A 144179-nucleotide genomic window follows, 5' to 3' on the forward strand; every position below is an offset into this window, starting at 1 on the left:
CAGTATATGTCAGAGTACTGTATTCGTTAGGACCGACCAAACTGGGTGTCTAAATCGTCAATAGGTATACGCAGTTAGCACTCGGAAAAGTAGCAAAAAGGTTATATTTCTATCTCTTACCATTTGGAAAACATTTGGAAAGAGCTTTAATTTAGTAGCCCGCCGTTTAGTCCCAAGACAGACTTTGTTTGACAAAAACAGTGAATACCTCTTAGACCAAGTGGGTCTCCGCCTAATCTGGACATTGACAGTCAGGTACCTTGTTGAAAAGACGCCACGTACAGGTCGTATTTGAAGGCTGCTGACGTACAATAGTTGAGTTGACATGCCAACATGTATAGCTGTAAAACTCATTAATTTCGGAAAAAAAACAGCGCAAATAGATTCATTTTATTAACAACTCGTACGTAAATTAATGGTTTTGCCGTTCAACGATCACTACAACCCCAATAGGGTCATAACTTCGTTTTTGTTTAGATGGTTAAAAACGTTATGTTTCAAATAGTATATACATCGGTTATTTGTTTCATGCCACTTTCATTTTATTACTTTTGTATATTGTAGTAACACTGTTTAGCAGGGACACCGAAAATGTGTAGTGTCGTATTTTAGAATTAGATTGGATCGCGATCAATGCCTTTCTTACAGTACAATACATAGATTCCAAGTTGGGTAAATACTAATTAAACGTATACATATTGATTGGCATCTTATGTGCTTTCTCTATAGCGTAGCAATCCATTGTGTGCATTACTATCTAATTACTCTATTATCCCTCTTCTCCTAAATAACAATCGCAACTATGATTTAGAAAATTAAAATTGGATGGATAATACAATTATATTATTTGTTGTCTTATATTGAAAGTCATTGTTAATGAGTTGGACATACCTCAAAATATCTGTGTACACATACGCATTACGAATTTAATTATTATCAATTAGATACGGGGCATTTGATTAAGATTCGAGGTAGCGATTGATAAACTCTAGAAAGCCCAGCTTCCCTCTGATAGGCGCGTTAAGAGAACTGTATTAACCTCAAGAAGGGTCCTTACGTCAAGAGGCATAAACATAAAATTACATAAAAATAAGTTTGCTTAAAAATGTTATGGCCTAACCTGCTGCATCGATACAGGCCAAACTTTTCACTATAGTAACATTCTTGTAGTTGATAGAGCATTATATAATCGACACTAATAAAATACTCACTACAAAGCCCCAATGAACCCAACAACAAAAGATGGGCACAGTCAGCGTCGTAGTCTACAGACTTGGAAAAACAGCAGCTCAAGATAAAGGCAAAGTTGGTTTTAGCGTTGAAACGAATCGCTCATACACTGAAGGTTTCTTCTGAGATTCACACGAGCTACCTTATCAATAATGTTTAGTAAATTTAACCTCTACTCATTGGGCGTCGCTTAGGACTGCATTCATAACCTGTTGGTGTCCTAAACCCCGTAAGGCCTAATTCACTGGATTTATCATCAAAAAAACTCTGAACATTCAAGATTATTTGACAGACCGTTTCTCTTATTTTGGAACTACGCAATTCCGAATCGCTCACGCAGTCATCCGGGCTGCTAATTAGAACTGACACGTTCTGCTGGATGTATTCGTTATAGGCAAGGTATTAAATGTACCTTTTTAGTCCATAGCAGATGTCAGAGGCATCGTGATTTTGATGTCTCGACATAATGGTATACGGACATGTTATTGTCCCGCACCTTCATGTCACTGTTGATCAATGATAGTCCTTTTTCGGCCTGAGCCGTATCTTCTAGTGGTGACTCCAAAACAAGGACTAATGTTACGGTTTCATCAGGCATTTTGCCAATTCGCCGTAGTGTGCTTGACCGCAGAAAGCGCTCCGTAGCCTCAGCTATAAACCAAGTGAGTCTCATTCGAAAAACGCACAGGCAGAACAGTTTGGCAAGCTATCAGATTCTAGGGACAGATTCAGAGACGGAGATAGCTTCTTCAAAATGCTGCTGGCTCTAGTGATGACCCCAGCCTGACATGAGGGTACCACACAACAGTATACAATAAACAATATTGTGATATAAAGACATGTGTTGATTCAACATTGGCTTTGGTTGAGACGTTAAGACAATCTCACACCTAGAGACACAATAACAATAAGTAACCAACTCTTTACATCTAGTAGATATAGTACCTGCTAATTTTTTTTTTAAAGAAGATGAACTACAGTCTGATTCCTTAGCTTTCGCGCTATTTTGACTTGTTCAATGTGACTTGCGCTACTTATGGGCGACCTGAAGCGATATATTCGATTCAAGCGTACTATTGATAATAGTGACATCCCTGTGACAGCATGCCCCACTCATTGATTGGGCAAATCGATGAAATTAGCGTGCACTTCGGGGAAGGTTATGGAAGCAGAGATGTGTTACTCATGCACTTTTATCCAAAACAAAGCGATCTGTTCGAAGCGCTAACCGAAAACGGCCAGAGGAGACACACAAGCCGTAATAGACGGTGACGGGTGTCGAATAAGGTTTCACAAGCCAGTGGATATGTCTACCGAAGAAAAACAAATATTAGAATCCTCAACAGGTAACATTCAAATAACAACAACAAAAACAACAAAATGGAGGTGTGTGTGTATTGGCTACGCCCGTGCCTAAATGACACCAATTAATTTTTTTTTCATGCGATATCCTTGTTTGTATTTTTCAATTGTGTATAGCCATTTGAAGCTACTATAGTTTCCGCAAATAACGAATTGGTACCAGTCTCGATATTTTAGGATATCTCTTAAAATCGCTAAAAGCATTAATTACAGCCAGTCGAAGTTTCGAATATATATTAGTTGTTCGCCTGATGTTCTGTCGTAAGTAATAGCAACTCTTTACACAAGTTGTGCGTACGCAAATGCACTGCCTTTAAATATAATTATTTGTACGGCCTGAGTTACCATCTAGCAAAGGTTCCACTACCGTTTCGATCTGAGGAAGTGTTGCAATGTGATAAGTGTGCTTAGTGATTTCTCAGAGGTACAAAGCTTCCGTTACGTGTTCTTGCTCTGTGCTTGAACTACTACACTTAAGACAAACAAATTCTGTACTAAATACTCTCACAAAAAATGCCCACAAATAATTTTTGCAGACGAATACAGGTAGGCAATGTAGCGATCTCTGGAACTGAAGTTTCGTTAATAGTATCCGATATTACTTCAGCAAAATATATTTCACTTCGAAACATAGTTAGAGGTATTCAAATATGTTTGGGTCAAATGTTCATACGAAATTAACAGATTAAGGAGTGAAAAACAAAAAATTAGTTAAAAGAGCCTAAATGTCAATTCGCTTTTGCAGTTTATGTCATTTACGTAGCGAAAGAAGGCCAAAAAGCAAGAAAAAGTACAACTGGAGGTGACATTATGGCTTTGGAACATTAATTTGTTGCGAGCTCCTCTAAAGGGTGCCGTTAAAACGGTTTCTAGCCTATGAATTTTAACACGATCAGATCCGGTCCGGTTTTGTAATAAGTATTACAGAAGGAACTATCGCGTCACAGCTTTAAACTGCGCTCAATGACCAACTAGCCTCGCTCAGATCTTTAAACATGTGGTTTTACGTACACGCTAGAATCGAAGATAGACTAATGTGAAATTAATTTATCTAGCCGGTACGTATTAGGTCATAACTACTTTTGACCAGCGTATGATCTTAACAGTTCAATCTAAAAAAACAAAAACATGCTTATATACTGCGCGAAGGATATTAAATTAAGTCTTTTTAAAAATATATATACCAACTCTATTTTCTCAGTCTCCTTGAAAGAGTGCCGCGTGGAAGAGGCAAACGCCAACTCTTTGCAATACAACGAATAATCCCGCTGATACGGTGATCTATTTCTATTTAGGCATTTTAGCAGGCTGCAAACAGCACAGAACACTGAAACAATATTGGTTTTAGCTTCTCTCTGTGGATTCGAGTCGGTCGAAGTCTATTAGACGTGCTTGTACCTCAAATACACCGAACCCAAAAAACGAACGTCATCGTTTGTTTGACGAACGGATAACAATACCGGTAATAAACAGTCATAGATTTTACAAACACTGCACTGTTATCGTAAAGCCAAACATTTGATATACTCATTAGAATTAGGATCATAATGGGCACTGTAATGAAGAGCACGTTAATTATGCTATTAACCTTTGGGTAAGGCCGACCTAAAATACCCTATCGTAGCTGTAACAGCTTCTTATAGCTCGCTTGTGAAAATGAGTTTGGGGAAGATAGAGTTTGTGCATCTATATGTAGACCTTAAGTATTTTGCACTGAACTCTTTAATAATTGCGCACACATAGTGCCATCGGTCGCACCGAAAGCACTATATGCGTGCATGTTTATAAATTAGTTAAAAAAAAAAAGCATATTTTTTTAAGCGTAACTGACCCTATGTGGGTATCAAAATAACTCGATAAAAGAGATTTTTAAATTATGCATGGCAGCATGTCATTTTGTCACACTCGCGTTTGCGTAGCGTAGTGCTTCTGATAACATTGTTTATGTGTCATGGATACCATACAAGCGACACATTACTGTTCTAGTAATTTTTTGCTGTAAAACAGATTTTTCTTTTCCTAAGATGACAATTGAAAAAATAGACCAAAACACAACAACTGTTTGTCTGTAACGTAATCCTCGTGAGAGCCGACCCGTTGCCACCTAGCAGACGGTCACATCTGGTTACTGGAAGCCTACTTTATCTAGTCATCATAGTTAAAAAATAAACAATTGAACCGACCGATCAGACAGAGGGAAACGCAATGTTGGTGGCATCTCGTTTGTACTGAATTATTTCCTATATGTATATGCTAATACTGCTTATATATATATATATAGGGTCCTCAAAGAATGAAAAGGAAGTCGTACCTTAGTGTGTTTTCTAGATCAATCTAGGACAGTAACTGAAGTTATAATTCCTTTGTTTTATTTTACTCAACTTGTCGGTCTCGATATGTCAATTTCCGTCTGGCTTAATCTTTTCCTGGATGAGGCTGCGGCACATTACGATTTTTGACATCGGTTGCAGAGGTGCTTCGGCTGTACCTGCCTAGTGATGCGCGAAATTGAGAACTGTGTAGTTCAAGAAGCCTACCGTTTACGTCAATGGAAGCTCTTATATGGTAATAGTGGGTTCTGTTACCAAGACATGACAACATGAAGCGGTTGTCTTTGTTCTTCTAGTCGCCGGCAGCCGCGTAACAGGCATTAATACCTGTGGCATGGTGGAATCTAGTTTTGAATATGAACAACGCATAGAAAATACAGTCACAATGATAAAACTTGCCATAACGCGGTTGCATGGTGAGCTGAGTATACATATATATGTTTCTATATATACACCAATTTCCGATATATTTTTGAATTACTCGTTACAGGTCAATAGTTCGTCTATTAATTTTTCGTATTCGTAAATAAAAAAAGACGATTTTACTTTCGATCAAGATCTTGATATCAAGATTTGTTTAAGTTATGTTTCTTTTGTTGGAAATCGCGGTTTGATCATTGCTTCTGGCTAGAAAAATTAAATCATATTGTTTAAGAAGTACGACCGTCTTAAATTTACCTGTATTAGCTTTCAAGCACTCGCTGCGTATCCCCAATCAAATATTATGAGGTGAGTCTATGTCAGATGTACTCTGTACACTGTTCTTGAATACAAATCAAAATGGCTGTACTGAAAATATTGTCAGTCAAGGTCGAAGCACACGACGTAGTCCTATAAAGGTTCTTTTTGCCTCATCTCAAGAAACAAAGATTATTTAAAAATGAAAACCCCCCTTGAAACAATTTGGGTCTAATACGAAACCATCCACGTAACATTTGGATGAGCTTTGATAACGAACGCTCGAACAGAGCGCTTGGAGTAAGCACCGAGAGCATCACGACAGACGGAAACCTACATTTGTTTACTAAAGCCTCACAAAATCCTTCTAAAATTAATTACGTAACTAAAAAGGCTCAGAGAAATAGAAACGCAATTTCTGGGGCAAATTGGACCAGATTTTACGAGAGTACAAACAAAAGTAGACTCTGTTCAAAGTAAAAGAAAAAGTATGTAGGTCGTACGCAGATACGTGGTATATGGGGGAACATTTGCTGTCGATACGTATAGTTTATACAAACTCTGCTTTTCTCACTGAAACGTCTGAAACCTATTACGCACATGCGGAGTTAAGGCAACAAAACTTACCAACTGAAAGCTGAAGCCATTATAATTAATACTGGTCGGAAGTTACAGAAAGCTATTAATTTACGAATGCTTTAAATCGCATTTCTACTTCCTTCGGCTATAACATGAAACCAGGTATATATCCCCAATGTCTGTCACACAGCATGACAATCTGTTTTTAGCTCACGACAAAGCGATATGTAGCGGCTCTCTCTATACGTTCTTCGTAGAACAGGGGCCAGGACAGCCTCGGCGATCGGCCACGGCAGTGCACAACGATTTGCGCCATGAAATCGGGGAAGTCCTTCTCCTACATAAACAGTGCCTATGTATTCTGAGTGTGCCTAGGAGATTTCCTAATAAAGCGTTCGATGTTAAGTTTTCTTCCGGTGCATTGTCTTTTTCTTCTCCTTCTATCGATTGCAATTTACGCTTTATCAAGATTAAAGAAAAATGATTCGGTAATCCACACGCTATACTTTTGCGCCCATTAAGTTCTACGTTGGGACGCCCTGTATATATATATATATATATATGTATGTTCGTTTTTTGGGACGCCCTATATATATATATAATTTAATGATTATAATTTAATTTTTTTTTATTTATATACACTAAATATTTGAATGAACAAAAGATTGTATAATTTTCTCCTACTGCAGATGTTCAAAATAATTACCTTTGAAGTCAAAGCGTTACTCGTTACGTTGAGCTGTTGATTTACAAACTTCAACAAACGTTTAGTTCTGAGATAGGCGCATTCCTGCTCAGTTGCTTTAAAATACTCTACTGACATCGGTTTTCTAATGTACACTTTGATTTCAAGATATCTCCAAAAAAAGTCCATGGAATTCTGTAAGATCCGTTCTATACATTTCCCACATCCTGTACATACAGAACCTCTTCTTGACTTGATAGAGACAATATAATCTGATTTAAATGTGACTGCGTTTTAGCTGTGCAGACTTATACCTTATGCCTTAGCAGAACTGGCATACATTAAACCTATTTTCTTTACTTTCTGCGAACAATGGGTGGTTACTTTTGTCTGTCTTGCAAAGAAGCGTACATAACTGAAAGCTTGAGTTCGTCTAATAATCGAACATAACTAGAGCATTTTGAGTGTATTTTATTTCCATCTTTAACATTAGACTTTAAAGATGCCCGAATAGGAAATTAGCCGTCCGGTCCGCTGAAGTAGACGGTCGGTGCTTAGAACTACCTAAAAAATGATGTGCCGAGCAGTATCTTAAGCCGAAACCCTAAAATAACCTGTACCGTTTTTATGAGCAACAAACTTGAAGACTGCGCGGCCGTCTTCGCTAGACACCATCATCAGAGTGCTGTTTCTCTATGTCTGCTAATGATGTTATAACAAATGCGGACTCAGAGTACTCTGATTAATACGTACGAGCAATGATCCGAAAGATAAGCCGATAGCAATCTAGAAAGGTGTGCGTGACGAGACAAGCACTACAATACTGTACGCTGGGGTTGCAGATTGAAGACACAGCCCGCCTCGCTTGCTCTCGGGATGCTTGATAAGATTGCGAAGAATAGATTTATGTGTCGTGTAGACCTTTTAAATAATCGGGGAGACGGATTAAGGAAAGGTACGCGCAGTGATCGTAATTGTATTGCGAGTGAGAGTACAATACTGGCAGGAACGACCATATAACTCCATGGGCATGCTTAAAGGATGGCAAATGCAGTCGGCGAGCAAAAAGACACAATAAATTTTAAATTATGATATTGCGGATCCCTCCTATTCTGAACTTTTTGGCACCTGGCTCAGCAATACATTATTCAATTGGGTTCTTTGGAACCGTCTTTAATTAATTTTATCGAGACAGACTTGAAGAGTGCAGTCATGTCAATAACGACAATACACCTTTCTTAAAAGCCCTCCGCTTTTTAAGATTTTCACAGTTTACAAATAGAAACGCTATTACACCTTCGTATGTACAATTATAACTCAGCGGTTATAGTGGTATTTAAAAGAAAAAAGCGCTGGCGGCCAAATGTGCTCAAAGCTAGTAGCAATTGTTCCTGCTCATTGGCGATAAAACCTAGTGATGGAGTGCCAGAGCAGAGATGAGCGAGCTTTGTAAGTGTGCAAACGTGTAGGTGCATGGAATCGCAAGCGTTGTCGGTCTTTAAGAATTCAAGTTCATAACTTCCAACTCATGCAAATGAAATACTCGCTAGCCAACTCTGCTATAACGCGGTCCACCGCTTATACCTTCAGCCACTAGAAACAGCACGCTGGAGAACCGAAGATCAACAGGACATCGACTTGCTGCCGGTATATACATATGTGTACGTTCTGCGAAAGTTAATCTGCTCGCTACTTAATCCACACGGACGCCCATATTGTTATAATAAATCTTATAAAGTGCATATACAGAAAGTATAACCCCGTGAGAGGTTAACTAAAATCTGAAGGTTCCAAAAGTAAGTTTTGGCCAAATCAACCTCGCAGTCTTTGTTCGATCTGCATATGCTCAAACAATAGCGTTTATATATCAATTTGTTTCTTTACCTTTTGAATTTTACATCTCTACTTAAATATGCAATTACAGGACAACTAATCAAAATAATGCCGAGCCGCCATTCATTTCTCACGGGCTCAGTTTTTGGCTGGGATAGATATTTCTCTTGAGGAGCTTCCAACCTTTCACAGCACTGAAGTGTCTCTAATATTCTTAGTACATTCATGTTTGCGCTACATAAATGGAAGCATAAATTTCAACTTACTTGTTGAAGTAAGTCTAGACCAGTGATCTCTCTTTAATAGAGCCACCTCTGGTGGCTTCGGTTTCGCCGGCGAACATTCGCAACGTAATACACTTTTGTCGGTTATGGGTAACAAGGACGAGGATATCCGTAACAATCAGGCAGAGTATCGCGCAGTATCGAAGGCAGTTAAACCGTTGAGCGATAATTGCAGCAGCACATAAGCGAAAAGAACTTTTCTAGTATCCTTCGATAGAACACCTACTGCACCGTATGCGTCAAATAAATCCCACGTGGCCATATAATGACATAAAAGAGGGTAGCCCTTTTATTATTGAGTATCCAGTAACGCGCAAGGAACAATATTGATATTAATCTTGTGTTTTCCATATAAAATAGATAAAAGTGGAACTTCGAGCGGTTTCTCACGTATACAATAAATAGATAAACCTACGCTGCCGCGTGGCAAGCAACCCATGGCTTGCGGGAAAGAGCCCTCATGTTAATAAAAATACACCTATTGCGTTTGGATGTAATGGCAGATACTTATAGTATTTTATTTATCACTAGTAGCTGGATTCACAGCTGAAGATTTTGCCGCTTGAGGTAATGTAAAAGCTTTGCTTGCTATTTTTAATACTGTAAGATGGTAGATTTAAAATATGGCTTAGGTGTTATCTTTTTTAGGTAGTTGATATATCTACCAGTAAACAATAGAATAACAAATGTCGACCTATGACAAAGACGTGTTCACAGGAAACCTATGGTTGAATTGAAATATTAATACTAGTGCCCCTTATTATTAACAAAATTATATGGAGAAAGCGGTATAAGCTCAGTTATACTTCGAGCTTTCGTCGAAAGCAGCAATCCGTACGCCACCGCCTAAGTGGCCCATGCGATCTGTTTCTTGGGTATCATCAAAGTTGTAGAGTCTTGATTATTTGGATTATGTGAAAGTTAAGTGAACATTAAGGTTATGGGGGGTATCGAAGAATGCTGCGGATTCAGTATTAAAGAGACACACAAAAAAAAAACATGTTCCACTATATTAGCACTGGCTTAATGTTTAGGAAACATACGTGACGTTAACGCTACGTAGAATACTGCTGTCCTGGTTGCTTCTTGTCGAACTACCTAGAACTGAGGCGTATGAAAACTTACGTCGTTGATTATCTGTTGTGATAAATTAAAGAACCAAATGCCGGACATCCGTAACTAACCGTGTGACGTATGTCACACCGAAAGGAGTTTTAAGAAATAGTAACATTGTACTACATTTAGCTTCTGACCAACGAAATCGCTGGGCATGTTGAAACGCACGGGTTTAGGATTAGGTAAGCTTTGACTACAAGGGCAATTTGCATAGTACTATTTATTATAGGTTGATCAATTGTATGTCGCTGATTGCTCAATGTCATCAAGAACTTGGTTTCTTGGAAACTGTTAAGTCTTTTACTGAATTTAGTGATGTATTCACCTAATTTGAACGAGAAATGAAAGTGCACGCATCCTAGTATGACAGCATTGATGGGATATGCTCAATGGATACGCTGACGTTCTGAATGTGTACAACGTACAGTCCCTTACAAAAAATGGGTCACCCATCACGTATATATATATATATATATTATAAAAAAAGTTGTATAAATATACCTAAAATTAGCCCGATACTTTACATTATTGTACGAAGTATTTTAGTTAAAAAGGAACTAATAGAAAGTATAACACACATAGCTATTACGATTATCATCTAAATTAAGATGTGTGCGTTCTTGTTCAACGGAACAAATAAGTAAAAGGGAATCATCTGTAATTTGTGAGTTTTCTTTATTATCATCGTCTCCATCATCACCTGGAATAACCACTGAGTCCATTTAGTCACTGATATCTACAAGCTGAAATCAACGCAAACAGTTTTGCATTCGGTATAGAACTCACGCGAGGGCTCCGTTCCTTCGCGGCCCAATCCCGACATTTTGGTCCCACCAAATGGCAAATGCAAATGACGAACGAGCCAACAGTTAGCCCAGATAGTGCCCACCTGTAAGAACATGTAGCAAACCGTAGTAAAAATATGTAACTAAATAGGTATTATAGACAAGTGTTTTATAACAATAATAATACCTTTATATATTACGATTGGATGCAAAACAAAAACGATCCAGGCCATATCGGCAAAGTTAGGATAGGGTTTCTTCCTAAAAGCCTGCACACTTTACACACACTGTCCCAAAAAAGCCATTTTTGTTCAACGATCGTGCATCACACTAACTCACACAAACTCTGCTGTACGTAATGGTAATAATAGGAAATTACGCAGAAAAATAAGCGTGCACGAATGAGGATCTATGGTTAGGTAACTGTCTCCAAGCTTTGATGGTAAACGGTGCAGACCATATTTACATGGCTCTGCTGCGACATTATATAACACAGATAAGGACAATCATAAAGGCCTAAAGGATAGAAGCAATGACTCGCTGTTACTTAAATTAATCGATTCTCAAATCCTGGTTACAGCGTTTGAACCTTCTGAGCAAAGCTTTTCATCTTGTCTTTCGTAAAAAGAATAAAAAGATTCTGTTTTGATAACAACTGCGACTACGCTCATCTCATGACAATTATTGTTGAATCCTAGATATGTCTAGCTATCTTTGTTCTTTTCAAACACACCAATACCACGGGATAATCAATAGAGAACCTTCAACATGAGCACCAATGTACTATTAACTATTTTTGGCTATAGCAAATGCGCAGTTATAGTGTACAACAATGGCCCGAGCAAGACTTTGATTCACACTGGCACGTATAAGTGGCTTTTTTTCATATCCATTTTCCTTCCGTCGGAGCTAAACGATAAAAATGAGCCCTTTTACTTTATTATTCCATGTGTAGACAGATCGGGCGTTTTAAAATAAAAGGCTATTAGAGTCTCTTGAAAGGACGGGCATCGTTTTTTTCGCGGTTTTAGCACAGTAGAACGATAGTGGGATTCGTAGGTGCAGAACACTGACTGTTGTCCTTCTGAAAATCCAGCAAATCAAGTAACTAATACCTTTGGGATGAGACGAACGTTGAGTCAGCTAGACTTTGACTCCAGCTAAGGTGGTTATCGTTTGAATTCTACTAATTTAACATTTGATTGAATAGAACTTGTCACTATGTAATAGGCAAACCAAAAAAATGTTTTTCTTTTTGTTTTGCATCTTGGTACTAACATATGACACCTCGGATATATCGCAGCAGGGTTATGCTGTATGTCTGTACCATGTACACAAATTAAAATCGCCGATTCTGCATGCATAGATTATGGTACGCTAGTGAGGTACCACAAAGTTTATGGGAGAAGTAGCTAGAAGGTTACGTACGTCAATGTAATTAACAATGCGGTGAAGTCTGCGCACATCTATTGTCCAAACGCTTGCGCAGAGTCCGTATTGCACTCCATTTACGAGGTCCAGCACCTAACACAAAATGGTGGATATTTAGATCTTTAATGGTAGATCAACTTTTTTCGGTACTTATGCAATAAAAGTCTAGACACAGCATCATACGTTATATATTATTAGGTTTAGCGTTGCATTTAGCTTTTCCCTTAGAGTTTACTCTAGTTTTCGTAAGCCTAACGGAAACGCCAATGACTTTTCCTCAATGAACAAATGTAATCAATGACAAAAACATTAAAAAGAAACTCTTTTTGAATTGATCAGCAGTGAAACCGTTTGTTTCAGTTCTGAATAGGGGCCCTACAGGTACTTTACACTTGTAGATAAACACTAAGGCCTCGAAATCTTCCTAAGACTCCTTTTCAACTATCTGCCTTATGATCTAGCTTCATTGATGTCTTGCAGTTACATTTTGCAGGCGTCTGAGTCGAATACTATTTAGGCTAGTGAGCAGCAACCCAAAGATACAACCATTGTGTATCTACTAAACCATTAATGCAAATAATTGATTGATAAATTGGACAGTCTGTAGCCAACTATTGACACCTCTCACTTTCTATAGTACAAATAGATTTTTTCCTTAGGAGGTCAATCACGTCCTGAGACAACGCTCACACCATGCTGGATCTATAAATTGTAATAATTTTAATAAATAAGTAAAACTGTTGAACGATGAAATTAATGAGATTTACTATTTCATTTCAGTTGGCCCAAATATTTTTACGAAATATAATTCTGTTGTGTTCCACTATGACTCAAAGCTTTGCCAGACATGAGGGGTAATGAATTACCTTTGCTAGTTGCTCATAGACGAAGTTAACTAAATGAGATAATGCAAATATGCTGGTTATGGGTTGAATACGAACCTAGAGTATTATGTAATACAAATACGAAAATATATAGACAAAAAGAGACAGTGATGCATTCTATACGGAAAACAACATCACACAGTCGCATGTAGTTCAAGCCGTAGAAGGCCATATATCTATATGGGCGTAGTCTCAACAGAAAGGTTCGTAGGTGCCGCAAAAGAAAAAATTTCGTCCCCTTCTACTCCTAAGGTTATTCTCCTATATACTAAGCGATTTTTTCAGATATAACTAACAATATTGTACTTATACAACAGCTACTCCATCACCTAACTACTATACAAACACAGCGAAACTTCGATTGACGGAGATTGCAAAGCAAACGTCCACAAGGCCTACTTGTACGATAGAAAATAATAAGCCCGGGGCTGACCCATTTTAGAAACAAATACAATTTACTAGTAGTTGTAATGCATATCGGATGTTGATTTATTTCTTAGGAAGATTTGACGCGATGAATCGAGCAGTTGTATCGAATGATTTCGTTGAAGTGTTTATATACTAAAGAGCGTTATCCTTTTAGAACTTTCGCCATTTTGAGCTCCTATAGGAAACATGATTAATAAGAAAAATCATAATCAATATTTTACGCGGGCGATTCATCTATATTAGCTTCAATGATTTATCATAAGGGCCCTGCAGTGGGACTGTGGGCAAAAAATACGAGAAAAAGGTAGAAATCATATGAATTCTCTAATGGTAAAAAAGGGTAATTAGGTATTCTGAATCTGTTTAGGTAGGATTACCCTAGATTATTAGTTTCCGTTACTCTACTATTATTTTCTATTGAAAGTAATTGGTAAACATTGTGGTACAATGTGTGGTACCTACTTCTTCCTCGTCACTAAATGAGCAGAAGCAGACTACCGGACCGAAGATCTCTTCTTGCATACAGCGCGACGAAGCAGAAAGACCTTCGATAACTGTCGGTAGCACATAGTAACCCTATATATACGCATAAAAGCAAAAATATGATTGTTCCAGTAATTTGTTACAAATGGAAACGTAATACAAATATAGTACACTTTTCAGATTCGTTTCAATTTAACAACACACTATCATCGTTTTTCAAGGCTTCGAATTCAATTATATAATCGGCAACATTTCGAATTACGAGTTCTTTAAATAGTATGGGATATAACCATATAATATATCCGTGACGCAACTAGTGATCTAAAAAGTGCTAAGGCCGTAGTATACATACCAGGCTATGTTGATCGTCCAATCCCGGAACCGGATGTAAGCCCCCGGTTAGAACTGTGCCACCTTCCTCATGCGCTAACTTAATGTAACCACGTACCTGAAACGAGTACAACTCATTATTCATTATAGGTAAGGAAATGCTACAGGCACAATAACTTATTTGTGAGGTTAATTTTGGCCTATTAAACGAGAACAAACAGAAATACATACTCTCAAGGTTTACCTTTTCGAAGTGTTCCTTTGAGATCAAAGCTCCCAAAAATGAATCCCGTTCAGTTGGAGGTCCGACCTTTAAAGCTCTGTAAAATAAAAATTAAGTATTACTTACTTGAGTTATAATTATGAACCAATCTGCTAAAGATTATCTACACAATTATACGTAATATTTTATGTGTGATCAGGTTTTCTTTGTACGAGTAAAGCCCGACTGATAATTTATCTGGAAACAATAAGGTGGTCTCTCGTACAAGACTTCTGATTTTTCATAACGTGTTCAGAAAGTAAGTAGAAGTGGTGGCACGTATATATGCCATTACCATATTAATATGATTACTACGTCAGTTCAAATCTATGACTCATAGAATGTAGTTATGACTCTATGTCTCCTGGTTTTAAAATGTGAATCATATGCCAGATCACAGCCCAGCAGCTACATCTTGACATCGTACTGTGTTGTCTGTTTCTGTCTTTTCTATGCGTTTTTTAAATAAATATGAGTATTAGACTGGTAGAGGTCTATAGAGTCAGGTTGTTAATTACGGTGCTACTTTTTCCTCATAGTAAAACAGGCTAGCAAATACAATCACCTTGCGAACGGCTTATACATAGTATATATTAGATAAGGCACATTTAGATAGATAGAGATATCGATTGGAACTTGCTTGGTCTCCTCAACGAAGTCAGCTAAGAACTCTTTGTAGATACTCTCGTGCACGAACACCCGGCTCGTACACAAACAAATCTCGCCCTGGTTTAAAAAGCACGCGCGCAGAAGGGTTCGCAAGCATTTGGCCCGGTCACAGTCAGGAAACACGATCGCTGCATTTTTACCACCCATCTTCATAAGGACGTGAAGTGTATGCACGCACGCACGCACATGTAAAACGACAAAGGCAATTCCATAACATAGCGGCATAATGTTGTCCTTGACTATTGTTCGTAAATGATTGATGGACCAATATTCAGAACAGGCCTCATGAAAGTATCTCACGCATGACATCTCAAGCAATTGCTATCACAACAGTTAAATCTAAGTGATGCATCGGTATATTCTGCCGGCCTATGGAACTAACGAAGCGTTCAAGGCCATGTACCATACTTCTTGCTAAGAAGAGTTGCAAACAGTCAGTCAGTGTTATATATTAGGATCCAATGTCCAAAGCTGTCTTCAATATTTTTTAGATAGTCCGCTAGCTATTGTACCAGCCTGCCTTCATTCGTGGTGTTTAATAGTTGCCCTCATTAATAGGTCTGAAATTTATTAACACTCCTTAAAACCCGGCTGAATTATACTACTCGTCTGCGTAACAGTTTAAAGTCGACCTGGGGAGAATATTCTGGTTTGCAGCATCTTTAGCGGGGCGTTCGAATCTTTAATAAGCCTATCAGGTAAACAAGTAGTTATTAAACATATTCTGCAGGCGTAGCATTGTAATACACAAAGTTATATAAACGCAAATCTGAAATTCTTGTCGTCGATAGTTTTGCGGCTTTCTAATCGAAGATAAGGAAAAAATATATCTCGATTAAATTTTTTTTCTAACAGGATGCATTCCTCTACGTATATTCGATAAGTACTCATTACATACATAAAAGTACGTGTAGAACCAAAACTCGGCTGCGAAACCACCTGGTACGTATACTATTCAAAGCTAAATATTAAACTTTTACAAGCGACCCTGGTGGACTGTAAAACTAAATAAATTTGAATTCGTTAAGGTAGAATGAAAATGTATGTGGTACAATTACCCCCCTGATTTTTACACGCTTGTTCTAGCGTTTGCTCAAAGGTTACGGTTGCTCAAAGTGAATTGGGAGTGAGGCATTTTTGTTCCCCAATCTCCCTTTTTAGATTATGGAAAACACCGTAATCGCACATAGTTTCGGAGAATAAGAGGTAGAACATTCCTATTTTCAATCCAGAAAATAGTTTTGCCATGGCAATGGGCTGTGGCATTGTCCTCAAGTAACCGGACTGTGTGCTTTCAATTACCGTATTAACAGCCCATGCATCTCCTAAGGAACTCAAAATAACGGGCGTTCTTTTCGGCGAACATCTCATAGTAGTAGATGCCTTTGATGTAGCTTAATGTGAAACGATCAATTTTACGTTTACACCTATTCTACACTGTCATCGAACTCGATTTCTCTCCAGGACTTGGTTCGATTCAATATTTTCAACTGGCCTAAACTCAATTCGCGGGAAACCCATTTATTACTCAGTTTCCGCATTTTCAGTACTTAAATTATAGAATCGTTACACGTTATATGTAAGACTTAGCCGACAGAGCCCTTAAACTTCAAGTTGTGCTTTTGCGAAAAGCTTCTTTGACTGCGGCAATATAGTCTTGTCGTCCTGGTCCCTATGTCTAATCACTTACGTCGTTGATCATAACACTTCAGTATTCGTTCTTGAAACGTTTACACCATCCACGTAATGTACTCCCGTTTGAGGCCATCTTGCTTAACGGTTCAATTATCCTTGATTAACTGCTGTGGCGCTATAGTCTTAAACACTGAACTTCGAAAAAAAAACAAAAAAAAAACACTTCGAAACTAAAAGACGTTCCTTCTTTTGAACTCATTATGGTATCATTATAAAATTTGTCATCCAAATTTTCACAATGCACAATGCAAATTTCTCTTATATATTCTATTGCGTATAATTATTGTATAGTTATAAATAAGCACTCTTTGTAATAAATCAAAACCTATCATATTGACAAATTTTCTAGTCTTCTTACGTAACGTTATACTGAGCCGCTACCTAGAATTTTTTCTCGAAAGAATCGGCACAATCAGTCGTATTCCTATTCTGGGGTCCTAAGCAAATCATATCCGCTTGCAGACTGAAGTTTGCCCAGAATTTCGAGTGTTGAACCACCTGAGGCAATCTCACTGTGTCTTTCTTCCGCTCGATAAAGCGGAGATCTTCTAAACAGGAGCACGCCAACTTACCTTAATACAAGTTCAACCTCAAAACGTCTAGTTCACCCATTAGTCAATCGTTTACAGTATGTGTCCTGCTTTTGCAATTGGACGGATCCGCATCAAGCAAAGGTCATGTTCGTAAAAGTATAAAGTTGTTAGATTTTTGAAGCAATAGCGTACATGACAATTCTTATTGAAGAGAAGAGGAACGCTGGGCGTGTCACTGTAATTTATAACGCTTCAGTCGAGTAATTAAGCATAGGAAATCCAAAAAATTCTATCCTAAAAATAGATGATGAGGACTTTCGTGAATTTTCTAATATGGTGGTAGCACCAAACGCTTACTTATACGTGGGACTTTCGATTACATCGATCCTGTTGAACGACTATTGTAAGGTGGTTGCACCCGATGACGAAAAGTCCTTGCATGTTAATATTCGTTTACAGGGATTAATTCATTTGAAATACGTTTCTGATATTGAACTTTTTTTTTTTTTAATTAAATTTTCGTAATATTAATAGAACACCCAAAAGAAGACTGCGCACGAGCGAAAGTAGCCTTAAAAAAGTAAAACACCATTTACCTCTAGCGAGCACTTCTTTGCCAAGGGAGCGGCTATTTCTGAGATGCGAGTACCTGTCCGAGTGCTCCCCGTGAAAGAAATGGCACGTATTTTTGGATGACTGCAGAGAGCTTCTCCAACAGGGTCGCCTAAGCCGAATACGAAATTGCAGACCCCATTTGGAAGACCTATAAGTACAGAACGAAGCAAATACAATATTGAAGTTACTGTCTTAGCGATCTGATATTTATCAGAGAAATTTGTACTATTATCTCATCGACGGTAAGAACAAACGGTACGTGTTTACCATACTATGTTTCTTTTATAAAATATTCACTTATCTTTTTTATCGCTGCCAATTTAGTGCTTTAAAAAAGATTGACGATAAAACAGACGATCGACGAAGGGCTTAGCAAACATAGGCAAATCAACATTTCTGGCAACAGGAAAAGCCGCACGCAGAATTATACTTCAATAAAGTTTGAAATACCGTGAACTACCTGTTCCAGTGTTCTAGAGCAACTAGCGGACAAAATATTTATTTTAAAACAGGACTGCAAAACGCTCGATAAAAGAACGGAACTACTGCTATGGAGGATATATTGATCTGCGAATATTATTGATTAACTTTAAAGTTAAAGTCGGCCAAAAACCTGACAGTTAAGTTACATGAATGCACACATTAATAATTAGAGGCACCCAATTAGTAGAGCTACAGCCACAAGTAGAATAAGGCCTTCCAAGGTACGGAATAGAATATCATAGTTTTCGATGCAACTCATAAAAACAAGATCTGAGAATCCGTAGCAACGTTACTGCTAAACAGTTCAATAGGATACTTACAGCCATGAACGTAGCAAAATTAAACCATTTACATTAGACCATCCAATATTAAGATAATAATAACGAGAAAAAACATTGCACATAGCCACAACAGGTACCGCCAAATATCCGGTGCTCTAGTGAGGCGAATATAGCACGAACCATAGTCACCAAAAAACAATATGGAACACAGATAGATAGAAACATATACACCGTTTAGATATGCAATGATGCATATGTATATAATTCATTTCACGTCAAATTAGTGTTTTTTTTTTATTAGAAAAAAAAACTACGTTCTACATATGTAACTATGTCCAACTACGACCATGATAATTTAATCTAAGATTAAGTTATCAGATGTATGAAAAACACGGTCTCAAAAAATTCCTCGGTGCCGTCAGCTTCCTTTAGTCAACATTTTGGCCTAAACGTTATCCTTGGTTCAATATGTTGGGCCTGGACAGTTCGGATTTCGTAATTGTAAGGAGAACCCCGGTATTGAAAGCATTATGTATGTATCTTTGTTTTATCGTAAACGAATCCATTTGTATAACGTCGAGGCTATCCCCGCATGAGTGAAGCCTGTAACCTTCCCGCGTCTGTGTCGAAAAAGCTTATTTTAGTTGGTGTGTTCTTTGTAGCTACCAAGGCCTCTGTATACACGCAGTGCGCATCTAAATGTGGAGCAAACTGGCTTCCGTTAAAATGAAAGATATTGGTTTGCTTACTTTGGCCAAATAATGAGCTAATGGAATGGGGCCTAGAAAGGTACAACCTCGTACGTTTTAGAGTCGAAATACCAAACTGAAATAGTTAATATTCAAAGTTAATATTGCACTCCTTTCGGCAATTTTCAATAGAAGATAATCGATACCTTTGATGTCATTTTTCGCATAAAGAATTATCTGCTTTTATATATGTTGCACTACTGTAAAAACTCCATGAATCTGGCCAAACGTCAACAAAGCACAGCCCGATTTTGTATGATATAGATTATGTCATTTTTCTAAACAGGTAGGCGCCTTTTTTTGCTCGGACGAAACCTTTTAGAGTGTTTAAAAATTCTATTTTATACGATTTAACGTGGATTTAACGTGGAGTAGCTTAACGAGCACAAGTGAGCTTTGCTCAGAATCGACAAAAATTCAGTGCTTATGTGTGGCTGGCGATGTTTATGTAGAGACCTCCAAAAAAAAACCGAGAAACTCCAAAAAAGCCGAGGTCTCGTTATGATAGATTGTCTGCTATTTTGGGGATTTTAAGATTCTCGGCAAAGATATGCTTGTTTCCTCGTCACGCTTTGGGGTGGAAAATAGCCGTCTGATGCAGCGCCTACTCAGCCTTCGGTTGCAAGACTTAAAATTTTATTTCTGAACAAGTATCGGCAACTAAGCTACCTAAAAAGTTATGATATTTATTATTTAAAAAGTTATAGTACTGTCGTTTTTTTTTTTGCTCGCGCATATTTCTACATCAGCCGAGATTTTAAACAATGCACATGTGTTTCTATTGAAGACTTGCATAAACCACTTAGTAAGTATTTCGTGGCAAACCTTGATGCGATTTTATTAGGACTCTGATAGACCATAGCTGCAGACAGTTTTCAGAAAAACCCTATGTGGATTGAAAAGACCCATATTTGTTCCACTACCTCTGAGGGGTCGATGCTCGTAACCGGCCACGACCATTAACATAGCTTTAATCTGGTAAACAAGATGTTTACTTTTGATGCTTACTATCATCTATTGTATTGTTTAATATGTACAAAATGTTACCCTTCCGGTCCTCCATTCGAGTCCATTAGGATGAACGGTAGGCGTAGGCTAATGTACAACATAGCATTACTACAAGATATCATGTCGAATTGACTCCATACCTCTACGGACTATACGTATGTATAGGATCTTCTAAGTTCGAATGATTCGAAATAGGCGTAGTGCTTTCATAACCGCTCTAATATAGGGTAATTACAATCTTGTTGCGCAATAAATCAACCAATACTGTTGATGTTTCCCATTTCGACCTATCTATACATCGATTTCGCATATCTTTAGGTCGCTACAGCCAGCCAAGCTGGTGAGACTCTATAAAGCAAATAACGTTCAACGGAGGAACATATGTCGCTTTAATTTATTAAAAACTATTGTATACGGCGACTTTTTGATTGCCCCGTAGGTATGGCTAGATTCTGTTTAGCACCAGCGGTCGTCTTTTCATCATTAATCGGGTATAACTCCAGGGTGAAAAACCTGGCTATAACAGGAATACAGGACAGAAGGCATGCGTCTAGAAAAAAAAAGTTGGCGCTGGACGAAAGTAGAAATGTACGTACGCTAAACGTTAACAGCTATTAACCTACAGGACAATACCCCGGGCTGAACCCTAATGCGCCCTCTAGCGAGCGAAGCCATACAACAATAATACCCGTATCTACTGTCTTATGTTAACATACAAGACGCTGTTTCATTAAGGCTAACAGCGACGTGTTCAATAGGTCCCGGCTCCTAGCGCTTACAAAGGCCGTTCAGCGCCTACGAAACAATACTGTTCTTGCTAACATAGTTACTAACAGTGCAGCCCTCTAATGACATATGTCGGCATCATTTATCACGTGAATCGACGAAAATATCGAGGACGAGTAGCAGCAGGCGGCAGAGGATCAACCTTGAAAGCCCTATGCACAACGGCCCTCGCATTTAGAAATAGGGTAACAGCACTCGGCACGACTATAAGCCCTTTTCGATTGCTTTACGGGGCAGCAGGCACTAGCTGAAACCAGTGAAAAAAAATATTAGTTCAGGCTAGTCCAGTTTAGCTGGGCTACGACACATAACTGATTGTTTTGGTTCATCTCCAAATAGAAAAGCAGGGTGGATCGAACGAGAATTCTACCGTTGCCCCTGACTGAAGCGACGGCAAGTCTGGACTCAAAACAGAGGAGTCGAAGACAACTAAAAGCGAACGAACGGAGCGAAAAACTAAAAAAATAGTAGTCGTTAAAGGCGAACTAGTTTGGTTGACAAAAAAGCAGAACTGCGAACCATGGTATTAGCTAGTCGTAAACATTAGGTGAAACATTTAATGGAGCTTAATGCTACATAATAATGGAATAAATGGTTTAAGCAAATTTTTAGAAATAACGCCGTATATTTTGTGCGATGTAGTCTGCTGTCAGTCCGTCATCCTGACCGCTGCGGCATCGCTCAGAGAACAGCGAACAATTGGTGCCTTGGTCACCATTATGTTCCGTTGCCTTCGGCAAAATCCATCAGCATCGTTTGTAAACGTGCATCTACGAGAAGAACATATACCTCAAAGGCCGGCCTGTCAATAATACAGGGCCGAAGTTACTTTGATGTATCAGATAAGCTCCCCGTGCCAGCAGCCTGTATTGGCCGTTGGCTCAAGAGAATGCATTCTGTTAAGTTTAGCTGATTCGGTAACTTAAGTAATTTGCCCTCGGGCTGCATCTATCCGTAAATATTGCAGGCGGCCGGCCAGACCTACTTTCTTTTGCCTTCTATTTTAGAGGATAGCACGATTGAATGTGGAGCCCAGTTACATGTTCTGAAATACGTAATTTAATATACTCATCTAATTGAGCTATTTTTTTTTCATTTTTAAAGGCTCAACACTTTAGGAACTAACTAAACTAGAAAAAGTAATTTAATACAAATACGGGACTTGGTTATAGTAAATCAGGTCGAAACGGAAATGTGTATTCACTTGGGCATCACGAGCCTTTGGGTCGCCCTTTCCTCATTATTTTCACGAAAATCTAAAACAGCGCCAAAGCTACTAGGCCAAAACATAGTAGGTTTCTGAAGAAGATGTCATCCTTTTACCAGAGGACCTAGCCTAATATGTGGTTTTATATATTTGTAGTCGTAATATTGGTTATGGCCAGTCTTAAAGGCAGGTCGATGAGAGGGAAAAACTCACGTTGGGGGGGGGGTCAATAACGTTGCTGGCCAGGTTTGCATAGGTTGCTCGATACCAACGGTTCAAAAAACTCGTAACATAATAATATTACATATCAATGATTGTTCCATTTATTCCGATTGCTAAATACATTCTCTGTATCCAAGATCAACGTATAGTGCAGTCTTCAGATGTCCACAGAATGTGTTTGGGTATGACATGCACTGCTTACTACCACCACTAATTAAATAATCTAATGAAAGTTCTTGGCCTCATTCACTGTAAGTTGCTGTCATGAACACAACGTTACCCTATGCTGCGCACCCTTCCAATCTCGCTCGAAAAAAAGAAAAAGAAAAATTAGAAATCATCCTACTTCATTCGTCTGACAATTTTACCTCGTAGCTGCCCAACAAGTCTATCCTTGTCGCGTTCGTTACATATGCAAATATCAAGATACAATGTATTTTGTGCGCATAGTATGTGTGATTGTGACGGGTACGGCAGCAGGCATGTCTGTGTCCTGACAACAGCTGACAATGGTGGACAGTCTATGGTATATAGGAGATCCAAACACCTAACGAGAAAGAATTGTTAATATCCGTTGCTAGGTTTTGATAGGCGCTTTTTACTGTCTATAAGGAATGAGCTAGATTAAGCGCACCTCCTACAGCCTAGTCGAGTTGCGTTTCTCGACAGTATCTACTAGGATTAGATAAATATACCAGGAGAACGCCATATGATAACATATAGTAGAATATCAAATCTCAACGATAGAATGTCGTCTTATAGAAAATTCGTATATTTACCATAACAGAATAGCTATTTGAAAGGCATTCTGCGGCTGTCCTTTTCTCGCTTACGTTGAATGTAATAGAACTAGAACTGGTATATTTCGTAAAGGATTGGGTACTGAACACAGTGACGCTTTCTTTTTTCTTTCCTATTCAAGCAATGAGTAAAATTGTATTTGTATGATAGTAACTAAAAGCTGCTAAGATATGGACAATTGAAGTTATGCTTGGTAACGGATACGTCCACAGTTCATGAGTGATTCTAAACGATACAGAATCACTGGACTATTCGGGGACTGTAACATTTGCTTAACGAAATCGTTTTATTTACTTAGTTACCGAACCGCTTTGGTCGGCCTTGGTAGCATTGTTAGTACGATTTCTGTGCCAGTTAGAAGTAACTGCCCTTTCGGTTTGTTAATATAAAATTTTAGCGTAAACGTTGGCTGTTCGAACAATTAAAAAGCCGTTTACACACAAACAAAATTAGAAACCGCACTAAATATGAAGAAAAGATTTCGAAGGAACCCATCATCCTAAGAACCAACGCTTTTTAATTGTGTGATCCATAATCTTTTTCCGAACCTGAACAACTGTCAGTTTCCTCCATAAGCTAGAAATTCATACCTAATGATCCAATGTACTGTAGTCATGTTGGACAAAGGCTTGTTTAACGTGGGCTCCGCTAATGACCTTTAATCGAGTGACAGGTCCTATTACTTAACCTGTTCATTAGATACTCACCTGCCTCGAGAAACAGTTTGGCGAGCATAAAAGTCGTGACAGAGGTTAGCTCCGAAGGTTTGGCAACCACAGCATTACCGTACACGAGAGCTGGCGCAAGCTTAAAGGATAATAGGTACAGAGGCAAATTCCATGGGGTGATGATGCCCACCACACCAACTGGGGAACGACATACGTAGTGAAGAAGTTGCGAACGAGGCTGGGGAACGGCCCTGTTTAAATAGCAAATTTACATTAAACAAGAATAGCAACTGAGACAGTTCAGCAGTGTTTATGAAGCAGATATATCCGTGACACAAGGATAGCTACTATGGGAAAAAAATGCACATTTCAAATGGGCTGAATTCGTGCACTAATTGTCATCCTTGAGATCGTTGAACCGCTGATTCACAGGATACGTGATGCTATTGAGCTAATTACGTGCTTAATGTTGTTTATACCAAGATAAAGCACACTATTTACTGCAGCGGGAAATGCTTATGTCCTTTACTCGAGGCTTATTCTACAAATCTGTGTTACTCCACTTTCCAATGTGTCGTTTGAAGAAGACTCGAAACGTACGTGAGGTGTTAGGAACCCGCTTACCGCACGTGTTTGCCAAATCGGAAAAAAAATCATTCAGCTTCATATGAGAACGGAGTTCGAGAATTTTGCGTACGTCGCAAACAGAAATCAAATCTTTACTAATCATTTCTGTAAACTTTAAAATGTCTTCCGAACGAGGGTAACCTATTCCATATGTAATTGTCATTTGCCAGATAAAGAAAGCGAAACTACTTAGTGACATCTGCAATCTGGCGTTAAGCTTGCCACCACAAAAGGCTGTCCCGTATCGTTTTTGATGCTAAAGGGTAAAGTATCTGATCCGCTAAAGCTTTCGAACTAAAACTAAATTAATACATTATAGACAAGTGTGTAATATTATCTATCGATTTTCGTCGGTTTCTAAGTTTATTACTCGAAACGTTACTCTAAGTGAATCAGTTGCCATCGGCATTGCACCGAGCCATATCAACGTGGCTATCCAGTGTTTCTGATGGGAAACTTACAGCTCCATAATGGATAATACACTACACTGCTATTTACAAAGGGATTCGTATAAACGACGCAAGTTTGAAAAAACATTTGTTCAATAAACAGTCATTGTACACTACAGTTCTATAGGTCTATTAGTTCAACACAAAATCTCAGTAAAATCTGAAAATCTTGTGTTTCAGGCATTTCTAAATTGTTCGTCCACCGACTAAGGTACAAGTCCATCAATTTTAACGTTCGTTTAGCATAACACAATGGCGTTTTCCGTTATAACAAATAAGCAGACAGATCGTCCAAGCATTGACTTGTGTTTTGTTGCTTCGTAGCGTACACAACCCAAATTTCAGAGGAAAATTGATGTAAGTTTCGAAAAGTTGGTGGATCACGGTATCAAAAATAAGCCAATGTGATTAACAAGCACGAACAGTTGATTTAAATCAACTATTTGAACGAAGAGTAGAAAAAAACCAAAGCAAATTTCGGGACATTGTGTCACTATTATATAGCTCTATCCTAAAAATTCGAAATGCGACGAACACGCACCTCGGTCACCTCTTTCGCTTTTCCAGACTATTTGAAAACTGACACAAACAAACCCGTTCTTTTGAGAACATTTCTGAGTGCCCTCGTGAAACGTTGGCGGCCGTTCGTTTTTAAAGGTTTTCCCTTCTCCGACGCTCACATCACAACAGACCTTTCCTCAAAGCTGGCTAGCTGTCATATGTAATGATTCAGAACTTATATACACAATATAGCGGAGCTCGCGTTGATTTGTTTGTCTTCGTCATGGGTTTTAGGCTGTGGCTATCGTAGTGTGTGGGATCATTGTATCATACTAATCGAAAGTTAAAATCGAGATGTTTGACACTTAGCGAATACTTTTTTGGCGCACCGTAGACACAATCCTTTTGAATTTGAAGATTGTTTCGTTTCTTTAAATGCACAATCATTGTCCATTTAAACAATATAATTAATTTATATTTTTCGATCTTATTACGCCGTTGATGTATCTGTAGGAAGAAAATAGTCAAACACTTTCGGAAGTCACTATATGCAGAACTGTGAACTTCTTTCTGTCTTTCCCCAACGTCTAAATCGTGTTCGAGTTATCCAACATGATCACGCCAATAATAACAATAACTCGGCAATCTACCTACAATTCACGATCATTAACAGCATTGTCGGCAAAATGTCTAAAGTTGTGAATAGCTCTAGGAATATCGACATCCTGAGCAAGCCACACGGGCTTTCCCTGATCCCGTGATTCTGCCACAGCAAACTCTGCAAGCAAAAGTGTAAAATAATCATCCTCATTAATAATAATAATAATAATAATAGGGATTACTTAACGTTTTTTGATTAAGTCGTCTTTTCCCATTTAACCTACACGTTTGGGATAAAATAATTTACCATCACTCGCGTCATAGACGTAAATGCAAATGACAACGCCATCTGCGACCATCTACCAACGAAAATAATAAGCCAGTGAAAAAACTGAATTAGATAGAGTATCAAAATATATATTCAATTATTATTATTATAGTATTCCGTAGTAAAGTAAATTTATATTTACTTCGCTTAACTTGTGATATCCTCAAGGGTCCCAGATAGCGGAATACGTCGTCCAATGGAAACAATTCACTAAGGAAAGCTATCTAAAATACCTGCCACTTACATTATTACGATCAAAATAATACGTCTATGTATAACGTGAGTTTTTCGCAGAAACACAGCTAACGAGCAAATGAAATATCCTCAAGAACTGATGGGTACGGATATGGGCATTGGACGTCCTAAAGTTACACATAACATTTTCTCATTTATACCTTCGAGACGTTCTTCGAGAAGATCGGCAACTCGCCTTAGCACAGCGGCTCGTTCTGATACCGTTTTACGTTGCCATAAAGGCTGTGCGCGCTGTGCCACCGCAACCGCCGTCCAAACGTCTTTACAGGTAGAGCTTGCAACCTTCGAATATACCTTAGAACACGAAGGATATTTGACGTCAGCGATCTAGTGAGATGCGCGCCATATATTCAAATAATTACACTGTATAGGAAGCGCTAGACAATGCATGCATAGCTAAGCGACTTGCAGACCCATGCAAACTGGATAAACTGACAACATAATTCGGCTTATTTCTTTTCATGAATCATAACCCTCTCTGTTTTAATGCTATTCCCTTCTTGCCTAACTGCAGTAGGTTTGCGCGTCGAATAAACCTTAAAAAAATTATGGTTTTCATAGGTTCGACAAGCAATAACCGGATTTAGTGGCGGCTAAATGAAAGAGAAATATAGTTCTTCTTTACCGACTATATAAACAAGCAGATCTTGCGCATATCAAAGTGTACGACACGTGGCACTGCCAATTTCTTCTTATATACAGGGTAAAAATGCCTCGTATACATCCGGCATTCGGGATTGCACCATAGTCTTTTTCATAGGGCAAACGTGGGAAGACAGCCTAGCCTGGAATGGTAATGGTGAAGCACAGCCGGTACTGCGTCACGATCATATTCTGCTCTGCAATGGTCTTATCCTGGGCTGTGAAAAAAACGGGACCCTGTAGCCAGCTGTCTATTCCAACTATGACAAGCTCTGGATGACGCCAGGCCTCTTTCGACTGTAGCAGCGATACGGTGTTCCTGGCTATTCTCTACCTGTCTAAATGCACGTTAGCAAGACCAAGAGCAATGTTGATCCTCCTAAGACTGCAGAAGTCGTGATAATGTAACAAACTGCGCGCGTACAGTGCACGGGTACTGTGTACCCAATATATGTTCAATTTGGCAGTTTATAAAGAAATCTAGAAAAGTATCGGTTACATCGTATGTATATGAATCATCGCAAACGCAAAAGCGGTCTGAAAAATAGCAACAAAACAACTAAATTGGATCCTTTAAGCTAAAAGCAGCGATACAGCAAAACAGATGAACACAGAATCTCCTCCGCATATTCAACGTAAGTAAATGCTACCTTAAGCCGTAAACTTTTTTTTACCTGACCATACTAACCTTAATTTCTCAATGGTAAGCTATCTCCAGACTTACTTGACCAGTAGCCGGATCAACGTTGTCCAAATACTCCTGAGTAGGCTCAAATTTTCCATCGATGAAATTATTGACCACAAACATAGTATCAACACGAGCGTTCTCAGTAATAAAGATGCAAAGCTCGTTTTTGGGTAACTCGCACCTGTCTATGATGCTTCCTTCGATTAGATAAATTATGTCTATGCTTGAAAACTAACTGACTATATTAATAAGGTGTTTATTTTATTTAATGTCAAGATACACGTCTCAAACACTTCGAGGTATTTCCTTAAAGACGTTTCGTTTAGTGGAGATAGTTAGGTATGAAATTGTTTTTTAACGTTTAGTTCATTCACTGGTTACCGTGTTATCCGCCTCAATGACCTGGCAATCTCGGCGGCCGCTTTACAATCCTAGCCAAGGCCTATTCTGGTGCGTCTTCGAATTCTGCACTGGGCGATAGTTATTCCAATTAGCACTCTAAGACTAAGGAATAACCATTACGCCATCCGCTAACACGTCTCGGTTTGTGGAGGAGAATCTGTCTACTTGTTCTGGTTTAGAACGATTATTTTTCGATAAACTATGCAGTCTATGTTCATTGTAACCTATTTATGACGGGTAGTGCCAGCTCTGCCAGCATCACTGATTGGCCTTTTAGTATATATGGGCATGTGCGAGTGCCAGTCGAAAGAGAAGCATCAGTTAAGACTAACTTGCAGTACTAGCGTAACTTTTCGATGCGCTAGTCCACAAAATAACGGAATCTTACGACGTAACAGTACATAATAAAATAGAATAGCTTTCTATAGGACAACAGAAGGCAGCAGTATCGTAAATAATTTCCACGAGAACCGTGTCGGTCCTTTACACCCACAAAGGCCCAATACCCGACCAACCTATACTAATGGTCTTGCTTAAGCGGTGAGATTGCCTTCTGCCTTATCTTTGTCATCACTTTTTTGCTAAACAAGAACTCCCGCTAATAGATGACCAAGCCAGAGGCCGTCAGCAGTGCACGCTCGGATAGAGAGAGGCTTTTTACAGCTTTCCAACACGTCTGTGTTAAGCCAAGGTAAACTACAGCTTAGAACAACACTGAGTAAGTGACGTAGGCCTGCTTATATATAGGTTCATTGCGTAGGGCCTTAAAACTAAAGACATCATCGCTTTTCCGGATATTCCCCAGGACGAACAGACGATACGTATATCAAAAATGAGCTGAAACTTGGACATGTCCACTGTTGAGATAGTGTGCAAATTCTTAACAGTAAGCTGACGAATTTTACTACATGAACAAGAGCTACCTGCCGAGGCGATAGTCACACACAGAATCTTTTTGTATACTTAATCATTCTCAGAAAATAGTAAAAATGTATTAAAATTTGTGCGAAAACATGATCTAGCGAACGCTTCAGTCATCTATATATAGTGAAACAAATTTTCGCCTCATGGTGAAGTCACTTGATCAATACATATCCTGAAAAATATAACTTCCGTTGAGTTAGAGGAATGGGCTACTTTGACAGGTACCGTAGCTTCTGAAAGCCTAACAGATATTTCCTCGACAGCAGACTCCAGCGTAACTTGATGGTTTATGCGTTTTTTTTTTTTATCCAATCCAATCATGTCTTCCATCGGAACTTCTAAAAGAATTTGCTTACACACTGAGAGTTGTTTTATATACAGAATCATTTAGATGTAGATGACGTAGCAAGAAAAGGCAATATTGATTTCCACAACCTATCCTGGTTGAACCACCATCAATAGCCTCGACATCTAGATTCAGCTAATCTACTTGGGTAGGGTCCATAGATAACACTACTGCCAGTTTGGCATATCGAGTTCGAACCTGCGGATATCCACAAACTTTTTGAAGGTGGGCTTAAATCACGGTCCGTTTATAACATGGGCAGGTCCAGCCAAAATGATGCTGAATGTCACGCTTTTTGTTGAGGCAGGGGGCACACTGACACCATCTCAGCAGGATAGGTTAAGAAGCCGCCCTATATTGTGATAATAGAGCTGAACTACAAATGATGCTTGGTAGGTGATTAATTTCATACGTGCTAAACGTTTTTAGACACGAATTTCTGAAAATTGAAAACGTACTATTAAACCAAATAGGTATACGTCTTTGAATAAACAAATATACAGCATTTATCGTGTAAAACGTAGAATGGCGCCTGCACAAAGTGAGAATAATTTATATTTGTGCGTGGGAAATGTGGCAAACGCATTGATACGAGCGGTAAAAATAAAGATAATTTATGTCGAAAGAACGCCATTCAGGATCAAGAGTGTGAATTAAAATGAAATCTCTAGTTAAAATCATTTTATATTTTCGATCGTTGTGCCCATTTGATTCTCCATAAGAATGGAGAACCTAACTATCGTTATATCAAAAGTTAACTACTCAAGAAATTAATCTTTCAAGGTTTATTTGTCCTTTTTTAAAAGCGCCCATTGCGTATATATATATATATATATATATATATATATATAATTTGGCGATTTGTTTAATGCGGCGAGTTAGCATGTCATTTGGCATATTTAGAAAGCATCAGTAACGTTTAGAAGAGGCATCTGACCGTGATGGACGCAATGAGGCAAACAGTTCTCCGACAAATGCAATCTGGATGCAAGCAGGATGATTGAAGTAGGTCTCGCAACTTCATCGTTAACCTCACTAGATTCTACTATGATAAAGCTAAAATGCTTAGCAGGGTCCCGCACCTGGAGAGTCTGTACAAAGTTTAAAATTTGGAGTAAAAAAAATTTTTTACGCATTTACGATAGGCAGCTGTAATTATCTCATCGGTGTCGGATGCTACACTAGTTTTAATGTTTGCTGCTACAAAGATTTTTTTTCGGTATATGACTGAATAAAAGCCTATAGTATATACATATATATATATATGTATATATATAGAGCGAGACAATGCCTGAGTGCTTGGCCATTAAAAAGACAAAAAAAATTGTTAGTAATAACATAGCATGTAAGAACAGCCGCTCTGCCCTGTCTGAGTGTGGAATGCGAACCCGTGACGTCCCACAAATGCTTTAGTCAGTGTTCTAAGATTTTCCTACTGACAAATTGATACATAGTAACGACTAAAAGAATCGACGAGGTGAAAGGCAGAGCTATCGGAAATAGCTATGTAGCAATAACATATTAGAGGCAAATGTCTTAACTGCTTTGCTTACTCCATAGAGAGATAACTCGTTGTAAGCATGTACCGTCAATTGCTCAATGATTAAGGGCTACTGAAATATCTGAGGTACAACAGATACATCTTTATGTTTCTAGTGCTTTCTAGCACTCTCATTTGGCAATCAATGTTAAAAACCGTCTTTCGAGTGACAAGCTGTCTGTATGACTATGTGTACTTCGTGTAGAAAGAAAAAACCAAAGCGAGTCTCGTTTTAAGGAAATGAATCACTTTACTCGTCTCTATCTCGGCAAAACTCTCACCGTATCATACTCATGTGATACGAACAGATGGACAGAAACGCCAGTGTTGCCATTGCGGTGACGCATGCGTAGACTTTGAATAAAACAGACGGGTGTGAATTCTAAAGACCTTTACTTGAAATCGAAGCAACATTGAACAGAGAATGACTTTTGTTTGGACTTATGGCCTTCGAGCTATGCGGTTATCAAATCATTTTCAAAGTCATTCTGTGCGAAGTGACGCGCTACAAAAGCTTCATTCCCTTCATTCCTTCATTTCCTGTTTCAAAAATTGTGCCGACGGTTTTCTCAGAATCTTCCAATTTTCTTTTGGTAAGTCAATTATTAAGATCTGCGACGCACGAAGGGACACGTTCTTGTCTGCAGAGTAGTGCCTGGAATATACGCCTCCGCTTCGATTAAGCCGTCTAGGCAAACATTCTATTATTAAACGTGTATACGTCGCCTTAACGTATCTACTACAGACCGCTAAAAAGACGTGTCTTCACTTCCGTATAAATACAAATGAATGCAGTCTTGACGCATTTCGTCGAGATCACTACATGACATATTGGTGGGCGATGTCGGCTTGTCATTTATTTAATTTCACTAGATATTTCGCTGTGTTGGATTCGAGCGGTAGGCGAATATAGAAACCTGCTTCTCGGTAGGACAAAACAAGCAATCCGCTCTTGTCGGAATAAATGTCTAACTTTAAAGGCTGAATTGTGACGCCAAAGCAAGTAATTTAAAAGGAATTCATGTGTAACGTGCGCCTTTCACGCTTGATATTCAACCCTCCTGTTAGCTGCTTAACCTTATCAATATGATCTTATAGTCATCCCAAAGAAACTGCTTGATAAAATTTTTGTGAAGCTATCGCTAGCCTTACACTTAGCAAATATATGCTGTAATTATAAATCGATAGCAAGTGCGTGCTTGGCTTTTATTCTGCAATCACACAACTCCGTCTGTACATATCGATGTACAGGTAGATAAATCTGCGTGAAAATTATATAAAAATATTATGAGAGTAATGAATCGTTGTTAGAGCGATATTTAGCTACGCAAGCCGCGAAGCTTTCAATAGTGGCCGTCGCGGGCTAAAGGAGTTATTCAAATAAAGCCATAACATCTTCGTGGTCTTCCTGCTTCTGAATCCACTGATTAAACACTTCTTCTACCTGAAACAAACGGGGTAAATCAAAATCGGTATATATGCATTTTTCAATAGCAAATAGTATATACTAACAGTCGTTGCTTCTGTATGAAAAAATTTAGTTCCAAACATCGTTGCCATTGAGTGCTGCTTGACTCAAGTTATTGCTTGTTCATCAACCTGCCGTATCAGGTAACGCAACGTTTTTTTTTCTTCATTGTTATTAGTTTTTAGGAAAAAATCACAACTGAAGGTATTTACCTCGGAAATGCGCTTAGTTCGCAACAACGCTTGGACAGATAAACTTATTTTGTTCGAGCCTCGTTTGCTAAATAATACTTCTTCTTTGCCATTTTTAATGTAATGTGGTACCTAATGTGGCCTGTTGCTAATAGCGCAACCTGTTTTTAATGATTGACGTCCTCAGTTGCTGCTGCTGCTGCTGCTGGTACAAAGAGCGGGTACGGCGGGAAAAACGTGGCAGTTCCGTCCCATTTTGCTGTCGCAAAAGATTTAACTTTACAAAGCCGAGATAAGCCTATAGTTTAAGGGACATAGCGGCGTAATTCAGTCTCTGTTTAGAACTTGTGTGTCGCCAAAAAGATCTGCTTGCTTTGCGCAGAGTCTCTAAAAATGCTTCCTACAGAGCTCATATGGCCCAGGCCCTGATTGAAAGAAACAAATAATTTCTATTTCCAGTGCAGCCAATAACAAGCTATACATATATATAAAGATGTACATACATGTATTCTATACAATTTCAATACAAGCCAGCGAATTGTGTATGTGGCAGTATTAAGGCATTGCATTGCTTTTATCTTTTTTCAACGATACAGCTGACATGATTACGTACTCATAATGGCTACGTGGTTTGGGATTGGATGGACAGTACTTGTTATAACGTTGGGCTGCGTTGCACAACCGCTGAGAGCTAAAAGGTATCGCAGACAGTGAGAGCACGACGTAAAACCAGAAAAGTACAAAGACCTTATTTGCCAGACAAACGTAGTCATCGCTTGCCCTTCAACCAAAAAGTTACTCCTTTTCCCTTGTTGTAAAAGTTTGCAGTCGACCTCTTCACTCTTCTATACACTGAAATCAGCGTAGGGATGGGCTCACTCCACAAATCGAAGAAAAAAAGATATGGCTTTGTTTGTACGCTTAATTATAACAACGTTGTTCTCATATCGAACAGAAAATAATCGCTAACCTCTCTGTCCACGTAAACTATATGTTTATAGGTAGACTAGGCGGCGACAGTCGTTGTGAATGTAGATGATATTGTAGGAGCTCGTTTGTAAACAAAATTACACCATTAGATTTTATCAGATCTATATGATTATAGTTTAAGATAATAGGCAACCTTAAAATGTATACAAAAAATAATGATATTCAATTGCTATAAAACGGTATTGTAAATAGTGCTAAATGTAGTATTGGGTTATATCAGATTTTTGAGTTTGTTTTCGAGCTATGAAGACGATTTGGGTAAATTTATTAAGAGGGGTTGCCTCCATCTTGTTGACAATGAGAAAAACACGTTTTTCAAGAACGTCGAACGATCGTATCATCTTGATCTATGACGCAGCGTCATGGGAACCCGAAAATCTAATCGAACTCATCCTACTTGGCTAGTAAGCGGTTATAATGAATATATTGATAGAATACCAAATAGAGAGATCTGCAGATTTCAAATAAAAAAATCTCTCATATAATCGGTAATATTGAACCTCAACTATATACTGACTTGCGGCGTAAAGTGGTTTTTCCAATCGCCTACGACACCTTTGCGTACGAAACTCACTTCACCCCCGAAGATCTTCCACACCGCGCGTCGTGGTCTTAAAAGCTCTTTCGTTAACGAGATGTCGAGCTTGTTGAAACGTAAGAGACTGCGTACGAAATTTGCATTTGCTTCCCGACGTGTAGCTTTAACGGAAGTACACTTTATTAAAGCGTCCAGCAGCTAGCACAAACAGAAATATATAATAAGCAATTGTGTAAGCTATGTCAAACTCACAGATACTCTACATTTCAGCTGTGCAACTTCTAACGTTTTCAGCTGCCTAAAATCATGAAGGGTTGAACACTGAAACTAAATACCGTGTACTAGATTACCTATTAGACCGTTTAGGTAGCTTTAAGAATCGCGAATACGATTACTATGATAGTTATGGCGTACGACTACCACCACATCTGGTATATATTTACTTTACTTATTGGCGTTAACGTCCGTACATGGCAATAGCTACACAAAATGTTAATTATATTATTAGCCTGCCGTGCTACTCACGTATGTGCCTTACGTCCACGTTCTGACCTAGTTCTTTCTCGAAGGCCTGCTTGAATGGGAGCAGATATCGTAATAGATGCCCTCGGCCCTTTAAATCTTGAGCTTCGGCAACTTTCGCATTGGCCCACCTTTTTCCCGATCTGTGGATATGCTGTTTTTTTTTGACTAATGTATATATTTTGGAACTAATATGAAACTAGTAATAATCCTGCGTGTGGGGGCTAATAAGGAAGCATAGAGTCCTGCGTGTAAGGCTGTCTCTTTAGTGTGACGGGTAAACCTTGTATGTGAATGTGTGACGAGTGTTTTCAGAGTGACGGGACATGACCAATCTGCAACCGCGGTTGAATGTTCTCGTTGAATCAGAACAGAAACATCTACTCCCTAAAATGTCCTGCAATTATATTAGCCGCTAATCGTACTGCTAATGTTATTGGACACATTAAACCTCTTAATACTATAAATTAGTACTATAAATGACGCTAAAAATAGGTATTCCTAATGGAACTGAATGCGCAAATATCTATCTGGAAAAACTGAACCAACCAAAAACTATAATTGGTAATCAAATAGATAATGCTACTCTTATTGTTACTTACATATCTTTCGTAGAAGCACACATAAATAAAATATATATATAAAAAATATTAAATACTGATTATTTACATTAGGAAAATTAATTATCATTTCTCCTAGTAAACCATCTATGACTATTGAAGAAAAAAATATCATTCAAGACCTTATCTTTCAAAATAAACAGAAAATAGATAAATCCATCTTATAGAAGTTCAATTTCTTCTTACATAGTAAGTTCTCGGATCAAACATAGAATAGAAGCGTCAACAGGAACATCTACTCCATCACAAAGCTCTACATCTGACACGGCTACTTTGTTCTGTCTCGCGAAGAAGCTAGACCTGAATGGCATTAGCGCCAGGATACTTAGCTTGTATATAATTCGGCATATCACAGCTAATAAAGAAGCTTGACGTACTATGCAATCTGACTGACATTGGCCACGGTCTGGTTTTAATAGTTCGTGTCCGGTGGTCGCTGCATACGATCGCGCAAGCCTCGGAAGGGCCATAGAATAAGTAGCGACACTATAGTTTGCTAGTACATGAAAGGTACGCCTTCACCTTAAACTGAAACCCGACGCGTTCTGGGCGAGTTCTGGGCAAATACATTCAGACCTCCATCTTCTCCTCTCACCCACGGATCATATTCTCCCACGTAAAATAATACTTTTCACGCAAACTGCTCGATTAGAAGAGCAGAAACTAGGGAAAATTTGTTCTTTACTCACATCGCTTTGCTGCTCACAGCGCACCCGAAAAAGAGATTACTGAATTGAACCTGGTTTCAGGTTTTCAGGATTACTAATAAACTTCTACAGGTCTACAAGTAATCCTGAACAGACGCTTGTACGACAAACAGTAGATATCTGCTGCTGTCGCCAAGACCCTGGTCTTTTACTCGGGCCCTTCAGAGTATGTCAAATGCTCAGTCTCAGTACATAGTCTTGCAGCTTGGCTCACTACTTCGTCCATTTTTGATATAACCGGTTCCTTGACTCGGACGATTTGCTCACCTCTTTTTTTTCTTCTTTTTGTTTTTACCTACTGTAGAAACGACGCACTCGTATCGGCGCAACTGCTACATATTTCCTCTACAGATTGTCCTTATACTTTAATAATGAATTGTTTTTTATTTATTTATTTAATTGAAAAATTTAACAAACAATTTAACAAAAAAGCCTATAACTTTCCAACCGGACATTCAAAGGATGATAAATACCTAAGAATCTTCCAAAAGGAGCTGAATCTATATAACGGTGTCAATTGAAACGCGAGGCACACTTGGCAGACCGGATATACCAGAATCCTGCCCCCCGGCAAAAAGTGCACGCGGGTAATACGGCGCGGGATCGGGGTGACCCAAAATGTGCTAGTAAGTCTTTAAGATAGTTCGTCGTCATGTTAAATTACCGCGATGTGTTAAAGATAATTGACGACGAGTTGACGATAGATTAACGTGTGTTCCTTTTCTCCTCCCTTCTAAAAAATATTCATGTAATTCAAATGTAATTGTAAATCTGATGCGATCCTGATAAAATTTGATATTTACAAATTGGAAACGGTTCTAAAGTGTCTGATCTTTATTTCTTGGCTGATTTTGTCCTTTGATGGAAAACTTACGCCTGGAAAATGTGATTTCCATTATTCAATATCCATGGAATAATTCTGACAACTTATGCGCGCTAGCATACGACACGATCAAATAATAACGCAGGCTAAAGTTCCGCACGAACATACGTTACGTTTCAAAGCCACACGTTAAAAGTTTGATTGTGGATTGCTATTGTTGGTAAATGCAAGCAGAAGAATCCATTATTTAAAGCAAATACTGTGTCTCTAACAGTTCCGAGTTTTAATTACTTATCGATATTGTCGATAAACATTTCGCCAGGGATAACATATGCCTATAATACCTGCCCCTGCTATTAGTATTACTTAACATAAAATTTAGCACATATAATATTATATATATAATGTGCGTACAAGTGTGCGCTTATTCCGAGTGTGCGTGGAGCGAACCTAATAAGCAATAGGTTAAGAATGTATTAAACCAAGCCAATATGCCCCTTATGTGTGGTACTATTCGTTAAATTGATAAAACGAAGAATAGCCTAGTAGATATATTGTTCTAAAAAAAAAAAAAAAAAAAAAACTCAGGTACAGTCAGGCCCTTCCCATTATAAAATTTGTATTCTACTTCATCTATCGGGTCGCTTTCCAAAAATATGATGTCATCTTCGAAATTAGCAACTATTTATGCAAGACCTTTTCATCTTTATGGGTTGACGAAAAAGTGACGTCTGTCTATGTGGTCGATTTCTGGTGCCTTATCCGTAGATTTGACACGTGACTATGACACGCTTACCTGTTCGTCTTTGACAAGCTCTGCAGCGTTTTCGCCGAGAAATTCCCCAATAGCAATAATTGTTCCTTTGGGATTTCGTTTCATCTTTTCGTAGACTAGCATGAGAACGTTAGGCTCGTCCTTAACCTGCCACCAACTCCGAAGATGTTCCCAATAGCCTCCGTAATATACGTTCCCAGAGCAGAAGTGCTCAGTATACGCTTCAAATGAATACCTAACCAGAAGAATAAAAATTATACTAATTTAGCTGTTGTCGACTTTAACCTCAACAATATGTAGAACTTAACTATTTGACTAACCTTAAATATTGGGTTGGCCTAAGATCCACTTTTGGAATAACTTCGAAAGCGACAAGCTGGACTATTCGCACTCGCGATTCCTCACTTCTGTAGCAATAGACTAGTTTGATCGTTTCAACTAAATCTATCTTAGTCCTGAAATAAGGCTAACTAACATTGTTATCAAAATGTGGGCAGATACCTCAAAGGGATTGTGCTACCTGTAAAACCGCGACTCTTGACATACAAATAAATAGGTTTTGAAGCAGTGGATATCTGGTCAAGTACGGTATGAAATGACACCCTGCACCGGTAGCAGTAAAGGTATTTTGTATCGGAAAATCATAAGAGCTATAAATACGAATTCTACCATTAACCTTTTGCGCCATGGCAGCTTATGTAGGTCGCTGTACAAACAGTAGCTTGAAACGCATACATCGCGAGGGTTTCGCAACACCCAAATATATTTCGAGTTGGGATTGAACCTCGACGGATGATAGGGTATGTGCGTTTTGTAGAAGACTGGCGTAAACGACTCGAGGATTCCCTGCGTACCCTGCAACTCGAGGCATGGACTTTTCAATGCTAACTCGTTCCACGAGCCACTGAAGTCATCTAAAATTACGGCAAATCGCCATATCGGTAAAATGATTTTCGTTGAATAAATTGATGGGCTAGTAAATATCTAAAACTGTTCAGTACGGATGACCCAATACTTCTGGCAAACGAAGCTCATAATTGGTTATGCATCTCTTTACAATAATTTGACAAATATATAATTTTTATATGTATTTTCCTAATTATTATTTCAGTTTTCTTGGATGACGATCGTACGGTTTGAGCCTCTAGTAACGCCTTAGAGCCTCTGAAGGAAGGACGTGAATTCAAGAAAATTAAAGTAGACCTATAGCTTGAAATCGTGTGTACAGTATTCAAAATTTGGCGCCATTTGCGGGGGTGAACGATAAACAGGCCTGTAAACAGTTAAATAAAGCATAGCAAGATTGGCCAGATTCATGTTCACATCTGAAAAAGAGCTGGACTTCGGTTATTATGCTGGCCGAATAGTATTTACTGTATAAAAAAAAACTTGTCGAACTTCGCGGAAGCATTTCATTCATTGTTTCTAAAAGCCTAAAACAGCGTACTTTAAAATAAATTTCTTATGACATGTTTGCTTTTCGCATTTCGGAAAAATCAACAAGGTCCCGTATGCTCGAGCTTAAAGTCGAATTAAGGAAAAGGACTTATTCGAATCTAGAAATTTTTTAATGATTTGTTTTTACCAAAGATAGGTTTCAGTAAATATTGCTTCCATGTCAAAACGATCTGCAATTTACGTAACGAAGCAAATGTTAATTACGGATCTATTTAACCGATGTTGCTCAATATGACAAGCTTGACCGCAAAAAAAAGAAGCGATATCTTTTTTTATCGGTTACGAACTAGCACAATATCTACACATTTCATACTGTACTGAGCATGTATGAATGCTTCGACGAAACGCTACATTGTCCAAGGAGTTACTTCACAGGTACTTTGGTCCGTCAGTAAAGCAGTTAACGCCATCGAGTCCTCCATACGTTTGTCTTTCTTTCGAACAATTGCCTGTGGCGCGCCAATTTAAAATCCAAATGAGCACACCGGCATGCGGCTGACCTGCCCGAAAGGCCTCTGCCATGCTAACCGAAAATGGAATCTTAAAAGTAGATAGCTTCGTTGTAGAAAGATGTCAGAGACGGACACACTAACGATTTAAGCCTACCTAACCTAGCTGCGCCACTCCGTAATTCTTTATATGATCCTTCTGCGGAAATAAAAGATCCCGGGAACGCCTTTCGTCTTTGTGCAACTTGTTCGAGTTCTCTCTCTCTCTCCAGTTTAATTCTTTGTACTGTTTTTCAAACGGGGATTAGGTGGCGGATGGCAACGCCTACCAAAATAAGAAGTCAGTGAAATCCATCCGCTAAGCTCAACAAGGCCGCTAATGGAACGAACATTCTAGATCGCGACTGCAGAGGCGATTTTTTTTAGGTTGATTACCCTCAATTTCCGTTAGTCATTTCAGGCCTCGGTCTAACTGATGAAGCTGAAAGGGATATTCAATTTTCTTCTTTACGTCTGCAGAACTGTTATGTACGTAGATCACGATACCATTTTGACCTTAATAGACAAATGCTATTTTTCTTGGCGTGATCGAGGCCCGGAAACGCCAACTACGACTTGAAACTGATACCTTGCTAGCACGAGTGTTTCTCAATTGGTTTTTGCAGTCTTCAACACTGCTGTAAATCGTAAACTCGAATAGATTTGCCTTAAAACATTCAATACGAAGTAACATATAAAAGAAATATTGCCGCTATAGTATACAAATGTGCGTACATAGAAATTCGCAACTGGTCACCCGGCAACCACTGGTAGTTCGAAATTTTTTAGCTTCTAATCTCTAATTTCAGCAAATATTTATTCCTAGATAAAAAATCTTCGATTTCCATCAATAATCGCAGGCATAACGGCGTCAAGCTCATGCCGTTGACAGCTATGTACCGCAATAAGTACAAATTTCAATAGATGTTATCCAACCTTATTATCAAACATTTACCAGCTGCATTGGGTGGCATAAATGGCTTGATTCCTATTCAGGATATGACAATGGAGGGTAAGACCGAAACAGGTCTCGTGGTTTCATTGAGACAGTTTGCTGGCGCCACTGAATCATGGCAACAAACGAAGTGTTATTACATGTATAAATGTCGCAGCATAAAAAATTGACGCTAACATTGATGTGAGTGGGTGATTAGTAATCCGTTATAGCTTGATAAAACTAGTTAGTTCAGGTTTTCAGCGAAAACAAACGAGCTTACGAGATGTCGAAGAACAAGCGTGCATACAGAGTCCTATCTGTGATAGGGTGATTCTGGTCAAGACAAATAAGCCGCTGCTATCCAACTAGCTGTTAAGGTATTATTTTCATTAAAAACGTAACTTAACTTCAAGGCAGTGCTGAGTAAAATGATATCGTGAATTATATCTGAATGTTATTTATAAATTTAGTCAAAGCTAGCTGCATAAATTCTGTGTAATCCTATCAAGGCTCGAAAAAAAAAAAAAGGTTATTGACTTCCTCAGCTCCAATATCCACCTGCCAAGAAGAGTCGTGTCCAACAAAAGACCTAAAAATACATATATCATACGATAAGACAGGTTCCGATTGTAAAGATTACTCTACAATTTTGGTAGTCGATTGTTCATTTCTTACCAAATGATCTGTTTCTTGCGTGATGTAAACGCTGCTTTCTCGCTTTAATACTGCTTCGTAACATTTAGAAAATTATGAGACAAACACGAAGGTTCAACATGAAGCCATTAAAAGGAGCTACCTCAGAGTATGAAGGTCATTCAGGCTGCATTAAAAGCTATTTTAAAATGTCCAAATAGGTGATTTGTGAGAACATTCACACCTAAAAACACTCAAAGAAAATGCTGAATTATGGCTATGAGCAACGATCACTTGAAAGTATGAGCAGAGTTTTAACTGTCCTGGTTTGAGCGTGAGAGTTGCTCCCGTGGCGGTGCAGTGGAGGATTACAATTATGTGTCGCGCTTAGTTCCTAGCTGAAACTCAGCGATCTGTTTCAGACTTTTTCAATTGAGCTCATCGTTTAGCCTGAATATCATCATTCATTTATTTTCGGACATGTTTGCCTTCTGCATAGATCGGTGTTGCAGCGTCTAAGACTAACATAATTACAGCCTATGCCTGAAAAAGAAAACGCTTTTGTTACACCTATTTGAATTAACAGTTTAATCATACTTTAATTATGTCAGTTTTTCGAGCGGATTCGAATGTGGAGATTTTTTTACGTTTACGTATACTGCGTATCCGTAAAGCGCATCAAGGCCCGTCTGAGGTTAGCTGTCGCCACTGAACCTTTCAGAAATCAACTAAATTCAATACCGATAATCATCAATAAGCGCTACTTTGAGCCTTTTGGGACAACTTCTCATTATTTTCGTAACATTCATCATTTATCAATAGAGCATAGAAGCTTTCATTTGAATAGACCCTGATGGCGTCTTGGAATTGACGATGCAAACTGGGGTCTCACATCGTCACTAGCCAAACCTCTACGGTCAGAGGTAATAAAGGGCGATGATAAATAATGCTGCCTCGTTGACCTTAGCGGCCGAAGAATTGAGGTTTATAAGTTATTCTCGATCATAGAAAAACAGGTTGCTGATTTTTACCCTGCGAAAAAAGTGATAGATATCTTTGTGGAATAACAAGAAAGGGCAGCAGAACTCGTCGCAATAAATACGAACATATTTTTGCCTGTTCACCGCAAAGCTGGCCGAGACCGTTATAAACAACACGATCCTTGTTTACCCGTTAACAGTCTGTAGCTGGAAAAATCTTTGCCATCAATAAGATAGTCATCAATGGGCGAGTAAGACAAGTCTTACTCACAACTACCTTTCGTCTGCCGTTGCAATAGATACAAATAAGTACAGCTCAGTATATGTTTCCGAACCGGATTAAAAAATCAAAATTATTTAGCGTCACAGAGATACCACTTAGCAGAAGACTATGTCGATCGAATAGATTTGATTTACGTACGCATGTAGCTATTGTATGATAACAGCTTTTAATGGCTATTCGGGTCGAACCTGGGGTCTATTGGTTTGGAATATACACAGCTTTTGCCGAAGAACGGTTATATGAACATCATATGGAAACGTAGAAGCATAGGCTATGATGAAGAACATCGAACCACAAAGACTAGTGGACATCTGCACGCACATTTTATCACCTGAATTACCGTAATCGCTTCCCGAGCTGGCGTCAACAATGCTAGTCGATCAAACGTGTACACTATTCCTTCGCATGCGATCAATCAACCAATCTCTAATTGTGTGTGCCATATTTGAGGGGTACGGAGTACATCGTCAATCCGCCTAATGGTAGGAAGTATCTATGTGTTATGCTGTACGTGTATATATATTTGCCTAAAAACATAAGCAAGGTGGCGTCGGGCTGTACCGGTGATACACGTCATGTATACAGCCAAGAGAAAATGTTTGTCCTTACGTGGAAAAAAGAAAATGTAATTGAGGACACCAACCAGTTTTGCCTGGACTACAGTCCGACACCTGTGTCATTTGTATAATAAGCACGAAAACGTTCTTTCTTATTATTCGTTTACCAGTCATAGAACGACTAGCGGATAGTTGCGTTAGATGAGAGCTACCTAAATTATTCAACCTTAGATTGTTGCTACTTTGCTCTCGAAGGTAAATCAGCTAGATGGTTGAGCAGAAAGATCCTATTGAGGAGCTTGCAGTCGCTAGGTAAGGCGGCTAGCGACTCACCTAAATTACTGTGAAAAGCCCTTGATCTAAAATTCGTGTATGGATTTGTAAAATAATCACAACCTGAGATAAACACGGGTTACACTTTCCTGGTTTAAAGGATAGGCGAAACAGGAACACGCAGCTATCCTGAGTGAATGTTAGCTGTTGGATCGTTACCAATAGATCGAGTTACACCTAGTGAGCAGCAGTTTACGCCGAACGTAAACTGTAAATGCACGTAAATCAGGTACGTGTAACGTTAGCAGCGGCTATAATGCGTTCGACTATTTGTGGAGTGTGCAGTTCCCCGTTCCATTTCTCTAATATGATAAACGTTTAATATAATAAGCGTTATTTTGAGCTATTGTTCGTCCATGTGGGTTTGTACGTGGAAGGAGCATACATTTCGTCGAGTATTATTGATGTCGGAAGCATGTAGTAATACCACTTTCTTAATAATAATACGTTATAGCATTCGATCAGCTTGTCACATGGTGATCTGTTGCGCTGATCGAGTCGAGACGCTCATTGTTTTCGTTATTGCTGGATATTATGCAGCCCCAGAAGATCGCTGGCGCAAAGCGTCAGCCAGTAGAATAGGATCTGGTCATGTGATAGAAATTTAAGTCTATTGCGACTTTTATTACAGATAAGATCAGGCGCAAAAGTTAAAGAATCTGAAGTTAACTGACTACTAACATGACCAGTAATTCCGTTAGTCCTTCACACATCCATAGCGCGCCCCAGCTGAATTCACCCATTATCTATGTCTAATTGCTGGTTTATTATGTTGCTTTCATATTTTTGCGTCGGACCTCATAGCACGAGTCAATTATTGCGAGAAAGAAACACGTGGATTCTTCTAACCGCTGCATCCAAAAACGGGTCCCGTATAGGGTTGAGTGTAATTCCAGACTCGAATTGGGCATATGGGTTGCCATAAACATTAACTGGAGAACATATCTCTCGTTGACGTCTGAACCCATCAGAGAGGCCGCTTGGACGACGACCTTGAGCATATACGGATGAATTTTTCAGCTCTGACAAAAAACAACGTCAATAATGGTAATTGATTTCGTTGCAGGTTTTACGTGTTATCGACAACTCTGAGGCTTTAACTGGATGCTTGGCTGAAAAGGACTATTAACGAGACTATATCCAAGAGATGACTATAGTACTCGGAACACATTCGACCGTTATCTGCTCACGATGAATAAAAGACTAAGCTTCAATAGCCGCGAACAATAACATCGAGCCGTTTTTTGTTATATAGCAGCAACAATGGCGTCTATTTGAAAGTTCCGATTTGAAAAGGACGGACAATAGGATACATCATGCCCCTAGAAGCCTTCTATATTTAGTAATCATCTAACATCTATATAATTACTCACCTATATCTGATGAACTCTATCGTCCCAAATATGTTCTTCGCATAGAAAAAATCTCGACACAGTCAACAGGTAACTTCAGTGAGGTGAAGGCTCTTGACTCATTGTATACTGAAACATGATTGTTGACCGCACCCCTTAAACATACATCGCTAATGTCAAAATTGTTCAAATGTTTACGATGTACAGGTTAAAGAATAGATAAAGGCTGGAACTTAATCGGTTTCCTTGGATGGATTATGTTCGACACAGGACATGCATGACATCGTTTACATGAAAACCGCGCTTCTATGACCATGCTGATGTTGCTTCTTTGAGCGGGTTGCATGGAGCTACTTAAGTTCAAAAACCTGTTCTGCCGTTTGGACAATTTGCCTGTCTAGAGAGCAGAGTAGATTTGTGCAAAAATAAAGTATGCATACGTCAGGGCAATGAAAACGTTCGGATATTATAACGATGGGTTGTTTTTTCAAAGTGTCCTTGGTGGGGGTGACTGATAAGCATTTTGCTCCGATGTAATCGCTTGCTTGCTTGAATGGCTCGTAATTATACGTGCTGGGTACTTGTCCAGTGGTGCGTGCTTGGCACAAATTCGGATCGCCGCGTTTAACTGTCGCCATTGGACGGCAATTCACCTAGTCGACAAGTCGAACTAGTTATCTATGTAATCTCGTTTCGTAATAGACTATCTAGTAAGCATACGTTTTGCTGTCGGTCATGGCCGCCTAGTCCCATAAATGCAGCATCAGGGAACGTCGTAGAATTTCCCGAACTAGGCTGAAATAGATAATCGGTTGTCTATTCTTGTAACGAACAAGTATTGACACTGCCTACCCATTTGTTCTTGAGGCTTATTCATAACTCTGCTTACGTAATACTGTCCGTAAAATGGTGTTGTTGTGTCGATGTACTAATTTAGGTAACCTTTGAGACATCTTTGTACAACGTTAGGGTAAACGTGTGCGTACCATTGAAGTAAACAGCTGACTTCGGCCGTCGACTCTGAAATGCTACGAGCTTGATATTTACGATGATACCTCTTCTTGTCGTTCCACCTTTCATCACGATTTTTGGCTTACTTTCTGTTCGATTTCTTTTCATGTATCTCATATACTCACCATGTCGGAGCAGCCGCAAGACAATCTGCTGGATCCATGTAGTGCCACTTCGAGGATATGTCACAACGCCGATGTCTCCATTGCGGGGCACAAACTGCAATGCTTCACGGATACACTCACTTCTTAGCTCAACTGGAAATATGTACCCGCCTTCTAGTTTACATGCGTACGGCTTTTTCATCACGTACGGTAATTTGCACTTCAACAGCAGTAGAGATCCCTGGCAGTCTCGTCACCGACAATCTGACTAACTGTTATTTATTGACTGATTGAATTATCGGTCAGTTACTGGCCCATAAGGAAGCATAAAGCATTGTGAATAGTTTGTCATATGTTAGAAATCACGCACCTGGGGACTTTCACAAACTAAGCCATTGGGCCGCAGAGACTTCATTTACTTTACTATATGATGCCTCTTTTAATGCCCGCCTTTACTTTTAAATCTATCAGCAAGCTATCAAAGAGCACGCCATCTATATCCTATATTAGAATAGGCAGAAGAGAAAGCCCTAGATAGGATCCATCACAACAGTCAGCTGTGTCATAGCGTACTCTTGTCAGTCACAGTGTGATGGCGCCCTTCTGCGACTCAACTACTGGACAGCAGCAGCGAATAAAAGGTGATATAATGCCAAACATCTATAACAACTTGCCATCTAAATAACAACATAGCACAATACCTTTCCTTCGTTTAGCTATACACCATTTAGCGTTACAAAGAAAATTACATTCCCTAATGCTTTACTACTCACCTCCTGCTGTTCTATTTAATTTCACATTTAAAGACCTACGCCTCCATGGCGTAAATTTACCCTTTCAATAGAGCACTCGGATCTCAATTGCACCCAGCATCTGTAGCTTTTACGTACAGACTATTTTCCAACGGGAAAATAATTCGAACAGTCACATTCTCTAAATATTCATATACAGAAATGCAGTAGCTGACTTATTCCAGGATAACGTCCCGTTCGTCAAAATGGCGCCAGTTCTCGCGCTTTTATCGGCCATCCGGCTTTCCAACGTTCACCTATGATGTCAATTTAAGGCGACTGCAGGATAGTGCAAAACATTTGCTTACCACATACGCCTTTGTCCAACCGTAACGATTATCACAACTCAATCTATCATTCTTCTCGACGATACTATCATATCCCGTACTAGCCCTTTCTGTAATTTTTAAATTCTCAAATTTTTCTCTTCGTAAAACACAAATTAGCGTCGATAATTTATTACAAGCGTATCCTGCTGATAATCGAATGCGCAACTTTCCGATAGTCACGCTATTCCACAACGGTTCCTAGTGACTTGCAGGTTGCCCGTTAGCTTAAATTAGTCAATCAGTAGTTTTGCAATGGACAGCTCCCGTCTGGTTGAGACACACTATCTTTCACGCAAACACAGTAGCTGAAGCGGCCGTTTCCATAGCAGCTTAACGACGTCATTATGGCTTGTGCATATATATCTTTGTATACAAAGCAGAGGCTGAGTATGGGACGCGCTCTGGAACGGCAAACTGCAGACATCCATCGACAAAGACGAATGAGGAACAAAGCAAACCAATCGTGCAAGTCGTGAGTGTTGTTGTCGCGAAGTCGCCGGAGGAGGGAAACAGCGGCCCAGCAATAAACGGAGAGTGTGCCCTTTGCATAGAATACGAGCGTGATATAAGCTAAGACAAAATAGAACCAAATCGGAATGGCTAGTTCAGACGGAGTAAGGTGAGAGCAAGAAGTCTAGGGCCCCCGCCGGCTCTGAAGTTTTATGGTCCATTGGTTGAGGTCCTAAACGCCTCGGCGATTACTATCGTTGATGCAGCCATGTCCCTTTGTGCTGATGTATATTAACGTATAGAAAAGCTTTCCCTATCTGGTGTGAGGCTCCGGGCCGGTTTGCGGAACCAGTCGAATAAATGTGGACCTGCATAGACAGTGACCACAGTGGAGGCACTTAGATAGGCTAGGGTCTGTGCACAAGCCCAAGCAGGCCTATACACACACGAGCAGAGGGTAGGCCTAAGTGGAGAAAGATGGAAAAGCATACAGCCGTAAACTAGTTAAGCAATCATGAGCGATCGGAGCCCATAGATTATCTAAAATTTGAAGGATCACGAATACCAAGCCCACAGCCAAATGGCAACGCCTTCAACGGAATAAAAGACTGCTTCTTTGTCATGGATCATTTAGTAACAACGGCCTTCTGGTGATGACAATGCCAGTAATAAGGGTGCTAATAACAATAGCAATATGAAAAGAAAAGTGTCATTGGCATCTGATTCGATAGTTGCTCAGGTCATAAATTAGTCGCTACCTGATGGAAAAAATTGATCTGCCGTCTAGTAAGGTCGGTTAGATTACTGAATTGATTTATGGGGTAAAAAATATGCAACTACGATCAAGGCTAGATCTTCAACGCAGATTAATATTTGTCTAGGTAGCAAGGGAGACCCTCAAAATGTCAGCTGACTTCTTCAAACTATCGCCTCACCCTGTACATGTGCGCTGTGCTAAATATGGTTATTGTTAATATGATTAGATTTCCACCTTCTTATACGATACTGACTTAGTGCAACTGTTTAACAAATGACTTTCACTCCTCAAATCTATTTTCATTTTTATCCACGCAGTTCCATTGATGCATGGCCTACCGTCAGTTGATACTCAAAAGCAATTACCTTGTGCCTGCGGATACAAATCAGAATAATAAATAGGAACACGGAATCAATATGCTTTCGTACTACATTAATTTGTGAAAGTGGTTGATGCAAGAAGTATCATTAAATATCACTTGATGTTCATCTGTGACGTCTGCCCGTCTACATATGATGCATGGTTACTATATTCCAGGCGACATGGAGCTCCTGGCTGGCTTGCGTCTGTTATGGTACCGCTTAGCCCCGCCTCGTACTTTCAAGTTGTGCGCGGACGTTTGATACTACAATAGCCCACAGGCAACACTGACGTCCCTTCGACGCTGGTCTGCGGCCAAAGTGAATTTTCACAGCATCAGCCTATGCTAGTGCCATCTGAGTCAACATGTCTAGGCAGCCAATGTGCAAAGTAGGAAGCAGTCGCGGTACCCTATTGCGTCGAGCCTACGATTGGCAGGTACCGTACAGAAACACGGTCATAGCGAGTATTACGTCTATATTTTGAAGGGTGCATCGCATGCGCCTCTTACGGCAATCGCCTCCCCCGTAGATACCGTGTAGCGTATACAATGTACGACAACGATGAAGCATTTCAAAAGCTGTTTGAGGGAGTGACTAACATCACCTGTTTGGCTATAAAACGGACACGATTTGAGAAAGTGATTAAGCAGAGGATAGCGTATTAAATAAAGAACAATATTGAATAGGAAAAGGAACTGATACATTTTTGTGTCCACGTAATAGATGTAAGGTTTAAAATACACTGCTTGTTCATTGCTCCTTTTCCCTAATCACATGATTCGGTGATGGGTATGTATTTTATTCCATTCGTTTGCTGTACGCCTCTTGCAGCCACTTCGTTTGAGCTACAAAATTTGATCTTGAGTTTAGGTTCTACAATAGAGCGTGCCCAGCAGCAAATCATGCAACGCTTTGACACTGCCTGTTCGTCTCCGTTCCCTGAAACCACTTAGCAAAGGTAGAGTATTACAGCAAGGCGAAGAAACTGAAATAACTTGCTTAGCTACACATAAAAATAAGATTCTTGATTCAAAGGACGCGCTCGCCTCAGCCACTTTTAAAGGCGCTATTCCGACACAAGCGCTTGCATTTAAACCACTATGCACCTCGTATAAATAAGTAAAGTAATTTATACTCCCGTAGAGTCCTCGCTGTTTAGGGAGTAAATATTCTAGGCTACTTTCAAAGCTTTTTTACGTTAGAAAAAAATATGAAATAAAACTAGTGGCGAAAATGTTTTTTGTGACTAAGCATACCCATTTTTGAGGGGCTAAACTGAGGATGACGTTTTATGACACTTAAAATATTTACATTAATAAACTTAGAAATTTACAGGTAATGAAATGGCCGACAGTGCTCGTTGAGGCGCCTGGTAACTGTGGACGCAGTAGCGCGGACAAGTAACCTTCCAGAACGTAACACGTAAATAAACTAGCCGACATGGGAGATGTTATTATGCGCCATTTACGACTAACTGGGTTCACTTTCCCGGAAAGTTCAAAGTAAAACGGTACGTAAATGCGCAGATAGTCAATCTGCTATTGTACACGCATTTCGATTACTTCATTACTGTTTTTACCCTGTACAATCTCAATTAAGTTATACAAAGTACCAACTGAGTTAACTTTCATCTGCTACATGGCACCTTGGACAGCATCATTGTCGAGTATTTATTTGTATGTTCAGCCTGGGTTTGTGTGTCAAACTAACTCATCAGGAATATTGACTTAAACAAAAATTTAAAGTACATATCACTGTCATTACGAGCTGATCTCACAGGATGTTGGACGGCGTTTACTACTTTAAGGATAATAACGCATTTGACAGAATAGCTGTGCCCTAGAAACGCTTTGGCGGACATCGTGAAACGGGCCATAGTAGTAAAGAATAGGCGAACAGTGCTTCAAATCAAGATATTTTATCGGTCCACCTATTTGTCTAAAGAGAATTATTTATGATGATGATTATTATCTTAGTTTTTTTTTGTGCCATCAATTTATGATGATTATGATATAAAGAACCTATGTAGACTGCGAAAAAAATTATATTTGCGAACGATCTTCGCCAAAACAGTAGAAAATTTCACGAACACCCTTTTCAGGCCTACACAAAAAACACATCGGGCGTTCTAATAGAAATTATTTCTCTTATAGTTTGTTGTAGGGTCTTCTTTCGCTGAATATGAGTCATTTCAAGGAAACGCCTGAAAACTCCTAAAAGCTTTATCAGGTCCGTTTTAAAGTATCGAACTAACAACAAAATAGCGACGAATCAACAGTAGTACGTTAAGAATTAATAATAACAGAATTACGGGCTAGTTGACACACAGATATAAGATCCCTGTTTCCGAATCGCAAGGTGTACTGAAACATATCAGTGCAACACCCGAATCAGTAACCCGTTTCGGATATTAGGATGTAGTATATAGATGATTTGTACTATTATATTGTATCATTCTTTCTGTAGCTTTCTAACTATGATCATTTTAAAGCTCTGCTGATTGTATTATCAATTTGAAAAGTACTAGGTAGGCTTAAGGACAAACATTCAGCAGTATCTTGGCAGAATTTTGCTAAGAGTCAATTTGTTATCAGTTATCTGGTGCTGTTGCACAAAAAGATTCGGCATAACGATAACGAACCTTATCCGAGGCTTCATAAGGATGAAAAGAAAGTAATCGATATTTTCCAAGGTACTGGGTTGTTAAGCAGACGATAGCTAACGGTGCAGCCCTTGCAAAATAGTAATTTCTCTTTATAAACAACATCAAAACAAACAAGGTCTGGTTATCAAACGACGGGCCCCGTGGGATTATCGTAAACAGCTAGGAAATTGACTACTTCTCGAGTTCTGCAAAAATAAGCGATTGCCCGACGTCTTGTTAGCAATACATTTGGCATGCGGGTGGACTGCTGCCCGCATGAAGGAGTCTTCTAATTTTTCGCAGTCACCTCTAAATCTCTAGCTGTTGTAAAACGTTCTTAAATAATTTAGAGATATCTATCGTAATAGAGTAGAATTGTTTATCAGTTGATTTGTTATTAATGGTTACTCTTAGCGAAAAGCTTAAAATTACTACGGGTGGAACGAGCAAATTTTCCTTTTTTTTTTAGTTGGTTTTTTGTTCACTTCAGTTCTGTCGAGAGCGTATAAGTCCCATGATAGTAACTGTAACCATAGCAATTGACGTTCCTCCTAGAACTGTCATAGGCATCTATAACGTTTAACCACACGTGATATCTGTGACCAGGTGCCCAGGATAGAACCCAGAATGACTTAGAAAATTTAATTACTTTTACCACCTATGTAGCATCGATAATACCGAAACTCGAAATGCTACCTTTAAAGATACGTGTTGTGAACAATTACAGCCAGGACGAGTCGTGTTAGACGGGTGAGTTGAGTTCTAAGATATTTCGGCTTGTAACATCCGTTTACGTTAGATTCAGGTCTCTTGGCTAACATATATTATAATTTTTTTTTTTTTTTGTTTTATAACATATAGTAATCAATTATGATCATCACTCATGAACTGGATCCCTGCTTAAAGCAACTAACTGCGTTAAAGTAGAATTTTAATTCAAGTCGAAAAATGATCCTACTGTTCACAGGGTGCAGTTAGCAGGGGCATAGCAGACCAGTTGACTAACGTTTTGAACGCGTCCTATGTACGAAAGCGAAGTACGACGATGATGGCAGTTATTGTAATTTTTTTTTTTGTTGTTATATTTTTGTTGGCATAATCACTTTCCAAAAAGATTCCGCCTCTCAACCTCGAAACGACGCCAGGAAAAAGAAATAACGAATTTGTATTATTTCTCTCTGAATGAAAGAACACTTGTTTTCAGAAGGTTGCGCATTGGCGGTCAAGAACTAGGTGACCAAAACCACTGTAGATACTATAAAGAACGATATTGATGTTCCAAAATGTTTTTATCGGAACTTTCACTATTAAGTTACTGCTGATGGAAATTGTCTGTATTATGCATGCGTTTTTCAGTTGATTAGATTTAATACAAATTGCTTCAAAATAGTTCCTTTGGTATGGGTATAGTAGCGATTTCGTATACGTAAAGATCATCCTTTCCTCATGCAATAAATCCTTTTTACTACTGCTGGAAACGGAAATGATGCTAACTGACCTAAGTAATAACTGTTTCTGTCCTTTCTTTATCTTTGGTTCGTAATCTACTTGGCTGAATCCGAAATATACGGAGCGAATTGAAGTGGGTCCTTTGAGAGCAACCCTTTGTCATTTACCCTCATACCCCTCATAGAAATTTTTCCGTCAATTATTAATTTTCAGTTCCATACTGCTACGGACTAGGAGAACGAGCTCTCGTGTATGGTCAGCGTTTGTGTATGTACACGTATTGTAAATGTAGGGAACTGATAACCTTCTCAAGGCGATCTATTTTCACTAGCGACAATTTTCCAAGGGCAAGCTTGATGAAAGCGGGAGGGGACATATCAGTTAGCGAAATATTGTTCCTTTCGTCGGTTCTTTTCACCATACGACTTTGATCAATATTTAATATAAGGCCATTCGGTATCAGGCACGCGCCGGCTTGTTTGTAGATCAAGAAAGCCAACAAAGCTAGGAGAATAACGGCAACATGGGCTCTTTCCTCCTCTATGGGTAACTCAAAAGCTGGTAAGTTATTACTATTTTCTGGGAACCTTATTATTATTTTCAACTACAGATACGGAAGGAAGGTTGCCTTTGGGTAGAACAAACAACGTGATATATACAGGAACGATGCTTAAAAGGAAGGAGTTGCAACAGCAAGAGCCTATATACTATTAACTCAACAAAAATTTCCTAATATCTGTACTATTTAGAAGTTACTTGCGACCTTGGCAGAAATACTTTGTCCAACGACAAACAGGTTGTTTCGGACGATTCTCTTTAGATAAGTGTTTGAGATTTCGCCGATGATAAATCACTGAAAGTTTTTCCACTGATATCGCTTGATAATACATCTGAAATGCATTTGCCATCCGCCATTGGTGCATTGCGGTAGCTCTTGAGATTGTTTATCTGTCTCCTTTCGGACGAGCGACGAGAATAACAGCCACCTTTATCGAAAGTGCTGCTGACGTTGCTATGGCGGGATGTTACGACGTAGAAGGACAATTGTAGTAGTAAAAATGGCCCTGTGGAACAACGTTCCGTATTCATATGTGTGTGTGGAATAGTGTTCCACATGCGATAGTCCTGCTGATGGTATCGGTAGAAAACACTGATCAGATCAATTTTCTTTCCTTCATCGGGGTACGCATCAACGCTATAGGTATGCGTGCTAGGACGGAATTATTCATAATAACTATTGTGCGTAGATCATATACGTTATCCATCTAATGGCATAAGAAGACGTTCGATCGAGCAATACTATTTAAGGATATTGACATGTAAAATAAAAGACACTTTCACAGGAAAACCTTTGTGGCATAGCGAGCGTACTAGACACAAAGTCTCAATGGTTACAAGGCTGAATACGTCTAGATGAATGTTTCCGCATGCATTCATCCTATCGACAATAGACCCTAAAATATTATGTGAATTTTTGTTTCAAATACGTCGCTTCACCAAATACAGGCGAAAGTGCTGTTTTCGAAGCACGGTAATGGCATCAGGCATTTCAATATTACAAGCTTAATTTTTGTTGAAAATTGTATCTACGAGTGATTTTTTGCTTGATCTTTGTGTGGTTGTCTGGCTTTGATAATAGGAAAAGGGTGCTACAGGTTTTGCACGGGTGAAGTGCAAATAAATTAAAATGGTTTCTAATAAAAGAAAAATCGCAGCGCTAGCTTAATTTTATTTACGACGACCTGCAGAAACAACAACAACAACAACAACAACATCTAGCCTCGAAGTTAGTTCAAATTATATTTCTAAAAAAAACATTGTTATAAGTGATCTTAGTTCTGTTAAAAAATATATGCTATATACATTTTTAAAACAAACATTAATGATCAGTAATTTCAAACATAATTAGAATAGTGTTTTGTTATTGATGTTTTTTTTCTGTTTTTTCAATTTCTGTTTGTGTCTCATCCGTAATGGAAAAACATAAATGAGTAGAGTAAAAATTTTTTTAAGGAAACATTTATAGAATTGATTTTGCACTCTATCGCGTATAGTATTGCCCATTCGAATAAAATTAGCACTTATAAATTTCTATTTTTAATAGCTGACTCTTTGATGATTTGCCGTATACGTATACGACTAGAGTCAATCTAGAAATTTACAGAACTCGATGTTCTTGCATCCAAAGCACGGCCGAAAACTCTACCTTCTTGAGTCTGCCTTGCTCAAGATGGCTATCTTCTCAGAATGACTTTCTATCTAATTCGATAAAATAACATCGTATGATTTTCGCTAGGTACGAAGAAGTTAGTTCAGTCAATTTTAGAAACCATCTTTATAGAATACGAAGGATCCTAAACAGCTCATTTATGTCAATGGTCGCCAATAACTATATAATTATTACTCTCGAATCAAATTTGCTATTTTTTGACTTTTCCTGCTGCAGCAGCAAAACCAAGCGTTGTCTCTCGCGCCAGTTCGCTCTGTGCCAGAAGCTGCGTCTGAAATTAAATCGATAACATTTGTACTCACTCGGCGTGGTATGACCTCCTATCTCGGTGAGGTCGCCATTTCTCTGTCAGCGATAACCTTCAAGCAGACGCCGACGAGCGCGGCAGTACTCTAATACATTATTTAATGTCGACCAGCACGATAAAAAGCTATGTTGTGGTGAGTTTATGGCCCACGTGGCTTATATATCAAATTAAATTTCTATATATCTAGGACTTATGAAAGACTTACGATTTAAACGAAATCGGTTTACTGATTTTTAGAAAAGAAAAAGGCCATTCGAGGCCCACGTAAGATCCTCGGCAATGTTGTAACTATGGTCACTTCTCGTACGGTTCATAGTTGCTATATCTGCTGGTTTGAATTTGCTTCACGAATCTCTGATATCTTTTAATTCTGAGTGAGATACCGACGCCGATACTATAGAACATCTCTGCATAAATCGCGTACGCGGACCGGCACGTCACCGTAACTTATTTCACGGAAATATTTGTTACACAAAAGTATCATTGCTGTGAAACATTTGTGTGCAAGTCATAAGCATGTTATACCACGGTCCTTCTGAAGTAGAAGCTATGGCAAAAGATACAAGAAGCAAGTGGGTTACCCAAGGTTGCTAAGGGTGCGGGTGTGAATGATACAGAGAGGGTGCTTTACTTTACTTTAGAGTTACTTTAAGCTATAAGCCACAGCAAGGAAAGAAAGGAAGAATGCTACCAACACGCTAGCATTGTTCGAGCCACATATCGAAAGGCTATGTGGTTGCCTAACTGCGAACGTCCAACGGCTTACCTAATAGTGCCCAAAAAAGCTCTAGAGTCAAAAGCTGTGAAGCATTACAAGCCGAGACCCGGGTAGAGGACTTTTAACTGCTTAGGGAAATTGCAGGAAGTAGTTGACCGGTTCGCTATTGCAGCCAACAGGGGTAACAATATGCCCAGTACTTGGCAAGCCGTTACTCTCCTACCTCTTTTTGCAAGACATCGGCTTCCGCACCCACGGCCCATCTTCTACACACGTGGAGAACTTTTCACTCGAGACCGACGAGAGCAAGGTTAGGGCCGAAATTAATTCTAGTGAATAATAGATGGACTACGACTGGATAAAACTGAAAAACATGAAAAAAAAAAAAAGATTATACTAGCTCATCTAGAAGTTATAGAATATACCAGAAGGGTTTCAGTAAATTTAGGTTTTTCTTTTATATTGGCCATGTTGGCTGGCACTCCCAATAGACCAGAATCGCAACGTTTGCTGCTTTTAGTGCCTTTCCCGGAGTAAAAAAGGCCAGTTTATGAGATTTATGCGCAAGTGGCTTTGCCCGATTATTACACTGAGTTATGCAAGTCGAGTTTCATTACCCAAAACGTTTGTCTTGCGGAGTATAAAAATGGCATTACGCTCTATTTCTCAATCTGATAAGTGCTATTTGAAATAACATGAGACTCGTCAGCTCTTGAGTCCATTTCACCAAATATTTCTTCAAGCTCACTAACACGGTTAACCTAATTCGGCCTAGATTGTGCATCAGAACGCACTTCTGCCTACCTCAGAAAGATACAAAGAATGATGAGCTTTTCTTGCCTTGACTTAAGAAATAAATTTTAATAAGCTCTCGCCATATTAAAAAGGGCAGGCGTCCTCAATACAGATAGAATTAGCAGTTACAGCCTAGAAAATAAAAAATATATAATACCAGTAAGTAATTCTATTTAAATTTCATTGGACATCCGTTGAGTTAAAAAAGTAAGCAGGTCGGTTAGTTTCTCTACCGCAATATCGCACGTTTTTAAGCTACGTTTACACATGACAGATACTGATACCTTGTGAGTTACGCTGGACAGCGTGAGATAGGGTTACAAGGTGGAGCGTATCTCAGCATTTGTGAAACAAAAAGCACGAAAGAGTGCAAATTTGATAGAAACGTAATTTTCAGTATTATGTCCTATCAATCTATATAAGTACTTAGGTAGGTAAGTAGCCTAATAAACTAATGTACCCTTTATTATTATTTTCTGCTTAATAAATTAAGGAAAAAGGTCCCGCGCTTTATTACTGTACAGAAAACATCATATTTTTTTTATTCCTGTGGCAATAGGTACACATGTAAGTTATGTATACCTCGACATTGTTCACGATTTTCTGTTACGTGTTAACCAATTCATTTATTCGTTCTCGCCAGAAATTTTCAGGTTTGGTGTTTAAAAGCTTGTCCAGCTAGGTCCTGAGGCCTTTTTTACTGTTAAATATGCAGTTCCTAACTTCGTTTGCTGGCTGACGACGAATATTGAGGATACAGCAAAACCCGCACTAGAAGCCCAAAAGGGCAGCTTCGACAATGTCTGCCGTGTGTAGCCTCGAGTTCTCGTGGAGCAGAATGAGTTTATCTTATCTGTCGGGTCTTTCGTTTCGAGTAACCTAGTTGATTCGATGCATTTGGACCAAATAGAAGTTGTCAGGCTTTCGCAGGGAGTCAGGCTTATGCATTTCCGCTAGGCACAAAGCATAATCTTTTTTGGATGAAATCTAATTGCACCCTGAACCTCAGCTGCTTTGCTGGAGCTACTCACTCCGAGTTTTAATACCTGTTGACGTACAAAGACTACTTCTTATCACCAGTTATAATCCTGTGCAAAAATCGGTCACTATGATTGCTACCGATTGAGATTTTCAGATATAAAATTAAGCGGTAATAAGCTTCAGAATGTTCGTAATGTATCCAAGCTCCAAGTTCCTGCGGAAGCCAAAAGGACTTGTGTCGTTAAACGATAGTCTTGAGGGTGCTGTCCATTTCTGCACCAATTCTGGAACTGTTTATCGGCTACCCTCCAAACGTGCCTTCAGATAATTACCATCAAAATCAGACGGTCAGTCCTAGCGGAGGGGTCCTCCAGGTCCCATCTTTAAACCATTCCTTTTAGAGCAGTCCTTTTAGCGGAAGTGCCGTTACCGTGCACAAGATAAATTATAGCGTTTTAGTCCTGGAGAAACGCACAGGACAAAACCTGGAGCATCCGCCATTAAGTCATTCCTTTGAACTGAAGTTATACTCGCAATATGATGGTACACTAGTAGAGCGTTTTCGATATATCAGAAGAAAACAACAACAACAACAACAGCTGAGAAGAAGTAGGAGAAGTAAGTTAGCCTTATAAAGAGTATGGGAATTTTCTTTCGGACCTAATAGTTCCGGTATCTACATCATTAATTTTCATTCAATCAGTTATTCATCGTATAAAGTCACCCATTTCCGTTAATGTTTTTTTTTTAGCACTGGCAGTCCGCCTACACCCAAATGTCTAGACAGCTTGTCAAACGAAGTTAGGATGCGGAATGATGCTGACATAGATATGGATATACGATAATCGTATCTACTCGCCAAAAAGTAAACTTAACATTTAAATTTGTGCCTTAAGTTAATCAAAATATCCACTATTTTAGTTGTCTGGTGACGTATATCTAGTCAGGTGTACAACAACTCGAAAAGTATCGTAAGCTTATTGCAGAGAGAAAGTTCAGAAGAAAATAAATCTAGTTCATGGCTTAGTAAAGTTAATTTCGACGTGTAAATAAATAATTCACACTTAGGCCAAGCAGAGTTTATACAAACTGGGCAAAGTATATTAGAAACTTGTAAGCAATCGATCTACTAACTGGCTTGCCAAGTGCTAATATTTGCTCATTTCATAGAACCTGAGAAAAATTAGCAGAAGGTTTTTTCGTACCTAACCTGTCGAGATATGATTCCATTTTCATACAGTAGAGTCATCTATTTTTCATCGAAATCATCAACATCACACCTCAACTATGAAATCAAGGATTATTTTATTCTTACTTACATTTTCCACAATGCTCTTTCAGGCAGTCAAGATAAACTAAAATGTGTTTCTGAACATTTTTAAAATAGTCGTTCATTCTGTGTTTTAAATGCGGTTTATGTAAAGAAATGCTGAGTCTGTTATTTGTATTATGCTTGTAACAAGAGATAATGAATTACGGTTTTTGATATGCGCCAGCTCTAGCTAACAAGTGTGATCAATGTGAATGTTTTTGTGTTTGAAGCACAAAAGACTAGCTACAAAACTGGTACTAAACTTTTCATTATAAAGAAGGGCTTTTCAGCTGATTTAATAGAGCATCTTTTCCTAAGACATTGATTATTAACTCCGATTTTGGCTACCTTTTCTAGAATATAGAAGTTTCCTTTTTTTTTTGCCAACAGTTATTTATAAACGAACACGCTTTTAAAAAATTCTAATTTTAAACTAAGTAACTTCCTTAAAAAGCGTATGGAACGATATGGAATTAAAAAAGTATGGAAAACTATATTGTTTCCGCGTAAGCGGAAACAATATAGTTCCATTACGCTAAAACGAACTAAATAAGTTTACCAGTGTACCAATAAACATAATTGTAAGTATCGTCCGAAGTTTGTACTTAATGTTCTCTAGATTTCTATTTAAAAGCGACTGTCAACTTTTTCTGACCGTACATATATGTATACATATATATGGAGATCCCTCGATAAAGCTATCTGCAGCATAACGTAGCGTTCAGAACTTTTCCCTGCCTACACGAACACTTCCAGGACTGCATGAACGACAACAACGGGGTTGTAAAAATACAGGGATACAAAACAACGCGACAGGATACAAAATGACAACAAAACAGCGAAAATAATGCGTGATCTTGTCGCCATATTTAGGGGCTACTTGTTTTCGAAACTCGGTAATTTACTACACTTTATTTTTAAGTACTGCAGTGCTATCGCTGCTGGTAAATTTGGCAAGCCACTCCCTATCTGAACAATAAGCGTGTGGACTCTTGGGTTGATCATGAAACTCGTGTACAAACATGTATATATACATATATATATGTGTGTGTTCGACTGTGTTATTTGAGCGGTGGAAGGGTTATGGTCAATTTCCTCATAGCAACTATAACTGCTATGAGGAAATTGACCATAATATGCTAAATATGCTAAATTTAATGTGAATAAATAGGACAACCGATGCTAAAAGGTAAGGACACGCTTTTATCTATGACTTAAACAGGTGACTAATGGAACGGCTTTCTAAAAAATCAGATACAGAACTAAGACGATCCTTGATCGAATACATACATACACAATCCAATTGGCGCTTGATTGGGCACCATATTGAAATATTTATGACACTGTTAAGAATACACTCGACGATAGTGGTAATCGCTTCGTATTCCTGCCCTTTTTCTAGTTTCAAATCAAGTGTGGGCATCTACTGCAGTATTTGAAAACGTGTAAATCTACGTCCGTTGATATACCAAAACTGAGTTTGTCTACAATCGGAAATTGTCGTCCAATTGTCTATACGTGTTACAATGAATATGGGCGGGGCAAGGCTAGCCCTCATGATCGATGTTGAATACGGCATAACGTTCGATTGGACAGCTTACGCTAACTGATGAATCCAGCGTTTACGACTAGCGAGCTAATATGTAGTGTGTTGCAATAAGGTCCTATTAAATATAATAGGGTTTCACTCTGATGCAGAGTAGACCGACTGGTTTGTATATGAATTGTTCGTTGACATTTTAATGGATAGTTCTATATCAGGAGCGCGGTTCGCACGACTGGCCTTATTGTCTGACTATTTGTCCGTTGGTCGTGTACTATATGTGCATAGGTGCCAATCAATGTCAACACATTTTTTTTCTATCGGATACATTTTAAACTTACACAACACAATCTAGCGCTTGTTATTTTTTTCCTGGATGTAATGAAATCACTTACTGGCGCAACATGCAGAGTCGATCGGTATACTAAGTATTTGTGGTTAATATAAAGATTGAATAAATCCTACCCTTTTATAACAGGGTAGAAAAGGAAATAAAGGACAGGAACACCAAAGCATTTGTGTTTCTTTTCTTATCGATTTGCATTCATCTTTGCTAGACTCACCGGTAAAATACGCGCAATATATATTTTGCACCCTCCCGTGGGATAGCACGCTGGGTAAGACAAACAGTGCTTATTCTCGTACAACGGCTAGCTTACGAACGGCCAGCTGCCATTAACCCCGTTTCATCTCATTGCAAACTGCACTCGAGAGAACTGCGTGCCTTATTTCTCGCTAGAGTAGAGAGCCAATTGCCTAGCTGGAAGCAGTACTAGTGGTAATAGTCAGACTTATATTATTGTGAAAGGCCGAACGGAGCAACGGTCTAAGTTCGCCTACTTCAGTACGAAGCTGCGTCGACATCTCTCTGCCCTGGCCAAACGGAAGTAGCACGACTCTGACGACTTCCGGAGGAAGTCAAGAGCGATCACGAACTGATCCCAAACAACTCCGCTCCGCGTGCTTTTGCCTTTACATCACTTTCGTTGCTTCTTGCTACCCCTGGCTTTCTCATAGGGGCCCCGGAGTGGCATCAAGCGATCTACAAGCGAGCCAGAATCTCGCGCATTGCCCACCTCCGACAAGCAGTCGTTGCATTTCGGCCTTAGATGCCTGCCGGCTTGTTCTTTCGAATGTTGGCGAGAATCCGCTCAACCGGTTCTAACGGCTCAGAAACCTTTAGGACCCCACAAATGCTGTGGGTTGTCTAGTCTCGTTCTATTAGGACCACATTGAAGGTCGCAATAAGCCGAGAAACGGAAATGCGTGACAAGGCACGGGGCTGAAAATCGTCCTATGCTTAATGAGCAGACAACCGGTCAACCATAGTTTGCAAGTGTTAGAAGCCATTGGCATCAGTGGCTTTATGGGCCGAAGGGACAATACCTCTAACAAGCAAGAGAAAACGCAAAGCTATGTAGATATATAATATCCGCTCTAGCCCATTTGCTACAGCATCTAATAGCCGAACATCACAGCTTCCTTTTCCGGATTCAGATAAAGGCACCGTGGGCCATACGAGCCATCTTTGTGAATCGTTGAATCTTATGGCCGGTAACCTCTTTTGCTCTTGTCCTGCTATACCGCTTTGAGCTGGCCAACGGGCTGTGCATTCCTCGTGTCGCCGACGTTGGGTTTGGCCATTTGTCGTTTACATTACATCGGGGCAATGTTACCCAGAAAAAAAAACGCTGATTCAGATGAAAATTGCTTTTACAATATTCTTTCAATCGTTTTTTAAATAATTAGATATAAGGCGTCGATACAGTATTTTCTCTATACAGATTTCTCTGCAAGGTAACGACGAGGCTAACAATGGTTAGTGGGGAAAAATGTTTCAGTTGACCGAGCCACATGCGACGCGCGAATGTCTGTATAAAAAAAAAATAAAAACTTTTTTAATTTTTCGTAGATGATGTCGTTGAATACAACAAACCAAAGCTATGGAACATATGATTTAAATGATATTGAAGTAAGTCTTTTTTAGATAGCTCTCTTGTTCAATACCGTTAGTCTATATTCTGTCATCAACCTACATATATAATAAAGGCTTACAGTAGAAAAAGACTGAATTATACAATAATGAAAATGTTCAGCTTATGCTTGTGAAAGAACAAAACAAGCCGACAGTAAGGTTTTTCCCCAACAAAGCCTATTTTTTTCTCATTTTTAGACCTATATTTTTTTGCACGTTGTGTCTCCACGGATACAATACATTTTTATTGACGTGTGTAAAACACCGCATATAAAAGATACAATTCCAAACAACAGTGTTATCGCGCACATACGAAGCATTTAACTCTAAGACAATCTTTGACATAATTAAATAACTAGCTAAGCTAGTGTTTGAGAATTTCCCATACGCAGAAAGAGAATTGAGTCAAACTAATACCAGTCAAAATGCAGCACAGACCATCTCTAAAACACGATAATCAATTTTTACATCAATAATATTGTCTCTTTTTTGTTTTTTAGTTGGTCTGCTTCATTATAACTTGATACTATTTATGTCTTACTTGTAAGAACGCCGAGTGTGTATTGCGAATTTCTTTTCCACTAGTTACCGGTTCGTTAAACATACCCACGAAGCATCGTCTCCGAGCTTCCACTGATTAGCTATCTAATATCGATGTAGCATAGACTCTGATGATGCTAGATACATGTTTTACATATTTTAATAATGACTTCGCTCAAATAGAAATACAAGAGAAACGTTTCTGTGCTTTCGAAATACTGCCCCGTCACATTGGCGCTGGAACACTTTAGGTCGCTTGTCTCCTGAGTAACTTTAAACTCTTATGCAAGCTTGAAGTGATCCCCGCGTCATAGTCAGCAGTGAAATGTGCTTTTTCGAACATATATATATATATTTACTTCGTTAAATAAAAATGTCTTATAATATAAGCCATCCGTGTGCTAGTTCTTCACAGTTTTTTAATACTCAAATCGATTCAGCCTCTTCTTCTCGAAATACTCAGGATGACGACAAAGTATTACTATACTATTATTAATAAATTGTTCAAGTTTTAGTGCATGCATTGTTTGATATAAAACCAGGCGCCATTCCTCAAAAGCCTTTAACCATTAATTAATTAATAACTTAGAACTTTTCTGGATACTAGGTGAGGTATGTCTATTCATCGTGTGCTGGTAAGTATAGTACCTAAAACTTAACTATTTTAGAACATGTAAAAAGCTTACTACAGGCAAGCGATATCCACAGTCCGTATCGATATTCAGCTTGTCTTCTGGCCTAAAAAACTCATCAAAAAACAATAGATACGCGGTAAAATACAAGTGAAAATAGTCATCACTTTATCACCAGCAGGGAACGGCCTGTGGACAGGTGTTCGAGCCTGAGCCAACTGATTAACGATTGATTATGTATTCTATTGAGTAATTTGAAATGTTGTATAAAGAATGGGCGCTGGTCGCCAACGGTTCTTAAAATTATTACACCAATCTACTTTAATACAATTAGCCAAATATTTCACATGCCGTATACTTTTTTTTTTATTAAATGTATGTATTTTATGTCAGACGCATAATTATACTTATTCAGACATATTTGGCAAATCATTGCTTGATAACAGTGACACCCGGGAGGGGAGGGGGGAGGGGGGTAGAGAGGGTAAAGCCGTAAATATTTCAGAATAACTAAGACCTTTGTTCACGAGGTTTTTACCTTACTTTATCCAATAGAATACCAAATGAAAGCAAATTTATTCTTTTATCGTACTAACAATGTCAGGTTTACAATTAAATTTCCATCCTGAACCTAAAGTATAGATACGCCTGTACCAAATTTACAGGACGGAAATTTACAGGACAGGTCTGACTGCTTGGTTTTGCTTTTCAGGTCGGTCTTTACTTTTCAGAAGATCTACTTTATTTTTTTGGTTCTATCTTCTTACTATTCGATAAGTGTCTGTATGAAATTTTTAGGCATATTAAAGGTGGTTTGATAGATTGACGTCTTCTACAGCCCTAAAAACTGTCTGCTACATGAGCTGACTAGCGTTTCATCACACGGCGTACTTACTAAATTTTGCTCTTTTAAATCAATACTTATTTAGCTCAATGGAAAATCTATTGGAAGATGAAAAACCAATAAATGTATAATTCTTCCCTGAGGCAAAACGAATCCGCATGGCCTTGTCAAATTTTATTTAAGGCATTCCAAAAAAACGTTGTCCAGTTACTTGGTTCAGAATCTTTAGATAGAGACGTGATTAGTGCGAACAGATAATTGGAACCTTAAACAGTGGCTGAAGTGCATGTACTTTGAATTTGGACGTTTCGAAGGTCACTTAAATGAAACAAGATTAAAAAAATTTATCTTGATTCGAATTACTGATCGAATTTACTAAACGAGTTAGAGCTAATGAGACGGTCAGTTGCAGAAGTGCCGCTATCACTGAACGACAAAAGTACCCTATAACGGGAAATGACAGCTACGTCTACCCACTACATTTCAAACTCGATTTGATTTATGTATGACAAGTTCTTGTGAATCTTCTGCTGGATCAATCTGTATGAAAACACACAGAGCTGACTCTAAACGCCAATCAGAAGGTGCGGCACGGCTGATATTTTTTTGACCGTTTGAAGAAGACGTTCGGAAACACCACCATATCTACAAAATCCCATAAGATCTTGCAAATGGGTCTGCTAACGTTCTCTACCCAACGCAGTGCAAGCACGGCGCCGAAAGAGTAAAGGTTTCTATAGCATTGAGCCTTCTCTTTATTTCATAGGTTCAAACGTTCTTTGTTCTCAGGTATGTAAGTGTATAAATTTTATGTGGCTAACATAGCACTTTATTTTGAAATAATAGCAAAAATAATAAATAATATCCTTTCAATGGTCAGCCTGACAATAGTCTCGAAAAGTGGTGCCTTATAAAAAAAAGTTTCAATTGATAAATCACGAGGCTGAGAAAGTTGACTTTCTTTCTAATTAGAATTTTGAATATATCTAGGATTTTTTTAAATTATTTTTGTTCAGGTTAGGTCCTAATTCATGACAACAAGCCTTGTTGTCTGAGCGAATGTTTCTTTCAGTGTTATCTTGACTTAGCGTATTCTTCTGTTCCGTAACCTTAGCAAAGAAGGTTATCGTAGAAAGACGATACCGCCAAACTATCAATGATAGGATCTGTATGCTGCTTATATACGTTCTGTCTCTGCTAATTAAAGCAGCTTTTGTTAAGGCGTACCGTTATGTATGTCCGCACCTTTCCCGTCAATCATGTTGAATTGAAAGAGAAAGCATGAGAACAAGCTCATACCAACAAGACATTTGACATTAGCGAGCTAGTTCCATCCGATTATGTCTGTCTGTACCCATAGTCTACGTAAATATCCGCAAAAACTCACACATATTGTGTAGAAACCCATCCAGAGCCGGTTACCCCAATACCTGTAATGCATTACTCACGTTCACAGCAGGGTGATTCTGCGGCATACAATAGCAGGCGACAGTCGAGTCCTTCGATCACGACTGATGAATGCTCTAGCAGTAACTAAATTGAACAGTGACAAGGTTATGTTATTCCTATTCTTCTACATGTATATAGTAGAAGACGGCCAGGCATGTAGCTAGCACAAATCGTTGTAGGAAACAGTGACATTGTAGCAACTATGTCAGAGTCTGCGTATATAGCAAGCCGGACACGCACTCACGTATTTACAGATAGCAGTTGGTGATGACAACTCTGAAATTAATTGCTCTATCTGGCTTAGAGAATAGACAAGTTAAGAAAATTAATATACAATACATAATGATCATTCTTTTGACAGATAGTAAATGGTGTTAGCTCTCGTTATTGCCGAAACGTTCGTTTCGGGTTCTCTGTTATAGGATCTATCGTGACATACAAAAGCTTCTTGATTTTAATTGAGATACCACCGAACGTCTGTGTTGCCAATGGGCGCAGCGCAACTCTGGAACAGCGTTTGGCCACGACTTTCTTTTTACGGAAATTGCGCAAATATAGTTAAAACAAATAAAAGACTGAGCCAGATTTATGCTTGCTTGTAACGTTCCTATGCAGATTGCTTATTTGTAGTGTTTTTTTTTTTAAACGGTCCTGGAGGAAGAGAATCTTTTAATTCCGAGACTAAAATCCTTCAGTCTAGCCAGGAGGTGATCTTTTACGCCGATGATCGTTTTAAGGGTTGCCTTGGTAGTTTTCGTCAGTGCCCGTAGACACGACATGCGTTCACGGTAGGACTAGATCCAAAATTTTGACATAATCAGATCACTATTTTTTTCACAGATACTATTTTAGAAACGTAAACGTCGGATTCTACTTTAACGTGCTATTATAGATTCGATATCCTTCCAATCAGAAGCTATAATTGAGCAATGATATCACGCTACTTGAAGACAAAAGACAAACAAAAACATTTCATGAGTCTGAACACGTAACGAGTACCAAATACACAAAATTTAAATGGAGAAGCAGTGTTTCTTCGATGTGTCTGAAAAGATCTTGGCTCGGTCGTCAAGTGTACGATTGTGTTTCTGTGTTGTCTATTGCGATACTTTCGTCTCAACGTGTTCTGGGAACAATGATAAATACCGTATCCTAGTGTGAAGAACATGGCTGTAGTGGTGTCCAGGATTTTTTGTTTCAATGGTTTCCATGTTTCTGGGCTTCGACAACAATTGATTAGATTAGGTAATTTTGCATACGTTACTTGTATTGTACTTTGTTCGAGAGCTGTAGTCGACTCGAAATTTAACGCAGAAATTAGCTCCCACATTCTGATGTTATAACGGTATCATTGCGACAACATGGCCGCGGGACCGGTACAGATGCGTACCTGATACATATACAAGAGTAAAATGACAGGACGACACCGCGAATCGCGAAAAGGCAGTCGGCCTCAAATTGACGTTGATTTGTTAACAGTGGCCTACAGGTGCGCAGGCTACTGCCAGTATTACGAGTATATTTAAACAGTGTCAGACGAGTCTTAATGGGTTTTCAAAGTGTCAAAGTGTTTTAAGTCAAAGTGTCCTAGCCACAATGACCGTAAATGATAGGTAACATACAATTAAATTGCGGTTAGCCGCGTCGGACAAATGACAACGAGTGCTCTTTTGATTTAATCAGTAATACAGCAGTCTGTGTCTCTCGTCGTTTGGTTATGCTCGTTCTACTGCCCCGTTAAAGTCGCCTGTTGCGCACGGACACTCAGACTGTTTCGGAAATTATTCTAACTAGAACGTGGTAGAAAAACTAGTATCTTTCCACAGGGTTATGCGAGAACACTCACGCGTGGTCAAGTTAAAATTTCGTGACCTTCGGAAACAGCGACACATAATTTGCTCTGTACATTTGCAATATAATTATCCTCAAAATGTTATCATTATATCGATCTGATCGAATCGACGAAAGATGGCAAAGAGGCCACTGTCAAAATAATTGACCTTCTGCCTCAATCGAAATCCACGAACACAATGCAACACCCGTATACTCAATTGTACCGTTCACCGATTAAAAAAGGTCAAAAGTCTTTTTGGAGACCTCTATCGAAGATTCATAGTTTCGATCTATTAAAAATCTTCCCCCTTCTACATGAGGCTGTGACGCGGCAGTCACTTCCAAATGCTGCGTTTACGCCATGCGATGATATATCTTTATGCTCAGCATTCAACGTACATTTTAATGGGTAACTAGGTGTACAATTTTTTTTTTTTTCATTTATTCTCACTTTGCGAAATTGTTCTTATCAAAAGAGATTGGTCAGAGGTTTTTCCCTGTGTTTGGAAAATATCTCGTATGACTGGATGGAGGCGCATTATGCTCGTTGGATAATTTTGAACTAAATGATTTTTCTGGAAATCAAATTCTCACTCTAGGCCTTAAGCTACTCAGCTTTAATATATTGCTCTGGCTTGTGTGCTTCTATATTTTTACTCAGGGATGAGAAAAGCATGTAAAGGAAAGCAGCATGTTACAGCTGGAGCCCGCAAAGGGGGCATTGACGAGTATCATATTAAGCGGTATCCTAATTAGTCGAAAAAAACACCGCGCTATAATGTTAAAGATTTATGAATCTTTTTTTCTTTTAATAATTAGTACACACAAAAAGTATTCTGAATCGGTGTGTGCCACCCGTGACTAAGATCTACATTTGCATATTTATAATACAATGTAACTCGTTTGCCTGATCGCTTCGCGCTTCTGTTACAGCCTTGGCAAAATGAACACAAACCATTACATGTATTACTAATATACGACAATGAACACGTTTGTTATTGTCTGTTTTCTCTAGGTGTTTTTCTGAAGAAATATACAAAAAATTCGCTGTATCATTTTAGCCCCAATTTGTGCTTACCCTTCCTTGTTTGGCATCAGCTATACTTGTAAAAATTTTGTCGTTTTAATCTGCCAAGCCGAAAAATAGCGCGCACTCGATGTGACCCGGACTAGTCCAGATGTTGAAAGAGGCATTTCAGCTTGATTATTCGGTGTAGCTTTTCATTCAATAATCGCCATTGCCGTCGATATAAGTGGACGCAATCAGTGCGTATTGATAGAAACGGCATTCTTTCTTAGCTTAGTTTCAGGGGTTTCACTGCTGGTGAAGTCGATTTTCGACGAAGGAATCGATAACATTAACATCTGAAGTTGGGAAGAGCACTCACGAACTGAAATATTTAAATACGATAGGGAAAAAGGGAATAACAAGGTTCTGGTGAGGCACATCCCTGCCCGTTCGAGACGATGAAATGGGTCTATAAGCCTTTCTTAACCAACCGAGGCGCTAACCCTCCCTGGGGCTTTCGTCAATCGTTTGGGATTGCGCCAGTAAAATATTTTTGTGTTAGTTACATATTTTCCGTATTGCAACGACCGACCAGGGAATCACATGAACTCTTAAATCATCTGACAGTGATTACTTGAGTGGCCATTTTACCACACATTTTAACGTATTACAAGCGAAGACGATAATAAGTAAAAAAAAAAAAACAAATACTCGATAGAAACCAAATATTCTGTACGATGACAACATCATGTTGAGTTTGGTAAAGACGTTTGTTTATATGTATATGCACCGCAACAGCACATGTTGAATGTAAGTATTCTCAATACCGTTGTACCCTAGCCGGCAGCCATTTTGAACTAGAGACATGTTATCTGTCAAGTTACCCGCGCGACATTCAACGAAATAATTAAAAACTTTTTAGCAGGCCATACACGCACGAAGCTGCACCTCGCCCAGACATAAGCGTTATGTTACAAATGGATGGTAGGTTTCTTCAGAAAGCAGAATCAACAGTAATAATAATCTAGCCATAACCTGGGCTCCGAAGAATGCTTCCGGTGTAGATACTCGCAACAGTTACTATTATTGCCCTTATTTTCATGGTCGTTGTAAGTAAGAGAATCATCTCATTGATGAATATCTACGCACCAGCAATAGCTGTAAGAACTTCTCAGAGTAAACTTTCATCCCAGTAAGGTGCGTCTGGTGAGAAACTGAGATAATAGTAGAAAGTTACTTAGTAAATTGACGTCTGTTGAACATTGTGATGCCCATATCACACATGTTTCGACTAAACACTTGACGTTATGCTACTTCCCCGACCAGCTTATAATCAGGGTACCCGCATAAGCAGAGGTACCTCGTTGTTCTTCATCTTTTATAATTATTAGTTTACGAAAAGCTGTTAGCACATAAATCACAGTAAGACCTAGCATTCCTGTTTATAACAAATCGTTATGTAAAAATCCTTCATGGAAAGCAACAACGATGGCTGAATACAAATGTGTATATATAATATGTCACAAATCACATTGATGACGGACTTACGCCACCCAGCGCCGAAGCAATACGCGTCTCTTGCTATCCTAAAATACGTTAAATGTGACTCAGCTTTTACATGCGCACGTCGGAGCATACGCGTACCCTCTAAATGCTCACACGGTCCATAGATAGCAATCATCGAACTGGGCTGAAGCAATGTCCAACGTTAATTTCTGACGATTGTACGTAATCGTCAGGATCCTGTCGATTTATAAATTTAATATAAGCAGCGAGAGTAGACTGCGGACACGTACTGTCATCTAGGTTAAAATTCAATTAATTTGTCTTCTAATCGGGCCTGAAGTAAGCTAGACTATCCTCAAAGGTTATCCAGCGAACGAATTGGATATACCTATGGGTCATTGAACGCTGTAAATAATGATACGCTGGGTGCATTAGATTGATGTATAGTTTTGATGATTGACGGACTGACGCACGAGTGCCGTAAAAGTAGTATCTTTGACGACGATGCTATTGAAATCCTTTTGCACGTGTATCATCGTGCAGACGATTATGTGGGGCCGTCGTCGACGAACGCGGCCATAGTAGTGACTTTTTCCACTCGAAATGGACGTTAAAGCGGCGCAACGACGACAAGGTCTGACTCGTTGTGTTCGGCAGTGTTGCCATAAGTAAGCTGAGGCCAGTGATTAGCGGCGGCACCGAGCGTAAAACTCGACCCATTAAGTGATTCGTAGTCTGTCCGCTATTCGCATCGCTGAACAAAAACAAGGTCGCGCCGGTCGATGCCAATTAATAGGGAGGAAATAAGGATCAGTATTCGACTGTTATAGGGACTAAACAACCCCAGCGCAAAATGGGGTGACCAAGTACAACACAATGTACCTATGTATATATATATGTGGATATTTGTACGAAAGAAAATAACTTATCGTTATACATTGTTTTTGGTCTTTATGACCTGGACCAGATTTACCTTGATCGCAGCAAGCAAAGCTAAATTTAGAAGAGTTCTTTTACCCTATACCCTATTCATAATAATAGTAATAGATTACTCTAAAATAAAAGTCTACTCTAACAACAACGATTAGCCAAAAAGCCGCGAACGTAGCCACCCAGCTTCATTGAATGCGTACGACCTGGACTCTCTAGCAAATGAAGGGTCACTCTGCCCATACAATACGCTGTGCCCCTTACTTTCAACCTATATAAAGGAAATTCAGAAGGTATGTAAGTCTCTTTGCATGTCTCCTGATTATTTTAGCTTGTTCTTTGCGTTTTAGTTATTTCATTAAATGTTACTCATTCCTTGACCACTGGCGTTCTCAGTTGTTAAGTTACATTTACATCCCAGTGGAATGAAGCCGATAGCGGTAGTGGCTCTCTGTCAGTATTCGATCGTACGACGCTCGTATTAAACATTGGCCATTTTATAGGGAGTGCCACTCAGAAGAGCTGTCCACAGTGACTGTCTACGCAGACGTTGTCGTTTATTATCATAGTCGTCTAAACACTTGATCTTCAGTGGCCTGGCAACGGGCCCGATGGGATTTTTTCACCGATGTCACCGGTGACGAATAAGCGAACGAGCAAAAGAAAGAGCCGGCCCGCGCTTTCGGCAGGCTGCTGGTATGCGTGGTTGAACCCATTACAGAGTTGGCGTACGTTTCGCCGTAAGTAACGCCGATCCTCTCGAGTCAAAACCGGAAATAGAAATGGTACGGAGCGAGTTTTCTGGACGTTTGACTGCCACTCACGCCTACTTCTAGACGGCTAAACATCTATGTAGTGCTTAACATTATCTTTTATATGCGTCTGCATGATGCCGTTAACCCTAATTTTTCTACAATGATAATTTCATTTCCATCTGAATGGTGGTCAATAAAGATGCGTCGTCAAGCAGAAATAGTTGTAGTGATTTTTTAGAACATTATGAAGAAAAAAAAAAAACAAAAAAAAAAAAAGAGAACTTGCTTGATTCTCAGAGGTAGGCCAACGTACGATGCGTAACTGTGGGATGAAACTCGCGCGTGTTCAACGTCGCAAGCTATAACACATTACTATATGCCACAAAGTTAAGAAAAATCAATACTTCATTTGTTTGGAACGATGCTCGAAAAATAACAAAATTGTGTTCAATGGTTTTTTTTAGAACGATCAGATAACGATATAGAAAAATATTTTGGCAAGCTAGTCGAAATCCCTTCGGATTGAGTGTCGGCAATGTAAAAATTTAGAATTGATAGGATGAGATAGGGGACCAGGAGCAGAACGAGTAAAGTCGTTTACAATCAGTCCAAATAATTTGCATTTTTTCCTCAGTCGTAGTGTCTTCTTGGGCAATTAAAACAATATAAAAAAAAAAATATGTCAAATTGGCATAAATTTGGTCTTACGTTTTCGGAGCGCGGCAGGGCCTTAGTTTAAAAGTTCTTCGCGTTTTAGGCCGCCATTAGACACTACTTTAGACGGTTACCTGCGAGTAGGTGTCCATGTCCGAAAAAGCTAAACTGTGTCATGCTACGATTTGAGCATAGCATGCTAAATGTTCAGAAAGGTGGTTTACGAATATCTGATCTCAAAATATAACAAGGTCCAAAGCTTGTCCATCTGGCTATAGGCTATGGATCTACTGACGACTAACTTAAAACATTTTCTAATACAGGTCAATTAGAATATCACAAGAACAACTTTAGATCTATGAATGAATTGTCAGCACCGTAAAGAACATCGTTAAGAAGGTTACGACAAAGTATCTACTGTAATGGAAATCATCCAAGAATAGGATGTCTTCCCTCATTTGCCAGCAGACGTCGAGAGTGAAGTTTATTGCGTAACGGAACTGTCAGACTCAACCATGTCATGGACTTGTAGTGGGACGAGATTGTTATTGTTGTCTCTGAAATTGAAGATTTTCTATTCCGAAGCAGATGAATACAAGCGCATTCGTTCACAATCTAAAATTACGTGGTCCATGGCGGGTCTGAAACAGTAACGCAGACGGTAACGGCTGAAGATTTTGATAAACGCGCCTAAACCAGCTCGGTGATATGAGGTTGTAAAACGATGCTACCAGTGGCGCAGCCGCTCCATAATTCCCATAAGAATGGAAAAATAGTCATCGTATAGTTTAAGGTGCTTGCAAAGTTACAATTAATTTTAGCGAGCAAAGTTTCTTGTTGCTATTTACTTTGGACCAAATGCGCATTGAAGATGAGAAAAAAAAATCGTAAATATGGGGGGAAAAAGGAGAAGTGACTCATAGAAGTTTGTAATTAGTATAGAAACGCAATCAGTTGATATTTACGTGTTCGTAACTTTTAGACCTAAAATGTCAATGCATAGAATGACACAAACCGGCAATCTGCCCGTGACTACGGTAACGTTATGTGACGTGTAACCGTAACGCCCAGCATTCGTGTACAGCTGATATTATTATTCGTAGTACCTGCTGTGACACTTATATGATACTAAAGTTGTATACGTACGCACATACGTACGACGTTAGAAGAAGATTTTCTGAAAACTCCCTCCTTCCGTCAACCCCCGCACAATAGCAAAGTGGAGAAGGTCGCCGTGGGGCTACGATTAGACTAATCTTACTGATTCATTCTGGCCCCGGTATCGATCATCTAGCAGAATGTTACCGCGATTTTTTTTTTTCGTTACGAGGATATACTTTCCTATATATATATGAACGTATATGATGGACGACATCGTCTGGTGGTGGTCTACGATCTTCATGGCCACGTCTTTCTTGTCTTACTTGACTGCTTCTGCGCTACGTTCGCTGTGTGCTTAGTTTAGCGCGACTCAATTCAATAGGGAGAATACATACGTGTAAGATCATGCAATAAATTTGTACACATACACACATATAAAATTCTATTCAATTTTTTTTAAGTTCGATTAGAACGCTCCAACAGAAGGAAAGCGTTCCGGATTCTCCGGGGTACCCGGAGAAAACAAACAGAGCGATGATCAAGACACAGAGATACACATATATATACATGTATAACTATAGAGAGATAACGAGATTTGGCTTGGGTAGGACACTTGAATTAGGTGACATTGCTGATTGGACCATACGTTATCCCTTTATAAAGAATATTGTCAATAAGAGAAACGCTCCGAAACAAACGCCTTTGGTAAAATAGAATGCAAGGACGCATTCAGTTCTGCTTGTTGGGGAAGCCTTTTAGCGACGATGCGTCAGTGGCGGCGGCGGTAATGTTCAAACCAGAATCATAGAAGGTGGCACTCGTGGTAAGAGTAGTAGAAATCAAAGTTGGTCGGTTCTGCATTAGAAGACAGTGCAAAGCCTTTCAGCGGGTTGGACTTTGCATGGAAGTTTAGGAAATCGCGAAGAGCAGAGGCCGTAAAAGGTCAAATTTAAGGAGACAGAGGTAAAAAGTTAAAATTTTCCACAGCATTTAGATACAGGTAAACATGTTAAATTGAGGCTTACGTTATTTATATAGCTTATTTTATAACGCTATATAATAACAATAACTAGCGTAACCGGGCTAAGGCGATGAAGATTCGTTCGAAGCGTTTAAGTATATTGAACATGTCAGATTCGTCTGTTAAGCTGATTTATATTTCGAGAAGACATGAATATAAAATGATAGCTTTCGTAGACGGGTGGAAACTGTATGGGACTGTCGCTGGCAAACGGAATTTGCCAGCGACAGTCCTACACAAGTTATAGAAAGGATTATTTATTTGTCTGTGGCCTTGTTGGTCTCGGCAAACGTCTTGATCAGATGCTGTGTAACGCATTCAGTTCGACTTTGATAGGTGTTATAATTTCCAGACGTACTCCTCGTTACAAATTGCCAATTTCGTATATTATTTTTATATTAGCTCTTAGCTTTACGTCTTCGTTTCCAGGCGTATGAATGACTATGGCTTATTAGGTCTACATTCATATTGTCCATTATATATACCTTCTGAGTCAGGACGACCAACGCTCGTTCCGTTGCAGCTTCGCCCTATTTCTCAGCCAGCCTTTGTCATGCCCAGCGTAGGCTTAAGCGTTTTAAATTCTATTATTCTATGCGTTACTAGTAACGGTAGTATGGCTTTTTTTTTTTTTATCGCTAGAAACACTGTCTCGTTTGTAGGACACTTGTCCTTGCGACCCTTTGCAAACAGTCGCCGGTCATTGATATCCTAACATAGTTATTACTGTTATTATGAATCTTAACGCTTTTGTTCTACGCGTATCCTTGACTCTTATTAGAATTATCTAGGGAGTACGCTGCATCGTGAAGCAACAGTACGTATGCAGAACGAGAATACGTATGAATAATGGCTTCCTGTCCACGATTGTTCGACGTTGTTATTTTTATTAGGCCGTCCAGGTGACATAGACAAATAACATACATTTCTTATTTGACTGCCCCTTGCTTTTTGTATTTGGACTCATTACTTGACAAACAATCTCGAAATTATAACAACATTTAAGGATATAGTTTCTACGAAAATACATTTGTATCTGCAACTTGTTTACGAGAAGTTCATTAGATAGGGAGAAATACGTCGACAGGTGCGCGCTACATTCGAAGTTCGTCCCCTTCACAGATGTTTAAAGAAATGTATCTTTCGTAGTGTTCGCGTACGGCATTTGTCCACTATTATTATCAATGAACAAAAAAAAAACAGTCTATCCACAAATTGACTTCGAAACGACCAACCATAATGGTACCCTGCGGCGCATAGTTATAATTAAGAAAAATTTAATTATCGATGTGATCAAATAGTGAGACTGCCACCGGCAAACCCTAAAGACAATCACCCAAACGGAGTTTAGCATCAGCTAAACTGCGTCACCTAAACATTGCCTGGCTCAACTGTAACGTCAATAAAGTACTCTCAAATAGCTTCTTACTTTGGAAACCCATATTAACGTAACCAAATATATTCATTACTTATGAACGCAAACCTCTTTTCTGCTAGACCTATTATTTGTACGTTCATATTTTAGATTTCTCCAACTGTGAAATAAAGAGGTTCCAACATTTGGTCCAGCCATTAACGTATCGGCTCAATAGTGAACTTAGCTTTGAATATTATAACGGGAAAAGTCATGATGTTTTCCATTGGGAATAAACAACAATAACCTTTTTAGCTAGCGCAGGACAATATATTAGACAAATGAAAAGTAAATTTGAGGTGTACATCCAGCCTGTCTGTATCTATTCTTAATCCCAGGAGCGAAGCGGTGAGGTTCCATCAAGCATCTTCTATTCTAAATCTAGATAACCTTTAACCAACCTGTCTAGCCTAGTAGAACAAGCACGCTACGTACTCTTCTTGAAGATAAAATGACATAGTTTGTGTGAATGTGGACGATAGACAGAGGCCGTCATCTTCCCGGACGTTGTTTCATTTCGACCATTGATACGACTGCTTTGGTGAGCTTTAACGCTGATAAGGGCCTAGCAAATGTCACGCCAGGATCGACCACATGGAACATATAAGCCAGAATTTCAGTCGTTTACTAGGCCCCCTTGAACGCACTGCACGGCACAGTACTGCATGTTGAAATATCACAATCCCCAAAAATTTGAATTTTCTGTTTGCTCAGCGGGGTATCTAACAGGGTGGAAGTTGGCATACGCGAAGGTGACCGGCAGAGTTTTAAGCACAGAGTCGAGATACGGCGCCTGAAGGGCATCAAGTGTTGTCTCAGCATCTAATAAACTAGTAGACACTAGCAAAAGCTATCGACACTTATATCAATATAACTAACATTGGCCACGGCTACGACGACAATGATGGAAAATTCAACATGGTGGTCAATTATGCACGCGTGCACGCACTCGTGACATACATGGCACTTCTATTAATTGATACTGTCAGATCAAAACGGTACACCGTTGCTGAAAATTCTAAATTAGTTACAAATTTGAAAAAATAGCTAGCAGTAAGGATGAACAGGATCGGCTTTAATAAATTTGATAGCTGTTATATTCATATCATGAAGCGTGGTAGGATCTTCTTAAGTGGAAGGATGTAATCCCCACTCTGGTGTATGATCGTCGAAGCGCTTACAGCTTTTCAACGACAGGCGTACATTTGTATAAAACTAAACGATAGATATTTTAGAGTTCTTTGTTGCGTGAAAAATGTATACAATCGAAATGTCAGTGCTGGCTAAATGTTAATTTTTCAATCAGAATAACGCACTATTACTTTTAGCATTTGCTGCGATATGTTTATGACTGGACAACCAAGCACTGCCGGGAGACCGCATCACTTGTGTACCCTTTAAGCTCAAATGCCGTAATAGAAAAAATGCTCTCCCAGTTAAAGACTGTTATAATATTTTAATAGCTAGTACGTTTCAGCATGGCTGAAGTTGCAATATATGCAGTGACATTAGAACTAGTGATGTGTTTACAACTTTGCTAACAACCCTGAACAACACGTCAGTACGAGTTGTTTAGAAAACTACTTGTTTCAATGTACCTCCCGAATTCAACAACAGAGATAACAAAGCACTAGGCACAATGGCCTTGTTACGTCAAGGTTCAGTCATTCACAATACGAGCCTAAAGTACAGACTTAATGCTATTAAGGATTTCGCCTCTATTCACTTTTTCGATTACACATATAAATATCTCCATCGCTTATCTTTTATCGTGCTGTACGAGCGTACGTGCAGCATAAATGCTTGAACGTGCCAGGTTCGATGCTGCATATGTTGTGGTTATCTAATTCTAGTAAATACGAAATGTAAAGAGCTGTACAAGGGATATATATATATGTGTATTTGTAATATTCAACTTTTCTTCTGTTCGAGTTGAATAAGTTAGTTCCGGAGAAATAGTGGTCCTTAAGCTACCAGAGGTCATGAACTGCACATTTTGATTTGGTGCAACTTTGGTGCGAAATGCTAGCAGTTAGTACTAATGTGGACTTTGGTACTTTTGTACGCAAAATCTTAACGTTGCCTACTTTCTGTTTTTATAGGCAGCTTAAAACGCGTTTACATATCTCAACACAATTGTCTGAGTCTCGAAAGCACCAAGAGGATTCAGAAAAGGTATATACATATATATATATATATGCATATATACAACGCTATGTAAGATGAACTTAAAACTTTTTAATAATTTTTGGGCTATTATTGTCTGTGTTTTACAACGATAATATCATAAGTCGATCGATCATAGCCCAACTTTGATGCAGTGCAGCGAATCAACGATACGGGTTTTCTTTTTTTTTTGCTGTTTCTTGTTTTTGATTTAAAAAAAACTGTCTACTACAAGAATCCTTATAATCAGGTCAGTTATTAACGATACTTAAGAATATCATTGTGGTAATCATCGTAATCATTATTAGGGTCAGTTTGGAGTCGACTTCTATTATTAATTTTCGTTAAAATCAAAGGAACTAAGTGGGGGTTACAAACAGAATAGGGTTGATTGAGACCTTCTACCTATAAGATTATATATATCGACTATACTGTTAAATATTTTTCTAGTGTGTAATTGAAATATATTCTCATCACCTTTTGTGGCGCATTAGTATTACATCCTCCGATCCCCACAACCTCTGAAGATTAAGTTTAACAGGCCAAATAATCCGCGAGACAACAACTACTTACTTGGCGTGTACAGACAGATACATCTTGGTATTTTTATATATTCCGTGCTTTAAAATCTCTGGCTTAAGTTAACTGGAGGACTCTCTTCTGATCTGAAATGCTTCTTAACATCTTGTTGCAGACTTATTCGCTTTATGGTTGCAGCACGGCTACGCTACGTGGCAAAGCGTGTGGTGGGCGTTGACAAGCATGAACAATGTTCGATACCAACCGCAGGAACAGAAATTTCGATACCGCCGACGGCCAATTCTTCCCTGCTTCCTCACGTCCCCACACCTCCTTCTGCCTATAGCCTTGGCGTTGCAGAGCCAGCTTGTCCGTTACGAGACGACGGCTAGGCTTACATTGTTACTGCCTTTCGAACATTTCTTAGCGCCTGACTTTTCATCTTTTGCCGCAGCCAGTTGGGGCGCAAAGCGTTCCCCGGCCAACGCAGTGACATCAGCGGTGGCATTAACAACAGCATCGAAGATGTGAAGGGACCAGCTACCGTCGCCGTTAAAGACGTCATAGCACAGTTCTTTTTGTGTAGCAGCCCGGTGATGGTTTGTCTTGACTACGGAGTGACTCTTGTCTGATCCATCCGCTCCAGGATCTCGCTAATCGCCGATCCGCGCGGGACGCAGGCCTTGTAGCGAGTGGCGAGCTCATGATTGCTTGTCAGGGTGTCATTGGGTCTCGACAACAGTCATGCCGATAGTGTTGCAGCGGCCCCAGCTCCATCGGATGTTGTGGATGTCCAAAACCGGACTGTACTATTGCGTTGCTATCTAGCAACGGTGCAGAGTAGCGGTGAATTGTGGTACGGTGGTGAGTGACAAAGTATGCATGGCAACGTTACATCGCGTTGCTTTCCCCGCTGCCAGAGGGCGCCACAGCTTGGCTTAGGGGCGGCGTCTGCTATAAAGACAAACGGCGGCCGATACAGGTTGGTCAGTTTCAGTTAGATTTTGCTACGGTGATAACAGTCACCAGTTGTATAAAATAGGTCAGCCGAGAGTGTGGAAGCACACTTCGTCGCTGACGGCAACGACGACGACGACGACGACGACGACGAACAACGACGACAAAGAAAGAGAAGGAAAACGGTGGAGGCGTGCGCGGAAAAACGTAAAGTACCCCCCAGTGTCGCTACGGGGCACGAGTGTATTCGTGTGTGCTTGAATCACGTTTGGGAGGGATTTCGCGTTGGAGAAGAGCGGTACTAATAGCCAGGTATTGAGAGACTTGAGCACTTAACTCTAGGATATCCTACGTGATGCGTACTGGGGAAAGGAAGCCAGTCCATAAAGGAGCAATAATCATGAAGGTAAGATGTGAAATGGAAACGCAAAGGTCTATACAAATTTAATGTCCACTTATGATAACTCGTGTCGTACTTAACGATTATTTTAGGTAAAGATAGCTTACTAAGTTAGGAACTGAAGGCTATAACCTAACTAACTTATGAGGTAGACCTGTTTTTGTCAACAGGTAGCAGCACGTTGCTAGCAAAGGCAGATCCTAACACTAGCACGTATTGGTTCCCGTTACATAAATAATGTAGAGAGGGCAAGAGGAATTTATTTATGTAATATACGCACAAAATTAATGATAAAAGCGAGTGTCTAAAATATTTTTGTGCAAAAAAAGTTTAAAAAACAATAGGTTTTATGCTACTTGAACCAAATCACAACCCCATCTAGACGGATCCGCTTTACGAAATTTCGTAGGGTTGGCTTGCAATTTTTTTTAATTAACAAATTAAATTAATTTGACCAAAACAATGACCTTGAGTTAGTAAATTATTGAAATGGTTTATGTCGGTGTCACGTTCGTCACCTCTGGTTCGTGAATCTGAGACATTTTCATATGTCTCATAATTTCGTAACTCATAGATGACTGTTAGATTTTGCCAAATATAAGAAGCCGGCTGCAGATGTAGTAAAACCATCTTATTCAATATTTTCGAATGAGAGGGTTTAGTTGAAATTTTCCACGTTTCTCAGACTAAGACCTTCGCTTAAACCTTTGGATGCAATTCGCCCCAAATACAACACGAAATAGGGCAGGCAATCAAGGGGTCAGAAAATTATACGATATTTATGGCTTAGTATTTCCAGATCGGTATAATGAAAAAAATTAAGTGAAACGAAGAATGAAGTGATAGACTACGTACTATTTGTGAACTATCACTCAAAGACAATGCTTAAAGACAAATTTGTATATTTTATGACCTAAAACAAACGAGCGTTACATTCTGTGTGGGTCTTTCTATAACAGGAATGGAATTATCATCTAATTATTCCTACCAGTGGATATCTTTCAAATTAGTCGATAATTCCAACAATCAAGTAAGCCATTAAAGTTACCTGTCCGGATGAATCAGCTTGATTTCGTCTTCAATTCGTTGCCATTATAGGAAAGATAATATGCTTCGTGGGGATCACTTATTTTTATGATTGTCTTCAACGTCAAAGTAATAATATTGACGACACGTGCTACTTTGCACGATGAGGCCCAAGTGTCTTCTTCGTATTAAAGTCATAATCTTCTTTCTATTTGAGTTGATTTGCTCAAGGAAAACGGGCTTAGTCCATTTATCGTTAACGGATTATCATAATTATTGTAGCAAAATAAAGGGGCGTTGAAACATGGAAGTCGTTAACCCCAAGGAAAGATGTACGCCCCTGTCACAATATATTAACCTTGCAATTGATTATAATGAAACTTGGAAAGACGAGGAGCAGTCGAGTTCTGCCTGGCCAGTCTACTGTTTTGGTAAGATTACGTGAGATATATATATATATATATATGCAATAGTCACAAGCACGTTTTATAGATTGCTCGGTAATACTCTTTATTCAATACTGACGCATTAATCACTGCGTTTATTTTTTTTTTTTCATTTACATTGAATATGCGTTGTTTAGAGTCGCGCTAATGACAACGACACTTCCATAGGACCCATAGTGCTTTTATTACTGTCAATAAAGACGTTTACTATATGGCCAAAATCAAGTACAGCATACACACTAATTAGCAGTAGAAGCACTAGAGACGTACGTCTTTAGGAATATCTAAAGAAAAAAAAAAGACGAATATAACACTCTTTCACTCGTTCGTGATTGTTTCTACCCTGTAAACAGCTGAGTGAATCACAGGCACTGAACACATAAATGATCGTCCCTATTCGACACCCGCTCTATACTGTGCTTCACTGAACTTGCACGTTAATGAATCAGTTTTGTTCAACTTCGTCTCGTTAAGTTTGTAAATACAGTAAAACAGAACTCCTGGAAGTTAAGTAAGGCCTTATAAATGTCGACATTTTCTACACACATGTTAGTCGGATTGTTTGTTTTTACAACTTTAATCGTAATGACCCTTGCAATTGCATCCATGCTGGACATCTTGTACGATGGTAACGAGTATGTCAAATTTCGTGTGCCGTGTGACGTTCGTGGTACAGAATCAACTCTACTTTTACTATATACCCGCTACAGCCGAATGAAAGCGGCGTTATAGTACGCTTTATCAGCGGAAGAACGATTTTTCCAGCTGTAGTTGAATCCCACGGACCGGGGATCGAGCGTACAGAATTACCCAAGCACCATATTGAACAAAGAGTGAATGTGTAGATTTATTGTGTGAATACGCATGAGGTGCGGCTTCGAAACGTATTCCTGCGTGTCTTCGTCGTTTCTGTTGACGTTAATTAGAAACGATTACCTATGAATCATATTAACTACCTCATGCCCGGTATAATATGATGTCTACGCCCAACGCATTGCACAATATATAGAGAATATAAATGATATATAACAAAATACCAAGAAACTGCTTGTTGTTCTGGCCACTCCCTTGTTCTTTGTAGATTTTTCTTGTTATTTACTAGTTTATACTAGTCGTCTATATTTTCCCTGCAATATTCTGTTAGGGCAACGTTGCAATTTGGCCAGGCGTTCCCGAAGCCGGTAGTTGTGATTAACCGAACGAAAATGATTGTGTCTCCTTTTTTCGACGACTAATAAATAGATTAAAGTAAACACTCATCGGAACATTGTGGCATTGGTCAATCAAAACAGCTTTGAAACTGTGAACTTGCATGATGTGTGTACGTGCTCGGCATCCAGTGCCCATTACAAGACTCTATCTAATTGGCAGAACATTTACGACTGTGTTAGCTGTTTCGTGCACGCTGCTCATAATCGTTCAACGGGACACGCAGGCTAAAGTGCCTGGGTGCGCCTTACCAACGCTGACATATTGGCGTCTGCGTTAAATGGACGCACTCGCTGAGCCGGCCCGATAGCAACTAAGAGCGAAAGTCTGCCTAGAAATGATCATTATCATTGTTAACGTCGATGGTATACGATCAAGCAGAATGCAGCAGTGATTGATTGAGTCGAATTGTCATTAACAGCCATACGGCCTATATACGCCTGTGGTGCAGGCCTTACCAAGTGATGTGTTTGTTTGTTTGTTTGTGTGTGATTAATAAAATGCATGAAGGAGCGTTAACTTCCTTAATTAAGTAGTAATTTTGCCGTTGCTATTGGTGCTCCTGTGGCTGTCAAAGTGAAATTATTGGCTGCAAGGATCCCGTACTTCACGCACCTCGTTTGTCTCTTCGCGCAACAGATTATTTACTAGCACCAAGTGGGCATAGTTACGTTAGTTATCGATGTTTATTGAAGCTATAGATCGTAGTGTTTGGGATAAACCTTTGTTCTATGTATACCGGGTATAGAGTAGTAGTTAAAGAGAGATTTTGTGGAATTTTGTTACTGTGCCTGACTGCTAAGCAATAATGAGGAAATTATTCCTTTAAACACTTGACCAGGTACAATTTCGACTAGACCACACCTGTCGTAAGTTAGATAAACTTACTCGAGGACTCTGCCTCTACTTAACCTGCTCGGTTGTCCCTCATTATTACCTGCTCCAAAGACCGATCCAATATAATTTGTGCCGACACTTAACTTTCAGTATCAAAAGACGGTGATACTAAAGCGCACATTCTTGCCAAATCTCCGCCAAAACGTTTGCCGAACAACACCGTCCCAACTGGGCGGAACTCTTCATTTCTTTCTACCAAATATAGATAAGAGCAAGCGATTTTGTAGATCGGACACGAGCTCTGAATTGCGTGTTGCTCTCGAATTGGCAATCTAGAACGCTGGCATTCGGCGAATCTGATAAGTGTCAACCTGTTGTTTCTCCAAGAAGCTGTCAGTTCGCTAGCTATCCGCTACAAATCCATTTTCATCTATTCTCGTTATGTCGACCTTGACGACAGAATTACATGGGCCGTACCGATCTTATCACGGTTGTCGTTGCCGCTGTGATAAAACGACAGAACGAGCGCCACTGACGTGGGAGTACCTTTGTGCTCAGCTCTGGAGACGCTTCTCGTGGCTCGACTGACGCATGGCGGACCCCGCTGCAATTGCTCTAACAACAAGATTTCTTTTAATGAAAACAAAACAGGATTCGCACGATAGACAGCGTAAACTGCACTACCGTGGGCCCTTTCATAGTAAATCGCTCGAATTACCCCTATCAATGATTCGGACTCGATGTCGGTGACAGCATCTTTAACGCACAGATTTTTGTTATAGAATTATGTTTCGCTGCTAAAGTAACAGTTGACGTATGCGTAAGTTAAAGGCTATATTAGAGGGGTTGTTACGCAAAATTTGTTGACAATTCAGATGTTGCCGTATATCGGTCCGGGAGGTGCCGGTGACGGAGCTAGTAAACACTTGTCAGGTTTTAAGGGCAGGCCTATTCCGTTTGCTTTAACCAGCAGCGGTGATATGTAGGCAAGTAGAAATGATCAGGTACGTACCTTAATTGTGCAGTCAGCGTCCTTTGCCATATTCATGGGTCAAACGAAACCATATACTGTAACACACAGAAAAATAACGATATATTTATTATGTAGATAGTTGGCTACTTTTTCCTATGTTATATGACTCAGTTTCCGTGTACGTCAAGTTACTCAATAAGAAAAACCTGCAAAAATGGAAAAATAATTTTTTTTTCTTTGTCAGTATGTCCGTTGAAGGTAGTCCAGTCAACTAACGTGACATAACGTACAACTAACACATAAGATAACGGGCGTACCAATACTAGAAGCAGAACGAACCACAATTAGGTTCTCCTGACCCTGCGAAACATCTGAAGTGCTTGAGGTAATAAGGTATCGTTGCCGACACTGCATTTATACAAGCACTTACGTAGAGCTTTTTACAGAAATACTACTTGGTGTCAAATAAGTTCAGCTCCAACCCGATGCCTTGCGTTCTCTTTTTGAAAGATCTGCTCAATCAATCAATCAATCAATGCAGAACGAACGGTCAGGCCCAAAATAGCCGTACTGCAGAACACTTGCTATCCGTGAAAAGTGGCTACCCTTAACAAACTCTTGTTTTACTACTGGATACGTGTCATATGGCCCAGATGAAGTGTCCGTTACTAAGACAATTAACCCGTAAGTAAGCAATCGCTGACCGGGCTGATGTCTAAGCACAATGTGCATTTATTCGAGTAAATCGGATGCTTTGATTAAGCGGAACTTGCCCAAATCACCATTCGGTTATTACTGCGGTTTACCAACTATCGATCGATCTGTCATCGATCCCAGTCACATCATTTCCCTCATCTCCTGAACAGGATCGATTTCATTCGGGACATGCTAACGCATACGATGGAGTATCATCGCATGATCTGCTCATACCGTTTTTGTGCGGCCCGGTACTGTCTATCCACCATATTGATCCGTAGGCCGTGCGAATCATTGACAGAGCTGTCGATGAGCAGAAGCTCACAGCGATAGAACCGATCGGCCGTTCGGAGTAACTTGGACCCATGCCTCTTTAAGGTTCCACAACTGTCGGGAAGATATAAAAGTAAGATTGAGAATATTGTTACATATAGGTAAGAAAAGGACTATCGGCAATTGGAGTAAGTGGATGATGAATCACAAAAATATGGATAAAAAAAATCAGCAGAGATGGATAGCATCCATGGACTGGGTAATGGCATCTAAGGTACAATTGTCGAAATGGTTCTCCCTTGAGACATAACCGTTAGTGGAGATACCGACGGACGGTAATATATACAATGCGAACCCTGTAATTGGGCGATGCCGTTATCTTTTTTAGTTAGAGTTTGATTTAACTATAGAGTAGGAACATTGACTGTTTTTGGCATGTCCCACCTGACACAGAGAACTTGGAATCAAGAAAAGGCGTACATATGCTCCTCTAAGATTAGCACTTTTCATAAGCACTCTATCAATGTGTTTGGAAAAAAGGTAATATACTAAGCGAAGATCATATTTTCTAGATTAGACCGCTGTCGTCACCGAGCAAGTACGATAGTTTTAGCGCACTGCACCAAATTTGGTTGAAGTACTCATTTGGGTGAGCTTACAAACCATGTATAGCAGCAAGATTATGTTTGAATATTATCTCCCGCACGTCAATTTAGATTCGGTACTTCGGCTTACAACATTTTCAGCGTGTAAAGCGCTGGTAAAGCGAAACCGTCTAAATATCGAGATCTAGCGTTTGGCCTGGCCCACGGACAATTAAGTGTTGTTCTGGGTAGACTGTAAACAAATCACAAGAGAAAAAAAAGTATTAACTATAAACAAATCTATTATCTAAAAAAGTCTGCTCCTGCTTATGTATTTTCTTATCGTATGTACCAGCGTACGCAGCTAAGTGGGCAAAGCTAACCAAAGTATTCATTTATATTCCGCTCTACCTGGTCACTTCTTGTATATTTCAAGTGACCAAATCTGAACGCATTTCGTCTGTTAGTCGATTCACATTGATCCTACGTGTATTGTGTCATACTAATTCAATCGGCCCACTCGAAAGACATATCTCGTGAGTGGACTGGAACCGGCGATGACAACCTTACCCTTGCAGTTTTTATAGATCGCCCTCTTCTGGGGCAGAGTTTTGCTTGAAAAGTGCGATTGCCACCTACGCTTTTTTCCAACACGTCCGTTAGCAATCGCGGTAGTCTCGTAGAAGAATTTTCGATCATATCAGCGTCTGCCCGCTGGTCTTCACCCCCCCCCCCACCACCCCCCTCTGAGATGGGGGTTGATTTCGATACAAAGATCTATAATCTGTCTTAGTTTTCATACGATTCGTAAGAGCCGCCAAATGCTTCGGGGTCCCTCTATATCGCAGGAGGGGACAATTAACTTAGTTGCTTACAAAAAGATTGCTAGGGAACGCATGGACCAAGGCATGTTAAAATAGGCCCATGTCCGAGTTTCATTAGAACTCTTACGTCAAATAATTAACACTTGACAATTATAACAATAATATATATATATTTTTTAACTAAAAGAGATCTTTTTTTAATATTTTACGAAGTTGCTGGATGAAATCATTAATCTATTGATTTCTAAGGCATTCTCCAAAAAGATGTTTACTCGAACCATTCCTGCATACGTTATATCGTAGTAATTCAACAGCAATATCCATTGACTTTCTATCAAAGAAGTGCGCATTCTTCCAGATGCGTTGAAAATTATATAGTGTGGTAATTTTACCTGCAAGACAAATAAGTTATTCACGTTTAGCGATGATAAACTGGTTTGAAAAAGAGGACACTCACCGGTGTACGTACAAAGTTACAGGTCATATTGAACGAGCGCTAACTTGTTTCAGGTTTCCTCAGAGCCCAGTCTGCTGGTTTCCTCTTCTTTGGAGATTCTCATGATGATTTTTTACATTTCGCCTTCGAACGTTCGGGCAAACTTGTCGCTCAACTACATGTAAAGTCTATTCCTCTATATTGAAATAATAAATCCCTAAAAGGGGACCGAAAATATCGATTTCCATGTGACAGTCCAAATCTCACTCTTCCGAAAATGAACAAATAGTTGCTATAAGTGTACGGACGACGATCTTTCTTTACATGTTTAACTGTGAACGCCGCATAAGGGGTGCATATCGAACTGTTGACAGCGCCGTCTCCACTATATATATATATATATATATAGAATTCCAACAGCAATGGAGTACGGTGTGAAGCCGAATTTCGTCCATGAATCCCCGGAACTCCATTGAATCCACAAGTATTAGGTTTCTGTTCGGATGCTTCCCTCCATTGGACGCTAACGCGCAGCACTTTCAAGTGGCAGTTACTTGAATATAAGGTAATGCCCGATGATAAGTCCTATTTCTCTAGCGGACAGGATTTTAACTATAAACCACCGATACATAAATGCTTATATGTACGCTCTGTCTTGAGCTGAATTATAGCTAGCCTCCGCTGATACAGTGGCGGATGCAACAACAGGCGACATTGTAATGCACGGCTGTATAGTATTGTCTTATACACAGCTATGATCGTCAGTTAGTTAGAATAAAAGCTTCAGCGTGGCGTCGATTTATCTTCAGTTTACTTGCCGTGCATTTTCATAATCGGTTGCTCTTTTGCAGACGGATTGACATTGGGTCCGTTCGTCCATCTAGACTTCCCGAATTCTTCATACAGTAGGAGGAGAACAGGTCATCATCATTACTTACGCTGGTTCCTTTACTATCTACCACCGTTGTCACTAGTGACATTGTGCAGATTAATACAGCTGATCTAGCAGCTTGTGCATGTAAACAACTGTACATAGGCGTAAAAGGTACGATAAGCGAGACTGTACATACTGCTGCGACGTTACTGTGTCTCTGAACGTGACCGACTGCAGCAACGACACCCGGTAGTAATTGGCCGGTAATCTAAACCTGCAGCGTAGCGTGGGTACGTAGTCACTTAAGCGCTACATCTACAATGCAATCTTCCTTTTCTCTAGTAAATGTAGTCGACGCGCATTTGCGATTCAGTCATGCACTACCATGAAACTATATATATTAATGAGTAAATATATGTATAGTTATACTGCAGTATTATCGATATTTAGCTACGCGGGTCTACGAAGCTCTCGACAGTGGCAGTCGCGCGCGTTTATGCATATCCCCAGTCCACTTTTTTTGGGAGTGAGCGAACGCCATCTGGTGTTCTTTCAGCGCGCGTCTATGCATATCCCCAGTCCACTTTTTTGGGAGTGAGCGAACGCCATCTGGTGTTGTTTCAGCGCGCGTCTATGCATATCCCCAGTCCACTTTTTTGGGAGTGAGCGAACGCCACCTGGTGTTGTTTCAGCGCGCGAGGTTGCCGAACGACAAAGTTGATATTACCGCCGTTATGTCTATTGTTTAACGCCTGCTATGGTGGCCGCAATGTTAGGTTCCATAAGGCTTGATACGACTGGGGTGTGGGTAGCACAGTTGTACTAATATAGCTACCGGTACGCGATTGTTGGCTAGACAACAGACGAGGCCAATGTGGGAATACGGGAGACAAACAAAAAGCTACCTGTGAATATCTACAAGAATTTATAGAATGCAGCATACAGTGTGAACAGTATCGTATGCCGTGAACATATTATGCAAACTGGATCCGCTATGCTAGCGCATTGACTTGATATACTATCCGCTGACTGGCCATGCGGTTGGTTGAGAATAAGGGAGGACTAGGTATGAGCGACATCAAACGCAGGAGAGAGGGTTAAATCAGTATTTTTGCTCTAGGCAAAGGTAGCAGTAGGCCGTAGGCCTAGCCTATATACATAATTGATTTTTAGCTACCATACTATTAAGTGCTTATTAATGAGCATAGGTAAAAATGAAATTGTTGATTCTCTTTGCCATTTACGAGAAGTCATTGCTAAACTCAACTATCCGCTCGATAGTTGGCTGTCTGCCGCAAGGGATAAAACGCCGGTTTGTAAACTCCGAACTCCAGAAGCGTAATCAGTGGAAATATTTGGGTAACGAATGTACCATACATGGTACTTATAGTGAATTCAAATCGATCATTTTATTCAGATCATCCGTGCGATGCGTCGTTAGCTCGTCATAGCGCTATAGACCTTGTATGAACGCAAATATGTGGGATCTTCGTTCGCTTCGTTTGTATTTTTATTCGATTTATGTGAGTTAAAAGGCACCGTATTTTTCCTGCTAATCGATCGCCTGCGCGGCTTGCAACTTTCAGGTGACGCGAAATGGCATTTCATCCTTGAAAGTTCAACCGCAAGCGGCACTAGGCCAGCTCAAGGTTTCTGGCTTAATCGCCAGAAGACACATGATAAATACACACAAAAGCTACGTCTATTTTCATAAACTCTTTAACACTGAAAACCTTAATCTATGATTTTTAATAGGGTTGTCTAGTTCCCTATTGAGTGCGCATCCGGTTAAATGGATATGATAGTTCAACGGCTCAATAATGAATAGTAAACCTCGAGCAGAAATAGGTACTTTTGCGGATGTAACGAGGTTATGCCTAATGAGACTAGTGGCAATTATTCCCTCTTGATTTTCAGGAGTTCGGCTCGGTAGCTGTCTTGGTGCTTACGCTGATCGGGCCTGGATTGGCTCGTTCTAACGATGGATTCTCAAGCATCAATCGGCAAGAAGATGTAAGTTGCCAGACTTAGGATGACTAGTAACAGAACCGATTCATTCATGTAATATGATTCGTACACAGTAACGTAAATACAAGTCCGCTTATGTGCCGTTTGTCTATACATACCAGTATGCAGCTTCTTAAATTTTACATGCAAAACAATTTACAAATTATACAGTTTTAACATGCCTGATTTCATTAGCTGCGCGGTGGAATCGAAGGGATTGTCGCCTCGGTCAACATCTAATGTTTACTGAGCACAAGCGGAAACAAATATGGCAGTTTCTGCTGAAAGACGGCATGCTACACATAAATACATGTTGAACTCCTTAATTTTATTATTTATTAATAACTTAGTTTGTTACGTATTTTTATTACCATTATTTAAAGCTTGACTTTTCCTCAGACAATTAGTGCGCTCTGCATAGGATCAATCAGTCATTGGCCATTTTATCAGACTGCCATCCTCGGGTCATTGGGCGCCAGTCCCTACACAAATTGGCACCACTTTTTATTTTGCCCCATTAGTACCATTACAGTTTCGCATTGCTTTTGTACGCGTTATGCCGCAGCCAGTACTGGAGATATTGCTGGCGCCATAGTTATTTCGGCGTTATAACGTTATTTGCAGCCATTCAACCTTCTATTGTCCTGCGTGCACCATCGGGCATTGATGCACGTTAGTGAGTCATATGAACGATATAATCATACAGCTATCTCGGCAGCCCTTCAACCGTTCAGAGTGTAATTTGCAACTGGGGTATTGCGACGTCGTCCATAAGCTATGCTGAACTATCGAAATGCGATTTTTAAAATAATCAAATGCAAAAGACGTATAATAGTTTTATAATAATAATAATAATAATAATAACGGTTTTCTTCGAATGGGGAAATATGTTTGCTTGCTAGTGCCGCTTCATTTGAAAATATGTACTCAAGAGGGCAGAGCAAGAGCGTGATTGTGTTCGTAGAGAGGTCCATTAGCAACAAACGGTCTATTATACGTTACGTGCTATTGTGCACTTTCGTGGTTGAGGGCAAATACCAATAGCCATTTGTAACAATAATGATGGGAAATTCAGACTCTAGCGTGCAAATACAAACCGTGAAGATGCCTGCTTGTCATCTATGCACACTAGTAGAAGGTAAGTGACGTCACACTGAGCCGGTACGAGATAGGTAAACAGGCCAATAATGTGGGGATCCACAACGTATTCATCATTAATAAAACCCGCCATAAATAAAATAAGCTATAAGGAAGAAATATGGCGCCACAGGTTGTAATGAGCATTTACTGCAAATGGTCCTCTGTAGTCGTTGTATAGCTAGCTGGTCGTTTCGCACCGGCAAATTATTGATTCGTGTCAAAAAGCTTCGTTAATTTTCTTTAACTAACTGCTGTTAACTAACGGGGTAACTGTTGTTTTAGGGCCATGGTAATTATCAATACAATTACGACATTACCGATTGGGATACCAACCTCAAAAGGTGGGAAACTGTTGATGCAGAAAACAATCGTCGGGGAGGATACACCATCACTGATATAGATGGAAAGGTCCGCCAGGTCGAGTACACGGCTGGCAAGAACGGTTTTCGTGCTATAGTCAAGACGAATGAGCCTGGCACAAAGACACATTTTACAGGCGACCACGACGCTATCTATGTTCGCGATGGCGTAACGAAGATCATCCAGGACGCACAGCCCGCGCTACAGCAGACCGGACATGTCCTCAAGCAGAAGGTATTTTCGTAGCAGGCAAATTTGTTCACATAGAATAGTGGCTAGCTATGACATAATCGTATGTAAAAAAAATGTTCTTAATGCTATAGAAAATATTTAGTTTGTTAAATATGCAGTAAGTGTAAGCAAGGTTAGCAATCAAGATGAGCATAGTTAACATATTTGCGCTTTAACGACAGCGTCACGTTTTGCGTTCTCACCCTTTTTGTTAAATAAGAACTATATTTTTTAGTATGCGTTTTTAGTATAACCCACAACATGGTCATCGTTTGGCGTTTGTTGTTGTTGTTGTTATCGTCGGCTTCGTGGTTCATCATCAGCTTTTTTGTCTCGTTTCGTGTGATAGAAACTAGGCCACGTGCATCATCATACTCACGTCATCCCGGAAGCTCCGATCGATCCCGCGATTCCCGCGGTGCACGCGCACTCTGTACGTCCCGTTGTCAAACTTCAAACGCCACTTGTGGTTCCGACTGTTGTTCAGCCTGCTCCGGTTCCGGTCGTTATTCCGCCCCCGCCACCTCCTCCGGTTGTAGTGCATAGGCCGATCTTTCACGAGACAGTTATTCAACGTGCCCCTGAGCCAGGTTTGTTGAGTAAACTAAGGCGTACATGCATTTATATCACTATTTTCTAGTGAAACGGTACAAGCTAACACTACGGATTCTTATTCGTTGAATTTTCCTCTGTTAGTTATTCCGGTTGTACCGAAGCGCACGATCGCCTATATTCCGCCCATTGTTACGCACAAGCAGGTGCATGTACCGCCATTGCCACCAAAACCAGTGTTTGAACATGTTCACCGCGTCGCTCATCAACCGCCTCCTTCTGTCGTACGTGTGGAGCCTGCGGTAGCGCCTAGGCCTGTCGTAGTCACTGACATTCCCGCTTACACTGGACCTCGTCGTCGGCCCCAAAAGTTTATTGAGGACCCATCACAGGCATTCGAAACGCCCACAGAAAAAGTCATCCTAACGCCAAAGCGCGTTCCCGCCTACGCTCCTGACCAGGATCTTCCCGAAGACTACGGCACCGTCAGCGTGCCAACCGTTCCACCCCCAGCCTCACGTCTCCGTACCGCCTATGTGCCAGAGAAGATTGTCGCAGCTCCGGTTGTCAAATCCGCTTTACCAGTAACCCGTTTTGCACCCATCGCGATTCGTCCAGTCTACCAGCCGAAGTATTCGTACGGGCCTACTTATCACACCACCTCGTACCAGCCGATCTCCCATACACCATTGCGCTGCTCGCGTTGCAGCGGCTACGGAAAGGCCAAATCCAGGTAAACAACTCAGCTATGGCACTTCAGTCATCAACAAAAATCACTATGGATAAAACTAAGTGTATCTGGTAATGCGCTTCCACCCTGGTGACGGGATGGTTCGCATTTTTTACGATACATGATGAGTGTCGCATCGCTAGAGAGTCGTCAGAACACACGGTATGGAAGATCTGGTATCTTCCATACGATTGAAGAGTAAGCAATAGATGAAGTATATGGCGAAGACGAACCAAGTTTTCTTTAAATTTACACAGCTCGCACATAGCAGAGCCGCTGTTGTAAATTTTGATGGTATTCAGTAATAGCAACGACGTCGTGTTGATCATAACTCTAAGATTGGAACTTCGCGCATCATTGCTTGCATTCAATTTTTGTGGTTGGCTTGCAGTTATAATAAGTTGGAATTGATCTACCCTATTTGACAGCCTGCCTCAAATCGGTGAATAAATAAATATACGGATTGTCGTTTAAGCATAAGGCGCTCTGTTGCATGACAAAAAAGTAATTGCATGGGCCACGTTCCATTGTGGACGTGTTGCATACTCGACACATCTCGCTATCGCATTTATCTATCATGCTATTACCTTTAGGACTTCAGGAAGAAAGCATCAATGGAAAACACCACATCGACTTGGTCCTATTGAAAGCTGAAGTGTTCTATCTATCAAAGTCGTACTCTAAATAATCGAAATACAGAAAAGTCATTTCTTCAGCAGTGATTCTTTTTCTCTACTAAGCCTTTCTCATATTTATATTCAGCGTCTGTGAAGCCTTTTCGTATATCGCGCAGTGCCTGAGGTCTACGACTTTTTGCTGGAGCAGATGATGTTTGGCGGTGTTACGTTGCTTTAGATACCTTTGACTAATCTAGTTTTATCTACGCCAGGGTTCTTTTCCCTTCATACTCGTTTCTTAATAGCCCGCTGCGCTCACTTGTACTGTCAAAAGTGAGCAGCTGTCCATCCAAGCTCGAATGTTTCCTCATTTGAGAAAATTACCTTTGAGACTCGAGCTAATATACAATGTAGATCTAGAGATTCAGTTCAGGACTTGCATACAATAGAAAAATTAATAATACGGACACCTCAAGTAACCAAACATCTCAAAAATCCAGAGTACGATATCTAGAAATACCACAAAAAAAAAAGCACGACGAAATATGCCTATCCTTGATAGACGTTTTACGGAAATTTCAGCATGGAAAAATAATATTAGCATGTGCCAAATAATTGAGCCTGCGTACGTACAATTATTTTGAAACAAAGACTACAATGAACATATACGAAAATCATAAAATATTCAGCTAAAAGAAAATTAGAGGCACTATAGATATTCTGGTGCTAAATGCATTAATTTATGCATATGAAATAAAAATATCCTCAAATATATCTACATAATCACAGGCTACCTTGCATGAACGCACTTGACCCTGTATACTATGCCCGATGGTCCTCACTCAGGACGATCGTAAATTTCCGTAAATTAAATTATTTGTACGTGAAAAAGATCATATAGCCGTCGTGTTCTTATTGCTAGGTACATGTAGATCGAAAATGTGTACATATCATTGCATCTCGTCAGAAAAGCGGATTCTGAATTTTCCTATATCAACTGAAGTAGGTGTAAATTGGTACATATATTTATGTATAGCTTAGAAATACGTACGTTCTACAATAATTACATTAAGCGCTACTCGAGGGCGCTGCTGGAACCGGTGTCACCATAAGCCTATGGAGTTTACTAATATGATCATCTTTACGCAATATGACATCGCAGTTTGCGACCAGTACTTTTGTTACGAATAAGGTTTTACCCTTTTAGGTATTTGAAATAAAGTCTATCACAAAGCAAATAAATTATTAAGACATGGGTGTTAGATACCTACGTGAAACTTCTTCACTTCCATATAGTAAATTTAAATGTTGGAAAGTGTGTTGGCCACATACTGTAGACTGTCTCAGAGGTTAACAATGCCTTTCGCTTATGTAATGGCCTTGACTTGTCTTCTATGCAGACAAAATCCAGTGTACGAAATCGATTTATATTTAAAACTGCCATAGATGTTTCCCGCAACCAATATAAGCTTCGACAAAGGTAAGGATTTTTTCTCACATTTCTCGTTCTTTTCATTGCTATTGCGCCGTAACAGACCTACAAAACTAATTATGTCATCTGCCTCTTCTCTGAGAAAGGTCCCGAATTTTCGAAAATCATTTCCTCAAACAGTCCAAGGTCACGCATTTTGTATTAGTGTGTACAAGGAACTTCTATAGTGTACAGCTTCAATGCGGGGATTGGCAAAAGCACATATTTTACCATTTTTAGTATATTATGTTTAGATGTCAGCGAGCGGCATGCCTCGTGATGTACTTCATTGGGACTATAAGTGGTCGAATATTACGTCCGGAACGAAAACTTTGAGCTGTGTGTGGACTTGCTATGTATTAACCGCGTAACAGGGTACTTGGCCGTGTCTTTGATTTACAGAGGAAAGTTTAGGATTTTTTCCAAATATTGTTGTGGTCCTTATTTCAATTGTAATGTATTAGGTTTTCCGATTCTGTTTAAACAGCCGAAATACCTCAGTTAAAACTACGCATGAAAAACGTAATATATTTGGTCGAGATTTATTCCAGGCCCTTGGCCATTTGTGTCTATAAGCTGATTAAGTACCATCAAAGGATGACGCATCTATGAGAAAGGGTTTCTTTAGGTATGAGAATCAACGCTCAGCGTTTTTTTTTGTAAGGGTAGAACGCCGGTAGGATTTATTGAGGATAGGTGAAAAAGCTGGGCAAGGAAGCTATTAGTGAAATGGCAGATTAAAAATCATGTTGGGAGGTTGAAGACCAGGAAGGAAGGAAGTACTTATACCTCAAAACCTTAAATAAAAGTGCGAGCTGCAAGATGATCATGGAAGTCCTTCATTTCTGGTGATGATGTCTTTCAAGCTGGTTTCTGCGTGTCATAATTATGCATAATTGTGTAGAGTATCCATAAGAGTTTCCATGTGTTCTGAGTCCACGTAAAAAATTTTTCATGGCAATTTAATTATACGTGCTTTGAAAAATTCCATATTGAGCAGATAGGAAACACAAGTTTCCGTGATTATAAGACCGCGTTCTTGTGTTTGAAGTCCTGAAGTATAGCTATCTTCACCGTAGTCCTCAACCTCCAAATCAACATTCGTAAAGTAATTGCACCAGTAACAAACAGTTGTGTCGCTGAAGGCTTCATTGCTTTGTGTTTTTACCAATCTTCAAGAAATTTTACCAGCATTCTATTTTCCAAGAAGAAAAACTTAATCGCTGAGCATTCGTTTTCAGCATTACATGATATCTACAAACTAAGTGTTCTGTTATAGCACTCTATCAGTTTATGATCGTAAATAGCCGTAAAGGGCTTAATGTCAGTAGCAGACAAACTTTGTCTGCTAATGGTAGGTAGTGTAAAAGTTACTAAAATCTTTGACTCGCTAAATAACTCCAGGCAGCATGGCGAGCTACATAAAATACGATGTTCGCGACGCCTGCTTTCAGTTCTTATGTAGAATATCAGTTGAAGACTCCCGCAACATTCGAATGCAGAAGTTTCTTTGTCTTCATCATAGTTGCGGCATATTTTTCAAATAAAAATTTAACTTTTTCAACAAAAATATTTCAAGAAGAACTCGCCTTAATTAGGTGGGTTTAAATTCAGTGACTTAATGCAGAAGCTACCAAGATTCGAAGGTTATTTTTTTAGTTCATCTATAAAATACGAACCTAAAGATGGATGATACTAGAGATGTAAAAACGCCATCCGTGATGTTTCAAAACCACGTGATTTTTTTGCTAAATAAAATGTGCAAGTAGTCATTAGTGTTAGAAAAATGGTTATAAAATATTGACATCCTTGAGTGGCTTTCGCCGACAAACTGTGTTAGCTTCCAAAGCTTCCACTTGTGCCGACTTCGTTGCTTTTTACACTAGTCACATAAAAAGCGATCTAGATGATCTGTATGGCTAATGAGCAACTCTTCAAGTGCGTTGCTATAGTAACCGTAAGCACATCGCCGTCGCATGGGTAGATTCTATGGCACGTTGTTACCACGTCATCTCAAAAGTCTACTGGAGAACAACTCGAAAAAAGTTAGTAAGTTCAGATAGCCAATAGCCGATAGAAAAAATATCGCATCTAATGCTTCACAATGAGACGATAGTCCACAATGCAAGTCTGCCCTTCATCAATTTCATCAGCATATTGAACAGATGCTGTAGGTTTTTCTTAAATGAGGTCGTAATACATCGCGGTTCAGATTCGGAGACATTCGATATAGACAGAGTAGTAATGATGAAAAATCGAATTAAAAACAACACACTAGTCCATTTGAAAAAAATCAGCTTGTTATTTTTACAAAAAAAAAAACCGTACACATGCCCGCAGTGTCGGCTGTAAGGAGTACCTCATCTCAAACATGCGATTATGAGACTAGACCATGGCAAATCAGGAAGGGATGTTGGTTTAAGTTTGCCTTCAAAACAGTACAACTGATTACTAACATCCCGTAAAATTAGTCTTGCATCAGAAGCAACACCGCCCCGAGCCTAGCATGACCATAAAGGTGTACTGACCGATTTCAATTGCAATTAATTACCAAATGCGCATAGGAAAACGGTAGCTTTTGTCTGGTTCTTTTTGAGTTTGATATTATTTGTTAACAGGAATAATGGCATTTTCAGAAAATCAGCACGTTTTTGAAATGTTAGTAGGAGATTCGGACGACATTTGTCCGTACCGAACGTTCTCGTGATCGGAGCATTGAAAAAACGTTGATTTACGCCAGTACGAGGTTTACACTTATACTAAAAGAATCCTAATGAATGCGTACTACTCTGCCCTTTGCTACTTTTCCTTTCTACGTAGCTGGAATTCCTACGTGGCTTTTGTCTAAGTTAACTAGAAGTCTACGTATATTAACTCCTCTGTGATATCTAATTTACAAACGACCTTGTTAAAGTTTCTGAGGAGCTTATCTATGATCAGATTAAGCCGTTGTCAAACACGTAGCAATTAGCGAAATTCGTAAAAACTAAGCCAAGCAATAACAAAACTTTGCGCTCAGTCAGCTTGTAAAACCGTGATAACACTTATTCCATTTGATTGTATTTTTCACTTTTTGGTTGAAATGTGCTACGCTATGGCAAACCCGCCTGGAGTGATTCGTTCCGCCGCAAATCGATCCCGAATAGGGCTAGGACCACCCTCTACGTGTATCCCAGGAGCACCAGTGAACAACTCAACGATGATGGTGTTAAATTGGCACGATCTATTGGCGCAGGGAAATCATTCGCAAGACTGAAACCCTATAAAGTTGATGATGATGAGCTTGTGGCCGAGGAGAGTCTTCGCAGTCAGCTTTGTGCAAAGATCACTTGCTTTTAGGTATAGGCTGTCAACAGGAAGAACCACGAAGATTGCCTTCACTCAGATTTTGTCTTTGACTCCCACAATTGCGACAAAGATCCGGCACTTAAACCCTGACAAAGCTCGCAGATTTCAACACGATGAGTCCATTTTATAGCGGGAGAAAAATTTTAGCAAAGCGGATTACAGTATATTCGGTCGAACGGTCAAGTCGTGTATGGCTTCATGAGTCTTGAAAAAGTGCCTGCATATGTTAAACTTGTAATTTGTCAAATCAGTGCAGCCTTGATTTAATTAACCGTTCGGGGTCAAACTGTTCCGCGCTACTTAATAACGAAACTTTGCGTCCTAGCAAATAAACGATCAATTGTAAACGAGCAACAGAACAAAAAGTTGACTATATACCTTTCTGAACATGCGCATAATATTTACTTCAATGAGCGGAATTCTTTTGACCCCTTGAAAGAACTAATGTCATAAGTCAGTAGTGAGAAAAACGTTAAACTGGGTTACTTCGCAATAATAAAGTGACGGACGATTCTTATAGTATATATATATATATATATATATATTATGTATAATGTATATAAGTGAACCTATCTAAAGGGAAAGGGTTTAAGTAGTTACTATAAAGTTCGGTGAAAAATATTTGACTACAGTTCGCCGAAGTGACACGGAAAAGTGGGCATTATCTAAACATGGCTAGTATAATAGACGATTTAACCCACTGTATCATATAAAGACCTCTTTATTTAGAAACGAGAAGCCTATATATGAAAACAGTGCTTATGTAACTCTTTAGCCCAGTGCAGTGGGACTGGCTGTTCTGAATATATAAACACACAGTTTACCCTATTAACTTTAGAACACAATATTAGATACAACATCTAGTTTAGGACACCATTTTGAACTGCTCCTAATTATACAAACGGACATATTATACAGTAGGTGAAAATTGATAAGACCATTGCGTTAAGCTTGGTTTTCAATGGTCTAAAATTAACGTTACAAATGCCAAATGTAAACAAAGGCGCTCTTTGTGTCCCATTAGCAAAACGGAACAAATCTTGAGTCTTTGTTATATCGTATATAAAACTGCGGCTGTCGTAAGTATACTATAACGTCTCCCAATTCTCCTCTTTTATAAGCGTATTACTTCTTTTACTTTGTGATTCGATTTTTTTTCTAATGAGCGTAAGGGCGTTTTTTTCAAAACTTCGTCAGAAACTATCCCTGTATCGTGTTTATTGGCTGTTGTCACTTTGTATACTCTTACAACTTTAGCTCAATTTAAAGTTCTTGGGGGGCTTATCGAAGGCACATTCATGTATCGATGCTTTTTCGGGTGGAAACAGCAAGGAATACGCCCAACCTGGCGGTTGATATTGCCACCCGTTTTAACGTATTCCGTAAAAGTGTCATCGCTCATTATTGTCGCAAACTAGCATATACTCCATTAGTTGTACTAGCGATAACTAGATATAATAGTTTCCAACGAGATTTAGCCTGTTAGCTCATAAACGTGGCTCGCATATCCTTCACATAGCCGCTGCCAGTCACCATCCGACGTTAGTCGATCCTGTGGTGTTTGAAATGGTTAGATCATGCATTTATTTTCAAATAACACATGCATCTATGTTGAGCTAGGTAGTTATGATTTGATACAATAAAGGAAATCTATGCACATATGTACATACGAGCGGTCACATGAGGTGAAATCGGGTCGCATGCTCAAGCAAAAGAACTTCGACCTGTTTCTTTTTTGGATATTGCTCAAGCAAAATGAATTGTTTGTATCTCATTGTCCGTCGCTATAATATAGATGCATCCATCCATCCATCCATCCATCCATCCATCTATCAATCAATCAATCAATCAATGTTAGGTGGCCGAATCGCTAAAAAAAACTGCCGGAATCGTCTGTTCATGTATTACGTTTATGGCTAGCTATATGCTAATACGCCGACCCATGCAGATCTCATTGTTGTTGTATGAGCAGATTTGCGTTGGAACAGAAAGTAGAAACAAAACTGGGTCGTTAGCTAGCGTTTAAATCGACTACCAATAAAGTAGCCAGCCTGGGGTGAAAGAACATCGAACATGCCGACAATTACTTATGATTAGAATTTGGATGGAATTGCTAATTAGAACTTATGCAAGCTAATATTAAGCCTTTTCTATTTAGTTCAATAAAACTCGTTTTCATTTCGTACCTCACTCGTCATTGAATGATTTAATTTTGCTAGCGTCTACGTCGAGCTAATTGTTCGTGTCAATGACGCTATTGCCAAATAGCAAAAATGACTACATCTGCTATTTTACGAAAGCTGGAATATTTTTCCAACGTTATAAAATAGCAATTTATCTAATTGTAGGACATGTCGCAATAAATTACTCTTTTCTAAAGATGAATTACAAGTACTTTGAAATAAGTGCTGCCCTTCGTACAGGTTGTCCTTCTACGTACACAAGTGTATTATAATGTGATCGGCGCGCACATGTCAATTCTTCCTACTGGGGTCCAGCTTGCCGTATGCCTATATTAGAAAAAAAAGACTTGGATCATTTAAACAACGTCTCGCACATATATATATATATATATATATATATATATATATATATATATATATATATGGTTGTTTATACGCATCAGACAACCCCGTTGCCGTGGGGAAATTGATCTATGACGGTTAGCTGGCGAGTCAGCGTTCATGTACTGTACAATGTCGACTTCTTATTCTCTCTGATCGCTTAGGTCGTCAATTTAAGACCGCAGTGAAAAAGGACAGGCCTATTGTCAATTGCCTTTTGCTATTCCTTCTTGACTGTAGCAAGAGTATGGTTCAGTTAGTTTCAGTTGTAAACTTCGCATGCGTTCCCACGAATGTTAGAAGCACTTGACACAGAAAACCGTACATCTCATGCAGCCACAACACTGACGCACTATTACAAGCATAGGTAAATAATACAAAGTGAACGCTCTCACAGTTTCTAGTACCCAAAGAATGTTATACGCGGCAAAAACACACATCAAGGAAGTCTGTGCTACCCCGTTGACCGCTCATATAATAGTTCCCATGCGTTCTTTTGTCGTGTCTTTCATCGAAAGACGATTTCGGTGTTTTATCGTTGATATTCATTCTCCTGTTCAACAAAAGCAAAGGAAACACAAATGTTCGTTCGGAAAAGCATATCTTGCGGGCGCAGAAGCGTGATTGTTTCTTTTCATTATCCCTAAAGCTAAGTCTATCCTGTGGCGACCCAGTCGTTTGCTGGCTCATCCAGCATCATGACGGCTCACCAGGTTGAGTTTCATTTAGTTACTGCTGCTACACAACGTGACGGCCGGCCAGCCAGCCAGTCTGCCGCCTGCGCTCTCGTCTCTCTTTCTCTCTAAGGTGACGCGGCACGCAAGTTCTTTTTTCTGAATTGAACTGTGGACGCAGCAAGGGAAAAAGAAAATACTTCCAGGTAAAAGAGGTTGAGTGAGGTAACATTCATCTCGCTTACAAGCCTCGACGCCAAGACTCTCGTACGATGCGGTTTCTTGAATTCGTTTTGCGTACTTTTGGCACTCGTCTATGCGATATATTTTAGGCCGCTGCTCCTAGGTATGCGTTGCTAAGGCGGGGATGTTGAGCTAGCATTATCTAAAACTATAGCACTGTTTATCATTACCTTGTTTATCATGTGCTTCGCACTTATGCAGTTCTATTTAATATGAGATCTACATTAATGCCAATTATCAAAATCGCGAAATTCCTCCCTGTAATAAGCATTTACGAAAACTCTATACATATCATATACTTGAGTATAATATATAAAATACGTCGTCCAAACCCGAGAGCTTCAAGTTTTCAACGTCGCTCGACTGTAATAGTTATGGTGGTGCTCTTGTGGTGTGGATAATAATGAACGCATAATGCGAACCAGCAGACAAAGACGATGGAGAGCATGTAATGAAGGAATAAATGAACAAACGGACAGGACGAGGGGCCATAGGCTGGCTTATCATTTAATGTATTCACGAAGTACGTATTTGATGTGAATGAGCTGTTTCTGCGTGGGAGGCTTTCGAAATTCCGAGACGGCTGATATGACTGCGTTTATCAGGTTGTAATATCTGCTAGGCTTTTGCATCCGACATCTGGGAAGCAAGTGTGATCTCGATCCGACGCCAATTGCTGCGACAGCTTATGTAGACAGATTTATACGACATGGAGCATCGAACGTCACCAAAGCGGCGCTGACCCGGCTCGCTCGATCCACTTAGACCTGTTGTGTGCCAGTTGAGTATACAATATGGACAGTCGAATAGGTAAACTGGTAGTAGGGGCAAGCAGGTGAAAAGAAGCGAATTACACACAACAACGTACATATGTTGCTATTGCTGCAGGACCTACAACATCCATCCAGTCGAGCAGCTGGAAGATGATATCTGCAACGAGCTCGCGATTCTTTAGTTGCATAGTGAAACATCAATCGACCAAGAAGAAAAAAACAGTTCCTTCCGTGCATCATTAACGAACAGAAAATACCTATACGTCACGTGGTGCAGGAACGGAATGACGAACACTGATTACGTACGACGGCATATAGTTGTCTTCACCAACAGCCAGGTATTTTCAAAGTTTTGCGGATTCTACTATGACGGTGAAAGATCTCACTTTTCGTTGTCATTCTTTACCGATGAGGAGCCCAACGCGTATATGTTACTTGGAACGCTTTTGAACGCGGCGTGTTTTGTCACTTTCAGAGACTTTAATCCGCTTTGAGAGAATAAAAACAAAATTGCTATCGGTGGCGCTTTGCTTTTCCGCTGTCAATCGAATTGCACATATATATATATATATATATATATATATATATATATATATATATACATATAGCGCGTTTTGGAGTTGGTAGACGAACTAATGTAACAAAAATAAAAAGTTCCGCCGCGGAACAGCCCGTAATATATATTCTATATATTACGAGCACTGTTGAATAGACTGGCGATGGCAAGCCTTCGAACATGAAAAGTCTAGGTTGGTAATGCTATATAGAAACCACTAAAAAATGGACAAGAAGAGATAAATATCGTTCACTTCGAATTGATCCCCGATACTTGCTACCGTTCGTGTACACAGACCCGCTGTCTAGCTGAATCAGGAACACCATATTGTGCTTGTTATTTAATGAAATAGGATAAACTTTATTAATCGGATTGAAAATACCAAAGCTGGTTCGTCGACGCAGACACAGCCATCCATTATACTTAGTGTGCGCTCTATGATATTACTGTGCATTAAAAAGGTGACGGTCCCTTCGACCTTGAACAGCTGACGAGAGACCAAATGGTCCCAAAACTCTCGATAAACGAAACCAATCAATGCGCCTCTTTTCCATGAGGGCACGGAACACCTACCTGAGACTCTATTCTGCATATGAAAACTCCTTGTGATTGTCAGCTATAGTAAATGAATAGCAGACATGGTCTTTCCTTCTAGCTTGTAGGAATCAGCGGCCTTGAACATGTGAAAATTATTCCGTGCTACTCTGAGCATCGGGCCGAAACCATAATTCCATTATTATGCCGAAATTCTTCTGGGCTTTCGTATGTATGTTGTCCTGTAAGGTAAGGCTTCGTGCCTTCAATCTTAATCTAATCATAATGAAAATAAGCATTTCCTACACACCATTCAATGCTCAGTGCCACTGCTATAAGTGTTTGCATATGAGGTTTTTTTTTATATCCACTTTGGTTCTAGACGTCTTGCCCAAACTAGAAAAGTTGCAAATGTCATCGTGCTATAGCCTGTAAATCTTTAAAGGTTACAAAAAAAGGTGCACCGGAGCAACGACAAAAACTCGGAAAAGGACCGTAGCTGTGTAGTGCAACTCGAAGATAAGCAAATTTAAAAGGCCAGTTTTTCCAAATTGATTCTTTACAAAAGCAGCAAAGTCCGTGGTCAGCGTACCTGACCATATGCTTTAGGCCTTCTAGGCTATGTGGCATATAGCAACATACGTTATGGCACGATCTCCTTTTAGCTGAAAGCGAATTTGATGAGCTCGTAAACAAATCCTGATAGTAGTCGAAGACACCCGATTTTAGGATCGAGAATGCCTGAAAAGCTTCGTTATGACACTCAGAAAATGAGCAGAGAACAGAGAGGAAATATGGCATATATCAACGTTCAGTTGTACGTTATAGATGTCTTTAGATGTCCACTATATAGAATTTCACAAGAAGTACAAATGCGAGGAGTCAGTTGATTTTTTCAAATACTTATTGACAGGTCATACCAAGGATGCTGCAATATGCATTATAATTTATCAGTATTTTTGAGTTAGTGAATCCACGGGCTAAAGGGAGAGAGGTGAAGTTTTTCAAGACTGGCGCTTAATGGACTCTGCTGAAACGGTTTGTTCAGAAGATTTTGACAGGCAGCTGAAGTTAATGAAGCGGAAGGATAACCGCATAAAAATAACGATATTTCACTTATTTTGTTTGGCGAAATGGTAGCAGGAGGTGTTTAAAGCCAAAGGCACACACGGATCAACAAAACTCCAAAATGTTTATATAACATAATAAATTTTACCTGCAATATAAAATAGATAAAACAACACACTAATACAGGCAAAGTACAATCGACATTATGAATATCAGGATCCGCGTCTTCTCTCTTCTCGAAATGGTCCCTCTTACAGTTCGCTATAGAGCCGGTTATTTTTATCTAATGTTATTGTGATAAACTTACAATTATTGCCACACAATGCCCCGGTTTTGATATGAATGTATTTTGCACACATCTGTAAATTGTTAACGCGCGCTGTGAAATTTCAAGTTGTTACTAATGCCGCCATTCATCATGGACATCATTAATAATTCAGCTGTTCCCTTGGCTAATGTTATGAATTAACTACACATTGTGTCAATACAGTCAATCTGCTCTTTCGTGCCCTCATCAGTCCAGGAACATAGGCTTGTTCTTTCTACAGTATCTCAAGTTATTTACCGTCCAACCAAGAGAGTCATTTGCGGCAGACCTTGTCCGGCCTCTTTGTCGTCGGCTTCGCGCGTTCGCTATCCCAAATTCCGATCAACGTCCCAAAGACGGTGACGATTGGCCTAAGCTATTGAATTCATCGGTTCCACTCGACGAACTTATCCGTATTAAGGATACGGTAGTATACAGTCTAATTATATAGCAACATGTATGTATGCTCAAAGATTAAACGTATTTCAGAGTGAAGGCGGAAAGGACTAACGCCGAGCACATTGTTTACCTTTTTAGAAACCTTCGGCAAATTGGCCTCTGCTGGCTGTATAGTCATCGGCAATCATCTAACGTATGGTGTTGAAAAAAAAATTGCCTTTCGATGAAATATCACTTATTTTTTTGGCTAAAGTTTTCGGACATCAAAGGCAAGGCTGAATGAGCATGCATAACTCAGAATTAGCAGTAACTGGGTAAGCATATAATAGAGTAATATTATGTTCGTTCATAGATGCAACGAAAACGAGTCTGACACACGAAACAATTGATAGGTGCAGATTGAAAGAAGCCATCAGAGCTACCTCAATAATAGCCGTAAGGAACAGCTAGAGGTTGCACTTTCTCTATCTAATTAAACGTGCAACCTAACGTATCTAGTAGTTACAGAATTTGCGGAGGCATACAGGGGCAAAAGTAATATCAGAGACTTTATGTGTTACGTTTTTGCGTATCGGGTACGAAAACGATGAATTGTTCGCCGCAGAGTCGATAAAATAGCCCAAGAGAAGGCCTCTAGCTATTTCCTATAAGAAGGCATAAGTGTATGGTATCGTTTGTCACAGCACTGATTGTTTAGCGTAGGGGTATCGTGAAACACAGACCCTAGCTACCTGTGCTAGGCAGTTTATGTATAGCACGCTACTAATGGAATTCTTTTCTTTGATGAGCTTTTTTATGCGTACAAAATACATGTGCGACGGCTTGAAGTAATACGAAAGCAGCTCAGTCACTTGACGACAAAGCGGCTTTGGTATGTTGAACATTCTACGTCAGTTCGTAGTCGCACACAAGGCTCTGGTTGTACTTAAATTTGTTCCTGTTTTCCTCAAGCAAATGCTACACAGCTTGTTTATCAAACAAATTTAACATGATAAGCGTGTCCAACATTAGCTCTAATGGATACCGTGTGCATGGTGCCATATATAAAAAAAAAAAAACATGAGGCTCCAGCTTCGATTCGCTATTGAGGCACGGTGTTTCTTTGAACTAAATAAAGGAATATTGTATTTATTTACACAAAATACGCTATAGGCCGTACGTTTTGAACGAGACTATTATCGTTTTGAGGGGGCTCTACTAAAGATACAAAACTACAGAAATAAGACTACCGTTTTATTCTTTCTCGCCTTTGAAAATCGTGCCTTTCTTCTAAACAACCACTGCACCACTTAGCGACCAGCTTAATGTGGCGTAACATAGTGTTCGCACGAAAACTAGAAGACGCTTTTGCCCGTCGTACGTTGGCCGCGCTATGTTTCAAAGCTAGCAAGGTAATAGCTTGCCTAATATACCGATTTGTTACTAGAGTCTGAAAAGAAGCAAGAAGTCCATATGCAGTTTGTTTTGAATCTCGCGCATTTACCCAGCTCGAAATAGTAGTAGCGCAACTGGGATATGTTGCCAGGTTATGCATCTGCTAGCGACGAGCCGCCAAATATGCCCTCTCTGTGCGTGTTGATGCCTGCTAAAACCTTTTTCTTTGCTCAGAACACCAACACGTCCGCTAGATCAGGTTAAACAAGGAAACTAGAAAAACGTCGTCAGTTTGTTCTCTGAGAAACAGAAACGGGCTTTTTGTGGCAAGGCTTTGCATAGGCAACTAACCTGGGCAGTAATGTTGATGCCAACTTGAAAAAGCAACGAATTGGAATAGCACAGGGTGAGCCCCGTTTTGCCTCTACGGGGGCAGGCCTCCGCCCACAAAATTGCGCAAAACTGGTCCATCACTCAGGAGGCTGATGGAATAGAAAAAAAACGAAAATGCCGGTAGACTGTCTTTAGGCGTCAGAGAATAAAGCGCAGGTTCCTTAGACTCTTGCTAGTATGGGGTGTTTTCGGTACTTCAGGATTGAGTCCTGCCAGAAAAACGTGACACTATTTCTTGCAGAGATGCGTCAGGCAAAAGTTCCTTCGTTAGCGAAATCTTCTTCCGCTACCGAACACCTCACGTGGGTGAAGCTGGTGCTCCCTGCCGTGTATGCAACCACAAAAGATATATATAAAGCACTTATACCAAAGACCTACTCATTCCTATAAAGATGATTAGTGTGGCCAAATGCGAGAAAAGCTTGCTTTAAAATCATTTCGATTAGGAAACAGAAGTTCTGCGACAGATCTCTGATTCGCTGATACATTATTCTTAAACGACCAGATGTTGTCTTATGTTGAAATAAATGCACCTAATGACGGATCATCATAAATTCGGTGCGGCTCGTAGCAGAGATACTTTGTACATCTAATAAGCTGTGCTGATTATTAGTATTGTAAATACGATCATCGATCGGTGTAACCAAAATAGGTTACCTTGTAGAGCCGTATAAGGAGCAATTTCTGCCTGCATCCAAGTACATACGGGATAGCAACATTACTTCTACGGCTAGTGGCTACATAATGAGTTTAAATACTCCCAAGTATTATTAATAATGATACGGAGCTCATACATGTCTCTATAGACATCCGTATTTAAGTGAAATTGGTTTATACTAGTCAGTACTTTTACGTTATAGCATGATTGACTGAATAATTTCATGACGTTTTAATTCTATTTTTATCTGATTTTTGATAGCTAGGCACTAAAATAAATATCATATGAATAAAGTGAGTGCTTCCTGTTGAATGGAAAAGCAATTTCCAGCAAAAGACGAGATACGGGTATCGTCCGATGTGTAGACTGCTCATATGTCCCAATGATGGATGACGGTTAGATTTTCGTGTGCTAAAGCAATCTCCCCGAATCTAAAGGGAGCCGCCAACAAGCTGCTGACGGAAAACACAATTCTGTCGTCAATGGAACCATACGCTATTGTTAGGCTATACAATGACCCTATCGCTCGACCCTCTACCCTGTTCACGCGTGGTACTTCATGGTTCCAATCGTTTCTCAGACCGCCATCTTTCAACTACAAATGATGACTTAGCAATTGTATTAGGAGTTCTAAATAAAGATCCATAACGTTACGCACGCCCACTTACTGGCTGTGGGTAAATAAAAACATATATTGACGTTGTTTACTTTTCTAGAATCTCATTGTGTACCTCTATTTGCATGTTATATAATACCGTGCTTCTAAGGACGCGATACATTACAGAAAATATTCCCTAGTTTTTTCGATCAGGCGGCCGAATTGCAACTGATTTAAATTACTCGTATTAGGAAAGCACATCTTTACCAGTATTTGCCTGCATTACGAAGGTCATAAATTCGAGTGATAACGACGATCGACACGCGATGTCTTAAGGATTTGTTATTTGTCTTTGTTAAAGCACAAAATTTACACTTGCATCAGCTGGAAAGATATTCTAAAGAAAAATAAAATTCATACCGATATCATAGGTCTTTGGAAAAATATTCCTCTCACTCCCAGAAGCAGCTGTTCCAGTTTTTCGCTTCTTCTGTTATGTAGGATGCTACTACCTGCCGTTGTCGTGCGAGTGGAGAATCGAAGTGCTAACGCCAACGTAATCTCTAAGCATGCAAGCCCTGACAGCGACCTACAACTTAAAAACATACACGAATCTGTCCTATCACAGTGTGCTAACACCCAGTCCATAGTGAACAGGGCGTAAGGGACTGAAAGCCTTCATTATACGATTACTTGCTGACCTACGCAGAAACACATACGTTTCAAGAAAGAAAAATCTCATTCTTTAATCAGCCGATAATCGGCCCGGCGTTCGATGCGTCCGGTTCTGTTTGCCTTCCAGGAAAAGCAAAATGGGAATAAGGAAAAACAGCAGAAGCTATACGTCACTTTGAGAAACTTTTCGTGTACCCTTCAGCGGTAGCAGCGGGAGCAGCGGGAGCATATTAAGTTATCCGTTCTTCACCTTGTTAAGTCGTCTTGAGCTCATGAAAAGGCACTACAGCACAAGTCATCCGTTTTGCGTTGATTCTATCGCTGCCGCTCTTCCCTCTGTTTCTGGCATTACCGCTGCTAATATCCGCTAGTAGCTCCGTCGCGAGCCCCATAAATTCTTCTCAGATATAGGCAGCCTCTGCTCGCTTAGAGAAAAGCAGAAAAGGATAAGAAAAGCGAGAAATAGATCTGTCAGAAGAGGACTACTCCATTACGGCAGAGTAGGACACATCACGGCACAGACGTAAGCGGCTAGAGACTGGGCATAGAAGAATCGAGCTATCCGGAAAGACGACAAACGAATGTAATGACACAAAGCATCTTGCCTTAGCTTTCGTTTGGTCTAATCTCTCGTCCCATCTCTATTCTGGTCTACAAATGCCTTGCTTGGTTTCAAATGCTGTGTGAAAACAGCTTAATCGGCTTAACTAGAAATGAATGGTTGGCATTAGGCGCTCTAACAACAAGAGCGAAGTTGAAGTGTCTTCAAAGCGGCGAGGTTCTGAGGTTTGGAGTCTTTCAGAGCCAAATCTATTTAGAAATTTCAAGTACTAGCTGGTGCTGTAACATTTTGAAAAAAGAAAAATCCTTTAGAATGATGATTTACTTGAAGGAGAAATCTGAAGGGAGCGTGGAGCCAGCCTCACTTTTTCATCTACTAGACTGGAAAGAAAGTTACTTCGTTTACGTGAAAACACTACTTCCCACATCTTCTCACTTGTTGTTTATTTCTGATATACAACTCAAAAACGCTCTTTCCACTGTAATGCTACTATATCGTGAATATAGTTTCAGTCTGAAGGAAGGAAATCCTCGAAGCTGGACGTCTTAGATGAAAAAAAGACATGTTCTAAACTACGCATTTAATAACCTCGCCTGGTATCGAGCGTCGTGCAACCACGAGAATTGATTTTTGCCCAGATGTTGTTTGTACATTAACGTGAATCAGAAATCGGAATAGATGGCTGCAGAAGGAAAGTCATAGTCTTGAGCTGAGTTAGATCTGAATTTCTGGCTAGGAGGAATAAACAAAAATGGTTAAATGATAGGAGCAAACCGTGACGGGAAATACGTAACACAATACCTTACTGCTACAGGTAAAGGCCGTAATGTTTTCTCTTTAGCAAGACTGTGGTGTTGTTAACAAAAATATGCTGTTATTATACTAAAGAAGACGGAGAAGAAGGAGGACCGGCGATTACAGGTATTTTGCATTAATACGATCCGACGCAGTAGCTAAGGCTGTTTGCAAAACCCCGTATATCGTAATTGTATGATAATAACTAAACAGAAAACGAACATTTCCGGGTGATTTTAGATTGTGTATGATAAGACTAATGCTAATAAATGCTGTTTGCGTATCAATAACAGTAATAATCATAGTAGATTGTAAATATAGGTATCTAAATACTACAGATAAGCCAAAACAGTATTGGCATTTCTATTCTAGTTATCATTGGCAATTAAAAACTAATTAATGCTTCTAGTCCGTTATCGTAAAACTAGTTCAACAAAGTACATCACCTCGCTGAATGCTCACCGTGCTAATTGCACACGATTCTTCATTGATTTGAGGATTACGAATATCAGATATCTGGTGTTGAACAGCATATCGATTGCTGATAACCGATTCGTTTCACATTAGGCCTTCACGAACTGAGACATGTAAATAATTCTTTTGGCCATCGTATACATCGCAGCAAACAATCCAAACAAAGTTCTCATAGGGCACCGGTCGCCGGACTGAGTAGGCACAGCCGGATCAGCCTGATAACACTACTGGCCTGCCTCCGTTTGTTTATTTCAAATAAAAAAAACAAAACTCTAATTGCAAATCAATCGCGCTTGTGATTTTGGCGAGTTCCCCTTACGTGTCCCTGAGGCTACAAATAGAAGGAATTCTCTAGAGATGCGGCACATATGTGTCCAATGTAAATACGAAGCCGCACAATATCAAAGTGCGATGGTGCAACTCATGGTGATGCAGAAATATGACGTTGAAGTGAAACTACGACCTCAACGTGCTCTGCAAGTCATGTAAAACGTATCCGAAACATTACGCTTGATAGACAAAACAAACTATTCTACAAAACCGAACATTATACTAATTCTGAATGCTTGATCCCTTCAAACTTCAGCATTATTACTATTATTGTTGATGATTATAGTGTTTTTTTTACTATTGCAAGGCCACTTGATTCGATAAAACAATTGTAAGGCAATTATTACATAGAGTATGACAGACGCTCACTTTATGACGACGACGATGATGATTTAACGCCATCGGTTGTATGAATTCTATAAAATCTATTATTTCTTCACGGGGCAATTTTGCGGAGCTTTTACTATCATATACCACAACTAAAATGAAAAAAAAAAAAAAAAACTAACGGACTCAGATTTTTCGAGTTTTGACTAGCCTCAGGAATTTTCTCCCTCACACTTACGTGTAATTGCCCACTGGCAAGTTATGCATTTGGGCAGCGTCAACATCGTGAAAGAACGCTGGTATTTAGAAAGCGGGTTTTTTTTATATTTGGAATCAGCCAGAACTCTGCGTTATGAAATAATGGCAATAACATGGTAGTGTCGTCAGCGAAACATAAAGCTTCCAAAAACCTCCCGTGTACGCTACCGCTGCGACCAGCTGAGATATGTATTTCTAAGCCTTCGATATATGTTTCCAATCGTTAGCTGCGTAGTTTTTGGCGAAAATTTTCCCGAATTGGCAGGTGTCAGGTAATTCCTGTGCAAATGTTCATGCAACGTTTCTAAGCGCATCTTCCTACAGAACGTCGAACTACGGCCTACCGCCTGGAGTCTTCCTCACCGGTGTTTCGAAACCATCTTAAAACGCTCGAGCTGAAGTAGAACTATTCCTGTACAGCATTTCGTTCTTGTAGCTGGTTCGCCACGAGCACATGAACATCACTAGCGTACTCGAAAAGTTACGAAGTAAACAGTGACAGAGTAAGTTATTCACAGGTACTATCTATGTTTGTCCGAAGATCTGTACACTCAAGACTTGATAGCTTTTTCATTTAATTCTTAGCCTTTATTTGTTGCCACGTGTTATTTGAAAACAATCTATATTAGCGGATTTTAACAAAAAAAAGCTTTCGATAATGCATTCTTGTACAAGCATCAAAGATCCTGAGGATTTGCGCTATTGCTTGAGTTATCTTTACGTCTAATCGCAAGTGCTAAGCCTGCCCTTACTTATCCTCACCTGGATCGGCGGCAGACAACAGAGGACCTCGGGCGCGAATGTTTGCACACCAAACATTCGATTTACCCTTATTCTCAAGATCCTTGTAGCATTTTTTGGCGTTCGCTCTTATTATCTCACTTACATACATATTTTGCAGTTCAGCATAATTAACTCTTTGCAAATGTATACTAAATATGCCTATATCTTCAACGAAATTATGTACTTATCATTTCCGCGAATATTGGAAGTGGCGCATTGAGGGGTGCGCCACTTTTCATCCTGTTTGTCGATTCATGCAGACATTCTATTGTTGAAAATATTTTTGTCAGTAGTCTTGCTCCCCTTTCCTCCATAGCTACGGGTTGTCATTGTCATTAGGAGTAGCTCAGACTTGTCCGCATGCACGCGCATGTGCTACATTCTAAAACTTGTGCGGACTACTAACTAAACAGAGTTTCACAAGCTAGAAGCTACTCTAACCTTTCATAAATGCCTTCTGCTGCCATGGCATCGATAAACTCATGAAATGCCATGTCCATGATTTTCTATGGTTTGAATGACTGCGCAATGACGAGTGGTTGAAGCGTCCGTGTCGGGAAATGGCAAAACGTGTACGTGGCATTTCCAGCGTAATTCCGGTCGTTTCACAGGGGAAACCTTACATAGGTCCAATTATATATCACAAATGCACCTATTCAGACATAGAGTGCAATGAAGCTGCAGGTTTGTTCGTCCGTTAGTTTTGTTTAGTATGGAGTTTGTGCCTATCCTTCCCGGAAGCTTCTTCCGCTCCTAAAGATTTCCTTTTGTATGCAGTTATCTACAGCCGTTCCTCGTCTCGCTGGCGGACGCTATGAAGATCGCGTATATGATCGTATATTTGCTAGCGTGCCTGCCTGCCCGCCCGCCCCGTTCCGTGGTCGGTGAAATCGGAAGAAAGCGAGTGGTGAAGGACGACAGCAAACGCAGAGCAGAGAACTGACTAACTTCGGTAGTACCCGCTAAAGTATGTTGGAGTCGGCAGCGAGGTCTGTCGACTCCATTCTGGTAGATAGGGCATGCAAAGGAAACACGGCAAAACCGAGCAACAAACTAACTTCGATTTTAACTTTTGGCCAGTCTCAATCATCCTATCCGGTCGAGATTCTGTAACCCACAACTGCTATATAAACTGCCTCACGGTGAAATGAACAAACTATGAACGTTCGATCTGTAGGTGGTGGGACGGGTATCGGATTGGTGAGAAAGTGACGAAATGTGTACACTTGTATAAGCTTCGTTGGTGAAACTGGTACGACACGATTCTTGTAATAGTAGCAACAGGCAGAGCTAAGAGCGAGTTACTAATACTGTGTCCTGCAGGCATAAGTGGCCACGACCGTACTTATTTGTTCCCTCTTTGTCTGTGCATAAGATACACACAGAACCTAGCATATTGACGCGAGTACGTTCGTGGCTGAATCTCATAGGAGGGTAGTGACTTATGCTCAAGCTTTAATGTGTCGATAAAAGTTGGTAAGGGGACAGATGGTAACAGTGCACCATGAGATTTGAGCCCACACGATCTATCTGTGGGTTCTGGCTGAGTGTTGGCCCTGTATTTACAAAGGCGAAACCGAAAATAAGCTTCTTTGTCTCTGTCGCCTTTCGTACTTCCCCCAGTTGGGCGTCTGCTAGCCCCAGAAAAGCCGAGAAGCCTGTCTATCTACTCGAGGCACATCGGTCATCCTGCCACCGAAAGGACCCGGCGAAGATTCCGAGCCAGGTATGCCGTACGGTCCCGGCTACTCGGTGAAGCCCCATCCTCTACTCTTGTTGTGTGCATGCGTGTGTCAGCGTCGAGGAGGTGGAACCCAAGAAATCATCGCAGCGTCAGCCCAAACACGACCGCAGCCACAACTGTAGCAGCGGATTTCCTCTTTATTGACGAGTCTTTTGCCTCTCTTAGCCGTCGCATTCTTTTCTGGCTGGCTTGCATCGAAAGAATTCCTAATGAACGAATATATATTGCAAGCAATATATTACAGTTATAACAGGGTGGCCGCCAGAGTAGCCGCAGGTACTTACCGTCGCGGTTTTCAATATATTATGCACGACTAAATTGAATAATTTATTCAGCTCTAACCCTAGAGAGGTATGTTAGGTGCGCTTGACGGCTTTCGCAAATTGGCGTTGGCAGACACGGAGACAACGGCAATGGTGTTCGGGACGACGAGGTGAAGGCGACTAGTCGCAGGATGGCCAGCTTCTTTAGAAGAATTAGCCAGCCTACCGCTCGGAGTGTAGCTGTTTATGTATTCACGTCCCTATCAGATGCAGATGTCTGAATGTTGGAGCTCGGGTATCAGTACGTGAATCAGTGACCTGAACTTGTGGGGTGTCCCTCTTGTCAACAAGCAACGTGGCGGATGCCAACTTAATTAATATTCTAAATAGGAGGGGGTATCGGGGTTGATATGCGTGAGGTGAACGGAGCTAACGTGTTCGACTCCAGCTATTTAACAGACTAACGTTAACAGAGGTCGTCTCTCTAGACTATGGGAATTATTTCACGCATTAGATACATTAAGTAAACCCCTCGACCCGTTTAGATTTTGCTGCTTGATTTGGCTCCCTCCTATAGAGGCTATCATCTGATAGAAGCGATATGCTTACACGCATTTACAGTGAAGTCATGGTCATCTTTCTGGTTTAGGTTTGTACGAATCTGAGTTATATCTATACCATAAAGAAGATGCGTGAAATTTTTCCTGTAAGTGTTCTTTCTAATATAAATAATTTCACTCTAGAAAGGAGAAAGGAGTTAGCGCCGGCTGCAAATGAGATATGCCGCATATGTAAGCCCTCGGTCATTATCGTACGCACAGTTCGAAAGTAATGCACGCCATCGAAAAAAAAGCCTTGGGGTTTAGAATGCACCAGTCGTTGGTAGATTAAAGGTCTCATTAGTTCAATCGTCGTTCACATGACACACGGTCCTTTATTAAAAAATAAGCTAATCTGCCATTTTCGTTTAAGATAGTAACTGGGAAGGAGACGGCTAGATACGTCGGGGCCAGAACTACCCAAAGTGCGTTTCGTTTGAGAAGTGATCGCACATAATCAGAAGGTGCGCACCATTTTCAAAACCTAATTAACCAGACAGCATTGAAGCCTTTATAATTATCGTGGCTATACATTATTCTGACGTACATGACTAACCATAGTGAATTCGGATCCACGATTATACTGCAATACCGCAATACTGTGCACGTGTCTACAATATTGTATTGCTAAAAAGTTAATCCCAAAGAATAACAACCCTGTGTGAAACATTGGCTACAACCAAACGTAGTATAAGAAATGTAAAAATATGATGTCTTAGTCTGATTTGCTACATATATATGTACAGATACAAATACCTACTTGTACTCTAATGCTAAATAATTTTTCTATAGAATTAGCATTGACGGCATCCAATTTTTGCGCAACGATTTATCTAAAAGGCAACGGTCCGTCTTGCTCTTGCCAATTTGGCTTCCAGGGCGAGCGTGTAATGTAGCCCAACGTAAAGATTTTTGTAAAAAGTAACACGCTTTTAATTTGCCGTTGGAAGTGTAGCATTGGGATAGGTGAAACTGTGAAATTGGCTATTTACGTTTTATTGTGTCGATCGAAGAAATTATCTAACCTGCCCCACCTGGTTCCGTCCTTTGAAACTGATCAAAGAAAAAAAAACTGTAAATTGTACGAAAGTGTTCATCTTCATGAATCTGGAAAATTCTCAAAATTTAATAGTATTTAAATTTTTCCTTGACTTTTTTTTTAAATTTAAATTAAATGATTTCTTACTAGAAAAAATGGTGTGACCCATATAGCTCTATCTTCCCCTCCATCTATCAGGCATGCGAGACATAATCTGCATTTTGTTCCCTAAGGAACGTTTCCGTATGCTATTCTAAATTTTAGTTTAGTCGAAATGATTCATTATGGTTTAATGAGCTAGCTTAATTAATCCACGATTTCGTACACACCACTCGTGGTCCAAAGGCGTGGACTAAAGCACACCTGGCTAAGTGACTCTATTTGAATAGCCAATCCCGTTTTCCTTCCGCCCGATTTAGGTGCCATCTCCGAATAACTCGTTTTGGCCTTCACAAATCTTTTTGTCGACAGACTACCTCTAAAGAAAGAATGCATTTGTCTTGGTTCCCTAAATCCCTCATATTTGTTCTTCCTTTATAAACTCTATGCCCGGAGACAATCGATAGCTGCATCCGAAACAACAAAACCCAATACATGTTAGGATTTTAGCTGGGATAAGTATCCGCATTAGTTTTCAAGGATTTTGTTAGATCTTATCATTGCTGATTCATGTGCAAAATGCAAAAGAAAATCAACAAATCGAATGTATGGTGAAACGAATATATATATCGTGTAAGTAGAAACACTTGCTTAAATGAAAAACTTACTTTTTTGACAGGTAAATGAATCTTGAAAAAAATATGCTGTTCTGCCGGCGACGAAATTTACGCGGTAGGATAAAATGAAAAACAGGCTGTGGATAAACCTCTTTCTAGTACATAGGGTTACTTGGATGTAGCAGTAAGTCATCAAGTCGCTCCGCTTCTGATGTGTGTTTTTATTATATGCCATCTAGCAGCGTATGCATATTTTTACAACGAATAGAAATACTCTGTTGTTGTATTATACTGATACGCAAAAACGCTCTTTATTTTATCGGAGATGTCCTGTACTTCGTAGCTACATAGAAGAGGTTTTTTTTTTCCCTGTTAGCTGATTCCTTTGTACCTCTACTGCGCAAGAAAAATATATGAACTGCGGCTTGCGCTTTCCTAGGTAGAATTAAAATAGGCAAATACTTACATCACTCAATAAAAATGTTATGTTCCTACATATGTACGCAATCATTGTATAGGTAGAGCAGACAACGAGGAAGCGAATGGCAAGTGGTCGACACCAAGTAGAGGTATTGACCAACACCTGAATCTCGTCGATTTTAGTATCTCTTATATAGGCCAGCACATCCGGACTGCGCAACAAAACAGCTCCATTTCAGCCGTTACAAAAAGCATACGCGTGCAAGAAGTCAATCATTGTTTTTTTCGCCTAGACTGCCTTTGCGTATAACGTTCTACACTATTAGTTATCGTGTATATGAAATATGGTTGAAGTTAGATTGTTTCGATTTTGTGTTCGTGAATTTCGTTTAACCTCTGATATGCGGCTTCTGTAAGGATCTTACACAGCGTAGCAAACGCAGCTAATCCTTTGATCTGTGTTATACTTTGGTCTAAACTGGCGTATACCGTCAGAAGGCCCTAGCTAAATCGACCAGCTCAATCAATGTCAGATTAAGGCTACTGAGAGGCCAACATTGTAATAGGTTGTTATAATAAGGATTGTGGTTTACATTTTTATTTTCCCTTGACAGGTGAGAATCTGCGTATTGAACGGGTCGGCACAGCCTGTGGTCTTTGTAACGATAATAGACATGAATTTTTTCCCGTAAGAAAGCGATGAATCAACGACACAATTCTACTGTCGTTTGAATCTAACAAAACACACACACAGTTAACGGAGAGTCATATTGTATGGTTTATATGCACCGTGACTAGGAAGTGTATGCAAGCATATTCTGAGACTGTATTGCAGAGGATCAGACGGCAGTCGTAACGTAAGTGCAACTCTGACATTATTTATATCAGGCTTAGTAAAAACAGACAGCAGCCTGAAACCAATAGCAGGGGTCGTTTTTCCTAGGCAATAAGCACGAATTTACTAGATTAAGGTGAAAGAAGTCTTCAGGTTTTTTTTTTTTACTAAATACCACATTTTTATTCCTATGAAAATAATTTAATCTGTTATATATCCCCGTCATCGCTCACGGCTTTCTCCTATCTTTCAAGTAAATAATAAATCTTTCCATTTCGCTAGAAAGTAGGGACGTTCGCGTGTCGAAGAAGTTTTCCAGCCATATTTTGGCCCGTGCAGAGCGTAAAGTGAATACCCAGTTAACGCAAAAGGTGAAAATCCGTCATTGAAAAGTCTAGGGGATATCCAGAATGCAATAAAATCTCTCATTTGAAGTACAGGAGGGCAGCCTCGCCATGTTTGACCCCGCATTGCATTGGAAGAGGATGGTGTGGCCCCGTTTGCTGGATCTAGTTGACTCAATGTAACTGCGCTAAACAGACAGGCTGGTTGACTATCTGGCTCGCCTAATTCTTCACACCGAACATATAGCGTAATCTTTATTAAACAAAGATTTGGTGGAACCCTGGGCATCTCTCCTGGAATCACTCTTTTCAATTTCTGGGTCATGTTGGCGGACATCATTTCTCATCATCAGTAACAATTAGCTACTGTGGCTGCGTGGCGCTTTATACTAATGTCGAAATGCAGCGCTAAGTTGAAGTTCCTCGTTTGATTCTGAGAGCTTATTAAATCTGCACGCACAGTACCATACCATTGCAGTACGCTGATAAAGCAAAAAAAGTTCTTTTAAGCCGATCGGAATTGAACAAGAACTGAAGGAAATGAGAAGGAAATTCTTTTTTCGTGGGGAGACTTTTCTCAACCTGAGACATAGAACATAATGTGACACGCACGCGTGTCAGTAATCATTTGTGTATCCATGTAAAAACTGTTCAAGTCTTAGCTGTACCTCACGAATTTAGGAACTTCAAAGCGACTTCTATTTACTTAACTAGCCATTATTTTTTATTATTATTGTTTACTTTGCTTCACTGAAAATCAGAGGATGAAATTGCTGACATGAATGATCGACCGTTCCCAATCACGTATGAATCATACCACTTACGTGATCACCTAGATCTCGTTTTTCAGTCATTATCATAAGTTGCCAGTCTTCAATAGGACATGTGCAGCTATAATGAGTTGTGTTCAAAAATTAAAAATGGATGTTTTCATGTTCGACCTTTGTACCTAATAAAAAAGACGAGGCTGTATGGACATGTCTGTATTAGGAAACAGCACCATCTTCCTAAGGCGAACGAAGCAATTTCTATCATTGGCTATTATTTATAATTTATGTATGATATGAGTCTCGAAATGAAAGTTACCTACGTTTGCGAGTTCTTCACCACTTCTATGATAGCAATAGCAGCGAATGACGAGTGCGAAAATTCAAAAAAAAGAACCAGCTAAAAAACACGATCAACCACCATATAATTTAATAACCACTATATAATCTAATTAACTATGATAGGAGCTGTTTTTACAAAACAATCTGCAGATTGTTCCTTTCAACCATTTGATAGTTGGTACTATTGCCACAAGTCTGCGCGTGTGTCGCCAAAGGCAGCGAAGACAAAAGGCAAAGTGGCCTGCATGTGTTCGGAAATGAAGCTCGGCACCGTTCTCGTGCCTTTGACTTCAGGACACTAATAGCGGTAGTGGGATGCCTGAGAACCGTTTCGAGCTTGGCAAACATATCGTTGACCAAGCTTATTTACCTCTGGCAGTATTATAAGTCCAGGAGGCAAAGTAAAAACGAGAGAAGCGGCCGTAATAGCGATCAAGTGGAGCAGAATGCAAGTGATTGTGCATGTCAGAATGGATGTAGGGCTTCCTTTTCATTGAGCACCCACATGCTGGATCCGAGTTACATCCGTTGCTCAGGTTGTTGTTCAAGCCAATAGACGAGGCCATATTGTTCTTACTCTAGTAGTAAAGTTTGTAGTGATGCGACAAAAAAGTCTAATTTTGAGCACAACGATTTGACTTAATCGATGATCTGACAGGGAAAAATCTGGGGACATTTGGAATTCATTAGAATTATTATCACATCTTATCATGACCTGAATATTGCCTGGAGGTTTACAATAATTTGCCTACAATATCGTATGGATACAAAATGGCGCATAAGATTACCAGTGAACACGTACAGAAAAGTAATTATGTTTACACAACAGCTACGACAATCATATTTATAATAATAATTTTGCTTGCAGAAAAGCATTCTGCATTTATTTGGTCACATCAAATCAAGCCATCCTCTATTAAATAAGAGAATAAGTGTTTCTGGCCACTTTTTCATACACCCTGCATGCGCTCATGGGCAAACAAGAAAGAGAGCATTTTACCTGTTCACGTTGAGCATTCAAATATGCATACGATTAAAAACAGCCCCCAGGTGGCGCTCCCTCTAAGACATCACATGTCGTACCATATGTCAAAAACTTTCAAATAAATCCCGCAGGTTTAGCAGGTCTAGTGAAATTAGGCCTTTATTATTAAATTAAACCTAACTCGACTTTTCCCTGAGTCGCATTTACCATCTACTTTAAATATACAGCTTCTTCTGCACAATTAATACAGTGACCCCTCTTTGTACAAATCTTGAGTGACCAAAAGGTCCCAGATGCATCTTCATTGTTTTCATTCTTATGGGCATTTAGAAATATCGACGCTTGTACCTTAATATAGCCTCAGTTATATGTAGTTAGCCATTTGGTGGATGATGAACGCGCTTGAAGTGGAGCCGAGAGAAACTAATTTATTTTTCGTCTCTCCGATTTATTTTCCTTCATTATCCTAATTGCCAACTGAATGATCACCTCCCCCACGCGCAATTCAAGAAGACTACGGCATTGATGATAAAGAACTTGATAGCATCACCATGCACACCGAATGCTTCGTGTTCCTTTTTTCCCGCTCAATGTTGAAGTGGCCCTCTGGCGCTTAGCTTAATCATCGACTCGTTGTGGGCAGCTGGCGAGCATGGAAAATCGCCGGAGTAGTTTACGAAGGCTTCTTGTCTGTTCTCTCACGATCGTCTGATAGTCCATCCCGTGTAGTAGGATCTTGTAATCTCATCATTGTATCTTTGTCGATAACCCCTCATCGGGCCCCAGCCCTGGCCCTAGCATCCAGCTACAGGGAGATCAAAGCCGGCCCAACAGATACGTTCACTTTCCTCTGCCATCCTATGCCCCTTCGCTATCGCGATGCATCAAGTGGTGCCTTGCTAATTATGCCTTATCTCTTTCTTTATTTGCCGCATTGTTAGTTTCATCATCGTTGTCGTCCGGACTCTGTATTCTGTGTGTCTTTTTCCTGCGCCCTTTCTTATTTCGCTTAAAACCGAAAAATTTTCTGGAATTTCTGCTGCTGCTCCTTGCAGGTTTGCTGTTCTGATTAATGCTGTTATAACTTCTGCTTCTGCCATAAATCCGTGCTTGTGCGCCGATAGGAGGGTAGACAATGTGGACTGTAAACAGTAAGTCGCGATGGGCTGCAGGGGGCGCAGCCGGTGATTCGCTAATGACATGAAGTATTGCTGATGTGAGGAGTGGCTAACCACTAATGCCGCATTGAATCACAGAGCCCGGCAAACCGTTGGCATCGCATAGATAATTACTTTACTTGTCCTATCGTTTTCCTTTCCTAGCTCCCTCTGGTGGCATATATTGAAAATGTCGACTGAAGATTTAATGCACATCAGCTCAAGTTTTGCGAGCGGATGTATATTACACTTACATATTCCTTTTCTGTCTCAATTTTATCGACGTATCGGTCAAGTTACAAACAACAAGCGCATCCCATATATCCCGCTAAAAGACGGATGAGCACTACAAAAAGGGATCATTGGGTCAAATTATGGTCCCACTGCAAAACGCGCATATTTAAATTTAAAATGGCTTCCGTGGCTGGTACCGCCTCTATACACGGCTTCAGATGCCGTCTTATCCAGAATCTACTTTCCAGAATTATTCGCTGCGACAGCTTTACATTTGATATGGTTGCTTCTCTTCAATGGCATGCGAACGGCAGAATAGAACGATCATTCCTGTCTTTCTAGAATCAGAAAGCACTTGAGGGAGTTATGGACTTTAGCGGAGACTGAGTGAGACAAAGTGGTAATAGAAATACGAGACGAAGACCACTCTTTTTGATAATTCGCCTTGACTTGAGTTATGGCCCTCGTGCCGCCTCCAGTAGCAATTGAGCCCTTTCGTCAAATCAACTACGCCACGCACGGCTTGCGGGGCGTCGAGCACCATCGCCTGCTTCAAACTCGATGGGACACTTGGGTGTGATGCGATCAGCAAGCAATGAGGAGATCCTCGAAGCTTGACGAGAGGCTCCTATCTCTAACCCTCAAGTTTCTACAACTTTCTCCTGTTTCTGTGCGAATCCCATAGCTTCTTCTCACCCGTTGCCCCTTTCCCTCTGTAGCAGAATACGGTAGCTTCTTATGACGAAATTAGCCTTTATCTCATTATTCATGTGTCAGTATCGCCGTTTCACGGGCCAGTGACTCAGACGGCTACGGGACCTTCTAGGGAAGCGGCGCAAAACATAATGCTCAGCGCCTAAGCTGTAACCGACGCTTCGTGTAAACACTTGGTTCGCTCCCCTTCTGATCACTTTACTACTAAAAACAAACTAAATGAGGTCACTTTTCTACTCTTCTATGTTTCACTAGGCTACTTTAAATGCGAAGGCAGATTTTTCCCTGTATGATCAACGCGGACAGCATAACCACAAAAGGGTGTTGTTAGAATAAATGTAGGCCGCCGCATCGAACGGAACAATGCGCCGATTAAAACAGAGCTACGTGCAAGCTTATTGCCCTTTTGGTAAAGGTGTTCTTGTTTTGAAGGTCGTATTAGAAATTGCGGTGCAATTCAATAGATAATTATAATTGCCAAAACCGATCACGTGTCTTTAATTATGTTTATGGAGCTATTTGGTAAACTGATCGACTTCTATATATATATATATATATTCATCTGGACACTATTCACAAAAGTTCTAGATATTGCAAGCTTATTACATGTTAGATAATAAATCATGTTGCTGCATGTTTTAATTATCACTTGATATATCTACAGGGAATCAGTATACAAAACCTAGATGGGATCGACGTATCGCGTTCGGTTGATAGCTACTAAAAGCTAACTTGCTTTCGCGAGTGGGAATCATAAATTTGTTATTTAGCTAATACTGTTCAGACAAATCACTCTATTAGGGCACTATCAGGATTGGCTGTGCGTAATTTCTTCCCGACGGCTTTATGCTGAACGCTATGGGAGTTGCTCGGAACTTTTTCATTAAGACTGAATTCATTCTAATTTCAGGCTGACAGGTGATGTCGCTGACGATTTGGCCTCTTCGCTAAACGGAAGTGAAGTCTTGCTGGCAATGAAAATTGCCTTTTCACACCACAGTACATAGCATAGTCAATGCTTCGAGTTTTATTAGAGGCTCCATCATACTGTCGGCTCATGCATCGAAACCACCACGCATATCTCAACTTTACCCAATACAAATCTATTCGAATTATAACTCTTTCTGATTGAGCCTTGCAAATTTGTCTTCTCCGTTTTAAATTAAGGACAAATATTCCTCGTCAAACATAACTAAAGGACCATAATGTATAGACTCGGAAAGCTGATCTCGAAGACACGGGGCGATGTAGATTCGACTCCGCATGTAGACACGCTTTGCAGCGCAAGCCAGTCGTGTGATAGAATGCCGAACGAACGGCGATACCGAACGTAAAACTTGACACATTTAGACTCGTTGAGAAGAACGGCACAAGTAGTGATAAGCTAGAAGAAATAATTTTTTGTATGTTATGTATACAACAGACGAGGAGTTGGTCCGACTTCTTGCAATTCTATGATAACAAGAGCTATTACAACGCACCTACTCATTGTTCTTTGTTTGCAACTAACAACCTTATTTAAAATACAAATATTCTAACATACGCATGCAGTCTATCGAAGAGATGCGGCAAGCATCACAGAAAACGTGTATTTACGGTGTTCAAAGTAGCCCAGATGAATGTTGTCGAAATTACTGGTTAATCCTCTTCTCACCAGTCTCTCCTTTCAATGATCAACGTACAATTCGAGTGTGCAGCTATTTTTCACATGTATTTCTACATCTCTTTAGATTAAACCCTTATACAAAGGAATAGGACGTCATTTTGGAGAGTATTAACGGTTTTTGAAGCCCGATGTACATCCAATATGTAGCGTTGTCGTTTCAGCACAACGGAAATGGCTTTTCTCAACAGCGTGAGAACTAAGACTATGCGGAAAGCATTAGTACTGAAGTTAAGACTAATAGTCATACGGCCATTTGCCTTACTTTTATACTCGAGTTTATTTCCGTATAGATTTTTAGAAATTTCAAAGTTTGATGCAAACGTTACCGTAGAACATATTTTTAATCATGTATATTATCAGGCTATTCGATTGCTGTATCAGGTCCTTCACCCTTTATGACGCAGTCGCTGTTCAAAGCGCCGATATTCAAAACCACATATTTCTGAAGTGAACTTAGCATACGGCGTTCGGCACGCAACGGAGTAGCGGCATCTATATTTTCTGATTTCTTAGCAGGTGTAAAGGGTCCATTGGACAGGTCAGTATATTCCTAGGTCGTCAGCACATTTGACCGATTGAACTTCCCCGCTTCTATCCAAGACAAACATGGGGTAAAAGAAGGTTATTACATAACCTCTTTACAGGACACCTGAGAGGACATACGAAGGTATTCATTTTTTATTTGACGGGAAATGTCTTTAGACATCAATAGGCCCTTAAAAGGGCTAGTGTCTACAGATAAATTAGATCCCATCATTCTACTAGTAATGGTTGCCAAAGCACTTTGTTGTGAATTTGCATTAGACACAACTAGGGAGCTTGTTCCGCTAAGTAACATTTGGCCGACACGATACAATGATGTTTTTGAAAATGCCGCAGACAATCGAACGACACGATATCGGACAACTATTTCCGACGTTTTTTTTAAAAGCTTCTTTTTTTTTAATTTTAGTTAGCGCGTTCATGGAATCAGCGACCTCACCGTCATCATGTGGTGTTAACTTCAAGGATTGAGCATAATAACTTACGGAACAGATATAAATGATGCAAGGTGGCATATGGCTGAATTTAGATTTTCAATTTCGATATATTGAGACCTCACAGTAGGTTGCGACAAGCTACGAAGCAACGTGTGAGGACCAATTGTCTGGGCATAGGTTACAGTTATCTGCCACACATTAGAGAAGCGTTAGACAAGGACGGATGTCTTTTCACCTTTGGAGGGAGCTTTTAATCCAAGTTGAGTCTTTCCCTTTCCAGAAGTTTAGATGCTTACATAGTGAACCGATGAAATTTTTTTCGGACTCGACTTAACCGCTTGCGACCTAGGTCTAGGCTATCTGACAAAAATTTGCAGATCTAGTGAAGTCAATAGTTGAGGCCTTTTACAAGCAAGTAATAAAGCTGTTGACGTTCCTGCTGTGGCAGTTCGTACTGGCAGTAAGAGTGAATATCTTTACGAAATATTGATGTAATTTCCGTACATATAGTGCACCCCTTGCCATTGACGAAACAGTAAGTCCCGATCGGCGATGCCAAGTTGTTTTATTTTTTTTTTAATTATGTTTTTTCTTAGTTACATCCCTTGAGGTTGATTGGGACCTACTTGAGATTCAGTGATATGTTGCAAATACTAACAGTATGATCAGATCCTAGGGTGCGAACTCTGTCTAAGCCAGAAGTAAACAGCAAGTTGAAATCACCAACGATAACAATAGATGCGCTAGCTTCGCAATATTTAACAATTTTGATTGGATTGAACAATCTATAACTGTATTGGCCAATAATGAAAGAATATTATGGGTTTAATTGCGGCCTACGTCAAAAAATATCGCTCACTAAGTTAGCGACCGCTATTACTTATACTATTACCTTGTCTTAGGCAATTATATGTTCAAGACATTTCTTACTCTGTAACGATGCAAGTAGCTCGCGGTTTTAGCGATTTTACCATCATAATAAAGGTCAACTACTATAAGGACTGTTATAGAAAATTGTCCTGACTTGCTGAATTTGCTCCTTCCCTATCATATATTGCTTATGGGCGTCCTTTGGCGATTTGCGTCGCCTTTTTAACCGGTTAACCAACAATACAACGACTATTTTCTTTCTACTTCTATTTGTAAAGTGAACGGTTTTAACTATGATTTGTTTTATTGAGAATCACTAACATAATAAATAGAATTAATCGCTGTTAGTTTCGTATATGGTCATTTCCTTACCAAGTAGGACTTATTTCACAGATATTGTAAAATATCCGTTAAAGTAGCCCTGAATAAGGCTCCCTTAACAAGGTTAGGTTAATTTGTGCATTTACAGCTGTTTAGAGACGTTATGAAACACCGACATGAAATCTGTTAAACGGTTCTTCTGTATGAGTTCATTAACTTCAATTGAAAGACTACTATGAACTAGCAACGCTTTAAAATGTCTAACTTGGATAGCTTGAATGTGTAGCCTCGCGTAAATGTGTGTCTATAAAAGACACGAGACGCGCTAGTATATATCAATGCACTATCTCCTATTGGAAAGTCATTGTCTTTCAATATTTATGGAAATAGGCTTGAAGGCCGACGTTTCGATTCGAACTATTCTTTGTTGCAACAAAATTCTGAAAACAAAAAAGATAGATTGCCTACATCTGCGTATCATGGAGAAGGTATTCCAACAAGCACCATGTACTGGACATTTCACTGAAATTTTCTCAGGTAAAGGCTCACTATTGGTATAAAACATTTATGAGGCCTAAGTTTCATCCACTGACTTGCCCTTAGCCATTTTCATCGATATAGTTTATTTTTGCAACAACTATTAAGATAAGGAAGAAATTTCATTTGTTAAATTAGACATTTTCGATATATATATATATATATATATATGTCTTACAATCCTGCCTGAATTGGTTTTAAGGACAAACATTTTATAGTGGACACAGGAACCTTCCGTATCGACGGTGCTCGAATGTTCGAAGGCCATAGTTCATTTTTTCCGTAGAGCTGTTTACTATAGCGGAACGAATTGCGTTCTTGCTCAGTTCTACTCAGGTGTTCTCTCGGAATACTGCGTTGTACCATACGGTTTCCGACAGCGTTTTCCTTCTTCGTAGTTTCTTCGCGGCTCGGTTGCTTTTGAAGAACATAAATCTCGCGTGGCCGCCCTATCTCTGTGTCCTTCCGCCTCTAGGCTCTTTCTTTTGAAGCTACAAAAAAAGTAAGGTCGATGCAAATGGACAAGTATGTATACAGGAACTAAAAGACAGTGATTCAGCTAGCGATGGAGTCGATCGAGGACGTCATACATCAATCTGTCATTTAAAATTTTGATACTCGACCCTTCTTCCGCTAGTGAAGCCTGGGAAGCTATTTAGCCGGAACTATTTTCAACTTATATATGAGAAGGGTCCAGCATACAAATAGAGCCAAACCCAACTCGATCCGTTAAATCCCAACGCAACTTGGGTTAGAGAGAATTGCAAAAAGAAGAAAGTACAAAAAATGACTCTAAGCGTCGGCTCAAACGTCCATAGTAGTAGAGAAAGCTACCAGCTTCATTTTACTAATATCCTTCTTGAAAGTATATATTTAACGTAAAATTTGAGTGAAACTTAGGTGGAACATAAGACACGCCCAAAATCATCGATTGCGCAGATTAATTATATATCGTGGTAGTGGCTACCTTTTGATCGGTAAGAGAATTCTGCTGCGAATTCCGCTCTGTTTACTTAAGGTACCTAAGGCTATAGATAAAATGAATTATTTATTTATCTCAATACATTCTACTGAACAAGCGTAAGTTAGCTCTGCCAAAGGAGTATCCAGTCGGCTACTTTTCGGAGGTCTTCTTTTCGTCAACCGGCCAGCCAAAGGAAGATGTGGATCAGAATCCGAAGATCAGCAAACGATGATCATCCAGTGTTCCTTGGCGACGACCAAATGACTTATTAGTTAGCGACCACTTGACAACCAATGTTAAGAAAAGTTTTGTGGCTCAGATAGAATGGGATCTACTTCCCGGACCGATGCTCGAAGGAAACGGGATCCAATGAAAGACAGCCGCTGTCTGGGCATCTAGCGCGATGTCGGCGACGGCATTATGAGGGCTGCCGGCCAACGACGTCTCCAGGCTTCTATGCAACAGAAAGTGCAAATAATCGTGCACCAAGTGTGCTATTCTAATAGTAGTAATAAGGGCACTAGCAGCTGTATTAACCTTGGATCTAAGCGGTCACTCTTCCTGTCATAGTCCACAGGCAAAGCGTATTATACGGTTGGAAGGCCGCAATTGCTTTCTGCTTTCGGAAAGTGCAGTATCGCTAAGCCGTCCTTGTGCGAAAAAAAATACATTTTCAGGCTTGACTGGCTAAAAGCAACACGGAAACTCGACAGAAAAACGGGCATGATGATGCTGGCAGGAGATGAAAGACCAACGGTGAATTTGAGATGGTGACTACATTTTTAACAGGCATAATCAGAGGGCCTCAAAAGCCTCCTTCCGAGAGGCGTATAATTCAGACAATGTCGTCTGCCTGTATGTCTCTAAAGACTTCAAGAAGAAGGAATTCTTTAAGTCAGCGACAGGGTATACTCTTTCCCGTGACTTTGCATGGTAAACTTTTCGTGAAAAACGCTTGGCTGTCAGCAAAATGCGGTGGAAAAAAGTGGTTCAGTCGTAGACGAAAAGAAATGGAGAAGCGATCAGTGGAAACTACGAGTTTCACGTATAAGCCTAAAGTACACGTGTTTTGGCATGTGTAAATTTTTGCTGTAAATTGGCCTATCGTGAAAAAGAGATTCGATACAGGCACGGTAACATAGTCGTTTGCGTTAAGATACTAGCCATAAATTGTGGTACAATGCAGGTTTCATGCAATTACCATCAAATAAAAATGTAGTCCTTATTTAATCTGCGCCAACAAAACAAAGCATAAAAAGGAGTCATTAAATATTAAATAAAAACAAAAACAAAGTTCTTTAGTAGAAGATACCCGTCTACCACAAGCTAGTACGTCAGCTTTAGTTACTCTGACTAGGATAGAGTCGGAGGATACAGCAGCCTCATTTCGAAGATAATGTCTACCTAACAATGACGGTAATTTTTAACTGTTGTTCTTTTAAAACGTTTCGCTGACATTTTTTTGGAAAACGGAAATTACTTTTGTCTTCTGACCAATAGGCATCAAAGATTTAAATCGAATTGGTAATAGGTCTTTTTCATACCATTTCTTTAATTCAAAATGCCAGCTGAACACGAGCAAAGTTCATTCGGCAAAAGCGAAGCCATTATTGCCTAGTGTTTGGTGATTGGACAAAATTGAGAGTGAAATAGAGTCAATACGACCGTTATAAAATGTTAGAACGTTGCCAGTGCACCCATGCTAAAATTAGTATGAAAATGGTTAATAATTTTAGCATTAATCAGGTTCATGTTAAATGTATCTGCATAGTAATCGATACCCGGTATTTTTTTGTAACGGCACCGTAGGCGTACGTTGATCGATCACAAAAAATCTTAAGAGCTATAGTTTCATATAATTTGACAGACTTCCACCGATCAAAACCATGGCGCCTATCGATGCTAGGATTTTACTGTACTTAGTATGAAAGATATTAAGTTTAGCTAAATTGAACGATGTGTATGTACCCTTCGATACTTATAGATATTTTTCTCGAAAGGGTACAACCGTCTGCGGTACTAACTTGCTAAGGTGGGCGTTTTTCAGTTTGAATCAAGTACTTAAAATCGGTTGGTGCGTTCAATGAATCGCTATAGGAAGCCGAGATATATTAAATTTAGCTTATACTTGAAATGACCTATTTCGTAAAATTACCTCAGATTTCCTTTAAAAAGCCACCATATATCTTTTTAATTGAGTAAGTTTTATTCTGACCCGCCAAACTATAGTCATGTAGATCCATCACAATTTTACTACATATGGCCCTGGGAGATAGTCTTAAATTGTTTCTGGTATCTTCGGTGGAATGACGCGGTTGTGTAAGACGAAAATAAGATTTTAAGCGATTCAAAATGCGCTCCGATTAGCGCAAGAAGCAAGGAGGCCGAGATGAAAAAGGTTTCCGGCCTGGATACCTAGGCCTGTCCCTAGAGGCTGCGGCGCTTTATTTCTAGTGGATGACTGAACTCGGAAGGTAGACTCGAAAAGGTGCGCTGATGGAACATTGAAAAGTTTCGAAAAAGACGTATCTTGTTTACGGAATGACTAAGTCATCGCCATAAACATCTCAAGGAACTATCTACAAGTATATTCTGTGAGAGAAAGATTCCTGATGAAGCAAACGGCACGCCTGCTGTTTTTCTCGGACTTGATTTGGTTTATATAGAGTACATTTATTGAAAAGAACAAATACAAACGGGCTTCGAAGCATTGCGTAACTAAATCATCTTTAATGCGTACAGTTAAAAAGCGGTTGGTTAAATAGGATGCGTTTTGTGTATCTTCTCGAGCAGTTACATTTCAGTTTATTTCATGCAACAAGTTTTGAAGTTGCGCGTACATACCTAATAATTTGATTTCAGAAGCTGCTAAGAATGAGAAATTCTTAAAGTTCCTAACCAAGTTCCCAATGAGACTCACAGGTCGAATCGATCTTTACATTGCTTTTATTGGCTCCCTCAACCTCGGTGAATCCTGCAGATCCAACAAGATATAGGAATTGCTAATCTTAGACACCGTGCTCGGTTTGGGTCGTAAAATTTTATTTACTAGTAAAAATTGTATGTAACGTGGTTGCGGCCGTTCCGTGACACCGGTATATATAGAGGTATATTTTTACCGCCCATCTCGGTGCTTTTACGTACTTCCATGTTGTCGAAGATAAAGTGCCAGCTACTGTATTTATTGGCCACGTAATAACGCACATTCAAAAGTATACAACTAGAAGTATTGGTAATGGCTATCTGAAGGGTCAGCAGTGTTATGCTGGCGCTTCTATTACATGATTACACATGACTGAGTTCACATCTTCCTGTCTGCCGCGTGCACAGCTGTCTGCTCTGCATAATTCGCAAGCCCAAAAAATTACAGCTAAGGATAGAGCACATTACTATTATGATAGCGGCCATCGACAGTTGTCTTGGCAGTATGCCCTGTCCTCCTCGTAAAAATTTCTCAGCTCGACTCCTTGGTTTCTCTCGGTAACCGAATAAGTCAGCTCCCATCCTACAAAAATTACTTTGTGGTTGGCGTAACTCAAAATGTAGTGCGCCAGTGAATATGCAAGGAATAGTATGGACCTTTTTTTTTACTTCAACTCGTTCTCGGCAATTGCTTTAAAAGCCATGGTCTCAACCGCCCTGCTATGGGGCTATCTTAACACGCCCGTAGCGCTCTCAAATGACAGCCAAACTTACCCCGCCTGTATTGTACCGTCAGACCTTGCGAAGATAAATCGTGCTTGCGAGAGAGAAACAGAAAAGCAGAAGGCGCGACGGTTAGTTAGCGAAGGCAAGAATCAGCCATAGAGAATGGAATCGAGCTGGAGGTTCTAATTCGAGCCGACCATTCGTTTCATATTGCTTCCTCGCTAAGTCCAAGTTCAATGACTTAAGCTGCGCCAAAGTAAGACAGAATACTATGCTTTGCATGGTGGCGTTACGCGGATGAATCCAACAGACAGTGCAAAGGGCAATGTGGGGACCAATTTTGACAACGAGCTTACTGAATCACTCCCAAGGGGAACTGGCTTGAGCTCATTTTTCACCGTTTACTTCGAAGTAAAAACATCCCTTCCGCGTAGCAGTCTCGTACAGGCGATAATTTACAAGCCCCATTAGAACTAGCCGACTTGTCGAACCTTCCTTATGTGTGTTTCTCCCACTTTTAGCGCGACTTCTGCCATTCGGTGCTTCCTCTTAGTTGAGGACGACGCGTGAGCTCGTCGTGAGTACTAAAGGTATTTCAGTGGATGCACCCCTATCCGACAACACCCTTCCGTTTAGCAGTGCGCCTTTAGACGAGTGCGTACCGTCTCCAGAGTCACACCCCCATATAACCACGTTCTTGCGCTACAGTACGGGCTCACGTTCAAAATAACGCAAGGTCAGTTCAAAAAAAGCGGTTCACTTAGCAGTAAGACTAGGCTAAGAGTTACGATAGCTAGAGCCAATGCCCGGCTTCATGTTTACACTAGCTATTATTCGGCCTACTCCCAAATTGCTGCTATTACTGCTATAATGTGCCGAACGTACCGAGTAAGCTGTGCAGGCTGGTACTAAGTGCTGACATGAAATCAAAGGGCGAAATCATGTGTGGCAGTGAATCATGTGCTATAATTACTGCTGATAAGGCTCCGATATAGTTGTACGACGCTGTCAAGAAAAACAATGGAGTAAATCATAGACATTTTCTATCAGTAAAATGAGCAAACTTACGTTTTCCTTACACACTCCCCTTATGGCTGGTAAGGCAATACAATCGCGTTCTGATGTCAGCCACTTTTTAAATGTACTTTTTACTTTAATCGATATTGCCACGAAGTTCTTTCCAGGCTATGACGTGTTAAACGCGTCTCAGTTAAAGCTGGCTCTGTCGTCGTAGCACTAGCGCGTTCTATATCTGATCTGTGTTTCTCCGTCGTTTTCGGTATGCTCCGTAGAAGAGGATGCCTTCTTCTATGGAGCATACCGTCTCGCAAGGCATCCATAATGCCAAGACAACTTACGTTAATGACGCCAATATTTAATAAATACCATCTGAATCTCAGATGTTACGTGATTTCAAATTTTCTTAATCCGGGCTGACAGCCAGCCAACGTCCCTGAGGAAGGCTCTGTGCGTAGGCGAGGCGCGAGTTGATTTTGCATATATTATGGACGACGACGACGACGACGACTGCAGTAATATTTACGTCGTTTAAAGTTGTCGAAGAAGTTTCACACTTGCTATCTATGGTACATGTCTGCAAGTTACTATAGAAAATATCGCGCGCAATATATTAAGGCACCCTATATCAGTTTCGCGTAGATTCTTATGTACCATCAGTAAGTCCAATGCGATTTTAATTTGATCGATCAAATAAATATGCATATGCCTGTAACATAGACGTATAGTATCTACTATTATTGATTCGGACAGTTTATTTCAAATGTAATCAACCAAAACAATCCAGTGTAGTCATAAAAGTGATGTATTTGACTTCCGCGGGCCGTTACTGTTTGCTATCGCCGACCAATATGGTCAATCTATGAGGCCAATGTACGTTGTTGCAAGAGACGTTGAATCCCCTGGGGTGATATCAGTATGAGAGGCGGGTTTCGCCCGTTTAGGAAGAGTCTTAACAAGAAAATGAAGAGACATGTGAAAAGCAATAAGAGGGTCGGGATGTTAGAAAATGTCGTAGCTTCCTCCCTAGCTGCTGAACTCAATCGCTTCGCTATGCAGGAAACTTGGAACCTGTACTTTTGTTTCCCCATAAAGCTAGCTACCTGTAAACTATAGAAATATGACGGCCGACATTTCCACGAAATAAACTGGTATTAAGAGTTTTAAAAGTAGACAACATTATACTATAGTATTAGGTGATCTGCTACCCCACGGCGACAGAGGCGAAATGGGCGCACCGTTAATTAAGCTCCCGTTCGAAGCCTCCGCTAAGGGGAGGACGTCGAGACTAACCCGACGGAGACGCCTAGCAGATATCAGAAGCAAGCTACTGAGACGCACTTAGGTAGTACAACAGCAACGAGGATACAGTGAATGAGATTAAAAAAACCCAATTGTGACCCAAAAAGACAATCTTCCATGTAGATTATTATTTTTTTATCTCGAATATTTATACACCACCATACGTTTGGATAACTTAGCATGGACAGAAAATGTCTTGATGTCAAAATAATATGAATATTGAAACAATGTAGTAGTTGAATTGTGGGTGATTCATTCGACATTTAAAAAAAGATTATAGGTTGATTTGCGTCCTTTCCGTGCTGTTAGTGTTCGTTGACTGACGTAGCAGTGTTAACGCGTTTGTCGACTAAACGTAAATGACGGGAAAAAAGCGTAAGGCGGCCTATTTTCGGAACTGAAACCATTCTGACACCTTGCGAAATGAGTTCCTATAGAAATTTACCGCAATAAAACACCCCATAAAGGACGGATACAAAAATATATTCGTAAGTAATTCTGGCTCGCTTCTGTTAAGCTTGGGTCTAAAAGTACGCCTAGCCTTACATTTGTTACGTCCTTGGCTCTCGTGTAATTGCACCCGCACGCTATCTCGGCGATGTCGCCCTGTCCTACTCTGTGGTATCATCTAAACGCTGCATTAAATCCCATTGTTAACGCAATATCATTGACATGATTGCCCCTCGTAGTTTATACAAGATTTGTTAAATGAATAAGCTAAAATAATTGTGAACATTTCTTAACGTATTTCGGTTGATACCACAAAGTATTCGATTATCATGGTCCTAGTAATTTTTGTTTTCAGTTCAATTTTCCTAAAATTATTTTGAATATTAAAATAAATTGGACTGGACGTGTCAATGGATCAATCTGTTACAATAACAAATGCTCACCTTTTCCACAAGAAAAACAATTTATGCACAAATATGTAATTTGTATAGAAAAAAAAATAATGTTACATAAAACTTCATGCTTTTTATTTTATTTAATATTTATTTAAATGTATGCTTAAGACCTTGTAATTACGTCATCTGTCATAGGTTATGGCAGCAAATTACAGTTCTCAAATAATTTAAATTGATTATGTGGACTTGAAGTGTTTTTATTTAATCACACTTTTAATGGGGGCCTGAAGCGGGCGGCCCTTGTCTTTCTAAACGAAACGCTTCAATGATCGAAAGGTTATTTCATACGTTCACATCACTATACATGAACCTTATTCTTGTTGATACGTATTTTATACCCTTCTATTTCGAATCCATTTCTGAACCTAGCAATTTCGGGCGCTACGTCAAAATTGGCCTTTTTATTCCTAAATATAACTGATTATCTGCAGTTGTCATTAATGTAAAACATCTGCGAGCTACTGCATCAAACCGTTTATCGTTAACTAACGGATTTGAAGCGGTCGGCACCATGCCATAATATCAGCCTATATATATATGACAATATAGCTTTTATGTGTCAGCAAATAATTTCTATTAGGCTGAACGGTTATTACCGTACCTATCGTACCTGTTCTCGTTTCTCTATGCTACACCGTAGACAAGGCTTTACGAAGAATATTGTTGTAGATCTTCACTCTCGTCCAATCTTCTTAACAATAACTTTTGCCTAAAAACGTAATCAGGTTGATAAGTCGTGATGATTTTGTGAGATATGAATATGTGTTTTATTATTAATAATAATAATAATCAATTGAGCGTAAGCGATGACCTGCTGCAAGTAAAATAAGTACAATAGTGAGACACTGTATAATGATGATATGTCCTATAGTATCACTGACCAAATACACAAACAATAAAAATTAGGACTACGTTCAATGCTCCTTATTGTCATTATCTTACTCAATGCACTTGTGGTCATCTCTTAAACTTGGGTTTCCGCAGAAGGCAAATGGGCCGCTTAGAATGAGCGTCCTTTAAGGCACAGAGGCGATTGAAAGTAAACCGATTGAGTCGCTTTCCGTTCTGGTCGACTTTGCTATTTGAGCTTCGGATGGGTGGTAAAGATTGGCCAATGTCCAATCTGTAGCAATCTCTAGCATAACTTCAGCCGACGGGATTTGTTATGTAACAGCTACACAAACTATCTTCAGATTACAGCGTACGTATTTTCACCTATTGTGGACTCCGTTTGTGAGGAGCTTATAGTTCGTCCCGTTTTTTTTCCTTCACTGTTTACGTTACGATTCCATAACATGTGCTTCGAGAGATGCAATACTGAGCCGACAGAGGGCACCTTGTACACGCGTTATGGCGCTCAAAAGGTACTTAGGCTTCTGCTTTCATTTTTCGAAACACTTCCGGCTTGCCCATATCCAATAATGATCAAAATAAAAATAGATATTTGCATTTCTACTGTGTTTATCTTAGTGAGATTTCTAATTTAAACTTTTTTAATATTATACTATCTGTCCTTGAAATATAATTTATAGTAACCCATATTTAATCATCAATATACTACACATAATTATGTCAATGCGGTTCGCAGTAAGCGGTCACTTTTTCTTATACCAGCGCTGTTCACGGCTTTCTTACATAGAATGATTTTCGTTCACTATAGGATAGTATGTGAGAATCAGGTCACCGCATTTGTCACCTTTTTGCGGATTGTTACTTTGAAATCATCAACATTATCAATGTTGCAGATTGTAGATCTTAGGAAAAATCTAACATGGACAAGCGTAACAGTAGCATAGTAATAGGAGTTTCATATAAACAGCAAATCTTCATTTGAACAGTGGATCCTGTCCGCCTAATTTGCAATAGACAAAAACCCCATTTTCTCAGTTGCAAGGTATCCTTACTGTTTGTGCTTTGATTGTTGTATCACAAATTCACTTTTTTTCCACTCTTAGCAGTAAAGCGGATCGCGAGCAGTCCTTCTAATTTTCGTCCTGGCTCGACTAACCCGCGTGCTGATCCTAGCTAGGATAATCTGTAAAGTTTATTCCAAGTCCGCCAAATTAAGCATTGCTAGAAATGGCAAGCTTTATGATTGTATGATTGTGTATGCATTTGGCCTCATAGTTGACGTCCGCTGCATCCTCGCCAGTATGGCTTAAAGTAAGACCTAACGTGGTCTTCAAGATGACCCGCGTCAGTTCACCCGCCATAGATAGGTGAAAGCATAAAGAACAGTATGCACGGAGCATGAGAGTTTTTCAAGAAAGAAAAGGCACAGGAGTAGTAGAACGGCATAAGGCGCGATTAAGCCAGGCCGTCCGCAGCCATTACGACAGCTTTCGCCGCTACTATTGCTAAGTAGATAATACATAGTTTTTCCCTCTCTTCCCCGTATTCTCAAGTCACTACCGCGCTCAGCCTGCCGACTGATGGAGCACTTATTTTTGAACGCATCGCGGGCTAATCATCTTGCTACGCATATTACTGCTGCCGGGTATATACTGCAGCTGGCATAGCTTGCCATCAAGTCAACCGGACCGGATTCAAGGGCAGTGGAGCCAGGATGAACCGAGAACTACGGTCTAAGAGAGCTCGCTACCTGCGCAACAACAATAGCTGTTCCTCAAAGGAAAGAGGTCGGAGATGGGCTGGCATGTCAGCGAGGGCATGTGTGGAGGCGTTGGCTGTCACTCTAAGAACAAATTGGTCCAGGTTCAACGTAGCCGAGAAGTAGCAGGGAGGCGAAAGCAAGGTTTAATTTAATCAGTTGTGTTTCATGGGGACGACGAAACTGGTGGGTGATGTGAATGGCGAGTGGCTGCCGTATACTAGATGGTACTGTGATCCAGTAAATACCCGACATAGGAACCTCGTCGACTCTCGACGGGCCAGCTCGACCGACTCAGTGTGTTTCATCCTGCACGAAACCATGGGTCAGCCCAAACGAACGAACGCCCCACTGATACTTGCGCTCAGACACACACATCAACTTGCTAGCTGCATAGATGGCTTTGTGTTTATGAGACCCCAGCTCTTATTGGTTATCTTCGTGCCTGGAGGTCTTTCACGAATTATGATTAAATACGGAGTGAAAAAGGGTGTGGGGGACAAGCGTGAAGGCTTCGTGGGGGGTGTAATGGAGGAGTGCGTAATAAAGAAGCGGCTCTACGGCCGGCAGGACAAAAAGAGAGAGGGGGCGAAGAAACGATTATTTAATGCGCACAGCGGCGAAAAAATCTATAGGAATAGAACGGGCACACGCCGCAAGGAGACGACCTTTTGCTTTGTTCATTTGCGTCGTGAAATGGGTCACGTGTGCAAATGTTGTCATTTTGAAAGATGGACAATCTGATAGGGCATATCAGGACACTCAATTCCAGCCAAGCAATTCTGCTATCTGCCAGCGCTGGTCGCTATTGGGCCGTTTAGCAACCATTTCTTAGCGCAAAATTGGGGCCTGTCAATAAAAATATGGACTGACAATCGAAACCCAACAACGAATGATATTACTATACATAAAATTGGAATGTTGAAAATTGAGATGTCAAAGTTGTGGATGGTGGTGAAATTCGAAGCATGGTGAGACTTTCTTCTTGATCTGGATATGGTCTATGCATAGTGGGGGCATACGCAAGGAAAGGAGGTTTTGATTTGTGGGACGTTGTAAGGAGTCAAACTTTCTATTGGTGCCCTATTACCATACCTCGTTAGATTCGATCTTATTTAATGATATAGATAATTTTAGACATGATCCTTTTATTCACACAGGACATGAAGCAGAAATTCTACGGAACCGCTATTCAGATTTAGAAAGGTGTCGCAGTAATAGATTAATAAGCGGCATATTTTCTTGCTACTTTAGGGATATGTGGTGGTCTAGGTCCGGGTATAGACAAAGTTTGTTTCGTGCTGGAAGCCAGCCATCTAATGGAAGGCCTAACGAGCGTGCCGGGTGTAAACCTCGATACATTTAGATTTATAAATGTACTCAGGTTAGTTCAACAGGAAATTGCATGTATAAATTTTGCTCAGCGCCTTCAACGAATTGGCTTTATATAAGCCAGTGATATAGTTTTCTTGTTGTTTTATATACTAGTGGTGTTCCAGTAGTAAACCTTTTATATATCTTTGACAGAAATGTGAGTGAGCCGGTTACAACATGCTTAAAAGGTTGTTTCGTTTGGCATAGTCCTGTATTCCTCTAAAATCCTTCAATGTCTGAAACAACACGCAGGCTTTTGTACATAACAGTCGATGATATTTATAAAGATTCGAAAATTTTTTTTCCCTATATTAATGTATCCTGTTGTGGAACAATCCTGCTCTAGGATTTCGTCATGTTAAAGTAACTATGACTTCGTATAAGGCTTTCTCTTTAGGCAACGAACTCTTTAACAGCAATTTTTTTACATACATTTCTCGGTTTATATAGTTATTTTTCGTTGGAAAACGTGTTAGACTAGAATGCAGTATATATGTTTATGGGAGTTTATGGGAGAATTGTCGCTGGAGATTACGTTACCCAATAACATGGCTTAGGAAAGGTTCTACTTACTTTACCAATGCTATGTCAACATTTGTGGATTCGTATCTTTTCATTTCTCAGTGTTCAATGCCTGGTGGTGATTCCGCAACTCGGTAAAGGTTTGGGCTGTTCGAGCCAGAAAGGGCAGTGAAGAAGTCTTTACGCAATCACAGTAACTAAAAAAAAGAGCTAAAATGTGTGTGTGTGTGTTTATGTCGTCAGATGGAGTCTATTAGCTTATCTCAGTTGTACGAGTTGTTTTGAATTGTGTGTTTCATGAGTCGGAAACCTTCCTTCAGAACGCCGTAGCTTCTGTAATACTAATATCTTATCATGTAATGGGTCACATATGTGCACCTTACGGATGATGGTATTTCATTTCTTTCCGGATAGAATGAGCAAACAAGAAACCGAAAACTTTGATGTTGCCATTTTTGCTACCATTAACTAGAAATAATTCAAGCAAAATAATTAAACTAATATATTTAAACGAGAGGAAGCACGATCTTCTTATATGGTCTTGTAGGCTCTTGTAAATCAGTAAGATCTACAATATTACTAATGGAAGAAGATGCGTAGGTACGCCCTTAGAAGATAGGCAGTCTGGACAATTGTATGCGCACTAGGCATCCGGTAAAGCTTTTACGTACGTCTATCAACTTCGCGTTTCTATTGTCATATATTATGAACTACTATTAGGAATGAGTAGAAGTTCTATATCATCATTCACCACCTTCGCATAGTCCCAGTAAGTGCCATGAACACATATCAGTACCATAAAAATAAAAGTTGGACAGCGTGAGTGATTTTGTCCAGGATGGTCGCATACATAGCGAGCTGCAGAGGAAGCAAAAGATCGCTACAAAATAGAATAAATGAGGCATGACAATGTCACAAATAACAACGGCGACAATACCAACAAAGGACGGAGAAATCGCTGCTTGTTTGTTTTCATTTTTCACTTCCTCGTTCAAACTCTGGTACTATTCGCTCTATGGGTTGCCCATGATTATCCCCCCATCCCCACCCCCACCCCACCCCACCCCACCCCCTCCCTTGCGGTAATTTTATGCTCCGCTTCCGCATCTTCGACATGGAGCGACAACGACAGTCACCGGCTGCTTGGTCTGCGTTATCACGATGTCTTGGAGAGGTTTGACAGGGTCCTGACGAGGTCGGTTCCGACAGCGTTTAGCTTTGGCGGAAACGTTCTTATTGACGCCTCTGAACAATCCGTCGTTGCGTTAGGTGGTTTTTTTCTTGCCGCCGGCTGCTGGTGCTTCGCTCCAGTGATTCGAGAGAGCGGAGCGAGCCCATATATTGTGTTTCGTAAATGAACATCGTCTTGACTTAACACCCAGTGCAGCTTGCCGCAAAGTCTGCCGCTAGGCCTTAGCCCTAGGTTATACCTTAGTTCTTGTTGCTGCTGTGTAGCTGAGTGACCCAGCGGGAATGGGCCGGAAGCAAACGGCGTTTACGAGGACCGAAACGATACACACAGAACGCAGAGCAGACAGTAGCCTTCAATAACTGTAGCCTGCCAGGAAAAATATGCCGGAACGTACAAAAGCATAACATAGTTTTGTTCTATCTGTTATCGAATATGCGTTCCTCCTTCTGTATTATATACTACATCTAGCTTTTTGTTGATATATACTGGTTCATTTACTCTATCTTTTTGTTCGCATTTGTCGCTAAAAGTTATAGCTAAAGTTAGGACTATAGTTCTAGATAAAAAATCGCCTTAACTCAATTAATCGATTAAGATATATGGAAAATGGGAAAAGTGATATAGGATTATGCAATTTTGACTAGACTGAGGACTGTTTCAGTGACTACTAGACTGCTAAGAATAATAAAATGGAGATATATATATATATATATATATTTTTTTTTTCAATGGATTAGAAAGCCGTCAGTTATCCAGGACTGAACTATATGACTGAAAAAAAACAGATTACTTAGCTTATTCGTCATCGTAGAATATTTTGTGTACTTACATAGTGGATCGTATGCTAGCACACTGCATAGGTTTACATTCGCAATATGTAGGCTATTAGATAATGAACGGCAAAACTATTGCCATTCTCGCCTCACGGGCATGTAGTCTGTGTGTCATGTAGTTGCACTACTACACTCAATAGTTCATGGATGAGCCTAATGGTCTGCTTAGGCCATAGAAGACGAGATTGTAGGCTCACATTCTCGTGACTGGAATTGGCGAAACTGTTCCAAGAGATACTCTTTCTGTTATACCGTAGGGGTCTTACGTCTGTTAAATGAATTGTGAAGCTTAGCTTGGAAGGATATAGATATTAAAAAGGAGTAAAATGTAGCCCTATGTAAACACATGTGGGACATTTGTCTTTGTTTAATAAAACCTTTTTCTCTTCATTCAACTACGCAATAGGGATACTCTGGTAGTTGTTGATTTCAGCGAAAAAGCGAGCGATTTACGCAATGCCTATATTTCTGAAAAAAAAAAAAAAAAAACGCTACTTCAGGAAAAATTGGCGTGAACAAAAAAGCAAAATCCAAATTTAATCCAAAACATTACAATATCATTATACCTCAATTTAAACATCTCGGAGAACCAACTTTTTGACTGCTTATTTATTGTTCTTCAAACGCTTGCGATATTTTAACTGCTATTATTTTGTTAATAATTTAAATCACAACACCCATACTGAGTATCATTAATACCTCATTGGATTTTTTAATAATTTTAAGAAGAGAAAGCGAAGAACCGCACACTTTCCTTATCGTCAGAAACTGCGTACCTCGACGGTACCTACTTGTGTTTTTATTTTTCTCTCTTTATCTCTCTAATCTACTTCATTAGGATAGAATGCGGTCCTGGAAGTCGTGCAAAAACGTTTCTTATCCATCATTATTTTCATGTATCAGTATTTTCATATACTATATAGGAAAAAAAGAAAAGAAAATTCACGCAAAGTTGTATTCGAAAAAAGCATACGCTTTTCCAAGTTCTACAGATTTTATGGCAAGTAGATCAAACTATCGTTAGCATAGCTATGCTTAGATACAGCGATATATAGTTAGAGAAATCAATTACTTAGTTATCGAAAGGCTCGTACATATCCTATTACAAGACTTAAATGTCGTAATACCCCTATACCATATATATGTATATTTCTACAGCCATCAAATGTCACCGGCATTTTAACACTCGACGCCACGAGCACATGATTGGCCGCACATATGTGAAAATTCCTGCATTTGATGGACTCGATATAGTAAATGCAAGCTTGCAGAGCGCGTTTTGGGCCGTTCATTCGTCGACGTCCCCTAACTTTAACTGTCGCTCGGGTTAGGGGTTTTGTCCGTCGTTTTAACAAGGCGTTGATTATACGTAGCCTAAACATAGGCTAGCCATCAAGTACAATGTTACAACTGGAACTGTTGTGCTATGCTACTTA

At 39.8% G+C, this 144179-nt stretch overlaps 2 protein-coding genes and 2 long non-coding RNA genes across 12 annotated transcripts in view; 2 read left to right on the plus strand and 2 right to left on the minus strand.

The window, feature by feature from the left end:
• Positions 1-10748: 10748 nt before the first annotated feature.
• LOC111251535 (2-aminomuconic semialdehyde dehydrogenase-like) lies at positions 10749-56805 on the minus strand. Of its 8 annotated transcripts, XM_086978216.1 has the most exons (14): positions 56751-56805; positions 55677-55773; positions 46512-46613; positions 38376-38589; positions 27319-27472; positions 26650-26773; positions 24458-24669; positions 18195-18361; positions 15342-15517; positions 14684-14759; positions 14462-14557; positions 14089-14202; positions 12311-12406; positions 10749-10986 (listed from the first exon to the last, which is right to left on the minus strand). In XM_086978216.1, the coding sequence occupies exons 1-14, from the start codon at positions 56788-56790 to the stop codon at positions 10834-10836; spliced, it is 1821 nt and encodes a 606-aa protein (XP_086834342.1). In that variant the 5' UTR covers positions 56791-56805; the 3' UTR covers positions 10749-10833. The 8 variants fall into 8 exon arrangements, with proteins under 8 accessions (XP_086834342.1, XP_086834340.1, XP_086834344.1 ...); XM_086978214.1 differs by lacking the exons at positions 55677-55773; positions 56751-56805 and adding an exon at positions 39031-39268 and having other exon boundaries at positions 46512-46692; XM_086978218.1 differs by lacking the exons at positions 55677-55773; positions 56751-56805 and adding an exon at positions 39031-39209 and having other exon boundaries at positions 46512-46619.
• LOC111255597 (uncharacterized) lies at positions 46562-95578 on the plus strand. 2 transcript variants are annotated; one of them, XM_086978221.1, is made up of 10 exons: positions 46562-46700; positions 49355-49615; positions 50011-50137; positions 50515-50689; positions 78924-78996; positions 79682-80869; positions 90959-91054; positions 92471-92782; positions 93129-93369; positions 93476-95578. In XM_086978221.1, the coding sequence occupies exons 6-10, from the start codon at positions 80819-80821 to the stop codon at positions 94066-94068; spliced, it is 1293 nt and encodes a 430-aa protein (XP_086834347.1). In that variant the 5' UTR covers positions 46562-46700; positions 49355-49615; positions 50011-50137; positions 50515-50689; positions 78924-78996; positions 79682-80818; the 3' UTR covers positions 94069-95578. The 2 variants fall into 2 exon arrangements, with proteins under 2 accessions (XP_086834347.1, XP_022673454.1); XM_022817719.2 differs by lacking the exon at positions 46562-46700 and adding an exon at positions 48090-48229.
• On the minus strand, positions 82374-89311 carry LOC147758260 (uncharacterized). Its single transcript, XR_015319650.1, has 3 exons — positions 88189-89311; positions 85394-85449; positions 82374-84996 (listed from the first exon to the last, which is right to left on the minus strand). It is a non-coding gene; the product is annotated as an uncharacterized LOC147758260 (long non-coding RNA).
• A 23292-nt stretch (positions 95579-118870) lies between the features above and the next one.
• LOC147758261 (uncharacterized) overlaps positions 118871-144179 on the plus strand; it is a 25852-nt gene continuing 543 nt past the window's right edge. Inside the window, exons 1-2 of the long non-coding RNA XR_015319100.1 lie at positions 118871-119035; positions 119238-119480. This is a non-coding gene — a long non-coding RNA (uncharacterized LOC147758261). The remainder of the gene's footprint in view (positions 119036-119237; positions 119481-144179) is intronic.

Source organism: Varroa destructor, unplaced genomic scaffold (assembly GCF_002443255.2).
Source record: "Varroa destructor unplaced genomic scaffold, Vdes_3.0 BEIS01000001.1, whole genome shotgun sequence".
Classification (NCBI taxonomy): Eukaryota; Metazoa; Arthropoda; class Arachnida; order Mesostigmata; family Varroidae; genus Varroa; species Varroa destructor.

Excerpts from the sequence above, each read along its gene's own strand:
- LOC111251535 (XM_086978214.1), bottom strand. The coding sequence starts at position 46,692 with ATGAAAAAGCCGTACGCATGTAAACTAGAAGGCGGGTACATATTTCCA. Across the intron at positions 27,473-38,375 it reads AGCTTGTCAAAGACGAACAG|GTATATTCGAAGGTTGCAAG; the intron begins GTAAGCGTGTCA and ends TCGTGTTCTAAG. Across the intron at positions 14,203-14,461 it reads TGGACGATCAACATAGCCTG|GGTTACTATGTGCTACCGAC; the intron begins GTATGTATACTA and ends GCGTATATATAG.
- LOC111255597 (XM_086978221.1), top strand. The coding sequence starts at position 80,819 with ATGCGTACTGGGGAAAGGAAGCCAGTCCATAAAGGAGCAATAATCATG. Across the intron at positions 80,870-90,958 it reads AAGGAGCAATAATCATGAAG|GAGTTCGGCTCGGTAGCTGT; the intron begins GTAAGATGTGAA and ends CTTGATTTTCAG. Across the intron at positions 91,055-92,470 it reads GCATCAATCGGCAAGAAGAT|GGCCATGGTAATTATCAATA; the intron begins GTAAGTTGCCAG and ends CTGTTGTTTTAG.